This window comes from Vigna angularis, chromosome 2 (genome assembly GCF_016808095.1).
Source record: "Vigna angularis cultivar LongXiaoDou No.4 chromosome 2, ASM1680809v1, whole genome shotgun sequence".
NCBI classification, from domain to species: domain Eukaryota; kingdom Viridiplantae; phylum Streptophyta; class Magnoliopsida; order Fabales; family Fabaceae; genus Vigna; species Vigna angularis.
This window is the reverse complement of record NC_068971.1, coordinates 49,329,032-49,444,877: the sequence shown is the minus strand read 5'-3', so window position 1 is coordinate 49,444,877 and position 115,846 is coordinate 49,329,032. Positions and strand designations below refer to the sequence as shown.

Here is a 115,846-nt window from a genome sequence, read left to right as displayed (position 1 = left end):
AGTTTTTTTTTTTGCTGTAAAACCCGATGAACTTAAGTAATTATTGATTTATTCCCTTTTAATACAATAGAATATTAAAGGTTTAATAGGTTCGGAGGTCCCTATATTTGCGGGTTCGTTTCAATTGGGTCCTCTAATTTTAGAAGTGATCAATTAGGTCCCTTATTGTGTAAAATTGAATCAATTAAGGCCTCGCCGTTAGTTTCATACTAACACCGTTAAAGGGGTGACACGTGTCAGTTCATGATTTTTTTGAATTTTTGAATTATATTTTTATTATTTTTATTTTTAATTTTTATTTTAATTTTTATTTTTTTAAAAGTAAAATTTTTAAATGCCACGTGTCAAACGGATAGTGTGCCACGTGGCAATGGCAGTGTGACATGGCACTGACAGTGCCACGTGTCATTGTCAGGCCACGTGTCATTGTATTAGTCTCAATTTGGTCCCTGTATTTTTATTATATTGCAATTTGATCCCTATATTTGTATTTTGTCTCAATTTAGTCTTAATTTTAAAAATTAAACAATTTTTTCCCTCCTCAAATTCAAACAAAATTTAAATTGTATATAAATCTTAACAAATATTTTTATGAAAATTGATATTTTTAATAAATATTTTTAACAAGATTAAGATTAAGTTTAATTATATTTATATTTACTTAATCATATAAATGTTAATTATGTTATTTAAATATACCTATAAGGGTTTAATAAAACAGTGACATAACATACTGGTGTGAATTTTCATTAAAAATATACCTATAAGTAAATATAAATATAATTAAACTTAATCTTAATCTTGTTAAAAATATTTATTAAAAATATCAATTTTCATAAAAATATTTGTTAAGATTTATATACAATTTAAATTTTGTTTGAATTTGAGGAGGGAAAAAATTGTTTAATTTTGAAAATTAAGACTAAATTGAGACAAAATAAAAATATAGGGATCAAATTGCAACATAATAAAAATACAGGGACCAAATTGAGACTAATGCAATGACACGTGGCCTGACAATGACACGTGGCACTGTCAGTGCCATGTCACACTGCCATTGCCACGTGGCACACTATCCGTTTGACACGTGGCATTTAAAAATTTTACTTTTAAAAAAATAAAAAATAAAAAAAAATAAAAAAAAAATAATAAAAATATAATTCAAAAATTCAAAAAAATCATGAACTGACACGTGTCACCCCTTTTAACGGTGTTAGTATGAAACTAACGGCGAGGCCTTAATTGATTCAATTTTTCACAATAAGGGACCTAATTGATCACTTCTAAAATTAGAGGACCCAATTGAAACGAACCCGCAAATATAGGGATCTCCGAACCTATTAAACCAATATTAAATGTAAAAAAGAGACAGAGAAAAATATCTTTACGAAACCGTATTGTGTGGCCTGTGCTAAACTCAATATCCCCTGGAAGCTGTGTTTGTTATCGCTCACACTTTTTTCGTCTCTTCCGTTCTTTCATTTCTTATTTTCACAACACAATCACTCTCAGTCTCCAATTCCAATTCCCTCTCAATCCAAACCTCAATGACCCTTTCTTTCGCTACTCGCTTCCGATTCCGCACACTTTTGGGATTCAAGATTCAATGAGATTGCTCTCTTTTAATAAAACATGGCCTCTGCATCCTCCATGTCAGGTAAGTCTACTGAACCTGGGTTTAAACCTTCTTCTCCCAAATTCTTTCCACTCTGTTGATGCCTTTATTCTCTGTACCAATTCGCGGGTTTTAGATTCTTTAATTCTACTGAATGTGCCTATTAGCGCTTGGTTCATAAGCTCTTGTTTCTTTTGAGTGGAAGAGTTTTGCGAGTGTCGTTTTCTGAGTGAAGGTGTGGTGCTGCAGTTTCTTTAGAATGCGTGAATGCCTGCAAGCTGTGGAGAGGGGACGGAAGCGGAAAATTCGACTGTAGTCTTCTTTCCTGCGCATGGAAAGCTCCGAGGGTTCTCACTGGCTTTCTTGCGAGCACTGCTCATCCTCTTCACCAGTGTTCGGACTTGTACAAGGGACGTAATGGACGAAGGAACCGGTATAATTTTGTAAGTTTTTATGTTTCCCTTGGCCTTTCCAAGTTTGAGTGCTTTCAATTTTTTAATTGAATTAGAGATGCTGGTTTTTGGTATGATAATGATTGATGGGTAATTTTCCTTCTTTTTTGACCTCTGTTGCATTCTGTGAGTCAGTATGGTTAGAAGAGATGTTTAAATCACTAACTAGGTTATCTGTTAATCTTGCAAAATTGGCAGGGATGTGAAGCTTTTAGTGTAGGTGGTTCGTGTTCCGATGAACCACTTGATATTGTTCTTTTTGAAGGATTGTCTAGGTCAAACATGTCTCAAGTTGCTCCCAGAAGAGGGCAATTATGTTGTTCTTCAGCCTTCCCTTCCAACACCGCCACTGACTTTTCCCCAAAAAGTTTGTGGGAGGTACAGTCCTGAATTTTGCATAATCATTTCTGTTGTTGATTATAGTTCTGTGAATGAGGATAACCTCTTTGATAGTGGCTGAGTCATATTACCTATCACATGATTGCCTCAGGATCTTAAACCTGCTATTTCATACCTGTCTTCAAAAGAACTGGAGTTAGTCCACAATGCTTTTATGGTAAGTTGATTAGCTGGAGAAGCTAGCCTGGCATGCCCTTTGTGGCAAAATAATTTCTTCGACACAGTAGGATTTACTTAATGTATTTATTTTGTTTTGTTTCTTTTTGTTCCTGGTTGTTACAGTTGGCGTTTAAAGCTCATGATGGTCAGAAAAGACGCAGTGGTGAACCCTTCATCATTCACCCAGTTGAGGTTGCACGTATTCTTGGAGAACTTGTGAGTAATGAAGAAATGTTTACTCTTGCAAAATTTACATACTAAATGTGTTTAACAAAACAATTTTATTTATGGATCCAACCATTTGTCCAGGAACTTGATTGGGAATCAATTGCTGCCGGATTACTTCATGATACAGTTGAGGATACAAATGTCGTTACTTTTGAGAGGATAGAGGAGGAGTTTGGTGCTACCGTGCGCCACATTGTGGAAGGAGAGACCAAGGTACTTGTTATTCTTGAATCTTGATTGAAAAACGTTGATGGAAATCTAAAGTCTCCAATAGCTATAATGCCACATTCATAAATTTACCAAGTAAATTAAATGCACATAACATTCTAAATTCTAACTAGGTATCAAAACTTGGAAAGTTGAAGTATAAGAATGAAAATGATTCCGTTCAAGATGTGAAAGCAGAAGATCTTCGGCAAATGTTTCTAGCTATGACAGAGGAGGTGACCTAATATATTCTTGTCTGTTCCAAATGTGTTGTATATTGAAAGTGGTTTGGCAACTAATATATGTGTGCCATTTCAGGTTCGTGTTATAATTGTCAAATTAGCAGACAGGTTGCATAACATGCGTACACTATCGCATATGCCTCCACATAAACAGGTTAGGGCCACTGATTTGAAAGACTTTTTGTGCTCTGTTGGGAGGAAACTGTTATGACCATGCAGTGTTTTTTACTCCAAAACAATAATATAACATGAAAAGGGAATGGATGTTCTCACATAATTTTGTCGATCTCCCCTCTACATAACATTGAATAGGTGGGTCCCTATCAAAATTTGAGACTGTCTATAAAGAGATGCACACAATTTTCGATTGCCTTGTCATTTAAAAATCTAACTTGTAAAGATACATTCCCACCAATAGGACTTTGCAACAGTAAATTTAGGGACTTGGATAGAAATATTGTGTATTAGCAACGTGAACCGGACTATGAAACTGAGATTCATATATCCATCTTGTCAAATATTTGTTAATTATCAATGTCTTGAAACCAAAGATGAATTTCATTGTTATGAAGAATTATTTTTGTCGAGTGGCCTTTACTGCATTCCATTATTGTCTTGAAACTAAAGATGAATTTCATTGTTATGAATAATTATCTTTTTTGGGTGGCCTTTGCTTCATTCCATTATTGTCATTGATTTTCCTAAAAACATGTCATAATGTGAATGGTACTAAAAATGCCCAAAGCTTACATGTTATAGCAATATCACCACTGTTTGGTTTTGACTGGTTCTCATCATAGGATATTATAATAACACTAATAGGATATTATAATAATACTAACACGCGGGCTTGGGGACGGTGGTTATGTCAAGTCCTCCCCACAAGTCTGTAGTTGCAGGTAGACCTTTACCTGGATCCACTTCTACCTAAGAAAGTACAATGTATTCAACTTACACTGTTTTACCTTTTATTGATGTATACATGTATGGTTACAAAAAGACGCAAGGCACTTACCTTGAACCCTAACCTTAAAGCGGGGTACATACAAAAGAAATAATAATAAAATAACATTACATTTCAACAGGTTTATAGTAATTCTGTTGTTTATTTAATCTTGTTATATGCGTAGAGATCCTAGATTCTAAATTGTTTCTAACTTGAATACATTGTGCACAGGCTAGCATTGCAATGGAGACATTGCAGGTATTTGCTCCTTTAGCGAAGTTGCTTGGGATGTATCAAATTAAGGTATCCTATGATTACCTAATCTCTAAGAACTAGCATTCATGTTTTTTTTCCTGTAATGCTACGAGTCTGCATGTTTAGAGTAGAACTGAGAATCAAAATTCTTAAGTTAATTATAATAAACCAATATTTCGTCCCATGAGGGAAATTCTGATATATTATGATTCATAGCTATTCTTGTTTGATGATACAGTCAGAACTAGAAAACCTGTCATTTATGTACACAAATGCGGAAGACTATGCAAAGGTGAAGAGAAGAGTAGCAGAGCTATACAAAGAACATGAGAAAGAACTTCTGGAGGTAATGCTACTCTATCTTAAATTGGTGGTTGAAGAGACAAGTTGAAAAATTATAACTGCTTTCCATATTTCTATATTTCCATTTATTGAACCTTTTCTTCCAGGTGATTGTATCACTATAGTCCATTGATTAAGCTTATTTGTTCTTTCTGTGATAGGCAAACAAAATATTTATGAAGAAAATCCAAGATGATCAATTATTAGACCTTCTAACTGTTAAAACAGAAGTCCGTGCTGTCTGTAAAGAGCCTTACAGGTTAAGCCACAAATCTCAATGTCAATGCTTCCGTTTTGTTTATTCAACTGTTTATGATGGTTGACGTATCTGACATCATGTACATTTTAAATGTCTAGTTTTTCTATTCTGTTCTTCTATAATCATTATGCATCTTTTGCTTATAATTTGAGGTATCTGGCTATTCATTTAGAAATATTGTTTTTTGTTTGCAGTATCTATAAGGCAGTTCTCAAATCAAAAAGTTCAATCAGTGAGATTAACCAAATTGCACAGGTTTGCTTTCTTTTATGCCCTGGATTACTTAATGTTATAAAGATTTGGATAAACTTTCAAGTTTGTTTGTTGAAAACCAACTTTTTTGTTGTAACCAGCTTCGTATTGTTATTAAACCAAAGCCATGCATTGGGGTTGGGCCTTTGTGCAATCCACAACAGGTAACTACTTATCATGGTCTCAATTACGACTGCTACACTTCCCTTTTTTGGTATATGAAAAGCCTTTTCTCTCATTTTTCTGCAGATTTGCTATCATGTTCTGGGGTTAATCCATGGAATCTGGACCCCTATTCCTAGATCTGTACGTATGATACTTTTTATTTGATTTGAGAATAGAAAGTGTTAGATTTTAGAGAAATATATTTTCATTGCTTTGTGACTGGTGAAAAACATTTGATTTGTTCTAGGTGAAGGATTATATCGCAACCCCCAAACCAAATGGCTACCAAAGTCTCCATACCACCGTGATTCCATTTTTGTACGAAAGCATGTTTAGGCTAGAAGTCCAGGTTTTGTTTCCTGCATTTTCTAAATTTTACTTTCTCACGATCCATTTTCACTAACTAATTTTTATAATAGGTGTTCAGATTAGAACTTCGTCTGGATAGGCTAGAAGAAGTTTACAATAAAAGTTTCTTATTAGTGTCTTACTTCTTACAGATTAGAACAGAAGAAATGGATTTGATAGCTGAGAGAGGCATTGCTGCGCATTATAGTGGGAGAGAATTTGTCACTGGCTTGGTTGGAAGTGCTACACCAAGTGGTAAAAGCTCAAGAGGGAAGACAGTTTGTCTTAACAACGCCAACATTGCTCTTAGAGTATGTTATCTGGCCCTGAGAGTATGATAAAAATAATCTTTTAAATTTAAAGAGAGATTTTGGTGTAGCCTTTACCCAATTTTGATTCCATTTGGTTGTTAGCCTAATGGTAAACTTTGGCTTTGAAATTGCTACAAAAATAAATTCTTGATGCTGATCTCATGAATGAAGTATTTCCGTTCCTACAGATTGGCTGGCTGAATGCAATTAGAGAGTGGCAAGAAGAGTTTGTTGGCAACATGAGTTCTAGGGAATTTGTGGACACTATTACAAGAGATCTTCTGGGTAGTCGTGTCTTTGTGTTCACGCCAAGGGGAGAGGTAAGGATGGACTATGTAATGTATTATATGACTAATTTCCCCCACACCCACCCCAAAAATCAATTAGACAATTAGAAACTTGTATCTGAAAACTAGCTTCGGTTTCTTGATAATATTTTGTCACACTATATGCAGATTAAGAATCTTCCTCAGGGTGCTAGTGTCATTGATTATGCTTATATGATACACACTGAAATAGGAAACAAGATGGTAGCTGCGAAGGTATAACTCTCCACATTTGCATTCTTAAATCACGTTAGTCATAGTAGAGATGTGTGTTGTTGAAATATTAGAGGTGCATTTGGTGTCAATGCAGGTCAATGGAAATCTTGTTTCTCCCACACATGTACTTGCAAATGCAGAAGTTGTGGAGATAATCACATATAATGTCAGTATTGCTCAACTCATCCTAAGAGTTTTTTTTTTTTGATACATTTGATGTAATTGGAAACTGGTTTTGTTTTATGTATATGTGCAAATATAAATTTACTTTGCAATGTTAGACTTAGGAAGATATGCTGTTATTTTAATTGAATTATATGATTCACTCTCTATGCTCTAAGTGTGTGCTATCTGTTAGTTTTTGCATCGAATAGTACATGTTTTCACTAATTTTATTTGTTAGAATACCTTGCTAGTATATAGAATATCTTGGCATATCATAATATATTTGTAATATCTTAGACTATCTATAGAATCTATTATGAAACAATTATTCTCTGAAGTTGTTAAAAATATTATGTTTCCTTATGATTCTCAAATCATTGAGGAAGCAATTACGACTAGTAGTCTTGTTGCATTATGTTTCTCCTTCAATTTAATTTGTATATTTCTTCCATGACAAAGACAAATTGTTTCCACACTTTTTACACTGTTATTTAAGGAAAATGTTTTGTTAATACAACATAAATGGTTAGTCACAATTATCGTATATATTTGTTTTTCCGTTCATTAGAGCTCAAAATATTAACTGTGCTCGCAGGCACTTTCCAGCAAATCTGCCTTTCAGAGGCATAAACAGTGGTTGCAACATGCTAAAACTCGGAGTGCGAGACACAAAATAATGAAGGTAAGATTTCGTATGAAGGCTTAACCTTGACAATTTGTGTTTTAAATAAACATTTTATATTTTTGTGTAGTTTCTAAGGGAACAAGCTGCACGCTCTGCTTCTGATATCACTACTGAAGCAGTCAATGACTTCGTTACTGACTCCGAGGGGGATAGCGAATCTGAAGAACTATCAAAAGGTTCCAAATATCCGTGGGGTAAAACGTTTGTGAATGGAGAGGAAATATCAACGTCAACAAGAAATGAGACTGTCCTCCAAAGTAAGAATGGAAGTGTTTGGATCCCCAAGGTCAACGGAAAACATAATAAGCATGTGCAGCGTGAAAGTTTCAACGGAAAAGGGGAGACGTTACTGCAGGGAAACCTTGTTGCAAAGATGATTCAAGTTAACATTCCAAGATATAAGGAGGTCCTGCCAGGTTTAGAAAGTTGGCAAGCACAGAAAATTGCTTCCTGGCACAATATGGAAGGGCACTCCATCCAGTGGTTATCTGTAGTATGTATAGACCGAAGAGGTAAGCTTGCTCTTCTGAATAATAATTAAATCTTCTCTTGCTTGGATGTGCAAAATGCAAATTAATACTGTTGATAAGGATGTGTTATGCAAAAATCGGGGTAATCATAATAGTACACTGTCAACATAAAATGTTAATCGAAACTTTTTACTGATTATCCGTGCCGGTAAAATGGATGCTTTAGACCTTGTGGCCTATGAACATTGTGGTGACAGCATTTTTCGGATCTAGGTGAAACGCATTGGGTCAGAATTTGGCATAGAGATGGGGGATTGTACAATGGAGAAATGAATATTTAGTACTGTTCCATTAAATGCTATGGTTGATGACTCATATCTCTGACACATTAAACAAGCGTTATTTTTCCATCTCGATTGTAACCTGTTGAACATTTATTTCAGGCATGATGGCTGAGGTCACTACAGTATTGTCCACTGCAGGCATAGCCATATGTTCTTGTGTGGTGAGTGGTTAAACCAAAATCCAAGCAATTATGCAATACTCAAATAAGACGTCTCGACATGATATTAGTATGGTTCAACTTTTGGCATGTCTTTAACACTTTACTTATCAAATGAGCAGGCTGAGATTGATGGAGGAAGGGGAATGGCTGTTATGGTATTTCACGTTGAAGGAAATTTAGAAAATTTGGTACAGTATAATGCCTGAAAACAGTCATTGTGATTGATACTTAATCTAGATGATCTTTGTTCATCAAATGTGTACTGTCATCTTACACAAATAAATTGTTTTTCAGGTCAGTGCTTGCTCTAAAGTAGATCTGATATTGGGTGTTTTGGGATGGTCTACTGGTTGCAGCTGGCCGAGCTTAGTGGAAGACCGTGGCGTTCTCGAATGCTAGTTGATTCGATTGCATTGCCTCTTGACGTCTACTACAGTTTGTCCAACGATTAGAGACCCAGACCAGGGAATTAAGTTTTGTCCACAGCAACGTAGGAATTTATGTAGCTAAATTTTGTCTATAGTTCCCATATATTTATTCGAACTTACTAACCCAATAATCCGGCAGCAGCCTATTGAGTCAAAAACTCGAAACTCTAGGCACTGTATATAGAAAAGAGTGATAGGATAAAGGAGTATACCATGTAAATTACTTGTGCAGAAACTAAGCATTTACCCAAGGAGATTGCTAGGGTGTCTGTCGGTACAAAATGTCACTTCTCCTGGCCGGAAGACTTCCCATTCTACTTAATTTGGGGAAAAACTGGCTAATAATCGGTATTCGTGATATGCAAGATCAGTAAACGCATTATGTTTTCTTTTAAAAAAACCACCTTTGTAATTTATGTAAACAATTTGACTTTTTAGTGTTTTAATTTATTGGTATATGGGTTCTCCAAATAGATTTATTCCACTAAAATTGTTAATAACCTTTTTTAGTGCACTTTGTTGACAGTTGGAATAAGTAAGAATTCATAACATTACTATTTAAGCTAAGTTAACTTAAAATAGAGTTACAAAGTTTCATAAATTTTAGGTAGATATTATTATTAATGTAAATTTTGGCTTAGATATATTTCCACTAAAATGTTAGTAACCTTTTTTGGTACACTGTCGTTAGTAGAAATTCATCAGGATATATGAAATTATGATTAAAGCTAAATAAATTATGATTAAAGTGAGCCCTATTAATTTTCATAAATTTTGAAGAGATTAATTTCGGCATATTAATGGTGTATATTTTTGCACAGATAATTAATTATATGGCAATTTTTTAAACATTTATCGCAAGACCGATTTATGATTAATGAATGTAAGAAAAACTCTAATTAAGTAAACAATAAAAGTTGTATTAAAAATCATGTTATACAATCTTTTCTCCATATATCTTAACTCATAACAATGTAGTTTTCCAAACTCATTAAGAAGATAGTATATATGATTACCTTTTGTTTTTATAAAAAAAATGGTTAAATTTTAGGAAACCTATATTGGTGGGACTCATTAAAATTATACTTTAAGATGATTTAATGGGAAAATGTCTAACATTTTGATCCTCTAAATTCGCCTCACTACGGAATGACCCTCATCATCTAGTACATAAAATGACTCCTGTGGACGATAGGTGAGTAGAACCAAGAGCATCAGCAGCGCTAGCAACAGCAAGGGAAAAACCCAGGTTAATGCTTGATTATTCGGAACCATTAAGTTCAGATTTTGGTCTAAATCTGCTTGGTGTGCCATTGTCACCTCCTCCTCGTAGTCGGAGCTATCCACATCAGAGAGAGAGCAGAGATGTCTGTCTCCCTTGAATTTTTGCTTTGCATGTTGTACCAGCTCTGAGGGCCAAACTTGCTCCTCCTTGTAGTCCAGGGAGGTGGTCCCTGTTTCTTTTGAGGTATCCTCTGACCCAGACTCTGAAACTTCATCCGACATCATCTCATCCTCCTCCTCCTCATCATCCTCGGTTTCAGTTTCTGTTTCTGAGGATGTTAGATCGTCTTGAGGTATTTCATCCTTTTGATCCGGCTCTTGTTCTTGCCCACTGGGTCTGTTAAACAATGACACGATGCATTCTTCCGCAACCCCACTTCCGTTGGACGAAGCCGCACTTTGTGGGGGCGAAGAGTCAGAAAACACAATTTCCTGAGGTTGAAAGCAGGTTGGGCTCTCCTGATCACCACTTCTGGGTCTAAGCTCACTTTTCTCCTCCTGAAAATATATCCAAGTTTTTCTGACAATTGAAACTCAAGCATTCACAAACATAAAGAAATAAAGGACTAATTACTTGGTCGATGCTCGTATTGGATGTCCAATAGCTGCAAGCAGTAACATACAAACACTAGTTAACGAAGCATTGGAATCAGAAAATAAAAAAAAGACAGAAACATTATAAGCAAGGAAGTGCGTGCTCCTAATAAATAAATGGTATATGTTCACGTAGCATACCATGTGGCATCTCCATTTCCGATTGATGAGTTCTTAACGAGAGAGGTGAGACTTCGGGTGGTGTCATGATCGTCTTCAGTCTTACATTCATGTTCATCCAACAGCAATTGTTGGGGCTTCGATTTTGTCTGTTGATCATGGGTGGCCTTTGCCTTTTGCTTGTTGCTGGCGAAAGATGCAACTGCCATGAAACCTGCAATGGCCAAAGCTCCACCGAATACAAAAAGACCCGCAATCCCTCCTTCGCCGCCAATACATAAGGCATTCGTTGGAAGGACTTTGTTCCTTCCTTGCTTGTTTGTGATGACGCTCCTTTTGCCCTCCATGGATATCTGTGTATCTTTGTTTCTTAATATTTCCTTTTTGCTTGTTGAAAGTGCGACACTAGGCCAAGGGATGGAGTTGTATGTTGTAAATAAAGGAGATTGAGAGCGAGAGAAACATGTTACTTGGCATGTTCTCAGGTGAAGATATCCGTGAATTCAAGCCAGCGTTGCACGTGTTTGCTTATCGACCATGATTATTAACACTCCGCAGTTATAGCTTCATCCACTAGAACTTGTCCACTATTCAAATAAAACTACTTAATCATGCCTAATCTGCACTACACAGATCCCTGAATAACTCATGCCTCTTTTACCCTACTTTTTCTACCTCGCACCCGTTATTTTAATTGAAAAAAATGTGTTTTTTTACATTACTTTCACTTTTTGAGATATTTTTATTATTAAAAATAATTAACTTGTAAAGAAAAAGAGAGATTGAATGGTAAAATAACATTGAAACCATATATGAGCACCGGTGATTATTAACATGTATGGTAAATAAAAATTAGAACAGTAAATATTTTGAAAATTTGTACTTTAAATAATGTTAAATGACACTTATATTTTTTTTCTAATTTTAAAATAAACATTATTTTCTTTTATAATTTTAATAATTTCTTTAAGTATTTAAAATATTCATTTTATTTTATATTAGTAAATGATAACCAAGTGAATACAAGTCAGACTCAATTTTATTTAAAAATATTATACTATAACCAAAATTATTATTATATTTTGTTATTATTAAAACATTGGTTTCTTAGGTATGATGTAGCATAATAATTAAGACTCTGCCTTACTATAAAATATGTTTATATACTAACATGTCGGAGGGAGATGAGAAATTCATCAGATTTTGTAGGTCATTTTCTAGTTAGTTACCTCAAATAACAAATTTGTTATTTTGCTTCATTATTTATAATCATAGTTATAATTGTTTCTCTGGTATAATAAAATGAGTACTCATCGTGACAAACCCTTAAACATTTATGTTAATACTAAAACACAAAGAAACCTTTAATTTGAATATGACTAATTACATTGAATTATACATACTTCATAAGTTATTTGATCAGACGAAGTAATACTAGCATAATTTGGAGGTAGTGATTTTAACGTTTACATGTGAATATCATTACGTGAATCCAAGTATAGTATCACAAATTATAATTTATATTATCAAAGAATGTTGGGTTAAATATGTTTTTAGTCCCTTAACTATCAAGCGATTTTATTTTTCGTCTCTCTTTCAGACTTTGGTACACTTTGATCCTCCTCCTTAAGAAAATTATAATGTTTCGTCCTTCAAAACTAACAGTGTTAAAAATCAATTGAGGTGGCTAACGGTGATGTGCCACGTAGATAATGAAAATATGCAAAGTTTCCAACTTTTGAATTAAAACTCATAATAGGGGAAAGATTGGAATGGGATTTGGAATGGTCGAACGAAGTATGCAGCAGTTTATCAGCAGCACTGACTGAGCTCCGATCGGCAACAGCGACGGCGGAGGATTTGAGCGCGTGGACCTGTGTGCCCTTACAAGCGTCCATGATTTTCATGCTACGAATGGAGTTGAAGATGTTCTGCTGCATCTTCCGTTTTTCAACGGTGGAGCTTTCGGAGTCGAGAACAATTGAAGCTATAAAGAGAACAAAATCGGGTTCGCGAATATTTATTTATTTAAATTTAAAACAAAAATAAAAATAATAAATGGAGGGTCTCTCTATTTTTTTTAGGCATAGAGATTCCAGGGTTTGTTTTATTTTTCTCTTTATTTTTGAAAAAATAAGAGGTGATAAGGGTGGTGGTGGGTACGTGTGATTCATCTTTGGCTTCTTTGATATGGAGCAGGTATATGATTGATGAAATGGGGAAAGATTGGAATAAAAAATTGCTACAGAGGGGCACGCGTGATTCATCTTCGTCTTCCCTTAACATCGCAACACCAATTCCTCTTCGACCTGCACCCAGAAAAATTAAACAAATTCTCCCAATCTGATTCAAAATCCCTTTCCGGTAAAAACAAAGTTAAGAGAAGAAGGGAAATTGTAGCGATTGGACGACAAACTGCTCTAGATGAAGAAGGAGAATATGAACAAAAGGATGATTCAGTCTTGGAGGGTACAAGTGAATCACAACAACCAATGCATACAAAAAGTGGTGGCACTGTTTCATAATCCTCTATGCCACAACAGCGAATATGTTGCCACACTTCATAGTAATAACTCAAAATTAAAAGTAAAAATAAAAGAAAACTACTGTAATCATCTTTGTTCCCACAAAACTGGTTCTTGATTTTGGAGGTTCTTTCCTTTGGCTCCATTGTGCATTCCGAAACACCCCTTCGCCTTCTTCCCTCACCACCCGTCACTCATTGTCCCCTTTAATGCTTCACAGCCAAAACCCACAAATCGCCCAACTCCTTTCTCTCCGGCCCTGTCGGCCAGCACCACTACCAACCTTGCCAAGTCTTTATGTGGCACCCTTTGAGCTCTATTTCGGTTCCTCGCAAGTGAGGTCTTTTGTGCCAGTCATTGAACTCGTTTTGCAGAGTGAGATGGTGAAGTGGAGCGTACATGGGAGGAACTCCATGGTGAGAGTGAGCGATGAGGTGTTTAGGGTTCTTGGATGGAGGTGTGAACCCAAGAAATTCCATTATGATCGAAGGGTATCAATTGGAAGATGTGATAGTTCAGTTTGACTTGTCCACTTCCATAGTGGGATTTAGTTCTTCACTTCTCGCCAAACAAAATAGTAATAAATTGTAACCATTCTCTCTAATTGGCGTCGCGGAGAAGGTTGGTGTTGGTGAAGATGGTGAGGTAGAAGAGTAGGGCGACGGGGAAAAATTTCTTTGCGGTGGAGATGTTAAAGGGGTCATGATCAAAAATCCCTAACTTTCCCAGGACATAGACGTCGGGTGCTGCATAACCCGCCACCACCCCACTCACTAGAAACTTCCCCGTGAAAAAAGTAGAGAGAGTTGACTCCGTGTCAGAAAAAAGAAAAGATGATTTGGCACACCGTTAGCCACCTCAGCTGATTTTTAACGCCGTTGGTTTTGGAGGACGAAAAATTATAGTTTCCTTAAGGAAAAGGATCAAAAGTGTACCAAAGTTTGAAAGAGGGACGAAAAATAAAATCGTTTGATAGTTAAGGGATTAAAAACATATTTAACCCAAGAATGTTTCTATGGGAAAAATAAGATGTAAATTTTTAGTAAGTCTCATAATATTTTTTGTATATTAAGAACAATAAAAAGAAGAGAGAAAGAGGGGGAAAAGAAAGAGGAAGATGAGGTGGTGGTGACATAGCGACAACCATGGTGTAGTAGCGACTCCTTGATGATGGTGGCCGAAGGTGAAGGAAGAGAAGGTGGTGACAGTGAAGGGAGAGAATGGGGAAAGGATAGAGAAGGAATAATAAGAAAAAGAAAAATAACAAAAACATGAATGCGAGGGGAAGAAGAAGATCAAATTGTGACATTTACCAATAATCAAAATCTGTCGATAATTACAAACAAATATTTACCAACGAATTTAAAATTGTAAAATCCAACGAATTACGAAATCTGTCAGTAAAATTTATCACGATCATTTTATTAGTAGATGGTATCCATCTATAATATACATTTTTTCTTGTAGTTGGTGGAGTATTTGGGATAAGGGTTAAAGTGACCACATAGTCTGAACAATGAAATATTGAAATGATTCATTGTAATGACATTTAAGGACTATGCAATGTAAGTATGAAATTTTGTATTATTATGAAAGAAAATGAGTGATTTCATGTAATTATAAGAGGGAGTGAAAATTTTTAACAAGTGACAAAAGGAAAGGTTTAAACGGGTGTAAGAATCGCGATTTTTAATAAATAAGAAAATTTTTAAGTATAACTATTGACATATATTATGTTATTAAAAAGCCACTTAATTCAATTATTAATTTGGTTGTAAAAATCAACGCTTTCATCTAGTCTGAAATCAAATTCATTGCTAAGATAATATTTTTCTTTAATTGCCAATTCGATAGTTGAAAACAACACTTTTATTTTAATAACCATCGATTTAGTGACAAAAAAATTTAACTACTAAAACTTTTGGTTGTTATTTCATTCCCTAATGAAATTAATGTTGTTAAGAATTTATTTTGTTATTATTTTAGTAGCTAAATTATGATATATTTGGTAGCTTTCAATTACAAATTATAACTTACTTATTTTAATTGCTAAATGACTTATTTTGTGTAATGATGCCTTTAAAGTTGGTTAAGTCGTATACCATGTTCACCGTGAGTGCAAGAGAATCTATCTTATTATGAAATGTTTGAGTTATATAAGTAATTGATAATGAAGTCGTTATAACTTGGTTTACTTACAAATGAAATAAATTTTATTGAATTCTAACACAATTGTTTAGTTACAATCGAATTCAAAACAATTAATTGCTATACTCGTGCATTAAAAAGATTCCTGATATAATTTCCACTTAATTTAATTTAAATAATAATTTTATATATTATTATGTTTTTGATACTCTAGAACATCATTTCTTTTCATCTTTAAATTATTATTTTTTTATTTTTAATCTTTTAATTTTGTGAAATGATATTTTTCAATTTGGACCACAATTAAAACATTAGATGCGAAGAGTGATTTATTCCACATTTGTTACATAAATGTAATTAAGTGACATGTTTTTTTAAATTTTTTATGAAAGCTTAAACATACTTTTAGTCCTCAATAGTTAGAATATTTTTTTCTTTTGGTCTTCTAATTTTATATTTTCATTTGTTCAGTAATTTGATTTTGCCAAATGTTGCTTTGAGTATATGAAGTTAAATAACATTTGTAATATTCCCTTTATTATAGATTTAAATTCTCATTCACATTATTTAAATATCTCATAACATCAACCTTTTTTAATCCACTCTTATATTTTAAAATTTCAGTCAAAGGTACAGGAACTTTATCTAACACCGTTATTTACCACATTATCAATGTTACTAATGTAGTCTAATCCAATAATTAAAAACAATATTATGAGAAATAATAGAACTAAAAATAACTTTGTTTTTTAATTGAAAGACAAAAAAGTAATGGTATAGGATTAATATTCAAGCCTTTCCATAAAGTTTAAAAAATCACATTACTCAATTAAATCTGAATGTAAAAAATTGTTGAGTAAATAATCATTTATCACATCATGTTATTAATGTTTTCTAAGGTTAAAAATAGTATTTCGCAAGATTTGAAGACTAAAAATATTTTTTAAATGATGATTCCAAACAACTAAAAACATATTTAAATAATTTTATTATTATAATTAAACTTAAAACTATACTTTTTTTATTTTAATTTAATTTTAAACGAACCAAAAACCAACCAAACATAAATTTTTGGTATTGGGCCATTGAGACTCAGAAAGTGAAACGGGCCTTGAAAAGTAGTCCATGTCACACAAACCCAACCTAACAAGTATATTATTATTGCATGGGCACTTCACCCAAACCCTAGGGTTGTAAGGTGCTTTCTCTTCACAAGATGGTTTCGCTGAAACTGCAGAAGCGCCTCGCCGCAAGCGTTCTCAAGTGCGGCAGAGGAAAGGTTTGGCTTGACCCCAATGAAGTCAACGAAATCTCCATGGCCAATTCTCGTACGCACTCCCTCTCTCCCGCTTTTTTTCTCACTGTTAATACTTTTGTTTTAGTTTTTATAGGATCTGAACCTGTTCGGGGTTTTGATCGTTTCCGTGAATATATGTGGATGCTAACTCGACCTATTTTACGAGTAGATTGCAAATCCTATTTCACTAGTGTTACAGTCGAATGTTGTTGTTTTTTCTAATCATTGCATAGCTTTTGGGGGATCCAAATGCCTTATTCGAGGTTCTGTGTATTTTTTAAACACTTTGGACTCTTGATTTTCAGGCCAAAACATAAGGAAGCTGGTTAAGGATGGGTTTATTATCAGGAAACCCACCAAGATTCACTCTCGCTCACGCGCCCGTCGGATGAAGGAGGCCAAGAGAAAAGGACGTCACTCTGGATATGGTATTTTTAGTCGCATCCCTAATTGCCCTTATGTGAAGTCCATTCACTTTCATGGATTGGGGATCTAATCGTTGTTAGATAATTTGTTTTTTCTTATTCTCAATTGGTTAATTCTTTACAGTGTATGTAAATTAATCTCATGAAGTAACCCCTTGAAGAAATAGTTTAGAGTTTTATAAGTAGCTTATGATATGTCAATAAGCTTTTTCCTGAAATAAGCTCTGCACTAAAACTAGTAAAAGAAATATTGCAACTTGTACAATAATAGCTCAACCTTCTTTTCTTTCGATTAAAAAACCAGTATGCATAATTATGTTCCGGTTTCCTGCATAATATTTACTTATTGGTTAAGGCTTTAATTTAGTTATTTATGCAATCGGTCTTTGTGTATTGCAATCTTATTTTTAATTTTTAGTGTCCCAGACGTTATTGGTATTTATCATGAAATTGCGGTGATATTGTGAATATTTTACCGAGTTCTTTTCCATTTTGGAAAAATATGTTGTTAAATGGTTGTATGGCAGAATAGTGTGGTGGGTTTCTTTTTTCTTACTGCCATGCGTCGTATGTGAAGGCGGTTCAGCAATGATGGCACCATAAGCCACAATTGCACGTTTTTATGGCATAATTTTGGCTGTCTGTCATTTTCTATTGAAAACACTTATGATAATTGGGTTTATCAGTGTGAATTATTTTGCTAAATATCAAGTTTATATGAAACTTTTATGGGTGAGACAGCGAGGAAATATTGGGATTACTTATATTGTATCCTGAATAATACCAGGTAAGCGTAAGGGTACAAGGGAGGCAAGGCTTCCCACTAAAATCCTTTGGATGAGGAGAATGCGTGTGCTCAGACGCTTGCTTCGCAAGTACAGGGAATCTAAGAAGATTGACAAGCACATGTACCATGACATGTACATGAAGGTTAAGGGTAATGTTTTCAAGAACAAGAGGGTTTTGATGGAGAGCATACACAAGTCCAAAGCTGAGAAGGCGAGAGAGAAAACCTTGTCTGATCAGTTTGAGGCCAAACGTGCCAAGAACAAGGCCAGCAGGGAAAGGAAAATTGCCCGGAGGGAGGAGCGATTGGCCCAAGTGAGTTTCATTCTGTATTGAGTAGATATTACCCGTGACAAGTGATTGATGCACTTCTGGATTTAATGCATTCAAAAATTATTTTTGCTGAAATTGGAATTATAGAATTTGATCATTGGCCCTTACTCTTGTAAAATGTAGGGTCCAGGAGAAAGGTCATCAGCCGCGCCCAGTGCTCCTGCTGCTACAGCATCACAGCCTGCCCAGTGAGTCTTCTAATTTATGCTTGTCCTATGTTTACACCCTTTGGGTTTTATGTGTTGTCTAATTGAACATCTTTCCTTGCAGAGCACAAAAGAAATCCAAGAAGTGAGCCACATATTCTGATATTGGCTCGCAGAATTTTTGGGGCTGCCGTTCTCAGTTATTGTTCTAAAGTAGTTTTGACAAGTATTGTTGAATTTCTGTGGTGGTTTAGACCTTCTTTAGTTTTTATTTAAGTATATGAAATTATAACATTGTGCTCTTTCTCGATTGTGTTTTGGCTATTTTTGTATGGATATTGTTAATGTTTCGGATGATACTTGTGTTAATTCTTTTATAGCCATGATGTTCTTTGAATCGCTCAGTCCCGATCAAATTTGTTTTATTTTGCCGCTTAAACAATTCAACTACAAAACCAAGCTCGGCTACATGTAAATTATCTCCGTCTTGTCGAATTAGTTGTTTTAAACTAGTGAAACATTCGTATTGCGTCTGCTCCGATTAGCCCTATACGTATCATCTTAATGTTTCTTGATGATATGTATATACCCTAGGAGATTATTTTAGATTTTACAGAATTACGTTGATGTATATTGTTTGTAATGTTTATGGTAATCGCAAATGAGGAAATGATTGGTGAGATTAGTGGTATGTAAAATGTAAGGGGAGAAAAAAGTAAGATATTTTATAATTTTGGAAAAATCCTTTTAATATTTTGTTTATTAACTTCAGAGAAACCTGTATTTCAAGGAGTTTGTGTGTGTGTGTGATATCAGCAATTTAATATAAAACAGCAAAATTTGTCTGACCTTTCATGTATATGTGACCTATATACGAGATGTTAAATTAATATTGAAAGTATCAATTATTTGAAATAAAAGTTTAAAACATAAAACATTAAAAGATTATAATATATAAAAAAGATAGTAAAGTTTTACTTATATGAAATACTGCTTATATATGTATATTAACCTTAAAAATCAAAATATATAGAAAGGGTATAATATCAGGATGGTGCTGAAAGCACATCAAGTATCAATGGTAAAATCGCATTATTGAAACACTTTAATTCAAGAAGACATACCCTTAATTTTCGTTTGGTAAAATGAAAAGAAAAGAAATATGTGGATACAAATAAAAAAACGAGAATAGCAGATAAATAGAGGAAACAAATGTGTTGAATGACAGATAGAAAGAAAAACAGGTGAAAAAAATATGAATAATGTGAAAATAAAAATTGGATTTCATAACTTTAAATTTATTCTTTTTTTTAATCAATCAACCTTATCAGTTAATTAAATACATAAAAGAAGCTAAAGAGTCTTTGTTTCCACCTCTAAATTTGTGTTATGGTGAAAGATATTCATTAATTCACATGACATTGAAATAAATGAATAAAGAAATCTGAAATACTTGGTCTTAATTAAGGTTTGATTATTGTGATTTCGGTAAAAATGAATATTAATTATTAAATGTAATAGTGCATAAAATTGATTCTCTATGCGTAAAGATATTATTCATCGTTTTAGCTTTCATCCATCTATAAAGCCAACTTAACGCGTTTCTGCAGTGAGAATCTTTTTTACCTGAACGGTTTTATGCTTTGATATACAAATAAGAAAAGCTTGCCATAGTAAAAGTGGAACCGACCATTTTCCTTTCAAATATTAAGCTCCAATCTAAAAATTCTATACCAAAGCTTCTTGGTATGTCCACTTATATAATGCTTTTTTCATAATCTAGTTAAAGTTCAACACAAACGACGGACGGAAAATCTAACGAACCAAGTAACATGGTGAGAGATGGAGAACTGATACCGATACTGCCACTTTTATTAAGACAAATGCCACTAACGCAATATCTGAACTCTGTTCCACTGTATTGTATTCTAATTAATACGGCAGGAGTTCGGATGAAAACTGTTTGTTAGACATAGTAATCCTAATCTACATGCAAAATGAAACTAGGTTTACTACATCTTGTAGACCGCATTGCAGTCTTGGATATTAGAAACTTCTTTGATTGCGCCGAGTAGAAAAACCACTGTCGTCTTCATCTTTGATGAATGGTTTAAATCTGGCGAGGCCACCACTTCCACTATATGCTTGGCTTCTGTTTGTAGCTTGATGATCTGACGGATCTGGATTGCCAGAAATCCCAAGTTTGACAATAAATGTAGCTGTGCTTCCTTTTCCAGGGCCCTCGCTCTCAATCCATATGTGACCTCCCATGAGGTTTACAAATCTGAATCAATTTTGTGGAGGAGTCAGACTTAATAGAGGAAAGACAACTATTATTTACGCTTACTGTAATAAAATCCATTTAGCATATTGAGAATTGACAGACTGCAGCAAATTCAAAATACTATGTTTCCCCCTACCTTTTACAAATTGCAAGCCCAAGACCTGCACCACTGCTAGGTCGGGCAGGTCCACTCCGAGACTGAGCAAACTTGGTAAAGAGATGAGGAATATCTTGTGGGGGAATCCCACATCCAGAGTCCTTAACCTAAACAAATGATGATGCTTGTGTTAATAATAATAACACCATAGAAAAAGCAAATTTAAATTAACTACTAACAGTTGCTAAATTGACAACAATGACAACAAAAATGTCTTTGGATTAATTCCAAGGCTTTGTATCTCGGAATATCCGTATGGATGATCTGGATGTCTCAATCATTTAGATAACCTAAGAATACAATCACATCGCTATATGAATGTAAAGCACGTGGGATTTTACTAAAAGTTATATCTAAAAATTTAAGAAAATTAAGGCTGAGATCTTGAATGGCACAATCATAACCTGGACTCGAATGTAGAAATGACCATCACTTGATGTTGGATAAAACTCTGGAGGTCGCCAATCTTGTAAAGATTCTGGTTTTGCTACAGATGCTCTTATAGAAACATAACCCTCCTTAGTGAATTTGACAGCATTACCCACCACATTCAGAAGTGTTTGTGTTAGCCGCTTTTCATCTCCAATGGCATGCGTAGGCAGATCAGGAGCCAAAATTAAAGTAATAGGTAATTTTTTCACAGATGCTATTGGCTTTATCAGTTCAACAATCTGCATTTAAGATTAAAAACAAGACAATACAAAAATTCAGTACACGGTAAAAGACAGGAGCATTATCTTATTGCTATTTCAGAACAATGAAGCATAAAAACTTATAGCAACTACCTCTCCCAAAACACCATGAAGGTTGAATTTTCCCATTTCCAATTCGAGGCTACCATCCTCAAGTCGAGAAAGATCTAGAACATCATTAATGAGTGTTGCTAAAACATTACTACTCTTCAACACTGTCTCTATCATAACCCTCTGCTCCGGAGTCAGTTCAGTTTCCAAGAGAAGTGACGACAGTGCTATGATTGCATGCATTGGTGTCCTCATTTCATGATTCATGACAGCAAGAAAATCATTGCGAGCATGGATTGCCATTTCTGCCTCTCGACGAGCCAAATCTAAAGCAACATTCTGCTCCATGAGTAGATCACGGGCTCGCATAGACTCCTCCAAAATAGCAGCATGAGAAAGGGCAACTGCTACCTGTTTGGAAACTAAAAATGAATTCAACAAGTAGAGGAATAGACACTGACCGCAAATATTTTGAAAAGTCCTAACACAGCCATGTTGCTCCATTTGACAGGAGGCATATAAAGAAAAAAAATTCCACCATGACACCAGAAAGTGCAAGCAATATTTTGAAATGGAAATTTCCACAAAAACAAATTCCAAACATCATACAAACATAGTGATCTAATTTAGTAAGAAAATATTCCAAGAAAGCATAAAACTAAATGAATCGTTTCGCTTGTAATTAATAGAGTTATTCATACTGTGAGGCATACATAGAAGTAGGGAATGAGGAATATCCTACACAATGAACAACTGATTATATTTAAGCTAGAAAGAAATACATCAGATTAGCTCAATCTCTCCTGCCAATATATAGATCAAATGTCTGCTATAGATCAAATGTCTGCTTTCACCTTTACTGGATATCCAAGAGAGGTTTTGCTACTATCCCGCAACAACTAGGTATATACCCAAAGAAACCTTTAAGATGACTTGGATCATGCTCCCTCCGAGTTAGCTTTTGCTTGAGTTAGTCCCTGTCCATTCTCAATTTGAATATAGTATCAAGTCTATCCTATTCCTAATACCAGAGACATGATGAGATTTGTGTATTGACTACACGGTGGAGGTTGAATTAAATAGAGAAGCAATGAATACAAATATCACAGACGTTCTAACTGTTTTAATCACCAAGTGAAAAGCAAAAACAAAATACCGCAATTAAAAATATTTTTATTACTATAATTACATCATTTCGACCATGCTTCCACCTTTGCTAAATTTTATGGTTGAGTTTACCAAACATTTACTATTTTTTTTCATTCCAAAGTGGTTGAGGAAAACCAGAAAACCTCAAATCACCATTGTTTAAGTCAATGCCAAATGACCAATGGTTAATGACCATTTTCCCATTCTCTTGAATATTCCACACTCCAGAACAAGTTCCATATAACAGTAAGAACAGAACTTCCAAGTGCCAATGACAATTGATATGACTGTCTAAGCAAACAAACAAGGAGTAAAGGAAAACACAGTAATGGGAGTAAGGTATGGGGATAAAGGAAATGACAACCAGTGTGATAAAGGAAATTTCAAATGAATCCAATACCTGATCTGCAACCACATCAACAAGTTCCAACTCATGGTCTCGCCATTTTCTAACACTGTCAGTAGGAAGGATGAGAACCATGATTGCATAGTTTTTCGCTGATATATCGGGCCAATCATTAATTTGAAAATTGGATAAATTTAGAAGAGGCACCCGAACAGCAACAACTTCAGGCGGCACATATCTTCCCACAAGAGGTCTGATCCGGGCCAGTGGACAGGTGGGCGGTATCCGCATAGCTCGAGGGCTGTTGAAAACTTCATTGACAATAGGATTGTTCGTTTGCACTGTAGAGCCAACTTGAACATGGTAGGTTAAAGTATGGGACAGTTGCAGATTCAGACCATTTCTAGAAGGCATCCATAATGCACATTCCTCCAAGCCCAAAGTCCTCCCCAGCTCCACAAGAGTAGTCTTTAAAATTGTATGCCTGTCGAGTGTGCTCCTAATTTCATGAGTCAACATTCTAACATGCCTTCCAGTCTCTTCCTGAGTAAGAATAAGTCCCATCTCCCTGTCAAGCTCTTCAGCCTTGTTCTTGAGGAACAATTCACGCGTCTTGACACTCAACAGATCAGGAATGATGTGCACAAGCATCAGAGCCGTCGCGCAAGACACGATAGCACAAGACACTTTGGCAATCGTCATAACCACAGCAACAGCTTTGGAGTGCGGAGAGAATGTCCACAGGTTTATGAAATGAGTTGCTCCACAGAGGACAATAAAAGCACCAAACTGCATAAGCACCCATCTATACGGAAAGAAAGCAGACTTCTGCACAAAGTAGATAAGCTCCACCGGAATCGAAAAATACGCAAGAGCAATCAGAACATCCGAGATATACTGATACTTGACAAGAAGTTCATCCGGCGGATACTGCGTATCTATACAATCACAGGACTCCATCATCTATTCCCGAATGAACGGATCTGTAATAAAAGGATTAAAAAATATCATTCTATTGTATTCTAAAGTATCACAAACTAGTATTCATACTTCAAAATCAACGTCAACAAGTGAAGAGCATGAATTACACGGATGAATAAACCCTAAAACACGAGCTGAGAACCGAACCAAAAACTAAAAAAAAACTTCGACATGTTTCAAAATATATTAGTGAAATCAAAGAATCACTGAAATCGTGATAAAATCTAGCGGAAAAAAAAAATAACGGAGTATTAAATCCATACAGGATAACGGTCAAAATAAATCTGAACAGTGAATTAAACAAGGCTTAGAGTGCTGTGGAAACAGTGTAGAGAAATAAGGAGGAATGGATCGAATGATCGAGAGAGAGTGAAGTGATTCTTATACCAAAGGAAGATGAAACGGACAAGTGGATCAGGCGGTGGAAGCGGTGGAAGCGGTGGAAGGAGTCATTTGGTTTGGCCAAGAGCGAAGAAGACAAAGGAAAGACAGAAGGAGTGAGTAGGGTGGTGTTTGTGAGTAAGTTAAAAAGCCTGACATGAAATCAGGCACTCATTGAATTCATTAACCTTAACCCCTCTCACGGACAAGCATGGCAAACTCTCCCTACTCCGACTCGGGCGTGCCGTGCCCTTTTTTCCATGCTTCTCTCATTTTTACTTTTCGCTTTACACACGTGCCACATCATTTTCGGATTGGCTGTCACATTATTGTATCTTTTTTCTTTCTTTCTTTCTTTCTCATTTCTGGTAATATTTTCAAAAAGTTAATACGACTTGCTTTCTGTTTAGAGGTTAGGATTTTTTGTGCAAGGAAGTGAGAATTCATTGGACGGTGCTGGGCCCACTGGCCTTCACTTTTCTTTGTACGTGTAAAATTGAAGTTGGATTCACCGTTCGTAAAATATTGAACCGCAAATACAGGATTTCTGAATTCCATCATTCAACTTTCTTTGAACTTGGTCCACTATGTGGATGTGTGTTAACTTTTGCTTCCAGTGTTGACAAATTGCTGTGAAATCCAGCGCATCCGGTCCAAATTCCCAATTGCATTCTTTGTTTATCAAAACCGACGGCTGCTGCCCCCGCATCATCCAAATCAGTTTTTAATTAATCATAAATGCTTCACTAAAGCACTAATTCCTCCCATAATTAACTTTTCACTCACATTTCTGAGATATCTATGTAACCGTAAAAGAATCAATAATATGTATTTGTTCTTAATCAAATTATATTTATTTCAGATCAAGTCCATTACAGTTGTCATATAGGTTAAGATATATCTTAAAATAAAGTTTAGAAAAGGATGAAAAGTTTACCACAGACTAAGAATTATAATTTCGTATTTGATGGGAATGAAAAAAAAATATATATATTGAAACTAAAATCGGTATTTGTTCGTTTTAGATACATTAAAAATATGTTTCACCTTTTTTTCCTTCTAAACGTATATATTCACTTTTAACGTTCTTAAACGAACTAATATTTAATTTGTACTCAACACGAAAACACAAAAGGTTATATCGGTCTTGTTTTTATATGGGTTGAATGATAGTTTTTTTTCTTATTATTTGAAAGTGATTTTTTTTAAGTTAATCTTTGAATGATAATTGTTACTATGGGCTCATAGCCAACGGAACGATAAAGGTGCAGAAGATTCGGCCGACCGATGATACCTCTCAGATTAATGAACTGATCGGTAAAATCAGTCCGACCGATGATACATCTTAGGTCAATGAACCGATCGATAAAATCAGCCGTTAAGATAATTAATAGTAATAATTGTCAGGAAGTTAATGAAAATAATTGTCATTTATTGACAATTAATATTGTTTGGTGGTTAATGAGTCAGGCCTAACACTAAGCTCTTTAGAATTTATAAATATTTGTTTGACAAAGAAGATAGGTAACTTGAACTGAACTTAGAGCTCTGATTACAAGATTACTACGCGAGGTCATTGACTTGAACGTCGACAACACACCGCGGCTTGAACAAGGAGGACATAGAAGACAGCACAATTGGACATCGGAGCAGACAACTTTAAATGTTTTGGATTAGGATTCTAAATCCTGCCGAAACAATAATAATAAATAAATCCTTGAGAGTACATTCCATTTCTTATTTCTATCTTTAGTTTTCAATACATTTTTCATATTAGTATTAAAATTCAGATTTATCATGTAAAGGTAAAATTGGAGAGCACTTTCTCATATATATTTTTGTAGCATTTTACTCTTACAGATAAGGAATTAAATAAAAATAATTATCAATTACGACTAAATTAAGAAAATTATAATTATACAATATTTTGTATGATTATATAAACACATAATTTAGTTAATTAAATATTTTCATCTCAACACACGTGTTGTATAACACACAAGTTTCAAAGTTTTAAACTCACTACTTCCTCAAAGATGGAATATTGACACATAAATACATGGTCTTGCACATTCAAAATTACATACTCCTGCTGATCTTAAACATTTAAATGATAACACTTAAATTACAGTGAGTAGTGTATATAATCATGATTCTTTGAATGATATGATATTATATAGCTAAATTTTTGCATAAATAATTATACAATTTCAATTTCATAACTTATTTTAACTAATCTATTCTAAAATGAGTTATGGTCCAATTAACATTAAACTGAATGATCCAAATGATTAAGCATGCCACAAAAACAATTATAATAACAATCTTAAGACTCAACAATTATGACCTACAAATTGAGCGTTATAGAACGGTTATATCTAATACTGATTAACTTTCGATAAAGTATGATTATTATTAATTGAGCCACAATTAGGTCATCACTGATAATAATAGCTTTGTCCTTTTAAGTTATTCTACCTTGACTATTCATTTTTTTTTTATATAAAAATGGTATCTCAATAGCTCGATTAATGAAGTAAAAATACCACATTTGGTTTACTAACGGGTTAATCGTCTAGCCAACTCATTGATTATACGAGACATATCGTAAAACAAGTATTGATATTTGTTTTTAGTTTTTAGTAAGAAAAAAAAGTAAAATATTTTTAGTCTAAAAACTTCAATTTCATTAGTTTGTTTGAACTTTGTTAATGATTTAGGTAATTGACAAAGCACTACTCTAAAAAAACACTTTTTATAATGATATATTGTACTAATTCTAATTCACCAGATATAAAAACTGACAGGTTGACAATTTTGTATATAATACTATATAAAGTGATACTAATAACTCGCATATAAAGTGTTTTTTATATCAATTAGACCTATAATTGATATAGAAAATAGTAAGGTGGAAATTTGTAATAAATTAAAATGACTTTCTATACTGGTTAAAATTATAATTGCTATAGAAATTGAAGTTGACCAACGGATTAAACCCTAACTCCTTTCGCACAAGTTGTGATTTCCACTATGCAACATCTAAGACATGTTCGCTTCGAGACATCTCTCCCTCGTCTATCAGACAAAGGTTTCTCCCTTATTAGGCTCAAGCCAAACACATCATGTAACATCCAAATATTTACAATGTAAATAATATATTATGTATTGTATAATATTTCCATTCAAAAAAAGTTATATTAAGTATAATATTTTAAAAAATGTTATCTTATATATATTTGTAACACACTCTTCATGTTAACTATATTTAAGTTTCTTATTTAAATATTTTATAAGTAAATTGATAAATTACGGAAAAGACTTTTGAAAAAAAAATATGATTTTGAGTTGTCAACTAGTTTTTATCCTTAAGCTGTCTCAGTAAAATTGTGATCACAATCTCATGAACCATTGGATTAGGTTGTAATTTTTGCAGAGTATTACTGAAATATAGTTCTCCACTTTGACTGATCAGATTTACAATTGGAAATTTATAATAAGAGAAATAATTTATGCATTTTAGTATAAAAGTTAGGTCTTCACATACTGTCTAGTTTTGAGTTGTCTTGTAAAAATTTTATTTCCACTTCATTACTTGTTTGATCGAGATGAAAATTTTATCAAAAGTTCTTTAAGACATAGTACTTCATTTTGATTGTCAAGATTTCCATTAAGAGGTTTGTAGTGTTAGAGAAATAATTTTACATTCATACAAGCATTTGAGTAGGGAAAAAAATAACTACAAATTAAATTGTACAAATATATTACCAAAGTTGATGGAGTTAACCAAGTGGTTTTTTCAATTGTAAATTTAATTATTTTAAAAACTAACTCAACTTTTTTATTTTTAAAAATATTTCTTGTTTTCCCTCTAACTTTTAGCTAAAAAAACTCACATTGAAGTTTTGATCCTTTCAAAATTAGTTTAAGAATATATTTATTCTGTAACAACTTGAAAAAGTAATTGTTGCCACGACATTAGTGAATAATAGTAACCATATTGAGAGTAATGATGATAATAATAATAATATAATAACGACAATAAAAATAACAATTAAACTTTTTAATTGTGACATTGATGATAAAAGTTTTAAAAATATTAATTCTAACAACAACAAACAATATCGATGATAATAAACTTTTAATTGTGCTGATGATAAAAGTTCACAATTTTTTTATTTTAAGAACAACAAACAACTGTAATTTATTGATATGAACAATTAATTTTTTTAAATAATAACAAATTTACTGACAATAAATAATAATGAACAACCAACCATGATGATTAATAATAGTAATTATATAATATACATGACCAGTCGATCCTTAGTCAGACAAATAATTCTTCATTAAGTGAATCAGATTGGACGATTGAAATACTGTAGAAATCAAACTATCAAGTTGAAACATTTTAACTCCAAAATTATCTTATTTGAAATATAAATGACGATTATTTATGTTTGGATCGTAATTAAATCCACAATAATCAAAAGTCCCTTGTAAAGTTTATAAATAATGGTTTGTGGTAAGGAGGTAAGTTATGCATTTATTGTCATTATAATCTGAATTTGACATTGGAGGACTTTTGACATATGTAATAACTTTGTCATTTATAGACTTGTGTAATAATTTTTGTTATACTCGTCTAGTTAACGTATGAAATAACTTGTCTAATATTTTTTTATTATACTCATTTAATCAACATTTGAAATTATTTTTATAATACTTTTTGTTATACTCATTTATTTAGTCTATAAAGAGTCTTGTCTAATATATATTATTAGATTCCTGTATTTTTTTTGTTATATTCATGGTTTGAAAATATTCGTTTGATGTGTATTACATTACTCGTCTAATTAATATATTTAATATAACTCGTCTAATCAATACATTTAATATGACTCATCTAATCAATTTTTTTTTGTATTTTTTACCGATTCAATTTAAATATCCTTAACATTAAATCAAGTCATATCACAATCAATAATATTTATTAAACTAAAATCTATTTTAAATAATTTTTTACATAAAAAAATATAAATAAAAAACTTAAAAAATCGCTTGTCTTTCAGGTATTAAACTTAGTCTACTTTATTTAGATTTTTTCATTATAATATTGTGATAAGGGTTCCACGCAAATTTGCAGTGAATGTTTAATTTACGTCTCTCTGCATAAAGGTAATTTTGTTTAACTTTGGTAAGTAAAAAAAGTTACACCTAATCACAGTACATTCTTAATATACGTGTGTTCATACTAAACAACCCCTTACATGCACATTTATTAAATTTTTAATGAAAGCGACATTTGTTTGGTAAGAATTAATTTGTTACTAATGTGGGTAGAAACAAATATTTAGTCTGTTTTAATATTAAATTAAAACAAATAATAATTTTATAGGTAGCTGTTCGCACTAGGGATGACAATTTTATCTGCGGACACGGGTATTCGTGGGTAAAATCCGTAGCGGGTAGTAATTATCCGCGGATATTTATTACCCGCGGATAACGGGTAACGGGTATTTTAATACCCGCTTCTAAACGAATCGGGTACGGGTAGTATGCTACCCGTTACCCGCGAAAAATTAAAAAAAATATATATATTTTTTAATTAAATTAATTAAAAATAAAATAAAATTATATTTTATTAGGTTAAATTTTAATTTATATTATATATATATATTTTTTGTAATTTTATTTAAATTTTATTTTAAATATGTATTAAATATTTCTTTTTTATTTTTTGTGGGTATTCGCGGGTTTTAAAATACCTGCAGGTATTTTTTAAATGAGTACCCGACGGGTAGCAGGTCGAGTAGTGAATACAATTTTATCCGACAGGTGGAGTTGCGGCTAGACACTATCCGTGTCCGACCCGACCCGTTGTCATTCCTAGTTCGCACAGATGAGACAGGTGAGTTGATGAAGACGTGACTTAAGCGCAAATTAATGTAATAAATTAATTTAATTAATAAAAATAATCTAGAATCTCATTTCTCTCAAAACTTAAAATTCCCAGGACATATTCGTATTGACCTTATGCAATCTCGGCATGTGTCTGCACAAACCATGGGAAGGACCATAATTTACCAAATTGATATATTTCTATTGTATATTAAAATTAAAATATAAATATTGTTGAGATTTATTTAAGAATCTGTAAAATATTATTATTAAATTCATATTAGTTTGTTTCTTGTTGGATGCGTATAAATTTGTTAATGTACAAGGTAATGGAAATGTACAAGCTGTCATTCTGGTATCCATTTTTAGCTGTCTCTTTCTCTTACCACCCTTTTCTTTATTTTTTATTTTTTTTTGTATGAGTACAAAGTACTTCTCCAGCATTATATACGAAATACTGCTCCTCTCTTTCTATTGTTCTGTATTCTATGTTCTTCATCTAAGTCACTCCCTCTCCTTTGCTCCATGCAACTGTTCTTGCACTGGATTCAGAACTTTGTCGCCTCATTGAAGTTTCAGCTTACTGCTGCTCAAGCAGACATGAAGGAGCTAGTAAGTACGTTGTCTTGTAAGACCATATGATATTTTAAACTAAGGTTTTTTTCTTTAATGTTGTTATGAACCGTTTTTTTTTTCTCAATCTCAGATAGCCTGTAAAATAGTTTGTTTCACTCGCTTCAACAATTACAGCTTGTCTTGATTTTTGTTCCTGTGTTTGGCTTTTACAGTACACTTCAAAGTTCAAATAGCAGTCATAAATTTACGTCAATATCTTGTCAGGACTTAGGATCCAATTTAGAATTATGACAGTTTGAGAGAATAGAGATTGGTGACTCTGCTAAGGTAGGTTAGTTGAGATATTGCTTTCTTGTCTGTGAAAATGAATGTAGAGATCTTTGAAGTTCAGTGGTATGATAAGCTATTATTATTTTCGTATAAAATTCTCCGATTCGGAAATAGAATTTTAAATGCTTAAACGGGTTGCTTGATTGATTTACATGTTTCAGTTTACTTTCTGATGAAGCATTTGCATAGCTCTAGAGTGTCTGGTTATGTTTCTAAACATTATTGTATCAAACCGAATGGATTGTTAGCGTCTGAGAAGCACTTCGTTATACTGTTGTGAAGTTGGAATTGCACTTTAGTTCTTCCCCTTTTCTATCTTCTTTTTAGGTGGCAATGCTTTTCCTTGTTGCAATATGCGCTGCTGCGGAAAGCAACGGAGAAGACAATGGTGGACCATGTAAACAAAATGCGTTGAATGCTAGGCCTCACAGTGTATCGATCTTGGAGTTTGGGGCTGTCGGAGATGGAATAACACTGAACACAGTTGCGTTCCAAAACGCAATATTTTATCTCAAGTCGTTTGCTGACAAAGGGGGTGCCCAACTATATGTTCCATCTGGGACATGGCTTACTGGGAGTTTTAACCTCACCAGTCACCTCACTCTGTTCCTTGAGAGAGGTGCTACCATCATTGCATCTCAGGTTCGTTTTATCTGTCTCTTCCTTAATAGCAAACAACAACAAACATAAGTAACCATGGAAGAAGAAATGCAACCAAAATCTTTGGTTTCATTTTTCTAAACCTTGCATACCAAGTTTGGTTGTTACCTGTTATTATTCACGCTTCTCTTGGAGCTTAATGAAAAAAATTACTATTACTATTTCCAAAAAAGTCTAGATGATGTGATTATTCATGTTATTATTATATTGGACAATATTTCAATAAAGGAACCCAGTTTGCTCTCTCTTGAAACTTTTTATTTATACTTTTTTTTTTTTTTTTTTTATCTTGTATCACTTCAGGATTGTTCCCATTGGGATGTAGTGGATTCGCTCCCTTCTTATGGTAAAGGAACTGGGAGATATCGCAGTTTAATCTACGGACAGAATTTAAGTGATGTGGTAGTTACTGGTAAGAAATTTCATTCATTACTATTTTATCCTTCTAGTATTTCTCTGATGGTATATGCAAAGTATTTCTTCCTCACTTGAATTGGTATATTTAACAAATGCAACAGGTGATAATGGAACAATAGACGGGCAAGGTTCTATCTGGTGGAAGCTGTTCAGTTCTCATTCCTTAAACTACAGTCGACCAAATCTTATAGAATTTGTTGATTCGGTTGATGTCATAATTTCCAATTTGACTTTTGTGGACTCTCCAGCTTGGGGCATCCATCCAGTATATTGCAGGTACCACAAGCTCATTTTTGGGTTTACTGACTAATTTCTAGCAGGAAACTATTTTCCCCCATTTTTAATCTTTCTTCTTTCGACAAAGCAGCAACGTTCAAATTCAGAACATTACTTCTCGTGCACCTGCCGAATCCCCTTACACGAGTGGCATAGTTCCAGGTATACTAATTACTTTTAGTTGTCTCTTAGCATTGTTTACTGTTAATTGGTTTATTGGTCTCGTTAATAATACCCTTGGTTTTGTTTGTTCAATTCTCAAAGGTGTCTGTCATCATTTCGATATTTTCAACATGCACTTTAGTCACGTAGTGGTAGTATCTTGCATTGCTTTTCTTGGAGTTTATTTTGTGAACCAGTTATTATGGGGGCGTCATGGCTCATTAGTTCTTGCAACTTTCAGATTCTTCTAAGTATGTTTGCATCGAGAACAGTAACATTAGCACTGGTCATGATGCAATCGTGTTGAAGAGTGGTTGGGATCAGTACGGAATTGCCTATGGAAAACCAACCTCGAGTGTCCATATCCGCAATGTTTACCTACAATCATCATCAGGTGCTGGCTTGGCTTTTGGGAGTGAGATGTCTGGGGGAATATCAGATGTTATTGCAGAAAAGCTTCACATACTTAACTCGTCCATAGGCTTTGAACTGAAAACAACTAGGGGCAGAGGTGGCTATATGAAAGGCATCTTCATTTCTGATGCAGAATTGGAAAATATTCACTTGGGAATAAGCATGACAGGATACTCCGGTTTCCATCCAGACGACAAGTATGACACGAGTGCACTTCCAGTTGTTGGTAGCATTACTTTCAAGAATGTGATGGGTGCAAATATTGATGTTGCTGGGAATTTTTCAGGAATATTTGAATCACCATTCTCAACAATCTGTCTTTCAAAAGTGACTTTTTCTCTCAGTTATGAGATATCCCCTTCGTGGTTCTGTTCTAATGTAATTGGTTTCTCCGAGGAGGTGATTCCTGAGCCATGCCCCGATCTCCAGAGCTCGTATTCCAAGTTCTCCTTTTCTTGCTTTGCTTCCCTATATCCACACTCTAGTAATATCTCCGGCTCTTTAGACCAAGTACTATAATCACCCGTTTCATTCACTCTATATACGAGAAACCAATTTCACATTGCATCTAAAGCCTCTTCTTCAACTTCATCCAATTTCCATTAAACCAAAATTCTTGATGCAAATATGTTCCTTCTATTCAACATTTCAATCAACCTTCCATTTGTTGGTGTCAAGTCCAAATAGTACATTCATGTACAGCCTCAATTTCTTCATTCATATAAGAAATTTTTTGATGGTGGTGTACAGCCAAAGACGCTTTTTGCTTTGAACGTATAATTTAAAACAAAGGAGTGCTACCTTGATTTTTTGTCTATCATGAATTGGCTCTGTGGTACACAGTGTATTGGTTTTGATAAAGCAAAGCTGACAATATTCTCTTTAATTCACATTATATGATTGCGTCTGTTGACTTGCTTGGTATGGCAGAAGCATGCATGGTGATGGAAATTTATTAACCTTGAATTCCATGACACTGTTTTCTTGTCACGGCAAGCATATAGCCAATCTTAAAATAACACGAGGACAGGAATATTAGGAGCTAGATTTTTATTAACAAGGTTGAAAGGTTTGTGTCCTATATCCAATGTTAGGTCAGTGGTTCTTCTGCTTTTCCTTTTCTCCATTGGTAGACAGCTATACTTTACTCAATCTGATGGACTGCGAGTGGCCACCAATTCCATCAATGGCTGTTCATTGTCCCACTCCACCCTGGAGCTGGGAAACCTGAATCAGTTGGTTACATATCACTTCAGCTTTCTTACGTACCATTTAATTAATGGAGCCACCACTAAACCTAAACCAAGAATTCGCGTGCAAAACATGGTCACCATTGTCATCAAATCTATAAGCGATATGTTACTTTCTTCATTTGCATTATATTCACAGATATTTAAGTACTATCATATTTTTCTTTGCAAGAACTTGTAAGGATTTTCTAAAACAAAGAGATTACCGTACGCTTTTAAGTCAAAGAATAATTAAAAAGTTGTTACTTCGAACAATTATTTAATGATGATTGCTTTTCTTTTATTTGAAATGGAGGGCCCTCGTACCATGTCTTTTTGCATTTTTTTCATCACCATCAAGAACTTCATAACATGGGACTACAAAGTTCTCCTGCAGCGAGCATTTAGACAAAAGAGAGCAAAATTGATTGATTTAAGAGTGAGAAGCATTTGACTGTACATTTGTCAGCTTAATTTGATTAAAGTATGATTAAAGTTAATTAAAATGTACATTTTAATTATGTTCAATAGTTTAAAATTAATTTCTTTCAACTTTAAAATGAAAAAAATATACAAAACCAATTGTTTTTTCAGACGAACATGATAAATTTTAGTTTGATAAATTCAGATGCATATACATATACGTGTTTTTTAGTGTGTGTATATATATATATATTCAATAATTCAAAATTTATTTTATCAAAATAAGTTTTATTCGATTTCTATAATGAATCCTTAAGCTTTCACCATTTTTAGTACCTATATTTGCTTACATTGTGTCTTAATTTGGAGAGAGAAAAAAAGTCCGCATTATTGATAGCAGAAAATTTAACCATGTTAATAATTATCAACTATGTAAATGGTAGATTGATAGAATGTGGTGATAAATTATAATTAATTGAAAGAGGAAATCATGAAATACGGGTCCTCTTTGTAGGACATGGAGTTGAATTACAGCTAAATCCAGGATTTCCTATTCCTTCATTTTCTTTCATCATCATATCCCTTAACAGTCCTTGTAGATCCTCCATTGTTCCTTTCTCATCCTGAAGAACAATTAAGATCCTAAATCAATTAGTACAATTAATTTATGTACACTGAAACAAGTTTTTAATCATTTAAAATTAGTTTCAATGAACTTCTGCATCACCGTTTGCATACCTTGGGTCTTACATTCTGCATCATCAAAATCATTTCTTGCATGAAATCAACAAACCCCTGTAATTTTCACATACGAAATTCAGTCATCAAATCTCAAATGGTAATTGATTGATTAATTAATAATTAATAACATAAAACTCACCTCATCATCGTCCTCTCCAATTAGACCAAACAAACCAGCATCATATATCCTTCTCTTCCCTGTGTTGGACAAAACTATATTCACAAAGGAAAACAGGCACATTCAGTTGCGGTTTTATCATAATAGAAGTGACATACGTTGGATTTCTTGTCGTGAAGTAAAGCACCTGAATAAGCCTCTTGAACGTGCTGAAACTGTTTTTTTGCCTCCAGTGCAAACTTTGGGTCCTTGCTACATCTATCAGGATGCCACTTCTTTTAACCAAAAAGTTCAACACAAACGCATTCAATTCAGAAGCATGTTAAATTCAAACAAAATGTGACAATAATGTTACTGATAATAACATAAACATGGTACAATGTTTAACTGGAGAGAGTAATATACAAGGCAATACCAGAGCCATCTTACGATATGCGCATCGAATTTCACCATCACTCGAATGTTTGCCAATCCCAAGCACCGAATAGAAGCAAACGGCATCGTTTGACATTTTTGCTTGAAACAACTAAAACCTAAACGGCATCGAATGTCGTTGTTATTTTAGTAAAACGATGCGGGAGGTGGAGGAGGTTCTCGTAGTTTCTTATGTTGTCAGAAAGGTTTGTAAGTGAAAGATCTATGTCGTGCTCTGCACCTAGAAAGTTCCAGAGATTTCCTTTGGGCCTTCCTCGTCCACCAGTTACTCGACCAATAATCAATTAATGTTCCAAGGTTGCACCAAAGTACAAATTGTTCTTGCCTCGCCACATAAATTCAATTATTTATTTATTTTTTCTCCTAGATTCTTTCCTCCATAAATGCAAAAACAGAAAAAGAAAAAGAAAAAGTGGAAGTAACTTATTTTTGTGGCTACGTTTGAGAGGGTTATGAAAATAGTTCACTCTATATTGATGAAATATTCAAGGTAAAAAGACATGTAAGTTGTGTGATATTGCTTTTTTATCCTTTTCCTTTTTTAGACCCAGCATAATTCCACATTGGGCCTCAGACCAAATTTTATGGGCTGGACAAAGGTTTTGGGTTGCACCAATATGAGATTTGTCTCTCTGCACCCCAGACAAAGATGACAGTATTCTTTGTTTATTTTTTCTTGGTAAGCTGCATTTTTCCTTTTTACTAATTTCGGCCAAATGCTGGCATCCATAATATGCTTTTCGTCTGTAGGAATATTTAAGATTTTAACAAATTTTAATTTTTCTAATTTAATACTTTTTCTTAAAAACACATTTTTTAGATCAGTATTATGAGGTAAATATATCATATAAAATTAATCTAATCAACTCAAAGTCTTATGCATACAAATAAAGTAGTTGTATTTATTTGCTCCAAAAATGATTTAGAAAAAAACTGGGGGAGGGATATATAAAACATGAGAAAACTGATTTGTACAAATAAAAATTCATTGCAGTGTGAGGAGTTTAAACTTTTACATTCCCTTAAATGTTGTAAAAGAAAACAAAAGAATGTCATTATACAAACAAAGCAACTGGCATTATTGCTCCATTATCCGTGTGAGGTTGATGATTACAAAATACAAACCCAAAAAATAATACAAAAATAGCTCTCTCTGTCGATCTAAAAAATTGAAAAAATATTAAAAAATAAAAAATATGAACAATCACTCTTTATACCTTCTGAATAACACATTGTTTATTTTCTACCGCCACTTCTACGTTTCACGTCAACTGGAGCTGGATGCCTTCCTGTTCGATGTGAGACGCCATTTGACTGTTTCAATGAAGGCGAAGGACCCAAAGGAGAAGAATGAACAGCATTCTTGCTGCAAAATTCAAAATATACTATTATCACCAAACAGTACAAATAAAAATAATCTATGAATATAATAGAAAAAAAAAACATTTTACTAAAATATCACTTTTGCATTACCTCAACTCGGGGCTTTTCGCTGACTTAGAGATGGATCTTGTAGTCTTTGATCCAATTCCACTGGTCATGCTGCTGAGTTTGGAATGATTAAATTGCCAAAGCAAATCAGGTTCTGAGGAATCACTGGTGGCAGCATCGGGCTCATCCGTGTCATCTGAACCCACAATGTTAAACTGGTTGCCTCCTATGAACATGTTGTATGATTGTTCTGAGTACATTTTGCAAGAATCTTTGAGATATTTCTGATAAAAGGATTCAGATAAGTTCCCATTGCTTGTTTGCCAACACCCCAAGAGGTTCTCAGTTTTGTTTACGTCTTGCTTGTTGTTGACCATGACCTTGTCAACCCATTCTCCAGAACCAGATTCTTTGTCATCCTCCGCATAGTTTTGTCCAAGACTATTGTTCACCGGGGGCCATGGTGGTGAATTTCCTGATATCTCATCAAAATCAAAGCTCTGAGTTTTGTGCCTCACTGTTGTATTACTTTGAAGCTGCAGGATGAATTGTTCAAATTCCATCTCAGTTTAACAAACAGTAACCAATAAAATTTTGCATGATCTATTCAGTTCTCTTGAGGACAGACTACTCCTTGAGTAAAAATCGTAACAGTCATGTTAGTTAGTTTTCCAATTCCATACCTCTATATTGCCAACCTCCACCATTGGTCGCCGGCATCCAAGCTGATCCCCGGTGTCAGGAATTTGGTAAGGTGAAAGCTCAATACCCTTTGTCCTGTATTTTTCGGAGCTGCTGCATAAAGAATGTTCTGATTCTCCTTCCTTTCTTGCTAGTGCTGCCTTAAGGCTGGCAATCTGAAACGTAATTCAGTAGTTAGTTAGATTTGATAGGACTGAAAATGAAATTACTAAGATTATTACCAAGAGAACTACAAAATTTAGATTTGACCATCAACCTGTTCTTTGAGCTCTTTAACATCTGAACTATCTTTGTTTACTCTAGCAGCACCAAGTTCAACTGTGGCAACTCTTTCAGCAAATTTTAAGGTACTAATTGTTTCTCCAATAGCATCACTCTCTGGACTTATGTGAACAAACATTAGTGTCTTTGCCTGTCCTCCTGAAACAATCGAACCAACAATATCAGAGAATTCAAACGAATTGTGTTTCTAAGGAACAGAAAAAAAAATGGCTGGAAAACAAACTTCTTAAAACCTTACCAAGTGAATCTTGGAGTAGTTGTGTGAGTTTACTGTTTCTGTAAGGTACATGTGAGTTTTTCTGAGCAAGGGAAGCAATGACATCTCCCAGAGCTGAAAGAGATTTGTTAATATGCTGTGCCTCTTTCAGTCTATCTCCTGTGGCCTCAGATTTATCCACCCTCTCACTTCCTGCCAAGTCAACCAAATGCATGCATCCACGAAGGATAGCTCCAGATGTCAAATCTCTTCCTTGAACATGAACAGTCAAGCAACTGCCAAATTGATATTTGAAAGAATACAATTGTTAGCTGTGTCCAAGAAGTACCATGACAAGAGGTGAATAGGATACACCATACCTATGAGATCGGCTACTGCGGTCATTAAGAGCTGTTGCTCCAACTGCACGGTTCCTTTGACCGAGGTTCATTAGTTCAATAACATCAATAGTTGATGATACAGGGACAAGGCTGGCATCTGGAACGCTGAGTCCTTTTTGAGAACTACTTCGAATCTCCAATGTATTAATAGTCAAGGGCAGCAAAGCAATCAATGGCATGTATGTTCTAGAATGTGTATCAATAGTTTATAATGCATCATATTTAAAACTTGTTTTCATTTATTAAGAGCAGCAATCAACGCAATGTACTATAATTTCTGAGACCATACAAAACCAAAATTGATAGCACTTCATACTGTGTACAAAACGAAAGAGAATAAAATACACTGGTAAAGGATATCTTTTGTTTGTTCCATCAGTGACCAAAAGATCCCTGACTTGTTCATTGTAAATCTCAATCATTTGAACAGAAACGTCATATTGGAAAGTGTCCTTTCTTTGATCCGCTATAAGAAACAAGTCGCTTAGAGCCCTGTAATTTACACCTTGGCTTTTCTCTGTGATTTCTTTTGGTCCAGTCTACATGTTAAAAGTATAAATCAGCAAAAGATCATTAATTTTTTTTTCTTTCTAGAGTAAATTCCAAATGGTTGTGGATCCTACCATAGTGTAAGTTTTTCCTGATCCTGTTTGCCCATATGCAAATATGCAAACATTATAGCCATCAAGAACAGATCTAACGAGTGGCTGCATGTCTAAGAAGACTTCCGCTGAAACAAAAGAGAGAAAGTTATGATCATACTAAACAATAGAAGTCCTGTAGATAATTGAAAGCAAAAGAAAAAACCAACCTTGGGTTGCAGATGGTCCAAAGATTTTGTTGAAGTTGAAGGACCTTCGTCCCTTCCCATTTTTTGAAGGAATATTAACTGTGATAGTTCCATCATTAATATTTTCCACTGCGCTCAAATGGTTTGATTGTCCAGGAAAGAATGGTCTTACTCGACAGTACACCCTAATACTCCCTGATGAAACAGATTTACTCATATTAATTCAAATCACAAAGGCATAAAAGAAGCGGACCAAAAGCAACAAGAAAGCAGTGATCTTATTACCCTTAAGATCCTGGACTTGATTGTATAGCTTGCGATTTTCTTCAAGAACTCTGTGATATCCAGAAGCAGCGTGAGCTAAGCCATGAACGTGCATTCCTAGAAAGGAAAACAAATAACTTAAATAAGATGCCGTGTTTTATCCACCAATCACAAGGCAAACAAAGGAAGTAGGAGAAAAATAGTAGAAAGCTTAAAATGAATTAATCACTATCCTTACCAAGATTAGAGAACTCCTCACGAAATTTCATTTGCATGAACTGCATACCAGATTTTGTCGTGTGAAGAGTATGTCTTAGCTCCTACAATAACACAATAAATGAAATATTAATTATTGTATTAAGAAATTGCAAAGATTAAACGTGATAAGTATCACCACTGATTCCCTACTTTAATTTCTCTTTGCTGCTGATCAAAGAGCATTTTCTGCTTCAGAAATTGCCTTTGCGATTCCTCATCAGCAACTAGATTTTTATGAATGCGATCCTCTTTTTTTGATACCATAGCATTAACTGGACTTTTATGAATGCCATCTTCTTTTTTCGTTACCACATGAATCTTCTTCTCCCCCTGATCGAAAAATAGGTGGTTATAAGAATTATAGCATTTTCAAGAATCATGAAGGTCCTGGAATATGTTAAACACTAGCCATGTTACCTTTTTATCTGCCACAACAGACCCATTGCTTTGAGAAACAGGATCAATCGAAGTTACTTTTGCCTGAGAAGTTACAAGATAGTGAAGAAAATCAAGAACAGCTTGTCAACAAAGTCACCTTAAGTAAGAACCAGTACGGACTAAACTCATAACAGGACAGGCCGAGTATCCAAAAACTAAGGAAATTATGAGTAGGTAAAATTGTCATACCTTTTCACCTTGACTTGCTATTCGTTGTTCAAACTCCTCTACAACCTTGCACAAAACAGATTCAACCAACTGTTCCGTGCACAAGAAAAAAATATTAAAAACTAGCTTTAAAGGCACTCTTGCTCTTAGTATTATGAATGACTAAAACAAACTGAAGCAGCAGATGTGTAGTAACAGTACTGTGAACGTGATATTGTTTCACAAGAATGCTATAGTTTTCTAAAGCATTTTATCACAATATAGATTTATTTTCGATAAGACACAACTTAATCAGTAAAGTTGTGATGAAATTTAGCTGTGAAACAGAGCTACTTGTTATCTTACCTTTGGAACTTCTTCTGGCTTCTTATCCAATAGAATCGCACGAACAAGCGAACTCAAAGAATGGGAACCAGACTGCAATTATAGAAACATAAAAAAAATATCCGTTGGTTATTCTTTCGGTTCAACTAGATAAATCCAGAGCAGGTACCAAAAACCAAGTGTACCTACCATTTTATCAGACTCTACGTCAGAACTAAGAACTGTGAGATGTTTATCATTGATCGATGAAGTCCTTGACAAGGAATTAGTAAATGGGTCCGAGTTTTTCCTAACAAAAGATTTGGCAGACACAGTGGGTTTGAGATTTCCACCAAATTTCCACACGCCATTTGCCCCGCTCGTTTTCCATTCACTATAGGACTTCAGGGCCAACACGCAATTGACAATCCTGGACGATTTTCCTCCCTAAGATAAATAATTCAATACAAAAAACAAAAATTGTCATTAACAATTGAATTAACCATGATACGAACTGGTTACTTGTTCAATGCTTTATTCACATACTTGTTCCAGATCAGATGCCTCAAAGGTAGGAAGTCCAATTTCTTGGACAGCCACAAGGAAATTCCTCACGTTTTCAAAATACTGATATGCCGTTAATGGAGCCCCATCAGGGATCGATGCAGAATCAATAGGACTCTCCACAACCTTAAAAGAAGAACACAGTGTAAACAAACACTTGCAGAAACATTAGAAAATCAAACTAAACAATGATCTAACCCACCTTGGGAACAGCTCCGGATTGAACTTTATTAATAACATTACAGAGAATAATCCCACTTCTCAAACCAAGCCTAAACTCTTCCTCTGAGGGCTCTGCTGGTAAATCTTTAGCCGCAACTACTCCAACCATTTTTCTCAACCACCCCGCTGCCTCATATCTTCTTGATGCTGCACGGTAAAGAACTTTCCGTTTCAGGGTATTTGATGATTGATAATTTGAAACAAAATTCAGATACTTTTTCTCTGAAACAAATCGAAACTCGGAAAATTCCAGTCAGAGTAATCATCATACAAAAAAAAAAAACCACTTTCACATTAAAAGATTAATTTTCACTCGTTATTAGTAGTGTCAGAGTTATAAGCAAATCCAAAACTGAATTTTGAAGGAAGCCCAGAAAAAAATAACGGGAAAGTACCAGCTTCTTCTGCTTTCCTGGATTCCAAATCAAGATCTTTGAGGCGAGGACCGTGCTGCTGAAGCACGTCCTCCACCACTGATGCCACAGAAAAGAACAACGCCGCCTCTGCCGCCATAACATGAACACGAGAGAGTGTTGTTAACAATGATGTTGATGTCCCCGGCAACAGACCAAGAAGGTCATCTACATTGCACAATCTGATCCATCGGGTGGAGGAGGAGGAGAAAGCTGGATTGGAATTAAAGATAGAAAGAAAAGAAAAAGAAAGTGATGTGAGGAACAGAGAAGAAGGAAGAAAGAATGAAAGAAAAGAACAAGGATTTAAAAGCGTGTGATCGTTTTGTCTCTGATACGGTGCTTCTTGATTATGCTATTTCATTGAGTGTTCTTGACATATGTTTCCATGTTAGTTCCATTATGTTACCTTTCGCTTTTCTTCTCTTTTCTTTTTCTTCTCCCTCTCGCAGATACAAAGTGAAAGGTATCGGTATAGGCTATTAAATCCTCTTTATACTCTCTACTCTCTCCTCTTCCCTTTCTCATTCCACCGCACCTCAACTCCGAACCTACTCCCATACCTCACTCTTTCAAACCTTATATCACTAAAATTAAGATTGCTGTTTTTCCCAACCCTCGCTTCGCTTCTAAGCGCGTGAACTTCTCCCTCCTCCTTTTTTTTATCACTAAAATGCAATTTTTTTAATGTTTAACTTGAAAAATTAACCGAATATCGACTTAATATAACGGGTTAAAATATCAAAATGAAAATTTTAAACTTAAGAAATTATTAAAGTGGCTAATTTAAAGCTTTTTTTAACTGCTCGTTGACATTTAGTGATTATAGTTCCAATTATAATATTTATCTTGAGTTTTACAAGAATCTTGTTTAACCGTGCATTTATAGTTAGTGATTATGGTTATTCCGATTTTAATTCCTGCTTTTAGTTGTAGTCTTGATTAGAAACAAAATGTCTTTTTAGAGATGACATTTTTTTCTTCAAATAATTAAAGACAGTTATATATCCATGATTCGAATTTAAGACCACTTAATAAGTGAAAATAACCTTACATTAGTTAAGCCTTAATGTGTACACCGAGAATAGACAACTGTGCAGTTAATTGATAGACTTATTAAGTATTTCATAATGGTCAAAAGAATATTGTAACTATTTTACACTGCTCGAAAGTACCCAAAAATTAACTTTAAAAAAAAGCTAGGATCTTACAATTGTAAGTTTTCCGTGTAAAAAACAAAACTTAAAACTGTTTCCATTTAAGGGGTGAACTTAAGTTTACTATTATCATGGTTTCTAAACTCTAAGTTTGAGTCAAGGTTTTTCTTCACTTCACGCTAGTTGTAGTTTGGTTCAATTGGGGTGAAACTTTCATAAGATATTCTAAAGTTCATAATTATTTAACAATGTTAGCAATCAATAATATAATCAATTATTTGAATACTACAAAAACTTATATTTATAGATTTCGAAATAAATTCCAATTTGTATTGAACTAATTAGGATAAAAATGATAATGGTTTAGATTGAGATTGATATAACTATCTTTAACTATAACGCTTTTAATCTGACCGTTTGGTTTTTCAACTAATTTATATGGAACCACTACCATATTCTTAAACTGATTGGACGGTTATATTATACAAAAATGAAAATATTTATAAAGAAAAAAGTGAATGGTTTAGTTTTTGTTTGTATTGAAAAGATGGGTTGAGTGTAGATTGGTGGTGATTTATGTTGGATACTAGGTGCCTAAAAGGGATATTATGGTTGGATTTTAAGATCCAACGGAAAAAGAATGTGGTAGCTAGATCTTCTCTGCACACACTTGCTTCAACTTCCAGATTAATCACTCCCTCATTTATTTGCTGATTCCTTTGTACTGTTGCAGTGAAGAAACAAATACCAATGATAATTTCTCAAAAGTAAACCCAATGCAATCTAGGTGATGTTGTTTAACCAATTAAAGTAATACTTAATTTGGTTACATGAAAAATGTCAATGATTTACATGATGCTTTAATTTTGGTAATATTATCAAGTGGCCAGACCAACCATTTGCTGTTAATAATGATACTTTGATTTAGGGTCATAATTATCATAAGCTATGTTTTCTTTTCCTGTTCCATTGAGACTCATGAACTTGTCCTCATTCTCACCACCAACTTTATCAAAACCGACTTGGTCTCATGAATACTTGCCATACTTAATTATTTTGTTGTCTTTGATTAAAAGTTTTCAGCTTGAGAATTACGTACAAAAGGAAAGACATAAACGTTGTTGCAGGCATAAACAATGACCAGTCTTGTTGTATTGGTTGTCAGATGTAACCTTTTTATTCTTAAACAAATCGAGGTGTATAATTTAAGAGTTAGGGAATTATGACTCAAAATCAATTCAATAATCTTTTCCTTATTCTGTGTTTCTACATAAGGTATGAATGAGTAATAAAGTAAAGCAGAAATAGAATAATGGAGAAAAGAAAAGTGAAATCCCATCTATTGCCTAACTTAACGGAGTGGTTGGCTTTGTTTGTTGGGTCAAGGATGTGTTTTTTTGTAAAACATTGAAAAAGTTATTTTTAGTTAAAAATTAAAACTATTAGCCGAAAGCTCTTCATCTTTTGAATTAAAAATATTTACTAATTATTAGGCTGTATAATAAATCTAAATGATACAAAAGGATTTGTACATGTAATTTTTGTATGTATAAATTGTTCTTGATAGTAATTCCTATTAGAATTGATTAAAATAATTCTCTTTGTTGCTTTTTAAAAAATCAAATTATGATGTCTTATGCTTTAAATATATTTTTTTCAATAAAAAATATCCATAATCATGAATATTTTGTTTAACTTCAATATACAGTAAATAAAATATATTGATATCGGCTTTTTCTCGAAAATCTTACTTTGCTTGCACAAGGAAGTAACTTTACATTTATCTTATAAATTGTTATTCAATATGTGAAAGTTTGGTATATATAAATATACTTTAAAAAACAATTTCATAAAGTTAAAATAAATTTAAAACTCGCTTCTTGATGTAAAGCTTGTAGAATATAAATTAAAGAATTAAGAGAAATAAAGATAATAGAAAATAGTTGAGAAAAAAAATAAATGTTTTCATTAATATCAAGAGTAAGTCAAAACTCTTTTTTTTTTTCAATAGTGTTTCTGCTGAATAGGACCGGAGAAAACTCCTCCTGCCTGCAGCAAACACTCCGACACTCAAGTCAGAATGAGCTTTTGCAAATCTATATAATTATCACAGAATAGAGTTTACCTTCTCCTTTGACTCCTATTTATATGATTTCAGAGAATATTACTCATTAATTTATCTTTTAATGGCTTTCAATGCGCATCTTAAATACTCGACAATGATCGTTACCTCATGAAGTAAACATTCATGAGCGTTCAACTGCTGTCTCCAGTCCATAGTTTTAGATGTCCGCCCGACCGGTCGTATTGCTCTTAAGAGATCCGATCGGACATATCAGGCTGAGACACCCAATCGGATATATTAGCCTTGCTTCTACCCGCTCGACACTGTCTAAACCTTCTCGGTCGGTTGTCCGCCCTCGATAATAACAAATAGTAAGTACTGTGTTAGAAAAATCACAAATCTAAAAATAGGTATGATTTGTTTATAAATTAATAATATTGTTTTCTTTATACTTCTAATAATACATTATTTAAATCAGTGTCGTGTTTCCAACCAAAAAAGTAGTAGGTATCTAACTATTTTCATATGTTTTTTTAAGAATTATGTAACACACATAAAATATTATGTGTTAACTTATTAACGTGGTTATACATTAGGTTGATTCATTTGGTTTATTGACAAAAAGAAACAAGAAATATAAAGTTAATAAGTTTTCCATTAAAAGTAGAAGACAAAAAGAAAAAGAAAATAGTAGATTCGGAACTTTTTCACGAACAAAGAAAAAACTAACATACTGGCAACTAATATTAATCCATAAAAACGTAAACTCAAACAAATATAATTTAAAAGTCATTTCAAAATCTTTGTTGTTAAGAATTTTTCATTTCACAATGTATGTTGTCCATCAGGAAATTCCTGCCATGAAATGTAAAATTATAAACATTGTTTTTATTATGTTTAATTTTTTTTCTTTCCATTATTTAATATGTTTTTTAAAAATAAAACCGTGACTATCAATTTTTAAAAACAATACTTCAAGAACGCGATTATTGATCTAATGAATTTTCATTTATACGATGTTTTTACAGAACAAAACTGTGACGATTTAGAATTTGAATGATAATAAATATTAAAATACCATTAAATAAATTTCTGTATAAATATTTAGAAAAGAGAATGTGTTTTTTTATTTATATTTAAGTTTATTTGATTTATCTTTTTGTTTTGTTTTTGTAAAAATAATTGTACAAATATAGATGAGGATTTTGTTATGAGAGTAAGAAGAGATGGGTGTTTGATTTGGTGGGTGAATTTTAGTGATTAATTAAAGAAGAAGGTAGGCAAAAGTTTCCAATAGTAAAAAAAAATTGAAAGCAAGGATTGATAAGGATGACATAATATATTAGTAACTTGAAAATGAATAGAATTTGGTAGAATTTCTCTTTCTGTTAGTGCAGTGGTTGTTGGGGAACAGTTATCTCCCCAGCCTTCAAATTAAAATGGAAAGAGTTTAAAAAATTGTTTGTGCCCTTTTCACCAAGTATAAGTAAAAACTACATAGGTATCAAGTTTTTAAATTGGGATGAAATAAATTATTTTTTTAATTTTTATTTAATCACTCAATAAATTTATTTGTATTATTGAGTAATTTCAATCATATTTAATAAGAAAAAATAAATACTTACAATACATTTTAATAATTATAAGATAACTATTAAAATATAAAAGTGTTTCTTATACTAAAATTATTAGATAAATTATTTGTTATTGTATATTTGTTATGTAGTCAACTTTTTATTTTGAAATGCATCCATTCTTTATTGTTGTGTAATTGTCATTGTCTTTTATTTCAATTTATTATTTTGATTCAATTCAGTTTTATTTTCTTTTTAAAATGAAGCCGTTTTATTTTGGAGAACAAACTTATTTTTTATATAAATTTATATTGATATTTTTATTAAAATTCATATGTTTATTAAATATTTTTGAAATTAAATTATAAATTATTACATTTAGTTACAAGTATTTTTGGAATTATTTTTAAATAAACCCTATAGTAAAAATTAAACATTTAGATTTAAAACATTTAATAATTATATTTTAATAATATTTTAATAATTATATTCTATTTAATCTAATCTAATAATTATATTCAATTTATAATTAAATTTAATAATTTATAATTGAATTCTATAAATATTCAATAAAAGTGTCTGTTAATAAAAAATGTATTTATATAAAAATTAAATTTAAATAAAGATAAAAATTATTTCATTTAAAAAATAATGATTAAATTAAATCAAAATAACGAATATAAAAACGTAATTAAACAAAAAGTAATGAAACAATCCTAAAATATACGTAACACTGATATTAAGATATTAACCAATGACACGATATGGACTTAATTCGTGTATATCTTTTTTAACATTAAAAAATCTTAAAAATTTTAAAAAATTATAAATTGAGACGTTGCATACTTTGTATATCATTAACTATTTAAACATGATTATAAAAAATTATAAAAAGGTTTAAATTGACCAAAAGTTAAGATATTATTGGACGTGGAAAGAAAAAACACATCACGACGAAATGGAAAGTATATATAAACCTAAATAATATTATCACCGAAAGCAAAATATTTGAGAGGAATGAGAATGAGACGAGTTGTGACTTAAGAAAAAGAAAGTGAAAAGCATACTTAACGTTCGAAAAATTCAAATCGGTGGTTCGGAACCATAGCCATTAGGTTTGGGAAGGTCCACGAGCGCGTCTTAGAAGGGACCCACTTCACCTACAGTCACAGGTCATTCAACAAAAATAATCGGACGGCAAGTTAACTCAAGTAAGCCATAGTATTTCTCCGCGTGGCAAACTCCAATTGGCAACATGCTACTGTATCAACCCGGGCTGAACTGCTTAAATTACTGTATATTTATTGCCATTTTGTTGACATTGTAAGCGCGTGTAGACTAATAATAAATAATTTAGTTAAATTACACAACTTTTTCATTAGACGTAATGATTTTTTAAAATAAATTATAAAGTAAATAAAAATTCAAAAATTATGTTAATTTCCTTTATTCGTTTATAGAAGTATTAAATCATTTTATATTTTCAAGAAAATATATATTTTTAACTTCGTTGATTTTCATTGAGTATATATTTGAACTGATTATTATGGCTGTTTTGCATTCCAGCAGTGCAAAAATCTCCTTAAACACACTTTTAAAATCTCTAACCCAAAGAAAGGATTTATAAACATTAAATGCTAGCTTAATGTTAACACCATCGTCTATCACTCCTTCAACACAAATCCATTTGAAACGTAGCTCGTGCTTATATGTGTGTTAATTTTTAATTTATGTCTATAATCAGAAATATTAATTTTTTTATACAAATGATCTCTGTTCCTTTTGTTTAATATCATTGGAATTTTATTATCCAAAGATTATGTTGTGCTATGTTTTTTTGTCATGCAATTTTATTTTATTTTATTGGAAGTGAGAAATAATATTTTGACACGTATTTTTTATATTCATTTATGTTTCTTTTTATATTTTTTTAATTTTTAAAAATTTATAAAAATTAATTATTTTATAATCATTTTATATTTATAATAAGTATTAAATGAATATAAATATTTCATTCATAATTTTTTTTTGGAAATTGAAAACAGAATTAGAGAATAACATACACACTTATGGGACCTGCAGAAAGGTGGAATAATGATCACTCTTGTTTCTTAATTAAAGGTGTTTAGTTTTGTAATATAATTTCAAAGACTAATAAATCTAAGAAAAGTTGTTAAGTGCAGTTATTATCGAAAGGGTAAAGTTTGCATGTTATTGCCTTTTTTCTTTATGAGTTTCACATGTTAAGTGAGCCCACTGTATCATATTATTATGTGTGAATTCTCTTTGTGAAGATTCATGCTGTCACCTCTCAGAAGATGGCCAGCCACATCATACATACAATGGAGCCACATGCACTTTCATTTCTGGAAACCAATACAAAATTTTTACTAATTAATATTTTCTTCCAACTCAATATTCTTTGCGTGTTTAATCTATGCATATCTTAATTAATCTTTTCCTTTCAGAAATCAGTAAAAATTCAAATTTGTTTACCTTAAAATGAAAACAAACATGTATGTCAAAAATAGTTGCTAATTGATGATGACAATGACTAGGATATTTTTTTTAAATTTAAAATAGTCGAAAGAGGACAAATGTGTCAACATTATTACAATCCGGTTGGCGTTTGTATTTTTGTTTTTTAAATTTTCAAAATGAAAGAAAACTCTCTGTTTGAATGTCATGACAAAATATTAATTCCAAAGAGAATTCGATAAAATTATAATATTTTTTCTATCGATTCAAATTCAAATTCAAATTTTGTTGTTATTATTCTTTATTTTCTTATGAAATGTTAATGTAACTTAATTTTGTTATTTATCCACTTTATGTGACTCCAAAATATAAGAAGATTGTCGCTTATTACTTTGATCATGGCAGGAGCTTTTTGGAGGGTAACTTTGGGTTTGGTGAAAATATCTCACAAGGTAAAAAAAATAAAAATAAAAATAAAAATAAAATAAAAATAAAAAGAGATGAAAAGAGCCATTTTTTCCTTTTGAAGTTAAGACATTCATGAAAGTGATGATAACTGGAAGTAGTATAAAGAAAAAAGAAGTGAATAATGATATTTTATATACGAAAGCTAAGCCTAACCATTACTTTCATTATTCTTTATTCTTTGTTTTGGTAGTGATGCGTTACCAAAATGTGCCGGTAGAGTAGGTGAGTAAAAACTCTATGAAGGGAATGAAAAGGGATCGTTGCACATTTAATTTAATTAATGGATTAATAATGGTCAAAATTCAAATAAATTATGCTTCAGAAAACAAGCTCCACCATTACTTTCCCTGGGTTACCATGCTTCTAAATTTAATTATATTTTTATGCCGTGTAAATATTTTTTGTCAAAAATATATTAAATGTGACTTGTTTTACTTTCACACAAAGTGTCCCTTTTTTTTCTCGTATTTATTAGAAGCCCAGATGCATCACATACTTTCGTAATTGAGAAATTAGAAAAAGATGTGTTTAGGAATTGAAAATATCGATCTCTTATTTCTAGAAACTATATATATAATGCTAAAAAGTTTGAAACTTAAATGTCGAATTACTTTTGGGAAGTCATTATTGAAAGTTTTCGAGAAGTTTTCATGAGTTTTCAAGAAAGATTTTCTGAAAAAGAAAAAAAACCTAGCAAATTATTATAAAGTATTGAAAGTTTTCATGAATATAAAGTGATTGTTTCGGTTATTGGGGCTGAGTTACCAAACTTTTTCACAATTTGTCTTCTTGCTGTCCGGTAACACTTTAAGCTTCGTCTCCTCGCTCCTCCGTCTGGGAGAAAATCTGTCAAAAATCTTTCGATGTCAAAGTCAATACTCAAACCGTTCGACAATTCAATAGAACAGTAATAAATGTGCAGTGAATGCAACCTATCCACCACTTACCTCTGAGCTGTATTTATAGTTTTCGTCATGGACTTGAGATTAATGAAAAGTTAATCACGACTCAATTCTAGCCCAAATGACTCTAATCACTATTTACTTTAATCCTAGTCTTAGTAACCCAGTTCACCTATCGGTCGATCTTGTGCAACAGTCCGGTTAGGTGGATGTCGGCACTACTCTCTGGACCGCTCGATCCGTACGATACGTAGTTGTTATTCACCCGAGTAGAATGATGAATGGTCAAGTAGAATAATGCGCAGTGAATGTTTATGTAAGCTGTCCGGCAATACTTTCAGAAGAATAAAAAGATAAAGAAAACGCTAGCGGTTGGGTCGATATCGGCGCCGCTCTCTGATACCGTGATGATTGTGATTGTGGCCAATACTTTGATACATAGATGTCAAAGATTTAGGATTTAGTTGTCAAGGATAAAAAAAAATAAAAAATATTAGTTATTTTGTTCAGAAGAGTAGAATTTCATTTACTGATATTTTTAAATGGTTGACACATCTTCCGTCACCAATTTAAAGACATTTATTTTTAATAACTCCGATGACTTTTCTGTATTTACGTGAGCATTCGGCAGTTTTGATGTGACTTAAAATAACACATAAAAATTTATACTAAGACTTAAAAGAAAATTATTATTTTCAGAAATTACTATCTTGTACCATTGACCCAACTTCATCAGCTTTCTCCAATGTACTACTCTTTGTACTTCTCATCTTACATTGTTTCATATTGCTAACTCCCTAAGATTTAATTAGTACAAACTTTTCATCATATCATAATTAATGATTACTTAAATAGTAATTTCGTAAATATTTATTAAAAGTATTGTAAATATGTGAAAATTGAATTAGATTTAAAATCTATTTCTTAATAATATTACTGATAGTATATAAATAAATATTTGATAAGAGTGAGTGGTGGTGATAAGAAATGATGTGGTGGAATAAAAGAAGACAAAGGAATGGAATCCGAAGGAGCGAAGGCTAATGCATGCTTAATATTGAATCTTGATGCTAAGTTATACTATCGTGCTTTATATTGGGCACTGAGTTGTCTAATTATGGGTCATCATTACCTGAATTTGCATAAGTTAATTGACATTATTATGATAAACAAAGGGTAAATCCGAAAAAGTATTTGAGACAGTGGAAAAGATAGGATGCTTCGCAAGGAATTAGGAATCTGATGGAGACGTGTTTTCTTGCTAGAGATAAACCTCCCTTTTGTTTGGTCCTTTGATTTTGACAACTTAGCTTTGCCTAAAACCTCTCACAATCAATCTGCATATTCTTTCTTTAATAACTTTATTTCACTCAACTCTATATTTCAGTCCCTACCAGGGCTATTCCTTTTCTTTTTAACAGAATCAAATTATATATATATATATATATATATATATATATATATATATATATATATATATATACATTTTCCTCAAAAAGAAATACACGAATACTCGATCTCATAAATAAAGTTTATATATACTACTTTTAATAAAAAATTGTAAGGCAATAAATTTATAAAATTTTCTACTTATGTAATAATTATTCTATTAACTTTTACTTAATATAAAACTTTTAACTCATCTTAAATTCTTAATGATATCAAATATATATATATATATATATATATATATATATATATATATATATATATATATATATATATATATATATATATATATATATATATATATTTCAACAAGAAGTAATAATATTATTTATCTTGGACAAGATATTCACTTCATGCATACATGGGAAATATGTTAATGGTTGCTAAAAATACTTAAGTTGGGTCCTTTTAGTTATATATATCTCCTCTTGAATTTGGTATAATAACATTGTATATTGTATTTATTGCTTGAAATCATTGGATATGAATATTTTCATTTGAAGAATGCACTTCAATTGCTTATTCCTTATTCATTTTATATTAAATGTTGTTATAACGTATCAAAGGATTTTATGTTCATGAAGTGTAAAATTTATTGAACTTATAATTGTAATATCTAACTAAATGAACATATAATTAAACTTTTAATTTTATACTTAATCAATTGTTGAACTTCAATAGTTCATTATATTTTCCATAATTAGATCACATACAAATAAAGTTATTAATAGTCTTTTCTTTGTTTTGGATTATGCATCGTCAATGGATTTTTTCTTTTCTTTTTCCTATCTTATCTATTATGCCAACAAACCAAACTATCATTTCAATTATTCACTTTCTTTCCTTTTTATTACTTTCCTAACAATAAAGTATTTTACTATAATCACTATATAAAGTTAATAAATTTACGATGCACAAAAAATTATAATCAATAATAAAAATATTTTATATTATCACTATGTAGCCTCTTGAAACGTTTTAATTTCATTTTTAAAATACTATTTGAGCTTATAAACTCTTAAATTTATTACTATTATTTCTTTTTCGTATTTCCTTATATCATTTTACACTTAGAGACAATTGAATGTACTAGTCAGTTTTACCAAACATTATTTTAATCAGCTAGCGTATTAGCCATTCATTAACTTAGGATTTTCACTTCCTACTAATATTTAATTGTGAACTAACTTAACTAATAATTCATTTATATATTCACATGGTGTTATTAATTAATACGGCAATCTGCATTCAACCCAAGCTTAAGCATTCATTGCATGTTTGGGTATGCAAAATGGACTTAGCTGGCTATAATAATGATATCAAAAGTCCATCAAATTAGTCAGATCGTATTAAAACATTTGTAACTTCAATGAAATTAGGCCATATTATAATAAGAGTATCAAAAAATATTTATTAAAACATGTACATAAATTATAATTTATATATTAAGTTACTATGTTTAAAATTAAAATTAGTTTCATTGAAAAATAAGAATACATATTTTACTTTCAATCCTTCATTTAAAATTATTATATACATATATTATCTTTAATGCGAGTAAAAAATAATATACTTGTCCAATATAAGGTCTGTCAGACAATTTTTGTTTAACTTGTTTAAAATAAAAATTAAACTGACCAACACAAATTTTTAAGATAGTCCATCAAAACATATAACACGAGACTGACCTAATTAAGTAGCGCTATTCCTGTATCAATTTAATTATAAATCAGACAATTCATTTCACCTTTCACGTAGAAGTTAATATGGTTATTAACTTCAAGATTTACACTTAATAGATGTGAACTTTTGTCTATAAATGTGAAATAAAGAAAACACTAAACTTTGCAAAAAAAAAGTGATACTTTAATTTCTTAAAAAAAATCGCTTTTTTACTTATTCTAATAATATAATAATATATATTAGAAATTTAAGTTAAAAAATATTAATAAAATATTAATATATTAATTATTATATAGCTTTTTTTATTATCAAAATATCACGATCATAAACTTTAATTAGGTATTAGTACAAATGTACTGCTTCCCTTATCATTTACTGCGTCCAACTTAGTGTAGCTTAAATGTTTTCAATGATTTTTCAAATCGATTGAAATTTACTTTTTTTAATCCAATATTTACAATTATACTCTAATATCTTAAACAAATGTTACTGTTAATCTAAATTATTTTCTTATTAGTAATAAAGCAAACCAGTGGGTGAGAATATTGCTCAATAATTATCACTGCATTATAAGTTAGAAACCAATTAGGTTGAAGAACAACTTAGTATCCATCCATTTCATTTTATCATTCATTTAAGATTTTATTAGACATTAAAAAAACTAAGCAAGTGAATATATTTCTTTTTACTACACTTTTTTGCATAAATAATTAAGTTGTTTCTCCCATCAATTGGCCTATAATTTATGCAATTGTGACTAATATTTCGCAATCTCGTAGTTGGTTTATCACTAATAGTAAAATATTATATTAATCTGAATATTTGTTAAGGCAATATTAAAATAAAATTATGATTTCTATATAAATATCAAAAGAATTAAATGACAGCCAAATTTTGAAAAATGAAAAAAACTTAGAACACGGTGAGATACCAGGAATATCTTAATTCCAAAGTCAATACAGCGTCACAAACATTGTTTTGTTCCCTCATTATGCAAGTTACATGAAGAATTATTTAGGAATGGTTCAAAGTTATGCGCCTTTTTTGGTCGTTGAAGCTGTCTTCACTTGAAAATTTACTTACACACAACGCAAACCATAAATTATAGCCCCAATACATTTTTTTAGCTGTTTGTCAACAACAAAATGATTGAGAGGAACCAGTTCTGCAGCAATCATGAATTCGACCAGTAAAGGAAACGAAATTGCTAAATAAATACCCGATGGCTCTCTTAAATGTATTTCTCATGTCTTCCATCCAGCAATTTTGATTCGCTAATTGCATGATTCTCATAAGTAAAGAAAATCCAGATCCGCCGGATATGTGAGGCAACATATCGTGCTAGATACTATAGGATATTATTCAGCTGTTTCAAAATCAAATAAGTTCCACTTTATCTTCTTTATCGTCGTCATCACTCAAAATTATAATTCTTCCTCAGTCTCCCTACAATGACTTTGCACAAGTTTGACCAGGGAAACCGGGCTCAATTGTGATTGGAAAATGAGGGCTCTATCATATATAAACCTCTAAGTCACAAAGAATGATATCTGCATCGCCAAGAGATATGTTACTCAGCTGGACTAAGCTTATGCTTTGTAATCTAACCGCTACAGAAGACAGATTACCTCCTAGACCAATTGTCACAAAATATGAGGTTGTGGATCAGAGGGAAAAAGAGAAACAAGAAATCGGTGTATCATTTCAAAGCTGGTGAATGTGATTACAGCAGCTGGCGTTGTCCTCAGAAGGTTCGTGGCACAACCTCGGTAAAAACCCGATAGACCTTCTTGTTGAAAAACCTTTCTAATACAGTCAATCACACCAGAGTACCGTTTCTCTGAATGATGCCCTTGTTCTTGAAGTCTGGAACGTACGACCTGCAAACAAAATACAAAATTTTCTAATGTTCATCTCCCCAAAGAACAGAAATGCAAAAAAAATAAAAAAAATATGTATATATATATATATATATATATATATATATATATTCCTAAAATTCCACCCCAATTCTACAAGGGCTTGCAGTTTCAAATTTAGCAACAAAAGAGCGAAGTGTGAGCTCAAACTATTCAAGAAATAGTCCAACATAATATTATTCTTGGAAGATTTATAAAACACGGATAATAGATTCTAAATCATTTTTCCATCAGACGGTTGGGGACAAATAACCTGAACTGAACTACCTTCAAATTCAATCATTCACCAACATACCTCATGAGGATAAGTTAATGTGGAAGCAAAAATTTTGGAAACGGATGATGCAATTGCAACATCACGTGCACCAAGTTTATCCATTGCTGCGTCATCTGATACAAAATAGTTAAAACATTAATTAACTGCCAAAACTTTCAAGAGTTCACAGAAAGCTGTGGACATGAAATTACCTTGATTTGCGAGATAAAATTTTATCGTCTCGTATGTAGGAAATTGAATGGCAACATGACTGATACCAGCCAGAGCAGGTACAAGTCCACTGTTTAAGGAAAAAAAAGTAAAAGTCGTTACATCATTCATTATTTTTCCAAATGCATTGACCATCATGTTGCATTTGTGTTAAACAACACCAACCTGTACAGGCCCCGAATGCCCTCCTCATGTGCAATTCTCCTTAATGCGGATAGTGTGCCCCTGTATGGCACAACACCAGATCTCATTCCTTGGGTCTGCATAAAAAGGATCGAAAACTTATAGTGCAGAATACACAAAATGAAATGATAATAAGTAGTTCTATTGTCTCTATGGTTTGGTACAAGACGAAGTTCATGTTCATCATACTAATATGAGGAATGGCAATGCAATGCTTTTAGTAATATTCATAAACCCTTTGTCCTACAAGGATAGCACTATTTGCCCACAGCAAAAACATTGTAAGTAGCTGTTTTCTGAGTTCAATATGCTCCCAATCCATGAAGTAGGGGTTGTGTCATGAACCATGATCTCACCTTGCACATAGGACATCCAGAAAGGAAAACAAGGCCTAATTTATTTCCCTCTTTGCTAGTTACCACAAAATTCCCAAATAATGGAAACAAAAACTGAAATATAAAATTCCATGATAACAACAACAAATTAGACAATCAAATGAGTTTTATACTCTCCAACAAATTTCTAATTACATGTATCACTCTGCATTACACCAATTTTATGTGAGATGTAGCTAGCACAATCAAATATATCAGCCTAAATTTAGGTTGAAATGAAGAAACACACTTGGAGTCTAGTCTTGACAACCCAGAGGGGATTTGTGAACATGGTAGTTGCAGCTCCAGCACCAGAAGCAGCTATCATATTAGACCCAATTGAAAGATGATGGCTTTCATCTGCATACATTAGCATAGCTATTATAATTCAGAATCTAAATAATGGGGGAAGCGGGGTGACTCAGAAAGTTGACAACATAAAAATAGAGGTTAATAAGTGCATTAATTATCACAAAAAAGAATAATGCTTCCAACAATCCCTTATTTAGATAGACAGAAAATAATAACTAACGGACTAACCATCACCATGGAGAAGGCTCTTAAGATGCTCATATGTACTAAAATAAACCTGCAGGTTCATAAATTGATACAATTAGAACACCATCAGTTTTCTGCAACTAAAAAGTTGTGAACAAACTAAAACTTTCTACCAGAACACTAAAATGAATCATTAAAAAATTAACTAACTTTGCTTTAAGAGTAATTCTCAGGGAATTTTGTGTCAGCTGTCAAGAATCACTAAGTAACTGGTCAAATAGTTTCACTTTTAGTCGAGAATTAAAGTTCACTATTCAGTCCCCATCTCTGTGTTCAATATACAGGGGTCATTCTATAATTTATTTGAGTGGCTTTGTGCACTTTATTTATTTTAAAAACAATGCAATATGAATACTTGAGTCCACATGGTATGATGATAATGAAGCATTCGGAGGAGTTTCTTTGAATGAAAGCGGAAGCTGTTTTATTGTTTTGATATGTTCTGTTCACCTTCACTTTGTTTTTCCTCATTATAAGTTTTTTTTTTGTCTTCTGCGATTGTATATTCAATTCCTTTTTCCAATAAAAATTATAATTTTGACACACTAATTCTCATCTGCATAGAAGTGTGCAGCCCTGTAAGTCACCCTGAACAAGCCATAAAAATGGAGGTTGGTTGATATGAGGTCAAGGGCACAATGATCTTGTACTCCAGTGTAAGAAAAATTAAGTCAATCAAAATTAAATCTGACAACCAACCATGAAATACAGAATTTTAACTCAGTTCAGTGAGTATTAACGTTTCTCACGAATGACTTCATACCCCTGCTTGTCAGAGATAAAACATGATCCTTGTTTATGTCAACCTTCCACAGGAGCAAGGTAGGCATTAATTACTATAGTACATTCGGTTACCAAATCGATGGCTATAATTTAAAAGAGCAGTTACAAATCTTGGACATGAAAGTTAATGAATCTGTCAAGATTCTATTTGTTGTTTACTCCATAAATAAAAAATAATACATTCAAAAAGAATACAGACATGGAGAAACGACTCACCGCCCAATTTGGAAGTAAAGCCAGCACAGTGGGCGCAAGCCCTCGATACATTCCACGTAACCCCTCCTTCCGAAAAATTTGCTCCAAGCTAGCAACTATTATGCTGCCTGCGGACAAGCAACACTCATAAGCTAAAGTCGCAATATTCAGTTTCAGTAGTTAAACCGATGGGAAAATTTTCCACAGTTGATTCATCCTTCATATAATACTATTAACAAACTGAAATCTAAAAATGATAGCAACAACCCCTTTTGAATGACAAGCTACATACAGGACAGACAAACCTTCCTCGATATCTCATTTATATACCCGAGTTAAAAAAATCGAACAGATAAAAAAAGGGCAAGAGAAAGGCTTGCGGTTATACCTCTAACACTTCCATTGGTGATTTGCGGGACACCATGAACCTGAAACCTAGTTTTGATGACATCTAAAGGACACACAAATGTAGCAGCAATAACCCCTGCACCAAATTATGTACATGAAAACAAACAATTACAAATCGAATTCAGAAAAATGGAAAATTGAAAAAAGAAACCACGATTAGAAGAATATAATTGAGGGATACCGGCCGAAGCACCGGCAGCGGCATTGCAGAGGAGGCCCTTGGGATTTATATGATTAGCGGCGTGGGTGTCGGCAGACATTGGCGGCGACATCGAGGGAGAAAGTGGCGAAAATGAAAAAGGAATCCTCTCTGGAGAGGGCGGTGGCGGAAGAACAGGGTAGTCGCATGGCCTGAGAGTTAGGGCACAGGGGAAAGACACAGTCTCTCGCTCGATTAATCGATACTAAAGTTTTGGGATTAGATTAGGGTTTGGATCAGATCCAAGAGCACTAGTCAAAAACGGCTCCTTCTATATGGTGCGTGTAATCCTTCCTCTACCACAACATCAATCCCAAACAACAAATACTTCTCTCTCTCACACACTCATGTTCGCTTTAGTGGGTCCCGTTTCTAAGTATTCCAAACTTTATTTATTATGGTTATAATTAACCGATTTATCATCCTTATTAATTCTAAGGAGAGTTTAACCAGTTTGGAGAAGAATATTTATTCATTTATAAATAAATTTAAAAAAATATACGATTTACAGTAATATTCTCCTCCATTTATTTCATAATATTTAAATAACATCGATTATTATCATTAAATAAGGTTAGCGTTTATCATTGAAATTAAGTATTTGAATTTAAAATATAAAATTAGAAATTTGGTTTTTAGAAAATCGAATTTTAATTTTGTTTCTTAGTGATTTTTAGAAAAGTATATGTTGAAAATCTTCAAAAAATTTAAAAATTGTTGAAGATCTTAGCAGTTTTTAAAAAATGGGTGAAGATTAAAATGATTTTCAAAGTTAAAAATCAAACCTGTTGAAAATTATGCTAAGGGTTTTCGAGAACCTTTAACATATTTTTAAAATTTTATAATAAAATAATTTAAAAAAGTTGTTAAATTTAAATATGTTATATTAAAATAAATGAATTATTTATTAATATTTAAATTTTAAAAAAAATTAAAAAAATATGTTAAATGATTTTTGAAAACTATTTTAACCTTCAACTATTTTTGAAAATAGTTTTGACCTTCAAATATTTCCAAAAACCATTTAAATCTTTAACTGTTTTCGAAAATTATTGAAGATTTTCATCACATATTTTTATGTAAAAATCATTAAAAAAACAAAAACAGAATTTGATTTTCTAAAAATCGAATTCTAATATATTTTGTAACAAAAATTATTGAAATAAGAAGTCAAAATTCAGTTTTCCCTGAATTCTAATCTCTTACAAAATTGTGCTATTAATGTAAATATTGATTACAATATGCTATTTGGTAAATTAAAAAAATTGTTATACAAGAGAAAAAATCATAATAAATCTTATAAGAGCGACATATCATTTTATTTAATTTGTATATGGTTAACACGATTTCAGTGTGATATGATTTAAATTAAAGTCAGTGTAATTCAATAGTTTTATATTTTACTTAGGCATTTTATATGATTTCATTTTAAATTAAAATATAAAATAAAAATTAACAGAATGAAATTATTCATAAGTCAAACAAGATGAACACAATTTCGCTTTAAAACGTTTAAAATTGTATTATATACACAATTTCTTTCACAGTGAAATTATATCATATAATCGCAATTTAACAATATTAAAATTTGTTCATTTTTATTGAAATTACACTAATACAAAAAAACATTTTGTTACCTGTCCTAAAACAATATAGCATCAAATACATGATATCTACGTGTGTATACACAGTGATCTTTTTTTAAAGTATAATAAAAAACTAAATATATGTTCATAATGAGTTTTTTTTCAAATATATTTTAATTAACCTTTTTAATATAATATATATATATATATATTAAAAACATTACCATATTATAATTACAATTTTTTTAAATGCATTTAGAGTATAACTTGTTAATAGTTTTTGTTAAAAAAATTAGTCTTGTCATATTTTTTTTCAAATCCGTTGATCAATAGATTAATCATATTCATTGGTGGTGTCGTTATCATGACTGGTAAAATAATAAATTAAAGTCGAGAATCTCTTAAAATGATTAATGTGAAGATTTTGAAAAGCATCTTCGTGGACTTTTTTTCACAGTATATAGCTTTATTTAATATTTGAGGTCTGCTATTGAAAAAACTTGATTTTTAGGGTAAAACTAACGTGTTATATCAGGCACATATCACTAAGTTCACTTATCTTTCTTTAGTTAGATATAAAAAATAAAGAATGTTTTGATGGGAAAATTGAGAGATTTTGCTTGAAGATAGCGAGCTTGGAGGTAGTTAGTCGCTTTATTCATAATATAAACACGTGATTTGGGTATGTAATCCCTCCTTATATTAAACAATATAATGAATATCCGATGCATGTTTAGTTGATTATATTAGAAAATTAAATGTAATAACATAGGCTAAGAGTATCTCTACTTAAAATAATCAATTAACTTATTATCGTCATATATATAGTATTAAAGATATATGATATTGTTTTTGAAAATATATTTTTTAATATTAAATAGAGGTAATTGTATTAATTTTTGGAACAATTATTGTTTTAATATTTGAATATTTAAATAATTAAAAAAAATTATTTGAATATAATAAGGTTATACTTTATTGTTAATCTGGATGATATTGGTGTGTTTTCTAAAAAAGTGACATAAAGGTTTTACTTTTCTCGTATGGAATGTGTGGATTGGAGAAACTTGATTTTGTTGGATGAAGTGTTACCCATTAACATTTTAGTTTTTTGAAAGTTATTGTATGGTGGTTTATCTATTGATTTGGAGGTTAAAAAAATAAATGTTTTATCCATGTATTACTTGTGTGGTAATAATGTTGAATTTTTCTCTCATTTATTATTTTATTGTTCTATTGTTATACTACTGTAGGTATGGTTAAATGAAAGTTTTCAGGATTTGTAGTTTTTTTCTTTGGATTTGGTTGTTCAATTATAAGGTCTCATTGTAATCATTTGTTTAAAGTGATTAAAGTGACTGAGATTATGTAGTTATTTGGATGATTTGGAAGATGAGGAATCATAATAAACTTTAGTATCAATTGTTATTTCTTATGTTATTTTTCAAATTAATAAATTAGTGCATATGACTGAAAATAAATTTAAGAAACATATGAGTAATATTGTCTCTGGTTTTTTGGTATTGAAATTTTTCAATATTCAAACTAGAGAAGGTGAAGTGGTTTCATTTATGAAAATAATATGGCAAATTCCATTTGCTAATTCGCATAAAGTAAAATATTGATGGTGCAACTTGTTGAAGTTTGTTATATTGTGTTGAGTTTGTTACTTTATATTTTCTTGAGTTTGTTACACAAATATTTAGGTTTTGTTGTTTAGTTTGTTTGTGTAATTATCTTTTGTTTTTGCTGGTATTTAAAAGTTTGGTTCATATTCAATAAAATATTCATTCATCAATATCTTTAAACATACTTCAATATTTCTACAAATTGGTATCAAAGCTCCATTTTCGAGCCTAATATAAAAAAGTTGAGTAAATCATAAAATGAGTGAGGATAAGAGTTTTGTACAACTTGGCATACCACATTTGTCGAAAATGCCAAAGTAAAGCGTTATGTTCTCCAAAAACTAAGAATAGATTTTGAAAATTTGGAAATTAAAGTAGGTGAACCCATAATCGAATATTTTGCTCGAGTTATGAATATAACAACCAAAATATTGTGTAATGGTGAATATATGAAGGAAGTTACTGTTGTCGAAAAAATTCTTAAAACTTTAACTATGAAATTCAATTACGGTGTTGTCTCAATTGAAGAATATAAGGACATTGATAAACTTACAAAGTTATCTAATTTTCCATGAACAAAAGTTTATTAGATAAAGTGGAGAAAAAAAATGAGGTCAAATAATTTTGGCACAAAGGGAAGGAGGAAGAGGAAAAGGAGGTGAGAAAGGAAGAAGAAGACAAGATTTCAATCGATCCATGATTAAATGTTTCAAATGCCACAAGCTAGGTCAATAAAAGTATGAATGTCCTTCGTTGGACAAGAAATTAATTATGCATAATTTGATGAAGAAAAAGAAATATTGATCATGTCTCATGTTGAGCTTCCTTAATGCCATATAAGGAAGGAAGATGTGTGGCTTCTTGATTTGGGATGCTCAAATCACATGTATGGGGACAAATCAAATTTTAGTTAGATGGATGAATCATTTAAATGTGTAGTAAAACTTGGAAACAACACAAAGATGAACATTTTTGGCAAGGAAAATGTGAAGTTGAATATCAATGATGTCATCCACGTGATACAAAAGATATGTGCCTGAGCTTAAGAATAATCTATTAAGCATTGACCAACTATTAAAAAAAACGCCAATTGTCATGTTTAAATCAGGAAGGTGCAATATATATCATCCCCACAAAGGATTAATCAATATATAACATCCCTACAAAGGATTAATCTTAGAAACCAAGATAACTTCAAACAGAATGTTTATATTGCTTGTAATGATTTAAACAATAAAAAATGTTTCAACACCACAAACAAGAGCTTCGTCATTTATGGCATTGTAGATATGTTCATCTTAGTCACAAGGTTTACAATTGCTTCATAAAGGTCTTATGTTGTTATGTGTATTGATTGCGTTCAAGACAAGCAACACCGTGACTCGATGTTATGTTTATCGAGGAGGAGTTTCACTAGAGAGATAAAACACCAATGAAACCTGAGTCCAATCACATAAGGAATTGACATCACTCTCAACCTACAACTTTAAGGCAATGGGTTAATGGGTATTCACCTTTATATGATGCTCATTTCTACTCAATGTGGAACATAGACTCATACTTGGATTCTCAACCGCCAATTCTTAAACAACGTCATTAGAGAGCAAGCCAAAAATTACAATTAATTCAAATAGACATTTGCGGTCCCATTACCAACATTTAATAGCCAAAAAAAAGTATTTCTTATGCTTTATAGATGACTATTTTAGAAAGGTTTTGGTATATTTCTTATTGGAAAAGTCACCAACATTCCATAATTTTAAGTGTTTTAAAATGCTTGTTGAAAAAGAAATTGGATTAGCCATTAATTAAACGATTTTTGTAAATTAAATGGGGTAAATAGGAAATTAACTAAAACTTGTTGGATCTATCGAAGAGGATGTTCACTAGGGAGATACAACATTAATAGACATAAGCCCTAACCACATAAGGGATTTATATAACTTTCTACCCAAAATGGGACTTACACTCACACTTGGAGTCCTAACAATCTCCCCCTTCAGGTTGAGTCTCTTCCACATTGATATACTTCCTGTACTGTACGGTCCTCCCTACCCCATATGTCGAACGGTCCTTAGGCCGACCACCAGGCCTACAACCCTGACCGACCACATGGTCCAGACCGAACGGCTATTCCTAGGCCGAACGGTTCCTCTTAGGCCGCCATCAGGCCTACAACCTTGGCCGACCACATGGTCCAGATCGAACGGCTATTCCTAGGCTGAACGGTTCCTCTTAGGCCGCCACTAGGCCAACAACCCTGGCCGACTAGGCCGACCACCCATATTGATCGACCGTCTTGGCTGACCAACCACTAGGCCGACCGCATGGTTAGATTATAAACAGTAATAGCTCATTAAAGCCCCTAATGAAAATTAAGGCGTGATTTGACCATCATCAGGCCCACAAAAGGTAAAAGCCTATTATAACTGGTATAAATAAAGGTCTCATGTATGATTTCAGGGGAGGTTGCATAATACATGCTCTACTTGCTATAATAACCACTCGGTCACTTTACCGACTTGAGCGTCGGAGTGCCTTTGACAAGCTGCGCACCCGGCTTAGAGAACAAGGAGGGAGAACAAATACTACAACTAGGATACGAAGAAGAGGAGAGAGTTCGCTCGGTCTTCGCCAGCATGTCCAGTCCTCAACAAACAGGTAACCATCCGGTTGGAGCGCCTGAAGTATTTATGTGACCCGTCCAGTTTTCAACGTCCGTCTGATCATCAAGGTGCCCTGTCTTCGGCACAACACATGGAGTGTTTTAAAATATATTTAAAGACTTAATGTTATTTTAAAATTATTTTTTAATATTATTTTCACGTACAACTTTAACCATTTAAAATACATTAAAGACATTATTTTAACATTAATTTTCTAGTTATACAGTTGTCAGTGCAATGCGATTTTTAATAATAGTAAATATGAAATGATTAAACATTACTTTAAAAGTATATAGTATTCATCAGAATCATCTTTATAATAAAAATTTAAAATATATATTTTTATAAAATAGTAGTAAATTCACACGGAGGATGAAAATGGTGTGATTTCGTAAACAATCAAATTAAAGTCTAAAAATTAATATACAAATGAATTTTATAAAAATACTCACTATAATTTAAAAATCCAATATATGGGGTTAATATTTTATAAAATCATAAATTGATAAATTAAAAAAAAATATTTTAAAAATTGTTGTAGAAAACTGATAATGATAGAGTAAAATTTGTAATTAAGAGTATTTATTATCAAACATTTTCTAAAACATGATTGAAGTATCGTTTTTTTTAAAACAGGTATATAAATTTATCTGCCCATTGTAATATTTATAACCTTAACAAATATTATTCTTTTTTGGTGTGTACATAATTTCTCACTGTTTTATCTCTCACTCATATAAAAAATTTAACAATATAAACATTCTTTATAATTTAATAATTTTTTATTATTTCAATCAGCTTTCCTTATCATAAAGATATACGAGCATAAATAAAAAATATTCTATATTTTTAGGAATATTATATGTTAGATTATATGATGATAACCCTAATAAGGTGAGGGTACAATCGTATCCCCCAACAGAGCAGGTTCAACCTTGCCCCGGAAATCACTATCCCTACCAAAGCAAACTTCAAACTCCTCACAAGGTGTTCCATTTATCATCCCATAGTTAATTGTTAATCTCAACACTCTTAATAGATACAAAATTTGGCACGATCTGTGTTCTTGTTGTGTTGGAAGAATTGTGATAGATGCTGTTCTCTTGTTCTTCTTCACATTCATCATAGCATTTTTTTTACCAGATTCTGAGGTCTCTTGTCAATAAGAGATTTTGGTTTCTACTTTTTAACTTTCATCAGTCTTTTGTTTTCAAAACGACAAATAATAAATTATTATTATTACTTGATTATCAACCGTGCTTATATATCCGAAAGATTACAATTATGCACGCCTTGAACAATGTATGTGCACTGGTTATGGCTCTGTCTGAAATACTCATCAACCTTGTTAGTGATACAATTCATCTTGTGTTACATTGTAGAAATGGCTCTGGGAAACGACACTGAACGCCTAAGAACAATTTGGTCACCCGAGATGGATCGTTATTTCATCGATCTTATGTTAGAGCAGGTTAGTCAAGGCCATGAAGTTGAGGATCATTTGTTTAGCAAAAAGGCGTGGAATTATATGTCTTCAAGGTTCAATGCTAAGTTCAATTTTCAGTTCGAAAAAGATGTTCTTAAGAACCGCCACAAAACGTTAAGGAATCTGTACAAGAGTATTAAGAACCTTCTTGGCCAACCAGGGTTTAGCTGGGACGAACAGCGAAATATGGTCATTGTTGATGATCAGGTTTGGGATGAATTTCTCAGAGTATCAAAATTTGAAATTATTTTAAATCTTTTCAACTCTACTAAAGGAGTTCATTGGTTTATTTTCTGCATAATAATAATGCAGGTAGATGTGAATGCGCTAACATGTGGAGTAAAAAAAAGTATACCCAATTTCAAAGACTTGTGCACTATTTATGGACATGTGGTGGAAGCGAAAGGTAGCGCTTGTTAAACACTAATTTGTATATATATGCTTGATGCTTAGGAGGTCCAGTTTATGTTTCGACATCTAATGAATGTGAATTTCCAGGTGATGCAGCACCTGAAGAGTTATCTAATTCAGGCAAAAAGGAAGCATTTGTTCCTTATGTATCAAAGGATATCAAGGCTGATGAAGACTGTGGAATCTCTACCTCGGATAAAGCAACCGATGATTGTGAACAAAGAGTGTCGAAGGAAACAACAACCACTTCTGGTACCCGGACCCGGACTTATTGGCAGCCACCCATGGATCGTTACTTCATTAACTTGATGCTTGCTCAAATGCAAAAAGGGAATCAATTTGATGGGGTTTTCAGCAAACAAGCATGGATGGAGATAATTTCATCATTCAATGAAAAATTTGGTTTTGAGTATAGTTTGGAGATTCTTAAGAACAGGCACAAAACTCTTAGAAGGCAATATAATTTAATTAAAAGCCTCCTTCAGTTGGATGGCTTTGCCTGGGATGAAACACGCCAGATGGTTATTGCCGATGATTGTGTCTGGCAAGATTATATTAAGGTGCGTATTAATTGAATCTGCTGGTAAAATCGAACCTCTTTGGACATACACTTAGAAGTATAATTTGTTATATTGCCAACGAGAGTTGCCTGTCTTCACCCGAGTTCCCTTTTACGATGATTTAAGGAGTTATGGTTTTGAGTGAAGTCTTATTTTTTATTGTTGGAAGTAATTTATTTTCCTGAAAATAATTGTATCTACCCATTTGTTTTCCGTTGTCTATTATAATGAATTTAGTAATAGATTCTCACTCTTCTCTGCAAGTTAAAAGGGCAAAATCTGCATATTTCATAAATTCTGTAAGACTCAAGAGTGTTTCTGGTGGTAAAGGTGTAAAGCAGATATTTGTAGGAAGGTTTTAATTTTCATTTTGTGATAATTTGTTATGATATGGGAGCAATAGGATCAATAAAAATATTTATTTTTCCTCCTGCCAAAATTTGTCCTTCTTCACTGCTTCGTATAAGATAAAATACACTGGAATAAGAAAATGAGAATATGATCATCTCTTGATTACTCCTAACATTTGATTTAGGTACTTAATTCAATCCCATAAAACCAACATGCAAGGAAAGAGTTGTCTAAGTTTTACAAGGACTAAATTTGTCATATCACTAATTAATCTGGGATTTCAATTCATTGAGACCAACGCCTTAGTGACTGCACTTTGTGATGCTTTACTCAGCCATTTTGGTCTGCCCCTTTGTAGGTAGTCCTTTTTGAGCTATGGGTCACAAACTTGACAGGTTAGAGTTAAAGCAGGCTAAGATGATTGCAATTAAGGTGCATTTTCAACCCTTAAATTATGTGAAAGTAGATATTAAAGATCCTACTTCAACTAAAGATATGACTAAATTATATAAATTAGTGCAAACCTGACACTTTACTTGGAGGTTTTGTAAAGTTAAATTAGATTTAAAATCTATTTTATAAGAAGAGGAATAGACAGAATATACCGTGTAGGGGATCAAACTCTGTAGTTAGTCCCACATTTTTTAATAGGTGTTTATTTCTTTCTTGCAAACTTACAAGAGATGTTTTAAATCATAAAAGGTTTTACAATAATATACTGTCCTCATTGGCAAAACTTGTGAGCTAATACAAGCTAAATAAATTTGTTCACTCTAGAATGTGGACTGTCTTGAGATGAGATATCAAGAAGGGTAGAATCTCTTTGCTGAACTGAGGACTCCTAGGTTCATTTTATTTTTCTAGATTCAAAGTAAAAACAAATGCTACTCACTTCATTTTCCTTTATTCCATGTACTTAAAGCCATGCAATGGTTGTATTTCATATATATCAGCCTTCCCATTCTCATTCTTACCTAGCATGCCTTAGGAAATTCCAATACTTATGATATATTAATCATCTAATTTTACAAGGTTTTAAAACTTTTGACGTGTCTGTGCAGGTTCACCCGGATGCACGACAATATATGACTCGACCTTTGCCATACTATAAAGATTTGCGTGTCATATATGATCCAAGTTTTGATGAAAAAGAATATCCTTTGCCTCCAGATAGGCATCAAAATGCAATTGATTTTAAGATCGAGTGCCCTTCAACATCTAACACTGCTCAGCCTCCAATTACAACCAATTCTAATGAAGAACAATTTAGTGGTGTCATTGAGTTACATTATATAGGTCAGAAACAGAAGTGCCAATTGGAGAAATTTTCTAATTCTACAAGTCCTAAAAGATTAAGGAATGATGAACAAGGCATGGCTGCTGCACTCCATGAGATGGCAGCTGTAGTTTCAACGGTGTCTGCAAAAAAGAATGATACCTCAATATCAATAGAGAACGTCATAGAAGCAGTTCAAGCATTGCCTGATATGGATGATGACCTGGTTTTGGATGCTTGTGATTTCTTGGAGGATGAAAGAAAAGCTAAAACATTTCTTGCATTGGATGCCAAGCTTAGAAAGAAATGGTTGATTAGGAAACTTCGCACATAGGTGTATCCTACGCCCCCATTCATATTTCGTTTGTTATTGATTTTGGTCCATATTCTTTAAGTTATAGCTGATTATGTTTTTTTTGGGAGGATTCTAAGCAAATTAGTGCTACTAATAATTTTGATGATAGAATAGTATTTTGGAACGCAAATTAATTTGTATATTCATCATATATAGTTAATGACTGCAAAAAATGCATTTATATCTAGCCATACTCAGGTTATGTGAAAGGAAAGTGTTTCAAAAACTTGCATCCTTCAATTGATTGATAACCTGATAGGAACAATATATTTAGTGTACTGAGATAGCATAAAACCCGACGGCGACAACTCACAAAACAAGGAAAGTAGGATACGAAGGGTAGACAAATGCAGAGCTTTGAGGGTCTGCACCTACTGCTGTTTAACTCATTCAATGGTTATTCCCCTCATCACTACCTTTCTCTTCTGATTTTCTTTGCCTTGCTTACTCTTTTCTTTTCCTTCCTAGTTTCTACCCTCCTTGCTACATAAACAAGGTTTATCAACCCAATTCTCTCCTATGCCCTTTACTGACATTTCCCACATGTTCTGGCATATGATCCTTAACATAATCCCTTCCGTGAAAGTTTATCGTCACAACTGTTATTCCAGTTTATCAGGGGTATCATAATGACAGTTCTAGTTTTGACTAAGGTCTCATATTTTAGTTTGATGCCCTTTTGAACACTGGTCCTTATAACGTTACTCGCTACTTCATTCTACAGACATGCACCCGTCATTTTATATTTTTGGAAATGTTGTTTTTACATATTTGTTGTATATAATTCCGTTTTGTGTGGTGGAATTGGAAAAGAGTACTCTAATAAATTTTCCCGTTTTACAAACTAGAAAAATACGGGAAGACGGTATAATATTACTTTTTATCTTTCTCATTTTCCACTAAAAAAATCCAACTAGCGTTAAGCATTATTGGAGTATAATAGCCGCTATTGCTATATAACTCGCAAGGCCTTGTCAACAGATTAAGCAAATTGCATATTTGAAAAAATCAGTTGGTCAGATAGGTACCAGAACAACTCATCATTATTGGCACACTTTTATCACATTATTTAGTTATAGCAAATAGTAAGAGGAAGGCATTAAGCTACTACATATGTTATTACAACGAAACACAAAATTCTGAGAAACTACGAGTTCGTACGCAATTGTTATAAACCAATAATGGCATTGTCTTGAATATACATGACATTTAATTCCTACATATAGCTTACTTCTCTATACTAGGTCTATCTCAGTGCCATACAGCAGAAAAAAACATTGGTCCTATGACTAAGAATAATTTCCAAGATTGAAAATACTATATATTTCCTTTTTTTACCCATTGAATTGAAACTAGCAACTGATGTCCTTAACTGTCTCAATCAGAAGTCAGAATCAAGGATAGTAGACACCAAAAGTCCCTGTACAAATTTACTGCGCTGTGCTTTCTCTATTTGGTCTTTGTCAGATAAATATGGCTGAACATCCCTGCAATAATTAAAATATTAGGTACATATTTAAGCGAAAGATGAAAGTAGTTACGCAAAATTAAACATCTCATAAATAGGTACAACGTCAAACAAGAGCAAGTCAACAAGAATATAATTAATGTCTTATTAAAAGGTACAAGTAACAAAAGTAACCATTTTCGCTGAGGCCCTAACCTCAACAAAGTGTAGAAAGAAACAAAAAAAGACCAGCGTGTTTTTGGGAACTTGCATATGCAGCCAAGTTTTCGGTTTGAACCATCATTTGCCTCAATGTACCTACCTATACTAGATGTAGAAGGATGTGATCCTGACAAAGAACACTTAAATGGCCCCCTGATTGGTTTATTATCATCACTACCGCGGAGCTACAGCTTTAATTGCATTAATCTAAAAGTTACTTGAAAAGAACAATCATATCCAACTGTTGTAGAGGATGCTTCCAATGATTTCAGGTGGTCTGCCTGTTTTGAATATTTATAGATTATTGCTTCAAAAAGTGAAAGGTGGTCTGCGAAAGATTATTGCTTCAACGGATGAAACATGGTCTTGAAAAATCAAGTTTTTTGGTACTGTTAACCATCTAAAAATAGGATTTTGCCTTTTTTTGGTCTCAAAACTTGACATTTTTCATTCACAAACTCTATAATGATGGATCAAAAATAAATGTGATTTCATGGTTGATGTTTGACAGTGCATGAAAAATGCGAAATGACAAATAGTAAATAGAGTGATACTTCATACCTTTCTAACACTTTATCATTTGAGTGCACTTCTTCAACGCTTATTTCACTTGAAGAATCTGGCAGCACATTTTCACATTCATCAACAGCAGATGCACCATACAAAAATGACAGCCATGGATCACTTGATGTGTTGGAGGTAGACATCCCGGGAGATAACCCAGAAGAAAAATCTGGTTTACCCTTTCTTGAAAAGGAAAGATCTGGGTAGGATTCATCTTTGTACCATTTTGATTTCAGCTGACTGTAATCTCCAGTAAAGGAAGTACATAGTTGAATAAAGGACAAAGACTTTGGTAACAAGGAGACAAAAGGGCAACAAACTAATACGATTTATCAATAAATAAAATCATTCCTATCAATCAGATCAGAAAGGATATCTTAAACAAGTTTCCATGTTGTGCTGCTATATGATCAACGACATTTGACCCAATCCACACGGTACACACAGGACAAATCTGCATGAGCAAACAGAGATAGAGATAGCTGAGTGCAATTCAACAAGCACAAAATAGATAGTAATGAAAATTGCAAGCAAATTGAGAAATAAATCAATTGTCTAAGAAAATAGTATATACACACAACTGAATTTTAATCCTATTGCAAGTAGCCAGTATAAACTTCTAAATCCGCCAACTGAACCTAAAATTGGGATAAATACTACAACAGATAATTTTATATCCCTTTCTTACAAGATTTGTAAATTATGTGACAATCATGCATGGTCCGTCTAACACACTTGTAACATCCCTCATAGCCAATTTGAAATAAAAACATGATAAATAAATTAAACGTTTTTATATTATAGAAACTATCATTCAATGAAAAGCACATTAGTGATCTAAAAGCACTAGGAATTGTTTGACAGATCTGGTTTGTTTATCATAGTTTGAGGGTGAAGAGGAGTTGCACAATTGAAGGATTTAAAAGTTCACAGTGGTTACTTGCAATCTCTCTAAAGTCCAACTGGGGCGTGTGTGTGTTTGCCTAGTCATACTTAAATCAACCGACAATAAAGTAACATCATCAACTTTACATGGGAGCTCATTCTAGATGTGGCAAAGATCTAAATCGAAATCATGTGCAGTAACCACTTCAGGTTCTACAAGCTAAGATCTTGTCAGGAACCACATCTTTAAGGGCTTCTGCATAGATGCAAGATATATAAAAAGCCAATAAGAATGTCATAAAAAGGTTTCACTTTGCAAAATCACATCAATGGATAGCTCCAAAAATTGTTATTAATCGTGAACTAGAAGTAATAATGGATATTTTCAGAGGCAATAGAATGCAGAAATGCAAAGGTCAATTTGAAAAGCTGTCTCAATTTATCAAAGGAAAATTTCAGGTCCGTTGTCCGCAATGATGACAAGGAAGCTATTGACTTAAATTACAAGCATTATAAACATGGCCGATGATAATCACGAGGTAATTTTTGTAATAAAAATACATGCAATTTGTTCGATACAATTAACATATTTCAAATGAAACTACCAGCACTGGCTTCCTAAGTACTTTGTGAATTTTCTGTTCAATAAATCAATTATAAAGTTAATAACTACGAAGGAACTTTCTTGCAAAGCACCAAAGCACCCAATCTGAATGAGATTGTTTCAAAACTATAAGGCTAACAATGAACTGCGATATATCTCTATTAAAACATACTAACTACGATAAATTAACCATGGCCAGGCAGCAATAAAGAAGCATCAACAACAACGTAAAGGGAATGGAAAAAGTTCCTATGCAAAGCTAAAAAAAAAAAAAATACTAAAGGGGAATAAATTAAGGTGAAAGATAAATCAAATACCGCAGACTTGGCTTCTGCCGGATGGTCCAAGTCAAGATGGCAACATAGCTCAAGAAGATCAAAATCATCTGCGCAAAAAGGGCATGGATAAGCCGTCCTAAAATCCTCATCCCCATTGACCTCATCAAAATCGATGAAAAGCTCTGTTTCAACGACCAAAAGAAAAAAGGTTAAACATTTAGCCAGAACAGACGCCCCACAAAACCAAAACCAACAAAAACAGTATCCACAAGACTGGATTGAACAAAACGAGGTTTGAAATAAGAAATCACCGAAGTGTGACTTGAGCCTGGATTGGTAGCTTTTGGAGGCAGTAGAGCGGCCAAAACTGAAATTCTCGTCTTCCATTGACTTGCGCTAAGTAGTAAGTACAGGCACAGAGGAAAAAATAAAAGGGTATTTGGGCTACACGGTAAAGTTGTCTGAGGAATCGTTGTTGTGTTTTCTTGTGGGTGCCGGTGTAGGATGGGAGTGGTGTGTAGTATATTTATATTTATATATAATGTTACTGTCAAGGGAAATAGGACGAGGAAAATACTAGGGACTTTCGGTTTAGGATTGTGCGTGGTTGTTGCGTTGGGATCCTTAGCCCACACGAATTCTTGTTATTTCAAATTTACCCAAACGCCCTCCATGGCCCTCTGCACCACCTCCACATCTTAATGCAGCCTCCCTTATAGGCCTAAACCCATTCAAATCTATTATGATTACCCGATAATAGGCATCAACGGGATGAGGAAGAATGTTTTTATGGAATCATAGATTGCATTTTCACATATCACATCACATTTGTTGGAATATTTGGGATGGAAAAATAAGAATAACAAAAATATATTTATATCTATTACTACAAATCTATCACAAATATAAGTATACACAAATATTCCTTTTAAAATACACAAATATTATATAAAATATACACATAACCCAAACAATATATACAAATACACAAATACAATTTATAATATAGATCACCCTAATCCCTTATATTATTTTTCAATATTTTTATAAATACTTTTAGCTTTAATATTTTTTTTTATTTATTTTCATTCACTTTATTTAATAGACTATTTTCTTCGAATTCACTTTATTTAATATAAGACTGTTTTCTTCGGATGTTCAATGTAATTATTACTTCAGTAAATTATGTTTAATTTGATTATTTTTAATGACGTCATCTAAATTGTTAACTGAAGATGAAGTTAGTGATTTTTTAAAAAATTTCAAAATTTTTTTAATTAATAAATAAAATTGTTCACATATTAAGTCTATGTCACATGACAATAGTAATATCATATGTCAAGTTAGTGTCACTAAGTGTAAAATTAGATCAGTGTCATGTATTATATACATTCTTAATTTTCGTTAATTTTGTTCAATTTAATATCAAATTACGTTAATTTTGTTCAATTCAGTCCATATTTTAAATTCCAAAATATTTTTTTTTAAGAAATTTATATGAAAAATTCTTCATTACTTTTAAAATAAAAAAAATCATTATTTTAAAATTAAAAGGAAAAATCTTCATTATTTTTAAAATTAGAAGAAAAACTCATTATTATTTTTAAAATTAGAAGAAAAATTCAAATTTATTTTTAAAATTAAAAGGAAAAATCTAATTCATTTTTAAAATTAGAAGATAATTTTTTTTTAAAATTAAAGAAAAAATTTCATTACTTTTAAACCATCTCTAAACTTATTTTTATATGAAAAAAAATCTAACATAAATATAATAATTATATTTCAATAATATACTTAGAGTTGGTTTAACCGTAATGAAAAGAAAAATATTTAATAAAAATGTGAATTTTAATAAAAAATAAATTTGATCTTAATTTAGAAAATGACAATATTATGATTAAATTAAATAAAATTAACAAAAATCAAAACTAGATTGAACAAAATTAATGAAAATTGAGACTAAATTGAATATAAGACAATGACATGCAATATTAATACTGACTTGACATATGAAACGATGACATATTTAATACGTGACACTGATATTGCCACATAGCACAATGTTAATTTAACACGTAAAAATCTTTTCTTTTTTAAATTAAAAAACACACACAAAACGTATTATTCATCTTTAGTTAGCAATTTTGACGATATTGGAAAAATATTAAATTGAGCATAACTAACTAAAATATGAAACAAAAGAGTATTTAAACCATATTCTTATAATCATTAAAGTAAGAATGAGAGTTCAAATATGAGTCATAATTAAAGTTGTTCTTACAAGATCAAGATTATATTGTAAAAACTTCACAAAAAGTTTTCTCTTCTCAATTCAAAATGTTATCAAATACAGATATCATCTAAGTTGAGAATGGAAGTTTGTAAAAGATACTTCAACATCAAGACACCAGTGTGACATAAGATAACAATAAATGTTATAATAATAAATACATAATTAATTACTTATTAGATTAGGTTTATGGGTCCGAAGGAAAAAAATTGTTGTCAACATCTAAACCAGTAAAATTGAAGTAAAATAAATCATATTACCAGATGAAATATATAAGTCAAAATATAAATAAATATATATATATATATATATATATATATATATATATTTTAAATTATAATAAATTTTAGTGAAAACACCCGCATATGTATTTTTTTATGATAATAAAACTATTATTATTACTATTGTTAATATTATGATTATAAAATTAAATACAATTTTTTATAATTTTATTGTAAATGATTTTTATGTATTATATATATATATATATATATATATATATATATATATATATATTTTATAATAGAAAGATTATTAAATTTAAAAAAATGGTTAGATTGAAAAAACGATTAAGTTTTAGAAAATGATAAAATTAATGTAATAATTATTTTAATTTTAAAAGAAAAAATTTAAAGAAAAAATTTGAAAAATAAACGTGGATACGAAAAAACAAAATTTATTTAGGTATAGATATTAATGTTATTCTCAAATACACATGAAAAAAAAAAAGGAGTTTTCAACTTTTGAAACTGACAAAAAAAATTAAGTTAAACCCCTTTAGTTGTCTTTATGTAAAGTTTTCCTAGTTTGATCCTCATTCTTTTAAAATTTCCAATTGAGTCCTAAATAGTATTAATTTGAATCAATTGGGTTCTTACTGTTAAATTTGGCTTAACGGGGCTAAGTTTTTGCTGAGGTTGGAAGTTGACGTGACAAGTTTTTTAAACCTGGCATTCACAGAGCTCTACGTGGAATTTAAAAACATTTTAACATTTTGATTAAAAAATTAAAAAAAAAAGTCATCTTCCATTACAGCCAAGCACCATTCAGAACCAGAGAACCCAATCGCGCAAAACCTCCATCATCTTCCTCGTGCACCATCAACCTGTAATCAAGTAACCACAAAATCAAAATCGTGAGTGTGCCATGTTCACTTTAATTCATCTCCTTCCATCCAGCACCACGAAGGCAAATCGCCACCATGGCCAACGTAACCAGTGCTCAAGCTCTTCGCACGCAACCGAACTCATCATCATCTATTTTCTTCTCCATTAAACCATTTCAAACCTGTAAAGAGAAAACAAAATCACAAATATGAAAACTCCCAAATTAGTCACAAACCCTAAATCACGCTAGACACAAAACGCGAGACTTTCAAATCTTCATAAAACCAATTTCAATTCAAAGCCTACAATTGAAACCCCTAGAGAAGGTAGAAACCAAAACCACTGACAGCGTTAGGGTGAACCAGTCAGAGATCGAGATTCGGCGCCGCCTAAAGCTTCATGGCACTGTAACATCAAAATTAGACAATGACACAACCATTGGGATCCTCTTCCACACTTATGGCACTGTAATATGGATTGTAATGTGGTTTCATATGATAATAATAGCCATAAGTTTGATAGAACTTGAGTGGATCTGGAACAATTTCTTTTGTGGAATCTTTCTTTTCATCTTCCTTCTTTTTATCATCCTTTTTAGGTTCTTCTTTCTTTTCCTCTTTCGCTGCTCCAACAGAAACTATTTCAGTGTGACAAAACTTCCTTAGCTTTGCAACTACTTGTACTGAATCAATGTCCCCAATTAAGGTTAATTTCTTGTCATTTCATATCCACAGAAACTGACTCCACACCTGCAACAGTATTTCAAATACGATTTTAGTAATTGAGTCATTGATGCTATATTATCTAGACTTCATGTCTTGAAACAAAGACCAGTTTCATTCAAGCTAATTCAACCGAATTGAGTAAAAGAAAACCAGCTTTGCCTGTACTACAATATTATCTTTTCATTTTTTATATCCTCACTTTTGTCCCCTCAGTTTGTTTGAGCATTGAAAGCAGAGAAGCTAAAGAGATGAGGAACTCGAGAATTTGAAATCTAATTGAATACCTAAAATTCCAGAGACAACCTTCATTACTTTTTGCTTGATTTTGTCTTCATGTACATCCACCTTCAACACAACTTTCTGTTTCAGCAAAATCAAGCATTTGTTGGACCTCTCTTAGAACACTCTCACAGGGGAACTACCACATGCAATAGCCTATTTGCGTCTCTATTCTCTCAACCTAAATGACAACCTTCTCGGGGAAAATTCCTGAAATTTTAGCTTCAAATCCCAACCTGCATCAGCTGAAACTCTTCAACAACAGCTTCATCGGGAAACTTCCACGAGATCTAGGACAAAACTCAGATATACAAGATCATTTCGAGCGTCTAATTACGTCCGCGAATCGCTTCTCAGGAACACTCCCTAAGCAATACGATTTGACAAACCTCCAACCGCTTGCGTTTGCTGGCAGAGAAGGCCCACCGCACCGTTGACGAGGTATAAAGTAGGGCTAGGAATACTGTAGAGAGAGAAAAAAAAATTAAAATGTTTTTTTTTATCAAATTCCACGTGAGAATGCCACGTTTCAAAAACTAGTCATGTCAATATTCCAACTCATCAAAAATTTAATTCCGTTAAGTCAATTTAACGGTAGGGATCTAATTGACTCAAATTAGTACTATTTAGGACTCAAATGAGAATTTTAAAAGAAGAGAAATTGAAAAAACTCTATTTAAATAAAGACAACTAAAGAGGTTTAACCAAAATATTACTGAGATATATTTGTACAATTTTTTTTTACAAGGATTTTTGTGAAAAAAAAATATTTTTTCGTGTGAATTACATAATGTCAACTTATAAATAATTTCTTAAAATATATAAATATTTTAATAAAAATTCTTATAAAGACTCATCCACTGAAAACCAGTTCGGATTTTGAAGGTTTAAAGATATAAAAAATGTGTCATACAGATAATTTTGTAATTTACTAATAAAATATCAAACATTAACCATATTTCAATCTTACTTTCTTAAATTTAAATAATGAATAAATGTATTAAAAAGTAAAAGATTTCTTAAACATTGAATTCAATAAAAAGTATTTTAAATAAATACACACACACACCATTATAATTTTACACACTTAATATAATTAATAATAAATACGACGCTTCATCGCTAAAATAAGTTTTTTAGGCTTAAAAGTATACTAAATTCCAATCCTTACTCGTAGTAATTTATACTTGCAACAATGTAAATTTGTAGCCTCTCTATCTTTTGGATGTTGGTTAAATTATACCCTCTAGCTTCCATTGCTTTTCTCAATTTAATTTGTATTCTCTTAAGAAAAGTTAAGCTTTGATTTCTAATGTCAACATTAGAAGAAAAATAATTGAAGATATAAAATTGTTTAGAATTTTTTTGGGTGGTAATAAATCATCACAAAAATCTAGCTGAAGATTAAAATAGTTTGAATAGGACTATTTTATTCAGTACTGACAAATTTTTCTTATCATTCTGATTTCTATAAGAAAAAATATTTTACAGGTTTTATTCATAGACAATATAACGATTATCAATGCTTTTTAAGATTTTTTGGTAAAGAAGAAGAAAGGTAAAATCACATCTCAAAATTAATTATTTGAAATGTTTGAATATACAAAGGAAAAACAAAACATTTAAAAGGATAGAAAAAGAGTTAATCTTCCAATACTAGGAAAGAAAATGGAAAGGGAAGGTTTAAGAAAGTATAGACAAAAATGTTTCTTTTAATATCAGATTTGCCTTTTGCTTTTGTGAAGTATTTATGTTGTTTTGTACATAAGCATACCTTTTTCTTATATTTTTCACTCAATCAGTCGTCATATAAATGATTTCACTCTATTCTTCGTTTTCTCAAAATCACACATATCTTAAATAATAAGACTGAAATAAATAGCTTGTAATACAAGAGACACCATAATAAAGCATACAATTTACAAAGATTGAGACATAAATGTTTTATAAAGATTTAAAGCGTATATTTTAAGAATTCAAACGTAGTTAGACCAATTAAAATTTAGAGTTTTATTAGAAAAAAACTATAATTTAAAATAAAGAGAAACTATATATAAAAAAATTATTAAAAATCCTAACCAGCATTCTTCCGACATCAAACATGGTTGAACATTAGAGCTTGGAAGCTCATTTCTTCTGGAGTAAGGTATGTCGGACTTGAGTAATTTACAAATATGACCCTTGTTTTTGATTCCTAATCCAAAAAAAAAAACTGGTACGATTTTTGTTGCTGGTTGTTTTCCGGGGAAAGCAGAGAGAGAGAGAGGTTACTTGAATTTTGATTCAATGGCGACGAGAAATCGAACAGTGGAGTTTAGGAAGCACAGAGACGCCGTGAAGAGCGTGCGTGCTCCTCTCTCTTCCTCCGCCGCATCTGCTTCTTCCACCGGTCCCGTCATTGAAATGGTTTCGCTTCTTCCTTCCAATCGATCATCCTATGCTCCTTTAAGCACCGATGACCCATCCACCTCTAGGTTTGACTTTTTCACCAATTCACACTCCATTTTGTTTCTGCAAGAGTCTTTCCGCTCTTTAATTTCATATATTCACATGCATAATAGCGATACCCTATGGGTAAGTGCCTTAAACTAGGTGTTGAATTTTGTTGGACTTTATAGTTAATAACACCTTTAAAATGTTAGGGATGCGGTTACTGTGGGGTTGCCGCCGTCTTGGGTGGATGATTCTGAAGAAATAGCTGCGGCTATACAACGTGCTCGGGTTAAAATTTCTGATTTAACTAAAGCTCATTCGAAGGCTTTGTTGCCTTCCTTTGGGGATGACAAAGAGGACCAGCGTCTTATTGAGACTCTCACCCAGGAAATTACATCTCTTCTTAGAAAATCTGAAGTGAGGCTGAAAAGACTTTCTGCTGCTAGCGGATCTTCTGAGGATTCTAATGTTAGAAAAAACGTACAGGTAGGGTAATTTTGGTGTATTATGCCTTGCAAACTAATTTGTTCAGACTTTGGCTTTTTCTTCACTGGAGGTTGCCCGTTATTGACTTACTGTTCTTAAGGTCGATATAGGTTCTTGCGCAATTATTTGTTGTGGTTGCAATAAATAAAGTTAGTTAGTGGATAAGTAGATAACCTAAGCTCTGCTTGGTCTCAGTCAGTTCAGGACTCTGGTGACTTTCCCAAAGATATATAAGCTATTGCGTAGAGTTTGTCTTCTATTTGACTATGATTATGAGGCCTTATTTTGCCTTAGTCTCCTCCCATCGTTTGAAAGCCTACTGGGATATTTTTCTTGTTTCTCCTTGCTTTTGATGAGTACTGTATGTGAAGTTATGGCCTATCCTCATTTGAATTTTGTTGTTGGGTGTGTAAGAGAGTTAAAAGAAGGGAAAATGTAGGGTGAAACCCTATTCATGTTTTAATGTTATCAATTCACCAGGTAAAGGAAACAGGGGATACTTAAAATACAAGTATTGGGGTGATGATAAACAAACACCCCATCTTTTAGTGAACATCCATCCAACACCAATGATATAATGCTTTTTTTTGGTTTAATAGGTTCGGAGGTCCCTATATTTGCGGGTTCGTTTCAGTTGGGTCCTCCAATTTTTAAAGTGATCAATTGGGTCCCTAATTTGGTAAATGTGATTCAATAATAGGATCTCCGTTAAATGTAGTTAACGTACGTTAACTTTGTTATGAAGTGGAAGTTGAGGCATCCAGGTGGCATCTTTCCTGGATTTTTATCATTTTGAAGCACAGGGTTTTATTTTCCCTTCCATTCACACAGTTAACATCAAAGTAATGACCCTGCTGCTTCAAAATGTAGCTCTCAGAACGCCACTCCCACACCAGCAGCTGCCCCAATTTGACGCAGCCAAATGTCAGCCAGTTCCCAAGCTCGTTAAACACAGCGGTGGTAATTTTCTCCCTTGAAATAGATAGCAAATGAATGCACACAAAATCTGGCATCTGATACAACCCAAACACACCATTAGAAAATCCAACAACCACCATATCTAGCCCCCTATGATAATCACATGCTGTCACTTTTGCCCATCCCTGCATAAACCCATCCTTCCTCAATAACTCCCACTTTCCCTTACTCAGGTAACCCTCATCACCATCCTCAACATCAATTTTCTTCCTCTTCTTCACACCATCATTCTCAACAACCTCCAAATTCCTTTCCGCGTCCCTCTCTGGCGTCCCTGGCGAGGGCGGCTTCGAACCCTCAGCCTCACCACCACTATCAGAAGTAAAACCCCAGCTAAATAAGTAACAATCCCTAGTAATCGTATAAGCCTTACAAACTCTACTAGTTTTCGAATTGACACCGAAGAACGAACCTACAACCGAATCCCTGTGCCCTAGGAGCAAAAAGGGTTTTTTCTTTCCACCACTATTCAATTTCTTCAAGCACAAGATTCTCGCGGTTAAATCCTTGGACCCGACGATGAGGTACCTGGAGTCCGGGCTCCAATCGAGGGTGGTTACTTTCGCGTCGAACTCGGCGAAGGTGCGTACGAGCTCGAAGGGGAAGTACTCGCGGCGGAAGGCCGGAGAGCGCCAGATTTGGACAAGCTTTCCGGTGGCGACGGCGATGTTAACTTCATGGTCTTTACTCTGGTTCAAATACGCCATTGATCCCAAATTCCCAGTTTCAGAACATTAATGAGAAACATTGGTTAATAATTTCTAAAAATGATAAAAATCCACTTGGATGCCACTTGGATGCCTCAGCTTCCACTTCATAACAAAGTTAACGTACGTTAACTACATTTAACGGAGATCCTATTATTGAATCACATTTACCAAATTAGGGACCCAATTGATCACTTTAAAAATTGGAGGACCCAACTGAAACGAATCCGCAAATATAGGGACCTCCGAACCTATTAAACCTATTTTAAAATATAAAAGAATTTGTGAAGCATCAACTACAAAATTAAAAATATTTTTTCTTAATAGGTGTTTCATAGGTGTAGGAAAACTTAAGAGTGTCCATGTAAAATTTTCCTTTGACTTAATATATTTTTTCACCTCAGAAAAGTTAGGAAGGGTTTGTGAAAAATCTTCATTTCCCTCCCTCCTTGTAGGTTATCCACGCAAGAGAATGGCTAATCAAGCGTTTCCCTTCCTTCTCTTTTCCTCTTATAATCCCTCATCCAAATATACTATTACTTTCATCACAATAATTTTACTGTTTATTTTGAAAATGGTTCTTTGGTGAGAAGTGGTTTGTAAATGGGCGAAAATTTACTTCGATCTTGGTTGCTACAAAAATTTTAGGAATTTATAATATGCCAGTTTTGTTTTGATCTTGAGATTTGTATGACTGGCATTTTTGTATCTACTTTTGGCAGCGTTCCCTTGCTATAGACCTTCAGAACCTATCAATGGATCTTCGGCGAAAGCAGTCAGCATACTTGAAACGTCTGCAACAGCAAAAAGAGGTTGCAACTTTTTACGTGTAGCTTATTTTCTCCCAAAATCTTTATATGCCACAAATTTGGTTGGTCTAATTCTCTGTTTGATAACTCATCAATCTACTTTTCTCGACTTATCGGTTTTTTATTTTATTTTCCATCTATTGTTAGTTCTATCGACATTCAAATGCTTGATTCTGCTGTGTCTGCAGCAGTGGGACTGCGGTGTTATTTTTTGTATTAGTGTTTATGTTGCTTCACTGATGTCCATATTTGTGTGTAATCATACAGGGTTTTGACGGGGTTGACTTGGAGATGAACTTTAACGGGAGTAAATTTGGATCACGTGATGATGACTTCAGTGATGTGGTATGTGTGTTCCTTTTGGCAACTAATTTCTCTGACAGGGCCATATTTTTTAAGATACCTTATGCTGTGAGTAAACAATTATAGGAGATGTAGGTACTGATGGAGGTGGAGAAAATAAAAACTATTTGCAGTGTGTATTAATGTAATGGTTATGTTACGAAGGATGAACCACTTGTATTTGTACCAAATCCTGAACCCTAGTTAATAAAAAAAGAAAATATGAGATAGTAAAAGAGATATAAAACCAATCATTAAGATGATAAGCAAATATCAAATTAACTTTCAGATACTTACTCTTAATATTAAAGAAAGGTATTATTGATATATTTCATATATTCTAACACTGTAGGATGCATTTATTTTTACTTACCAAGTGATTGTTGGTGTTTTATTTTCTTTTCTAGAAATTATTGATGCAAAATTATAATGATGAAACTGCAAGATTTCTGCCCATATGCAATGACCTCTTCTCCTCTTTGAATTTAGAAAGCATGAATTATGAATAAGACATGTAACATGAATACTATATGCAATTGACATGGATATACCTCAAATTTTAAAATTAGTAAGACACGACATGGCTATAATATAAGGTATAAAGTTTAATCTAAAATTAACACATATTGAATTTCCTTGATCGCGAGAGAACTCATGTTTTAAAAGTGAGCATCATTCACTGTATGCATAATAATAAGCTAAATTTATCCAATTATTGAATTGTCTAATTTGTATTGGCAAAAAAAAAGGAATTTAAAAATAGAATTAAAACCTGTAAAGATGAAAACAATAATATTCAATGTGTTTATGCAGTGTCTATGGATGTGTACAACACATGATTTACTGGCTAGTATTTTGTTCTATGCCTTTTAGCTTTTAAATGTCAGTTTTGAAAAGGGGTGTAGGTTTGTGGAGAAGAACTTCATCATTTCTTGAATTTATGAACATATGACAATATATTTACCATTTATTTGAATGTGAAATGATGTTTCACTTGAAAGGAATAGCGTGATCCATTAGGCTCATTTTACTCATGATGAAATTTGTCTCTCTGGACAACTTTCTGTCCTTGCAATGAAGTTATGAAATGTTTACTTACATTCTTCTTCATCCTGGATGAAGTTATATCCAAATTAAGATAATGATATTTGTTATTTGATTAACTTCAGGGTTTTAGTGAAGAGCAGATGACAAAGCTAAAGAAAAGTGAGCAGTTCTCAGTGGAAAGGGAGAGAGAGATTGAACAGGTAATTTGAATGCATTCGGTGTGTTGCTTGAAGGATCAGTCCATGAACTTGTCTTACTATGCTTACCTTGTCTTACTAAGTAAAATTTGCTGTAGGTTGTTAAATCAGTCCATGAACTTGCTCAAATCATGAAGGATCTCTCTGTCCTAGTGATAGACCAGGTGAATGCTCCACCATTGTATAAAATGGATTTATAGAATAAAATGTGACTCATGAAGCTGGTATTCGTGCAGGGAACAATTGTGGATAGAATTGACTATAACATTCAGAGTGTTTCTACGTCCGTTGAAGAGGGCCTCAAGCAGTTGCAAAAGGTTCTGTTTTCTCTCATGCTATTGGTTACTTGAGTAGACTTTACTCAGTATTTTTGGTTGCAAATTGGAGTGCCTTTCTTTCGGAATCTTCTGCTGCTGTTTAGCCTGTTATCGTCATTTCAAACATATACTTGTGTATTGCAGGCAGAGAGAACACAGAAAAAAGGAGGGATGATTATGTGTGCAACATCACTTGTTATAATGTGCTTTATCATGCTAGTTCTCTTGATACTCAAAGAGATCCTCTTCTAGTCATATAACAGACCACTTTAGCGGCCAGCAGCATGTTAATTCTTCCGTTCGATGTGAATCAAATTGCATTCTGTTTAAAGATAACTACGGAAATGCGCTTCAGGTATTTGTTCTTAAAGTGCTTGAGCTAACAATTTTGGCTACTTATTTAGAGGCAAGCTGGTATGACATTGTAGAGCATAGCATCGCATCGCACTGCATCGTGTAAACAAGATAGTAGTTCATCTCCCAGTGGCCAATTTTCCTTTAGAAATAAAAAGAAAGTAGTGCTAGATAGACACAATCGTGCTGGAAGGTACGTAAGACGAACAACTTTTACAAATCCAAAAGTCATCATATATGTTAGTCAACTTTTCTTTTTCTTTTTCTGTTCATCTCTTTAAAAGCTTTCTGCCACTGTTTATACTCTGCGAGGGAGATAAATTCAAAATTGTATAGTGACTCAGCATTATGAGTAAATATTATTATTTTTATTCACAGGAGTTAAATATTTTATGGGTTAAAAGTCGAAACTCAGATTTTATGAAATGTTAGCTAAATTCAAATCATTTTTGCACTAAATGTCAGTGAAATTCAAATATTTCAACTAGAAATCAAATGCAACGGGGAGATAGTAACTTGGGTTTATGCTAATATTAATTTTCTTTTATGCTTTACATTTATTACTGTGGAAAATAGTTTTCTTTAGCAAAATTATCCTTATTAAAAATACTTAGAACGTAAATGTAATTCATTCAAGTGTGTTTAACTTTAGCATATTATTATTACTGTATTATTAGAACGTAAATATTTCTACTATATTTTGTTAATTCGTTCTCTAAAAATAACTAAAAAAAAAGTATAGATCCACAACACCTCAATTACTAACATAACATTCAAATGACACTTCGGTTGTATTCCTTTTAATAGTTTTTTTTTTGTTTGTGAAAGAATGAGTGAGAATGACATGTCTCTCTCCTTCGAGGGATCTTTGGATAAATGAGGGAGAACATTTGAGGGAGGTGAAATTCTCTTTCTTTAAGATGAAAAATATAATTTTCAAGATGACTTTTTGATTTTTTCTGAAATTTACAGTCCTTTATCTATAATAAACTAATAATGATAATAATAATAATAATAATAATAATAATTGTAATAATAATAATGAAATATAATATATTTAAAAATAATATTAATAGAAAAAATAATACAACATCTAAATAAAATATTAATAAAAGTTATAATAATAAAATAATTAATTCATCGAGTATTAATTTTTTTTTATAATTCAATATTTAATTAAAATTATTTTTAATCATTCACATTTTATTTAAAATTAATTACACCTATTAACTTTTATAAAACAAATCATCTATGTTTTATTTTAAATTATTTTTAATTGTATTTCATTTTCTATTAATTTTAACCATAAGGATAAATATGTAGTCTTATTATTATTAATCTTTTAAAATGTTTTTTTTTTTATTTTCCACGTTCATATAATCATTTTCGAACTTTTATAAATTTTATTTTTAAATGTTTATTTTTATCTTCAAATTTCTTAAAACAAACAATTCTATTTATTATATTTTAAATAGTTTTTTGTGTGCTGTATTGTTTTAAATATTCATATTACGAATTACAAATTGGTTGTTTAACAGTAATGAAACATAAATGTAAGAAAATGAAAGAAAAGATGCAATAGACATGAGAATACGTGGAAACTAGAAATATATTTTAAGTTAAATAGAATTTGAGATTGTTTAAAAAGCCATCTGTAGAATTAAAAAACAAAGAAAAAATTGAATCGGGAATAATATTTTATTTTAATCGTTGTAATATTTAATCACTAAAGTACAAAAGAAATGAAACATGTAACGCGTTTCTAGTATTTTAATTACAATGATATTCCTTTATTTATTTGATAAAAACGTTGTATTAAAAATTTAAATTTTTTTGGCTCCGTGTAACACCTCAAACGGACCAGATCTCTGTAAGAAACTATAAAACGAAAGCAACTTCAAACTTTAGTGGTCCAGATCTATCAACTCCAGCATGAAGTAATTCAGCGGTCACGATCTATCGACCGTTGCATTTAAGTGTCTCAAATCGACCGTTGCACCTTTGTTCGCTACTTCTACTCCCGCTTTTGCCTCCAACTTCAAAATCCACACTCTTATCACGCTTATGTTGAGGCCATTGAGGATTTCCGTTCTCTCACTATTCTTTCTTTAATCCCTCACGCCTTCTAATTTTAGCAACATGGTCAAAACGGCGTCGTCCCCTTCTTCCTCTCCGGTCACCATAACGGTGTCGTCCGGAGGTAGGCGCAGAAGCATGGGACTAACCAGTCCCGTTCCTCGCGCCTCAGTCTCCACCAACAACCCCACTTCTCCTCTTCGAGCTTCCGGCGGAGGTAGGAGACTCTCCGGCACCGGCACTTCCCAAAGTGGTGGCATCGAAGAAATGAACTCCGAGTACGTGACATACACCGTTCACATTCCCCCGACGCCCGACCGCAAGCCCCTGACAATCTCGGAGGACGGAAAAGGAAGCACGAGTTTCATCTCCGGAACGATCTTCACCGGAGGCTACAACTCCGTGACGCGCGGCCATTCCTCCGTGGAAATCGAAGCGCTGCCGAAATCCGCGTCGGTTTGCGGAATGAAGGGCTGCAACGAGGAACCAATGAAAGGAAGCTTGTGTGATCCATGCGAGTGCGGGTTCAAGCTCTGCAGGGAGTGTTACTTAGAGTGTGGAGGGAACAATGTTGGAGGAAAGTGTCCTGGGTGCAAATTGCCTTATAAGTATGCGAGTGATGATGAAGATGATGAAGAGGGAGAAGGGTCTGAGGGTGAGGATCAGCCTCTGCCTCTGCCTTCCATGGCGGAGGTTAAGTTGGACAAGAGGTTTTCTCTTGTGAAGTCTTTCAAAGCGCAGAATCATCCTCCGGAATTTGACCACACGCGATGGCTGTTTGAGACGAAGGGGACATATGGCTATGGAAACGCTGTGTGGCCTAAAGATGGTTACGGTGCTAACGGGTTTGAACCCCCTCCGGATTTTGGAAAGAAAGCGAAAAGACCCTTGACCCGCAAGGTTGGAGTTTCAGCTGCTATTCTCAGTCCTTATAGGTCAGTCACTTCAATTCTAAACCTTTTTTCACACTTTCTTTTCTGCATTCTTTCTTCTCAACATGCTACTTAGTTGTTGTACCTTTTTTCTTTTAAATCTTGATTTTTTCACGTACACGTGGGCTCAAGAATCAGACTCTGAAAACATGTTCAAGAGACCTAGTTTATTTATATGCTAACCATAGCATACCATGTTTCCATGTTTTGGTTGTTCTTTTCTGTATTAACAATAAAAGGGAAAAGTCATTGTTTTGTATATCTACTATCTTATATTAAAGCATTAACTCGCATAGGACACTTGTGATTGCATCAGTTTTTAAATTATGCCAACTTGTAACGATTTCTGTACTTGCCTATTCTGGTTGATGAGTAAATTAGTTTCTAATGACTTCAGGATGCTTATTCTTCTGCGTCTTTTTGCTTTGGGTTTATTTCTTACATGGAGGATAAAACACCCAAACCATGAAGCGATGTGGCTGTGGGCAATGTCTATAACTTGTGAGCTATGGTTTGCATTTTCTTGGATTCTTGATCAGCTTCCTAAGCTCTGTCCTGTGAATAGAGTCACTGATCTATCTGTTCTGAAAGAACAGTTTGAGTCTCCAAACCTGCGGAATCCAAAAGGAAGATCTGATCTACCAGGAATTGATGTGTTTGTTTCCACGGCAGACCCTGAAAAGGAGCCTCCTCTTGTTACTGCCAACACCATTCTCTCCATCCTTGCAGTTGATTATCCGGTGGAGAAGGTTGCCTGTTACTTGTCTGATGATGGTGGAGCTTTGTTGACATTTGAAGCTCTTGCTGAGACTGCTAGTTTTGCAAGAATTTGGGTTCCTTTCTGTCGGAAGCACAATATAGAACCCCGAAATCCTGAAGCTTATTTTGGGCAGAAACGTGATTTTCTCAAGAATAAGGTCCGGTTGGACTTTGTGAGAGAGAGGAAAAGGGTGAAGAGGGAATATGATGAGTTCAAAGTGAGGATAAACTCCTTGCCAGAGTCCATTAGGAGAAGATCCAATGCTTACAATGCTCATGAAGAGCTACGAGTCAAGAAGAAACAGATGGAAACAGATGCCAGTGTCTCCGAACCCGTCAAGGTTCCCAAAGCTACGTGGATGTCCGATGGTTCTCATTGGCCAGGAACTTGGGCATCAGCGGAACAAGACCATTCAAGGGGGGACCATGCTGGCATAATTCAGGTTTTTAGACATCTAAAATACCACATTTTTTAGCTCATGTGTTTATTAAAATCATTATTCAAGTTTTTAGTTACACACAATCAAACGAATAAAATTCTTAGATATTTATAGTAAAACCTTTTAACATTCTTATGCACCAGAACTTAATTTACCCTGTATCAGGATTTTAGATCCTTTTAAAGATTTTAATCGAGAACTTGTAATTTTGACATTTTTGTGTACAAAAACATAATTAACCTTGTATCCTAACACCGAATCTTTTGTGGTATTTGTGTAGGCAATGTTAGCTCCACCAAATGCAGAACCGGAATTTGGTGCAGGAACTGATGGAGATAACTTGATTGATACAACAGATGTTGATATTAGGTTGCCCATGCTTGTTTACGTGTCTCGTGAAAAGAGGCCAGCATATGACCACAACAAGAAAGCAGGGGCAATGAATGCCCTTGTTCGCACCAGTGCCATCATGTCCAATGGACCATTCATCCTGAATCTTGATTGTGATCATTACATATACAACTCCTTGGCTCTAAGAGAAGGTATGTGCTTTATGCTTGACAGGGGAGGTGATAGGATATGCTACGTTCAGTTTCCTCAAAGGTTTGAGGGCATTGACCCCAGTGACAGATATGCAAATCACAACACTGTGTTCTTTGACGTGAACATGAGAGCTCTTGATGGCTTACAAGGCCCCATGTACGTGGGAACAGGCTGCATATTCAGAAGAACAGCTCTGTATGGATTTAGTCCTCCTAGAGCCACAGAACATCGTGGGTGGTTTGGCAAGAGGAAAATTAAGCTATTTCTGAGAAGGCCAAAGGTCTCAAAAAAGGAAGAGGATGAAGTTTCTGTGCCAATAAATAGTGATCACAATGATGATGATGCAGACATAGAGTCCTTGCTTCTCCCCAAAAGATTTGGTAATTCTACTTCTCTTGCTGCATCCATTCCTGTGGCGGAATACCAGGGAAGGCTGCTTCAAGATTTGCAAGGGAAGGGAACACATGGAAGGCCAGTAGGTTCTCTTGCTGTGCCTCGTGAGCCATTGGATGCGGCCACTGTTGCCGAGGCAATAACTGTGATATCTTGTTTCTATGAAGATAAAACTGAATGGGGCAAACGAGTAGGGTGGATATATGGTTCAGTTACAGAAGATGTGGTAACTGGTTACAGAATGCACAATAGAGGGTGGAGATCTGTGTACTGTGTAACCAAAAGGGATGCTTTTAGAGGATCAGCTCCAATCAATTTAACAGACAGGCTCCATCAAGTGCTTCGATGGGCTACAGGTTCCGTTGAAATCTTCTTTTCAGCTAACAATGCATTATTAGCAAGTCCAAGAATGAAGTTCCTGCAGAGGGTGGCATATTTAAATGTAGGAATGTACCCTTTCACCTCAATGTTTTTGATAGTGTATTGCTTTCTACCCGCAATGTCTCTATTTTCGGGTCAATTTATAGTCCAATCTCTCAGTGTAACTTTTCTAGTATTTTTGCTGGGTATCACAATTACACTGTGTTTGCTTGCACTGCTGGAAATCAAATGGTCAGGAATCACTCTACATGATTGGTGGAGAAATGAGCAATTCTGGCTAATTGGTGGAACAAGTGCACACGCTGCTGCTGTTTTACAAGGCTTATTGAAGGTAATAGCTGGAGTGGAAATATCATTCACTTTAACTTCAAAATCAGCCACTTCAGAAAATGAAGATGATGAGTTTGCTGACCTCTATGAGGTGAAGTGGAGCTTTCTAATGATCCCTCCCATTACTATTATGATGGTGAATGCTATTGCTATTGCAGTAGGGGTGGCTAGGACCATGTACAGTCCCTTTCCACAATGGAGCAGGCTAGTAGGAGGGGTGTTTTTCAGTTTATGGGTCTTGTGCCATCTTTATCCTTTTGCAAAGGGTCTCATGGGAAGAAGAGGAAAGATTCCTACCATCATTTATGTTTGGTCTGGATTACTCTCCATTATTATTTCTTTGCTCTGGGTATACATAAACCCTCCTTCAGGGATAACAGAAGATTATATGAACTTCAAATTTCCTTGAGTTTTTAGCAGACGACAAAGTTTACTTGAGAGGTAGATGATGTATGTAGTAGATTAAATTCATTTGAGTTTTAGTTTCTGATTATGTGTGTCTCAATATTCTGTAGGTCAGATGAGAAATGAAGTTACTAACTTCATATGTTGTAGCCTTACATTTTACTGTTAAACATCTCAAATGATTGAGATGGTCTCTCTTCATCTAAATGTATGTTCTCATTATTTCAATAACTGTACTTATAAATTTGATTTTGTTGTTGCGTGTCAACTAATCGAGATAACTGCAATTTCCTACTGCATATATAATTAATGCAATCACTTCTTTTACATCATGTTTTTAAGAGTTAATCAGTGTCAAAGATAAAATATCTTTTAACTTCCAAAAGATACGGCAGTTTAAAATTTAGTTAATTATCGAAACTTGTTAATCTAAGTTGTAAAATCACATAATTAAACATGTCATGATCTTTTTTAAATTTTTGGGATTTTTTTATGTGTATAATTTTATTTGTAATTAATTATATTTTTTAAAGATAAGTTATTTTAAATAGCTCTAAGAAAGCGACATGCTTTCGTTATATGATCTGTGTTATGATTACATACATTTTAATACCACTGAATATTAGTACTTAGATTGTGACAAAATATAAATAAATATACTAAATTTTAAAAATTTAACCACATTTATCATTTAAGGTGCAATCTGTCTTTAAAGAAGATAAAATTCCCTTAAAGTGAAAATTTTAATCAAGAAATTTGAGGGAGAAGATATGGTTTTAAAACTTTTTATCAAAATTTCTTCTGTAAATTTGCTAAACTAGTGTAATTTATTTGAAATTTATCAAAATAAATAATTATTAAAAAATTATAAATGTGAAAAAATATACTTTTATTACACTATTTGATTGATGAAGACATTTAAGGACGACTCAAGGGTGGTTAGAAGGTTTTAAAATAGAAGAATGAGACTTTTTTTTCTTTATTTAAATTTTTTTTATCTAAACTTATCTATTAAATTATTGTAATTAATTTTATTTAACATTTCTTTAATATATAATAAGACTAAATGATTTAATTTTTATTAAGATATAACTGATTTTAAATAAGTTTTATTAATCTTTAACTTTCAATAACTCTTTTAACTCTTTTATGTTGGAGTAACTGATACTTTAATTTTCATTACTTATTTCGTTAGAAATTTCTTTTTCATTATTCACTATAAAAACTAAATCTTAACCTAGTTTATAATTCTACAATTCAAATAAAGCAAAAAAATTCCATTTTCTCATCAAAATATATGCAATAAAATATTTTAAACTCATAAATCATAAAGTTGCCAAAAAAATATTAGACAAAAAAAAACACATTTCTAATCCTAATAAAATTCAACAAATAAAATAAAAACAACATAAACATAAATAGAAAAAAAATATAATAATCAGAGATAAAAAAAATTGATACATACAATAAGGATGCGATTTTCATTTTTACTCTGTTACAGTTTAAAGCAAAATAAAGAGAAAAGAATTATAAAAAAACAAATATAAAAGAAAGAAATAAAAAAAAAAGTAAAATATAAAAAGAAATTAAATTCCTCAAAATCAATCTAACATATATTTTGTTTATATAATTATTTTTGCAAAATTTTAAATTTTTATATGTATTATATACTGCTTAAATTTTAATTATTGATTTCAGCAACATTTTTTATTAATATTAATTTTGAAATAACACATTTTTAACAAGGCATTTTCAAGAATGTGTTTTAACTATGTTTTTTCCAAAATTACCAAACTTTTAAGTTTAAAAAGGTTACTGCAATAAAAACCATAATTAATAATTAAAGTTTGTTTATACATATAATAATCTTTATACATACATTATAAAATTTGTATTATTTGGTGTTGTTAATGTAGTCGGATTCCAACTCTTCCATGCGTCAATGTTTTATGAAGTGATGATGTGTTTGCATGATTTCACTTGTAAGAAAACCGTGTCGAAGAACTAAAATCGTATCACGATTTCATTGTAAATAAAAAATAAAAATAAAAATAAATTAAATTATGTGTAAGTTACACGACTTTTTCAATCATACTGAAACTTTTTGTTATTTTAACACTTCACTTTGTAGTTGCAAGGTCGTGTCACATTATTATTATTTTTTAAAATTATTCATTTTGATAAATTTTAAAACAAATTGAACGAGTTAGGAAATTTACCCAAGAAAGCTAGCTCGCACAAGAAAGATGTTACACCGACAGCTTACCAAATGAGAATTTGTATAAGTAAAAAATTTCATTTCGTGCTTAGTGTGCAATAATTGATGTAGTCTTTTTGACACCTAATTAGGACGAAAGACCTATTTGTCATTGGCTTAAACCACAATGTTCATCTTCAGTGACAAACTACGTTGTCATTTTGCCACAAGAATATCGCACTAAGATATGACCAGAAAACAAGACTAGAAAACAAAACCATTCAACCCTACAAAATTTATAAGATAAAATTTACACCTACCTCTTCCAGTTTCCCCAGCACCAAGCTACTTTCCTTTACATTCAACCCTTTTCCAATAAATATCAATAAAAATATCTGCATTGATAAAATTAATCTGAATGGAGGTAGCTTTACCCTCTGAAAATTTATTAAGAAAATGTAAAACCATTCCAAAGTGCCAAGAGTCAAGAAGCGTGAATGAAATCAAAAATCAGACCTCAAAAAAGTCATAAGAAATCCATATTCGGTAGATGGTCTGTCGAGAGAATAAACTATTACAACCAGACTGGTCAGTGCTATTAAGTAACCTGTGTTTGGCCTCATCTAATGCCCTTTATCTCCACATCTCATATCCGCCAAAACACGTAGATATGAAACCAAAAAGTAGTGTTTGCAATTTGTGAATATAATAATGTCAACTAAAAAGAAAACTGATCTTTCACCTTTCGCCTGTAGCTTTAGCTCCATCACTAGACATGTCCTAACCCTTTATTAGAATGTACATTATCCCAACCTCAACGCAGAACTAAAGACTTTATTCCCCACTTTAGTTTAATACCCAATTATTATATAGCAACAGCTAGCAGTGCTGAAAGCCAACCACCTAGCTCACATTTTTTTTAAAAAATTTATCATAAAACGGACCAATAAAAATCTTCAAAAGTTTAACTTCTAAAACTTAATTCTTACAGCAATAAAAATTTGCAACAGAGAACTTCTAAATGCTAAATTCTTAAAAACTTTATTCTCGTCCAAGGGTAAAAAAAGGCAATCAATTCTTAGCGACTGCAGTTACTCTGGCAAATGGCCCCTTGCTTTCCAGTTTTCACAACAAAAACTGTCAAAAGAAAGGGGGCACAAGTGGACATTAATATTAACGGGATTGGACCCCAAACATCTCAGTGACAGTGAAGAAACACTTAACAGCAACAATGATACCTGGACCCCTCATCCAATAGTAGCAGATGTAACAATATAACTTAATTTGTTCCATTCCTAGCTATCATAATACAATCTTTTATATAATTTTTTATTAATAAATGAAAGCATCGAACAATGTCTGGAGTAAGGAATAGGAGTAGGACCCAGTTTTTGTTTCATTAGTTGTAGGATAGAAAAATGTGGAAGCATAAATCCAATGATGGAAAAGAACACAGAAGACAGAATTGCCAGCTATGCATACGGTGCAAAGGACAAAGCGAGAGTGACACGCTATGAGAAAAGAACACAAAGGTTGAAAGATAGGTAAAAATGTTCCGCCACTGCCACCGAAGCATGGTTCCCTTAGACTAGCTGCCAACACAATCCAAAGGCAGAACCTCTCCTTGGATTGTTCTACTGCCTAATTTAGCACCGCTGCCGGCCATATTGGATGCCACATTTAGCCATCAACTTCTATTTTAGCCAGTAAGCACCACCAGCAGCAAACTCTCCCTCTCCCCCATCACAGATAAAAAAGCTAACAGAATAAAATGCAAACCACTCTATCCTTAGATTCGCGAATCCAGGAAAGGTCATTCAGACCCACAATAAATTGAATGTCCACAACCAACTACTCATTCAACATCCTGGGCGACCCCCAGCCAGAACAGTAGTACTAATAACATTTACAAATTCGACTTCAGCTTTTATAAACTTACACTTATAAACATAGTGCTCTTTAGAATCCATTTTTTTACATAATAGATATTATTTTACATAACTTCATATTATTTTTTTACATTCAAGTGTTGATATTTTTATTTAAGATATACCTTAATTTTAATTTTATACTTCTTCAATTCAATAATCTACTTATATATTACACCAAGATTAAACGTATCTAACGCAAGAGTCGTAGAATATGATGATATCATATGAAAAGACCTTAAATTTATGAAGGTGCATCTTGAATAAGATGTTAAATGATAGAATACAAAAATATTTTTCTTAAAAGGGTTATATTTATATTAAAGTTGAATAAAAAATTATAAAAATATTAGAAGAAGATCTTAAAAATGATATAATACGATAATACCTATTACGTATGTGTAGCCTACTAAGACTAACTCAAGCTCATATATCATAACTATTAATGGATTCGAAGTTTTTCTTGTTTTTACTCTTGAATGCATTTTCTTTGCGAGACCATCTTGTTCGAATTCTGACAGCCAAATACTGAATACAATACAGAATAAAAATTCTTATGGGTACCATACCAGCTCTATGAACTCAACTCCATTGGTATAGATTCAAGAATAAATAATCCACACAACAATTTTCAGTTCCCACTTGGGACCTAATTGTCACCAATTACTAATAAATTAATAGTACACCACTTTATATACAAGAAGAAATCGAAAGATCTACCTTTTCTTTCTTTCATTTACGTTTATTTCCAAGTGAGGAATGGCAGAAAAATAATAGAATACAAATGACAGAAAAGGCATCTACAGAAGAAATACAGGAATAATAATAACATCTAACTAGGCAAATGATGGCAGAGGAGCAAGAAATTGAGTGTAATATGTATGTACCAGGCAATAAAAATTTAGTTAAAATGGAGATTGTGCGTACAAGTCAAAGGGAGCCCACAGAGAGTCGAGAGGGCAAGGACGTTTGGAATGTAAACGGAGCCAGGGTTTTCCACTACCGGACCAATGCAACAAGCTAACCGGACCAGGGTGCAACCCACGACAACTACCCTTCACGTTATCCCCGCCCAAACCATGCTGGTTCCATCGGTGCTCGATGGGCGCCACATGTCCCGCGAACACCAGCAAAAACGGCGGCAACGAACCCAGCTCGTAGATCCGATCACTCTTCTGAATCTCCATCCACCTCTCGATTTTTCTCGTGTACCCCTCCTTCCTCCACTTCACCAGATCCATAACCATCACCCCCGTGTTGAAGTAACATGCCCTCCGCTGCGCGAACGTCCCCGCCAAACTCGGTTCCGACCAGAACCCCGCCGTGAAGTACTTCGTGAAGTTCGCATGGCAGTACTCCGGCGCGCCGATGGCGCGTGAGCCCAGACTCGCGCTCCAAAGCTTGGCCACGTCGTCCACCATCACCAGATCGGAGTCCAGGTAGATAACTCGCTCCACGCAACTCTCGAGAAGGTCCGCGAGGTAGTTCCTGGCGTAATTGAGCGGCTGCTCCAGCGCTTGGCGCACGGAGGAGGAGATCAGGTGGGAGACAGTGTTGGGATCGAAGTAATAGACGTTGAACTTCAAGTGCGGGAAGGTGGAGTCCACCAGGGCTTGAAGATTGGTGTCGGAGACGAGGAAATGGAAGAAGACGTTCTCCGGACAGAGAGCGTGGCGGAGGATGGAGTGCACGGCGGCGATCGAACCGCGGAGATATTCGACGTCGAGAGTTATGGCGACGTGGACTAAAGAAGGGTCGCAGACTTTTGTTTGGGCGGAAACCCAGGCGCATTCGTGTGCATTACGGAAGGGGAGGGCTTTCCGGAAGGAAAATCGGTGGGAGGATCTAATTGCTTCGGATTGGAAAGACGGGGAGAGAATGATAAGAACAATGACGAACATTGCGGCGGAGAAAAACCCCGAAAATCTCGTAATCCCAAACATGTTTTTTTTTTTTTTTTTTTTTGGTTTTGTGGGTTTTGGCCCCTCCTCCGCTAGGGTTCAGGTTGCGTTTAGAGTGTGGATGAATAATCCATGTGAAGCAGTGGTAACGTGCGCACGGTGGCGCTTTCTATTATCAGTCTGGTTGTGTTGTTGTTGAGGCCATATGTGAGTGGTAATGGTAATGTGGGTTGGTGTGGAAGGGAAAGGAGGCGATAAGGGAGCGACAGGGAAAAAGGTGTCTTTTTTTTTCCAGCTTGGCGATTGCGGTTTCCACTTTCCACTTTCCACCACTCAAATGCACTGCACTTCACTGCTCCACCCTTTCCACAAACAACACTCTTATCATTCTCTTTTTATATTCTCCCCATTCCTCCCCGCCTATACTATTTTCAAATCCCTCTTTTTCTCTCTTTTGCCAAATTTCAAACATACTACTAAATACAAATCATTTTGCTCAAAAATCATCTTCACTTAAGTAAATAAGTAAAATACATATATTTAATCTCAACCCTTTTCTAAATTTTTAAAATAAAACATTTACAGAAATTACACGACACTATCACCGTTTCAACTCTTCAACCTTAGACCACCATTAGAAGAAGCATTTTAAGGTCAAGTTTATTGGGTAAAAGAATAGATCCAAAAACATACTTCTTTTTTTGGAATATACTGTTTTCATTTGTATTCATTTAAATAGCCTATGTCTCCTTTTATTTACTAAAGTATACCATCCAATGGCGGAGGTAATAAATCAAACCCATCTCTTTCTTTGTTCAATTTCTCAACATTGGATCTGGGTTTACTTTGTAATCGTCATGGGCTGTAGAATTTTAATGTGGACCTAAAATTTGGAAATATATTTTGAAACAACTGGTCCAAAATTCTTTGCTTATTCAAATTCTAGAAGGTATTCCTGGTCCGAAAATACATTTCGAAACACTCAAGTAGGAATAATAAAAAATATTTTCAAAACATATTTTTAAATGTATTTTCGAATTCAAAATAATTTTCAAAACATTTATTTTGAAAGTTATTTTACATTTTGAATGTATTTAAGAGTTTGAAATATATTTTTAAATCCAAAAATACCTTTCAGAACTTATGAAATATAAAAAAAAAAATTGAAAAACAGGTATTTCGAAATGTATTTTTGAATTTAAAAATATCTTCCGAATTAAGGGTTCCATAACGTATCTCTTACCAAAAGATTTTATAAATACATGACTTAGATTTTTTATCTTCTTATTTTGTTCTTCTATAACTCTTTTTAGAAGATGGTAGAATACGTGAAGGTGGAGGAGGTGGTGGAGTTTGGTAGTTCCCAAGAGATATAAAAGGTGGAATTTGGGGTGAAGGAGGAAATAGAGAAGATATACGAAAAGGTGAAGATGGTGGTTCATAGAAGGAAGAATGGAGGGAGGGAGATATGCGACGGAGGGGAAGGAAAAAGGAGAGAGGGAAAGATGGAAAAGAGAAAGTAGCCTTAAGGTTTTTACTTTGACTTAGGGGTAAAAGATTTATTACATAAGTACAATATAAACTAATCATGCATGTCAATAATAATGTAATTTTTTTTATTGTTGTAAATAAATTCATATTGGATTTCTATGAATCTCCTATTTTATTTATTTACTTTTGACATCACACTTTTGACACAAAATAGTTTCTTTCTTAACTTATTTGCTTAGTTCTAGATTTTGCCACCCAACACTTTTATTTCCATTGACATTTTTTCTTTCAATCGGCCTTTTTTACGCACATTTTGACATTAAACTTTAATGTTTACACATTTTTACCTTGTTTTTCAAACATTTTTCATTGTGTTTTAGCCATTGTACATAATAATAACAAAATGACATTGTTTTATATAAAAAAATGATATAATAACGTTATACTTTAAGAATACTATACATTTTATTATATGAAAAATGGTCATAATAACACTTGAAAATATGAAAAACATTGATGTAAAATCTACAAGAAAAGAATGAAGTAGTAGTTGTTTTTTAAAATAATGATAACTGAATGATAAAATGTGTAATTAACACAAAACCAAACTGGACTTTTTCTTATGAAATGTAGTTTAGTTTTTGTTTTTTTTGGATGAATCAATATATATATTTATATAAAAAAGATACTGATGTCTTGCAGTATTGAGAACGCTCTAAGTATACGTTTTTGTATAGTATGAACCGAGCGGTTATCAATCACATTGACCAAACGATCGCTTCGCCAAACTAAGTGGTTATCAACCACAGTGACCGAATGATCGCTACGCCAAACCGAGCGGTTATCAACCACAATGACTGAACGCTCGCTACGCCAATTATAGCAACAACTGGCGAACGATCGGCTATACCAAATGCTCGTCAATTATCTTGCAATTGACAGCGCTCGTCAAACCTTCGTAAGCAAAACAAGGCACTCGACAAAGGTTAAGCGATTACAACGTCAAGTCAACCCAATCATGCCATAATCAACGGGCGCCCAATTGCATTTAGCGAAGTTGGGCCAATTAACCCAACACCTGTGGATCAATAGTCTTGGTAGTTCAGTTAAAGAAAAAATAGTCAAAAATATCTAATCGTAATAATGCAAGTTACGGGGCCAACTAACCAAATATCAAGACTAAATGGATCACGGGCAAGTAACTGGATTTACCAACTGACCGGATTTTAAGGTAATTAGTTTATTTTATTTTTAGATTAAATACAGAAGAACCTAAGGAGAAAAGGTACGTTTTTCACTCTAAGAAAAGGAGATTACATTACGAGAGATTCATTAATAGAAGAACAAAAATTTTTGTCACTCATATTTGACTTTAACATCGGAGTATTTTCGCAGGTACCCCCACAATGCGAGAAGTGCGAGTAGGTATACGAGAAGTAGAGGAGAGATTACACATCATCAACAAGATTCGTATGTCGGTCCCAATGATTATACTGAAACAGTTTTCTTATGTGCAGACAGTCAAACTCTTCACTGTATTTTTAAGACATATCAACAAGTTATAATATATTACTTCCTCTCTTTTATAATGGTGAGTTTTTGAATAACTTTTTTCCTCTTTATTTACTTTTTTTTATATTTCAAAATAAAATAACTTATTTTGAAGCATACTTTTAGTGTAAATAATACAGTGAAAGAAACTCTAGTTATGATAAAAAAAATGTAATAAGACACTAAAATAAGAAAATTTACATAAAATAATGAATAACATATTTAAAATTATATTGTCATGTTTCATGGACTGACATGGGTATCAACCTGCATCGGATGATTTCTATGTCGCCATTTTTTTTTCTTTTCAAACCATTACTGTTTATTGGGCCTGGGCCTGGGCCGCACATTCCCCCGTAGATCCTCGTTTGGGTCAAGACACCAAATGTTAATGGCTAAAGCTTCATGCACCCTCATCAAATTTCAACTCCCATCCCAGCAAACCATCCCGGAAAATGTTTTCGGTAAAAGAAGGGAATCATTGATTTCTGAAAAAAAAAATTCTGGAATTTGGATCAAACCTTCAAAAAACTTTTGGTATCACTTCAAAAAAACATCTTATAAATAAAGATATCTTTTATATATATATATATATATATATATATATATATATATATATATATATATATATATATAAACCTATGTTTCGACGTGAGACTTTGTTTTCAACCAAGCCAGATCTAATGGAACAACCTAGGTAATTCATGTAATTCGTGCAACTTTATTAAAATATTACAACCTAAAACCGAAGAAAAACAAAACAAGGATTGGAAGCTGAAAACAAGTTAAGGCCAGTTTAGCGTTTAAGAGACTTTTCTTTTTAAATTTTGATACATTTATCTAAATTATAAAAATATAGGTGTGTTTTTTTTTTCTTTAACATATTGTGTGAAAGAAAAAACTGTAAAAGTAGTTTTTTTTTTTCAATTATACTATTTCCATACAAATCCTTAAGAATCAAATAAAGGTAAAAACATGTTCTTGTAATTAAAAAGAAATCATAAGATCGTGGTAACCATTGTGGTGACAGGGTTGGGTGTTGGATCTCGGGGCAGCAACTGTCCCTGTGCCATAATCAAGGACTTGTACATATGAACGATCATCTTCTGGTCGTACTCCTTCGGCGGTGGGCCCCTCCCGAAGCCACCGTTGGTGGAGGTGGAGTCGGCGCCGTAGCCGACGGCAGAGGCAGCGGTGGAGCTAGCAAGACCCAGCATCATCCTCATGTAGGCGTCTCTGACCCACAGCACCAACTTCTTCGGGGAAGAGATTTTGCGGATTTTCATCTTGGGATTGATCTTTATGCGCCATCTCCTTCTTCTTCGGTTCTCTCCAAGCTGAACCGTTTCTCTCTTACGCCCTTCCAACCCATGCAGTCTTTGGTATCCCCTTATGCTTCTCCTCCAATACTTCTTCAACCCCCCTGAGATACCTTCCATTGTTATACCAAACCAACCCAACCAAAACCAGAAGAGAAAGAGCTACCAGTTAAGTAAGAAGGGGAAGCAATGAAGTTCGCCACACGTTGATGCTCTTTATATATTCGCTACATATATAGAATAAAAGGAGCGAAGAAAAATGATAAATAATACACTGTACTTGAATAAGAAATAAATCGTGTAACATGGATAAGTAAACCAACATTTACCCTTTCATTATTTAGCACTTTTTAAAATCTAAAAATGATTCTGCTTTTTATTTTTTGTGGCTGTTCGCCTTAAAACAGTACTATCAGAAAGAAAAAGGTGCATAAGATGTTCCATTTTATTTACGTATTCGTATTAGATTGGTATGTTTTCTTTTTTCAATACTAGGATCATATGATCTTGCACACAATGCATGCCTTCATTCCACTAATATCAGCACTTTCGTGAGAAAAGCTACTTAGTATAATGTTTACGTCACGTAACATTTAATAATGATGATGATTGCGCTAATATCATTATGATTATAGTTACTATAGCCATATACTTGAAGTTAATGCAAACTTATGATGGTTCCAACTTAGAAGAATTTCTTAGTGTTCTAAAAAGATTGTGTATCAATGTCACAACACATTCCATGAATAAGGAGGGTTATAAATAATAAGTACAGAGAAAGAGTGGTTGTTTGCGTAGTGAATATTAAATCAAGTATACCTACTTGCAGTTGTCTGCCTAGGAGAGATATAATTTCAGTATGCATCCCATGTTCTTTTCTTTCTTTCTTTTGGAAAGTTGAAGAAGGCAATTAATTGAATAAAGTGATTAGCTCATATTAAAGAGAAAAATAATATAATCAAGACATTGTAAATAATTTTTAAATTATAAATTTTGATCATAATTAATTTAAAGCCCCTACAAACTTTTATATCGAATTATGCATAAGTTTTGAAATAAGTATAATTATACCTAGAAGTTTTAGTGTAACTTATCTTTTTCTTTATTTCTTTATGTTATATCAAGAATGTATAATTCTTAATGTGACGATTGACAGTAAATAATCAGCATTTAATTAGCGAATGCACTTATAAATAGTAAATAATATTGCATATTTATGACATGATAGGTATTTTTTATTTAATGTTCTTAAACGCGTTGGTTTGCAGATTCTTGGATGAAGATATCGATGCATCGATTTTTGAGAAAGAGTAAAAATGAGATAGAGTGTGGGGTAGCTTAAAGTTGACTTTTGAAGAGTGATCTTCCTTAATATGCTTCTACGTCTTTCGGCTGGTGGTTGAGAGACGACATTTTCATATTTTCTCCATTTTTTCTGTTATGGGGAAGTCCTTGTCGTTTTTTTATAAGTTTTTTTAGTGTCAATTTGCATTTGGAATAAACAATTTAAAATATATTGCAACATTGTTTTAAAAATCCTTCTCCGTTTATTAAAATACGTTGATTATTGTGGTTAAATAGAGGTTGAGACGAAAAGTGAGAAGGCACCTCTAAATGAATTAATGTTTGGCGTATAATGTAGATAAGTGTATAAATGCGGTCGGCATGCATGTGGAAGTATCAATTAATTTGCAGCGAGTTGCGTTCATATGGGGTAACTAGTTACTTTTCCTTTATTAATTACATCGTATCTGCAAACCAGATTAACCAGTTTCCAATAAATGCCTTTCTCCAAATTTTTCTGTAGTACTGTTTGTGAGTAAACATCATTGCAAAAACACGATTTACCACATATACATTTCTTTTTTCTTCATCTTATACAATTTATTTTTAATCTCATTTTTTAAAGGTATAAATAAAATATAAAATAAATAAATAAAATTTTATTTTATTAGATAAGTTGATTTAAACTTAGAATTTAATATTCTATAATATTTGAAATATTTAGAATTTATAATATTTGTTAAATTTATTATATCATTCGTTGTTATTCAATCGTTATCAAATTGTTATTATATATTTCAGTGTAGAAGAGTGTATTAAAAATACAAATTAACTTTATGAATAGATTTTATAAAATTAAATAAATTTCAAATAAAATTTTACTACCTTGATGCTTTCTATGTTAATATAAAATATCATTAATTAGAATTACAAGTTGAGTTTCTGTTTCGTTCTCTGTGAAAACTTTATTTTCTTAATGGTTCTTTCCTGGAAACTGGTTTTGTCACAGCACGCTTAATGAAAGCTATCCCATTGTGTTATCCCACCACCACCTTATGAAGGCTTTTCCAGCAACGTTATCAATCCTCCTCTCTTATCGCACCACTATTCCTTTGCATAATGCTTTAAGTTTTAGAAAAAAAGATTGTTGTTGTACAGGAGAATACAATATTGACTAAGAATGATAAAATGGATCAGATCTGATTGATTGATATGTGGTTGTTTCATTTTGCATCTCCAATCATTTTATTTTATTTTTACTTTTTTTTAAATTTTAAAACTATTTTTCTCCAATTCAAAAAATCTTACACTTTCACTTTTTGTATTAATTGAATTTCAAAATTTGATGAAGAAAAAATCCTTCATCAAATTTTAAAATTTGATGAAAAAAAAATTGTAATATTTTAGGCTATTTTTTTGAAAATTAGAGATGCATGATGAAATGATTGGAGATGTAGGATGAAACATTTTGATATCCTTGTCAATCCATAAAAAAATTCCAAAAGAGATATTTCAAACTAACCCATGTCTCTTTCTTTCTCCAAACAAAACCACTAGACGCGACGCAAGCCACCACTGCCTAAGAAACATGTTGCAAGCAACAACCAACCCCACATGATGTGGTGCGAGGGAGAGAGAGATCATGAGAGGAGGAGCGTGCGACGCCACCCATCACCGACAATTTCTATAGCAATGCCAATTCGTATAACAACGATAGTACTTCTCACATTTATTCCTTGTTTTGTCCTGATTTCTCTAGTTTTATTTTGTGATTGTCCTTATTGCATTGGGTTATGATCTTAGCAAAAATACAAAGCTTTTAACAAAACATGGGCCTTAGAAGGTACAATAGTTGATTTTAACACACCACCCATTATCATTCCTTCGAGTTATGAATTATCAGGCCAGCTAGTTAGCTTGCCAACTTGTCCTATGGTAGGATGAGTTCTATTTTCCATCCCGTTTTCAAGTTGCAGGCCAGCCTAGTCCGATCCATTTTTGTGGGGCCAATGGTAGGATGGCTTAGGCTAGCCTGTTTTGTCACATATTATTCACCCTACAACTCCTTTAGTCTTTGTATCATCATTAATAATCTCTTATGTATAATATCATTAAGTTGAATGCCTAAAAAAACACTCAAACGTTCAAATAGTTGTTGGTCTCGATTATTGTAATAAATGCAAATGGTTTAAAAGTATTAAATATTTTATCTATATGTTCTATTTGTAGTATCCTTAATGAGTTTTTACCTCTTAAGAGGCCTAATGTCACCTAATGATGTTTTAACCTTACATTGTGTAGTAATTTGTGAGTCATCTTTGTAATCCGGCTTTTGTCTAAACCTTTTTTACCAAAAATATTAGTTTTGACCTTAAGATGATTGTCTGGTTTCTGAATACAATGTAAAAGATATACCTTTCACATTAGTTGTTAATGGACACATAAACTTTGTCGTTTTCAAAAAAATTATTTCTATTTATTATTTATTTAAATAATTATAACTATCATTACAAGAAAAATAAGTATTATTAATGATAAAAAATCGTCAACAATGTAAAAAATCTATTGATAATAATTTTTTTAATAGATTTTAAATTGAACCAAATTTGTCAATAAAAGTGCATTCAATCACATCTACTAAAAACAAAATCTGTTGGTAAATTTTGTCTATAATTATTGCAATTTAGTTATATTCTTCCTCTTCTTTCATTCTTTTTTCTTTTTTTTAGCTTTCCCAATTTAGAAAAATTAAGAATCAGTCCATCTTCAATCTAACTTAATCTTCCATTATCAGAATTATATTTTGGATTGGAGGTTTTTAATTAGAATACATCGAATAAATTTTTACACGATTGAAAGGAAATGCACTAAAAAAAATTAAAAGAAAAACGCTAAATTTCATGATTAGGGTCTCTCATAATTTGTTTTTGGGAAAAAGCACATATTAAGATTCATGTCAATCCAATCATCGGAAGTGACAGTAAAAACTTCTTCTGCCCAAATGACTAGCGCATGACAATGAAATTTTTCTAGTAGTAATGTCCTTATTGTAATCCAACGCTTGCAGTGGTCTGTCGTACAATTTATGTTGATAATTTAAATTTATTAATAAATTTATTTTCGTTGATAAAATTTCATTAATAATTTCAAATTTTTGTTTAGTGTATTAGTTGTCAAAAGGCTTACTAGTTTTAGAAATTAAAACATGTAAAAGTCTTTGTATATATATGAGAAGATTTGTATAATTTAGTTGTCCTTCCTAAAGTACTAAGCTTTAATTTGCAATTATTATTATTATTTTTTATGGACAAAATTTCAATTATAGTTTACTTTATCTTTATTAAAAGAAAGTTTTAGCATAATTATATAGACTAATAAAATAATTAATTCATTTTGATTCCCTAATATTTTAAAATATAATAAATGCATAAATTTGTTAAAATGATTTTCAAAACGATACTGCGCTATTTATTAACAAAATACATACATTACAACATTTACTAGAGATAAAAAAAAAATAACGTTTCATAAAATCATAAACTATCCGTAAAGATTATATTATTTTTAAAAATTATATTTTTCTATTAAAGATTAAAGTAAGTATTGTGTTTTCTGTTGTATTTATTACATTTACTTCCAGCAGTTGCGGTTCCAGCAGCTGCAGTGATTAAATGAGTTGAAGTTGACGTTGACTCGTGTTGAAGTGGTCGTGCTAATTAATACCAAAACACCACTATACTACAAAAATTAACTAAATGTCTTATATATTAGTATTATGGTTAGATATTCTTGTCAATGTGTACTCTTTTCCCATAAAAAATAAATTCTTAGAATTATAGTTTTATTATAACAAATGTAGCTAAATGATACTGACAGTTAGATGAAGTCAAAATCCTCCTTGTATAAATTTATTTTCTAGTCAGAGGAACGAGTATTTTCATAAACATTTTTAAAAATAAAAAATTGAAAAGAAATTAAGGCTAATTCTTTTTTCAGAAATTACTGCTAATTAATTTGTAGAAACTCTTTCTTATAATCCTTCTAGAATTTTATTTTTTTTATTATGCGTGTAAGGTGACTTTATTAGCTTATACAAAAAGTGATTTCTTTTTAAATACACGTGAAACATTGGTTCAAAGATATCCTTAATTTGGATAGGATTTAGGACAACGATATACTTTCAAGATGATTTGGTCAATTAAGTTCAAGATGAAATTTATTTGCTTGATTTGCTTAATGCTCCTAATATTTTGTAAATGTTGTACATATTGATCTTCTTTTTTGACCTTTTATTTATCACAAAAATGATAAATCATTTATAATTGGGTGCAAACCTCACCCTACAAACCGGTTTTGTGGGATTGAGTTAGATTTAAACTCACTTTCTAATATGAGAGCCTTGGTTAGAGCCTATCCTAACGAGTTCTAAGTGGACTATAATATATAAGTAAGGTGCAAACCTCATCGGTATTTTGTCTACCATTACCCCCTAAACATACATTCGGGAGAAAGTAAAAGAAGAAAAGAAGAAGTTAAAATAATAAAAAAATATGTTAATTGAGTTTAAGTCTCATGTTTTAATTTTATATTTAATAGCAATCTAGACATATTTTTAAAATATCAATTTTAAAATATTTAGTAGTCTTCAAATATATATAAACAAATTTTTGGAAGAAGTGAAGGACATATCAAAAATAACTTTGTTAATCATAAAGTAATAAACTAAGGCTATGTTTGTTTGACCATAATTCACTATTCAAAAGGAATGATATACACATATGACTTATTCAAATTCTTTTCACTTGCAACGATTTGAAGTGAATAAAATGCGCTTAATTGTAGGATCCGTTATTTTTTTATTAATTGTTGAAGTGCTCACATTTGAAGGAAATTAATAAGAATTGTCATCTTTGTCTTCGTCTAATTTCATAATTACCAAATTTCACACGAAGTGTAAAGTGTTGTAACCAATTTCGAAATGCATTTAATCGACTCAATGTGTCTGTCTTGTTGTGTTGTAAACATTGAACCGATTCCAACGTGAAGATAAGTGATTCTACTTGTAGCTGGAATCAGTTACTTAAATAAAATATTATTTTATTTTTTATTTTTTTCTACTACTTAAAGTATTTTTTACCAATATTTTTTTAAAAATATTATCTTATATTACTATTATCATTAATGACAATTTGATAATATTTATCTTTTATCTATTAAAACATTTTTTTATTTATCGCATCCATCAAATCCTATATAAATTTTCATAAACTTTATTTTCAAGTCTACCTTCAATCATTTCTAAATTCCTTAAAAAAAAATAACATACAATTTAGTATTACAGTTCTTCAAATTCATTAATTCAATCTCTTTCAAATCATCTTTCTCAAATAAACACACCTTAAAACTTATAACTTAATGGAAGTTCTTTTATTTGAAAAACAAGTTATTTTCAGCAATAAATTGAAACACTAAAATTAAAATGAACATTTTAAATCTCAGTTTATACTTAAGAAACTACATTGATTTAAATGACTTTTGCACAAAACTATAAAGATATATACAATCCCATCCGATTTTTTTTTTCAAGATTTGGAGTTAAATTGCACAAAAACGAGTAGATAATTATTACAAGTTAGACTTCAATTTATAAATATATTAATATCTCGATTACATAGTTTTTAGTTTTATTTTTGTCGGAATTTAGTACCTACAGTTTTAGTTATATATATGACTTGAAAAATTTAAATATGATTTTAAAGTTTCACACATAAAATTAAATAATATATAAGAAAAACAAAATTTACAAACATCAAAACTTAAAATGTTATATTGAATTTTATATAAGCAGCCATGCCTCACAAATGTTAATTTTAATAAAAAAATTCCAACTGTAATTTTTTATCAACAAATTCTAATCATAGTGTCATATTTATTTTGTTTACTGATTCAAAATACGAATTGAAAGTTTCGTAACAAAAATATATATTATTGGGAATCCAAGTGTGAGGTATTGGAGGTTGCATATAAGGGTGACAACCGCGTTAGACAAGTCCGAATACAAATTCTCAGAAGAGAGTTTGAACCGTTAAAGATGGAGCCCAAAGAGCATATAACCGAGTACATAACTCGGGTGGAGAAGGTGGCCAACCAACTCGGTTGGAATGGAGAACAAATGCCATCTAGCCGGGTTGCGGGAAATTTTTTGATATCTCTTACAAAAGATTTCGAAAGTATCGTGTGCGCCATCGAAGAATTGAAGGACTTGTCGGTTCTCACAGTGGATGAACTTGTTGGGTTATTAGAAGCCCACAAACAAAGGAAAAGGAGTTGGAATGATCAAGTTGAACCTGACGACCAAGCACTAGAGGTACAGTTTGATTCGAATAAAACTCGGCTTACTCAGAGCCGAGGTCCTGGAGGTAGAGGGCAAGGAGGCCGAGGACGAGGTGGACGTGGCCAAGGTAATTTTGAGAATGATGAAGAGCAAACCGGTCAACAGAATTGACGTGACCGAGGACAAGGGAAAGGCCGAGGAGATTGATCAAGAGTGGAGTGTTTTAAGTGTGGCAAGTACGGTCACTATGCAAACGAGTGTAGATCAAGCAAGTGCTACAATATTGGCAAGGCTGGCCATATTGCAAAGTATTGCAAGACCGAGAGAAAGAGGGAGACGAATCTCCTTATTGAAGATGCAGAAGAACTATTGCTGCCAAAGAGCTCGGATGCAGTGGACATGGAGAGCCCAATCCCAACAATGGATGAAGTGATCTCGGTAAAGGATGCAACAATTGTGGAGAAGGAAAACCTGGTGAAAGAACTCAAACAAAAAGATGAAGAGATTGGCGGATATGGAGGCTTCTAGATGAACATAGGGTTGAGCTTGAGGAGCTGAAGAAGGTGACTCTTGAAAAGGAAGAGAAAGCATATAGCATTCATGAACCAAATAAAATAGGGAAGAAGAAGATGAAGAAGAGATGAAGGCTGATGAGATTTCTACCAACTCGGTATGGTATCTAGATACTGGGGCAAGCAATCATATGTGTGGAAACAAGAACTTTTTTTATAAACTCGCCAAGGTGAGGCCAAATTTATGTCTTTTGGAGATGACTCCAAGGTGGCCGTGAAAGGGCGTGAAACAATCCGACATATGCAGAAGAATGAACGAGTTGGAGAGATTAAGGATATTTATTATGTTCCGGAGCTGAAGAGCAATATTTTAAGCATGAGTCAGATAATTGAAAAAGGTAATTCAGTTTTTATGAAGGACCAGGTATTGTATTTAAAGGATAAGCATGGTCGTCTAACAACCTAAGTAAAAGTAAGGAAGAACCGGTTGTATGAACTAGAGTTGAAAATCTTGGAGAGAAGATGTTTGAAACAAGATATGACTAGTAAGAGCTTCAATAACTCCAACTCAAATATGATTGAAAGAAGCAAACCTGGAGTGAGATGATGCACATGGAAAGCCGATTGAAAGAAGGAAGAACTTAAGTTTATGAGAGAGTTTGTTGGGATAAACTTAAATTTTAGGGTTTTATTAATAATTTTGTTTAAATCTTATTTTATTAGTTTTGAGTTTAGTAATATTTGATTTGATTTTGATAGAGATAAAATATATATAGATAGTTTTGATTTTCCATTTATTTAGGAGAGTATTATTTTATTTTATTGATATAAGATAGAGATAGATTAAGTAGATTTTATTTTAAGTTAGTTGATATTCTATTGTTAGTTTTTATTATTTGTATTTGGTCCAAGACCTTATTTGCACCTATTTAAAGGTTGCCAAAGTTCAATGAAAAGTAACCCTAGTGAATTGAAGAGTATTATTATTTGTGTGGGTCACATTTTTCTCAATAATGGTATCAGAGCCGATGGTTTGTCTTAGTGACTGGCTCAGACGAGTATAATGATCCATATACCGAAAATCTTCCTGGCAAAGGGTATCCAGATAAACGAGTTCCGTTAAGATACAACGATTGAAAAGGGCTACTCGTGGTTGTGGTTAATTGGGAATGCTTCCGCTGGAAGGGGAGTGTATCTATGTGGAAGGGACTCACCCTTGAGGGGGAGATGTTAGGAATCCAAGTGTGAGTCCAAGTCCCACATTGGATAGAAATGAGAAAGTAGAGCAGTATATAAAGATGAAAGACCCATTAATCTATTGCCTTAAGATTTTGGGTAAAAAGTAGTGTTAATGTCTTATATAGTTGGCTCAAATGTTATTGGTGTTTGTGTAATCCATCGATAGACCCATTATATATAAGACAAAACAATAACTATTGGAATGTGGTGGATGTGATGTAAGTTGTTTGCAATTTTTTTTTTTAAATATAAGTGTGTAGCTTGAGAAAAATCACATCTTTAGTCCTATGATATGTATCGGTTATACAATATTATTTTTTTTATAAGGTTGGAATACCAAAAGTGTTATATATAATCATTTTCTTTTGTTGATAAAGAAATTATCTCACATTTTCAAGTAACTTGCTTTGAAAAGCCTTGAAGTCAGGGTAACGATTATGATAAAATAAACATAACTCCACACTCTAAGTAGTTTGCCACAAAGAATTTAGAAGTTAAAGGAACCGTTATAAAGTTAGCATAATAATGCAAATTTAAAAAGGAAAAACTCTTTTTATTAAAATAATTAACAATTAATATTTACTGATGAAAATAAAAGTTAAAAATCTACGACAAATCGAATTTTAATATGATGGTAGAAATATAAAGCTAGTTTTAAATAAGCTAATCTTAAATTAAAAAACATAGTGGACTAAAATAAACTTGAATTATTCTAACCTCTTATATCGTTATACTCGTTTTTATTTTTGTAATTCATTTGTAACATAACTATATTGTGCATTACCGTCTGTAAATTTCAACAAATGATTTTCTTTTAACTTTATTATAAGTACACTTTTAAGATGAATACTCTTTTAACTCCACAATTTTAACCATACATGATGCTGAAATTCAAATAAATATATTTATATAGTATTTTTAAATAATAGTCATTAAAAAAAATTCTTAAATAACAATCAATTTTGAAAATAAAAACAATCAATCATCATAATAGCTAATTTAAACAAATTTATAATTACAATTGATTTATGAATTAAACTCTATCAAATAATTTGAAAGAAATTAGAGTCTGGCAGCTATGGAGACTGAACATATGAATAGGGGAACCGAGCTAGCACTGAGTTTTATTTTTCATTCTTTTCTTCTGCTACCAACCACGATGATTAAGCTAAACATTAAACAAGTAATAAGGAAGGCAACTAGAAGCCACATAAATGAAGAACTTGGTGAAATAGAGAGAGTAAGAAATCAGATAATTGGAGAAGAGTATCCCCTGATATGGCTTCATCTTTCCACCGCTATTCTTCACATTACCTGGAACATAGTATTGATAAGGTGTTCCTGATGGAAAGTAACCTGCGGGTGGATATTGTGCCTGGGGTGGTCCTTCTGGTATTTCACAATTATCTGGACATGGCATCTCTGGTGGTGGTGGACATTCAACTATCGCCGGTGGAAGCGGAGGTGACGGTGGAGGTGGTGACGGTGACGGTGGTGGAGGGCACTCCACCACTGGTGGCGGTGGCGATGGAGGTGGAGGGGAAGGTGGCAGGGGTTGACATGGGTTCTCGCACTCGGCGCACATTGTGCATGGGACTAAGTCTTTTGCTTGTTGGGTGATAGCTAGAACGTTAACAGTGGATGCAAAGAGAATGTATAAGAGTAAAGGCAATGAAACAGACATGATTTTGAGTTAGGAAAGGTTTGATACTTTGAGAAGATACAAGGTTGAAGAGCTCTAAAGAGTAAAATGTGTGAAAAGAATGGGTTTGATTTGTCGAATATGATAAGACTGTTTATATTGTATCCTGACAGCACTTGTTGTCGGTGCTTATCTTCTACGCCATCGTCTCATCATCAAATCTTGCAACAAAAGCATATAAAACAAAATCTCTGTTTCGTGTATATCTTACGAATGGCAGACTTTACCAAGTTGCGTGGCAAACATTTAAGCTACATGATTCACTAGGCATTCATAAAGTACCGATATGTGTGAAATTCAAAATTTTGGTGTGCTCTTTTTTCGTGAATTTGTTTAGATGTAATTTTGACATTGTTTAAAAGTCAAAGTAATCAGAATTGGATCATAATCAATTCTCACTTCTTGCTTATTTATATTTGGAGATACATGATAAATAATAAACAAAGAAAAAACAAAGCAACAAATTCTACCCGCAAGTTCATGCACACAATTTTTGCGTTGATAACTTGAGAGAATGATATAATTTTTATTTATTTATTTATTATATAATGTTATAAAATATATTTTCTTATAATTTTATTTTTATTCTTATATCATATTTATTAATTTTGTAATATGTCATTCATCAAGCAGCAGATAATAATGTAATGAAATTAGTTTAATACAAATTTTAATGAAGAACAATAATAATAATTAAAAATACTAAAGTATGCAACAATTTTTTTTTCAAAATTTGCAAGAATATATGAATAACAACAACAAATAATAATAATAAAAAAATTAATATTTTAACGTTTGGAAATCTTTTTGATATGAGAAATAGAAATCCAAACACAAATAAATGTGTATAACAACAATGTAATATAATGTTTTCAAATATGAAGAAGAATAAAAGAAGAATTCACAAGTAGAATTTGTCCGAGACTCGTACCTTTTGTCTTTGTTAGATATAGGAATTGGAGAGAGTGAATTGATGAATTTGAGGGAATCTGAGGGTGAATTAATTATTGTTTATTTGAGTGGATTTGGAGGTAAATGAGAAATTATTGTTTATTTGAGTGGATTTGGAGGTAAATGAGAGTAAATTTCGAAGTAAAATTTATAAGAATCAGTGTAGTATTTGATTGATCTGACAGATAAAAAAATTTCTTTAATTGATATAAATTGAAGATTACCAAAATCTCCATAGTTATGAATGTAATATAAAATGATAATTGTTAATGTTATATTTGATTGTAAAAAAGTTTATAAAATGATAATTGTTCCTTGAACATAGCGTTAATCTTAGATATTAAATTAAGGTTGATGCTCCCTCCACCACCCCATCTTCTCCCTACACTTTCCCAATTTTTTACTTTTTGTTTTTTAAAATCCTCATATCAATCTCCTCTCACTTTCACTTTTCCTTTTATTCTCAGCAGCAAGCCCCCACGCCCCTCCCCACTGTTACTTTCTCTCTTTCTCTTAATTTTCACTTTCGCTAACATAAAATTTGACACAAGAAACAAATTCTGCATGGTATAAATTTAAAATATTTATAACTTCTGATGAGTTTTGAAGTATCATGATTCCATAATATAATCTGCTAAAATTGTTTTCCCCACTTCCTTGTCTTTAAATAATCAAACTTGAAAATCTATGCTTAAACTTAAAACTCTGAACCACCAGGAGATAATCCTTACTGTTGTAAACCAAACTGTTTGGGCCGCAGGAGCTGAACTTCTCTTCGATAATCACTGGGTGTTCGATGAATCTCACAAAATTTGAAAGGAAATGGAAAATGTTGTGTTAACGAAAGTGAAAATTAAAAGAAAGAGTCGCAGTGGGAGGGGGTGAGAGCTTGCTGCTGAGAGTGAAAGAAAAAGTGAAAGTGAGAGAGGATTGAGATTAAGATTTTAAAAAATAAAAAGTAAAAATAAAATAAAAAGAGTAAATTTGGAATTTAAAAAGAATTGAAGAGGTGTAAAAAGAAGATGGAGTGGTAGAGGGAGTATCACTCTTAAATTAATGATCCAACGAGAATGAAGAAGCCTGTATAGTAAACTAGTTGTCAAAACTAAATGAAGTGAG

The 115,846-nt window shown here is 32.6% G+C and overlaps 15 protein-coding genes and 1 pseudogene across 24 annotated transcripts; 6 read left to right on the top strand and 10 right to left on the bottom strand.

The window, feature by feature from the left end:
* Positions 1–1,408: 1,408 nt before the first annotated feature.
* Positions 1,409–9,431, top strand: LOC108329419 (putative GTP diphosphokinase RSH1, chloroplastic). 3 transcript variants are annotated; one of them, XR_008247350.1, is made up of 24 exons: positions 1,409–1,657; positions 1,865–2,058; positions 2,266–2,445; positions 2,558–2,623; positions 2,749–2,841; positions 2,935–3,066; positions 3,195–3,296; positions 3,379–3,456; positions 4,480–4,551; positions 4,742–4,849; positions 5,007–5,104; positions 5,299–5,359; positions 5,458–5,520; positions 5,606–5,662; positions 5,769–5,870; positions 6,022–6,180; positions 6,369–6,500; positions 6,636–6,722; positions 6,817–6,888; positions 7,483–7,569; positions 7,640–8,084; positions 8,316–8,405; positions 8,486–8,547; positions 8,667–8,735. XR_008247350.1 is itself a non-coding variant. In XM_017563608.2 (24 exons), the coding sequence occupies exons 1-24, from the start codon at positions 1,633–1,635 to the stop codon at positions 8,944–8,946; spliced, it is 2,649 nt and encodes an 882-aa protein (XP_017419097.1). In that variant the 5' UTR covers positions 1,412–1,632; the 3' UTR covers positions 8,947–9,431. The 3 variants fall into 3 exon arrangements, 2 of the variants coding, with proteins under 2 accessions (XP_017419097.1, XP_052729863.1); XM_017563608.2 differs by lacking the exon at positions 8,316–8,405 and adding an exon at positions 8,842–9,431 and having other exon boundaries at positions 1,412–1,657; XM_052873903.1 differs by lacking the exons at positions 1,409–1,657; positions 8,316–8,405 and adding an exon at positions 8,842–9,431 and having other exon boundaries at positions 1,910–2,048.
* Positions 9,432–10,036: 605 nt separating this feature from the next.
* On the bottom strand, positions 10,037–11,605 carry LOC108328562 (lisH domain-containing protein C1711.05). The gene is made up of 3 exons (XM_017562441.2): positions 10,995–11,605; positions 10,834–10,864; positions 10,037–10,757 (listed from the first exon to the last, which is right to left on the bottom strand). The coding sequence occupies exons 1-3, from the start codon at positions 11,318–11,320 to the stop codon at positions 10,104–10,106; spliced, it is 1,011 nt and encodes a 336-aa protein (XP_017417930.1). The 5' UTR covers positions 11,321–11,605; the 3' UTR covers positions 10,037–10,103.
* A 5,210-nt stretch (positions 11,606–16,815) lies between these two features.
* Positions 16,816–19,030, top strand: LOC108329779 (60S ribosomal protein L19-1). The gene is made up of 5 exons (XM_017564153.2): positions 16,816–16,974; positions 17,249–17,371; positions 18,156–18,469; positions 18,611–18,675; positions 18,758–19,030. The coding sequence occupies exons 1-5, from the start codon at positions 16,863–16,865 to the stop codon at positions 18,780–18,782; spliced, it is 639 nt and encodes a 212-aa protein (XP_017419642.1). The 5' UTR covers positions 16,816–16,862; the 3' UTR covers positions 18,783–19,030.
* Positions 19,031–20,484: 1,454 nt separating this feature from the next.
* Positions 20,485–25,030, bottom strand: LOC108329096 (ethylene response sensor 1). 3 transcript variants are annotated; one of them, XM_017563124.2, is made up of 6 exons: positions 24,681–25,030; positions 23,367–24,295; positions 21,860–22,228; positions 21,479–21,745; positions 21,054–21,181; positions 20,485–20,917 (listed from the first exon to the last, which is right to left on the bottom strand). In XM_017563124.2, the coding sequence occupies exons 2-6, from the start codon at positions 24,273–24,275 to the stop codon at positions 20,680–20,682; spliced, it is 1,911 nt and encodes a 636-aa protein (XP_017418613.1). In that variant the 5' UTR covers positions 24,276–24,295; positions 24,681–25,030; the 3' UTR covers positions 20,485–20,679. The 3 variants fall into 3 exon arrangements, with proteins under 3 accessions (XP_017418613.1, XP_017418612.1, XP_052729861.1); XM_017563123.2 differs by having other exon boundaries at positions 24,557–24,691; XM_052873901.1 differs by lacking the exon at positions 24,681–25,030 and adding an exon at positions 24,401–24,533.
* A 5,904-nt stretch (positions 25,031–30,934) lies between these two features.
* On the top strand, positions 30,935–34,227 carry LOC108328579 (probable polygalacturonase). Its single transcript, XM_017562459.2, has 6 exons — positions 30,935–31,187; positions 31,809–32,123; positions 32,445–32,553; positions 32,660–32,834; positions 32,926–32,996; positions 33,238–34,227. The coding sequence occupies exons 1-6, from the start codon at positions 31,101–31,103 to the stop codon at positions 33,927–33,929; spliced, it is 1,449 nt and encodes a 482-aa protein (XP_017417948.1). The 5' UTR covers positions 30,935–31,100; the 3' UTR covers positions 33,930–34,227.
* Positions 34,228–35,506: 1,279 nt separating this feature from the next.
* On the bottom strand, positions 35,507–36,602 carry LOC108328713 (uncharacterized). 2 transcript variants are annotated; one of them, XM_017562611.2, is made up of 5 exons: positions 36,327–36,602; positions 36,109–36,196; positions 35,943–36,016; positions 35,801–35,857; positions 35,507–35,685 (listed from the first exon to the last, which is right to left on the bottom strand). In XM_017562611.2, exons 1-5 carry the CDS (start codon positions 36,420–36,422, stop codon positions 35,551–35,553), a joined length of 450 nt encoding a protein of 149 aa, XP_017418100.1. In that variant the 5' UTR covers positions 36,423–36,602; the 3' UTR covers positions 35,507–35,550. The 2 variants fall into 2 exon arrangements, with proteins under 2 accessions (XP_017418100.1, XP_017418099.1); XM_017562610.2 differs by having other exon boundaries at positions 36,337–36,589.
* A 738-nt stretch (positions 36,603–37,340) lies between these two features.
* On the bottom strand, positions 37,341–43,348 carry LOC108329480 (kinesin-like protein KIN-14I). 2 transcript variants are annotated; one of them, XM_017563699.2, is made up of 20 exons: positions 43,198–43,348; positions 42,771–43,001; positions 42,356–42,522; positions 42,136–42,279; positions 41,800–42,036; positions 41,632–41,703; positions 41,308–41,376; positions 41,098–41,160; positions 40,831–41,010; positions 40,661–40,742; positions 40,444–40,539; positions 40,180–40,353; positions 39,992–40,098; positions 39,729–39,907; positions 39,348–39,509; positions 39,010–39,263; positions 38,746–38,909; positions 38,471–38,644; positions 37,830–38,323; positions 37,341–37,722 (listed from the first exon to the last, which is right to left on the bottom strand). In XM_017563699.2, the coding sequence occupies exons 2-20, from the start codon at positions 42,886–42,888 to the stop codon at positions 37,593–37,595; spliced, it is 3,066 nt and encodes a 1,021-aa protein (XP_017419188.2). In that variant the 5' UTR covers positions 42,889–43,001; positions 43,198–43,348; the 3' UTR covers positions 37,341–37,592. The 2 variants fall into 2 exon arrangements, with proteins under 2 accessions (XP_017419188.2, XP_052729860.1); XM_052873900.1 differs by lacking the exon at positions 43,198–43,348 and having other exon boundaries at positions 42,771–43,152.
* Positions 43,349–55,657: 12,309 nt separating this feature from the next.
* Positions 55,658–59,990, bottom strand: LOC108329625 (nicotinamide adenine dinucleotide transporter 1, chloroplastic). 2 transcript variants are annotated; one of them, XM_017563933.2, is made up of 10 exons: positions 59,653–59,990; positions 59,452–59,547; positions 59,085–59,191; positions 58,068–58,116; positions 57,778–57,887; positions 57,136–57,230; positions 56,952–57,040; positions 56,779–56,873; positions 56,193–56,444; positions 55,658–56,114 (listed from the first exon to the last, which is right to left on the bottom strand). In XM_017563933.2, the coding sequence occupies exons 1-9, from the start codon at positions 59,741–59,743 to the stop codon at positions 56,208–56,210; spliced, it is 969 nt and encodes a 322-aa protein (XP_017419422.1). In that variant the 5' UTR covers positions 59,744–59,990; the 3' UTR covers positions 55,658–56,114; positions 56,193–56,207. The 2 variants fall into 2 exon arrangements, with proteins under 2 accessions (XP_017419422.1, XP_017419421.1); XM_017563932.2 differs by having other exon boundaries at positions 55,658–56,444; positions 59,653–59,989.
* A 6,434-nt stretch (positions 59,991–66,424) lies between these two features.
* On the top strand, positions 66,425–70,135 carry LOC108328060 (L10-interacting MYB domain-containing protein). Its single transcript, XM_017561843.2, has 5 exons — positions 66,425–66,537; positions 66,933–67,243; positions 67,349–67,442; positions 67,535–68,007; positions 69,420–70,135. The coding sequence occupies exons 2-5, from the start codon at positions 66,935–66,937 to the stop codon at positions 69,966–69,968; spliced, it is 1,425 nt and encodes a 474-aa protein (XP_017417332.2). The 5' UTR covers positions 66,425–66,537; positions 66,933–66,934; the 3' UTR covers positions 69,969–70,135.
* A 987-nt stretch (positions 70,136–71,122) lies between these two features.
* LOC108329728 (protein DEHYDRATION-INDUCED 19 homolog 3) lies at positions 71,123–74,589 on the bottom strand. The gene is made up of 5 exons (XM_017564079.2): positions 74,301–74,589; positions 74,029–74,171; positions 72,599–72,676; positions 72,220–72,464; positions 71,123–71,476 (listed from the first exon to the last, which is right to left on the bottom strand). Exons 1-5 carry the CDS (start codon positions 74,374–74,376, stop codon positions 71,371–71,373), a joined length of 648 nt encoding a protein of 215 aa, XP_017419568.1. The 5' UTR covers positions 74,377–74,589; the 3' UTR covers positions 71,123–71,370.
* Positions 74,590–77,798: 3,209 nt separating this feature from the next.
* LOC108327634 (heavy metal-associated isoprenylated plant protein 39-like) lies at positions 77,799–79,646 on the bottom strand (annotated as a pseudogene).
* Positions 79,647–80,425: 779 nt separating this feature from the next.
* Positions 80,426–86,437, top strand: LOC108326800 (syntaxin-43). Of its 2 annotated transcripts, XM_017560366.2 has the most exons (9): positions 80,426–80,535; positions 80,644–80,863; positions 81,032–81,308; positions 83,716–83,805; positions 84,070–84,147; positions 85,314–85,391; positions 85,487–85,552; positions 85,625–85,705; positions 85,850–86,437. In XM_017560366.2, the coding sequence occupies exons 2-9, from the start codon at positions 80,676–80,678 to the stop codon at positions 85,955–85,957; spliced, it is 966 nt and encodes a 321-aa protein (XP_017415855.1). In that variant the 5' UTR covers positions 80,426–80,535; positions 80,644–80,675; the 3' UTR covers positions 85,958–86,437. The 2 variants fall into 2 exon arrangements, with proteins under 2 accessions (XP_017415855.1, XP_052729859.1); XM_052873899.1 differs by having other exon boundaries at positions 80,473–80,863.
* A 1,486-nt stretch (positions 86,438–87,923) lies between these two features.
* Positions 87,924–92,546, top strand: LOC108329259 (cellulose synthase-like protein D5). 2 transcript variants are annotated; one of them, XM_052873898.1, is made up of 4 exons: positions 87,924–89,070; positions 89,465–90,269; positions 90,547–91,644; positions 91,820–91,999. In XM_052873898.1, the coding sequence occupies exons 1-4, from the start codon at positions 88,199–88,201 to the stop codon at positions 91,862–91,864; spliced, it is 2,820 nt and encodes a 939-aa protein (XP_052729858.1). In that variant the 5' UTR covers positions 87,924–88,198; the 3' UTR covers positions 91,865–91,999. The 2 variants fall into 2 exon arrangements, with proteins under 2 accessions (XP_052729858.1, XP_017418882.2); XM_017563393.2 differs by having other exon boundaries at positions 90,547–92,546.
* Positions 92,547–97,309: 4,763 nt separating this feature from the next.
* LOC108327633 (probable galacturonosyltransferase-like 7) lies at positions 97,310–98,804 on the bottom strand. The gene has a single exon (XM_052873897.1). It carries the CDS (start codon positions 98,384–98,386, stop codon positions 97,349–97,351), a length of 1,038 nt encoding a protein of 345 aa, XP_052729857.1. The 5' UTR covers positions 98,387–98,804; the 3' UTR covers positions 97,310–97,348.
* A 2,791-nt stretch (positions 98,805–101,595) lies between these two features.
* LOC108326813 (uncharacterized) lies at positions 101,596–102,997 on the bottom strand. Its single transcript, XM_017560380.2, has 2 exons — positions 102,403–102,997; positions 101,596–101,874 (listed from the first exon to the last, which is right to left on the bottom strand). The coding sequence occupies exons 1-2, from the start codon at positions 102,823–102,825 to the stop codon at positions 101,803–101,805; spliced, it is 495 nt and encodes a 164-aa protein (XP_017415869.1). The 5' UTR covers positions 102,826–102,997; the 3' UTR covers positions 101,596–101,802.
* Positions 102,998–113,172: 10,175 nt separating this feature from the next.
* On the bottom strand, positions 113,173–113,865 carry LOC108328527 (sulfated surface glycoprotein 185). Its single transcript, XM_017562405.2, has one exon. It carries the CDS (start codon positions 113,756–113,758, stop codon positions 113,243–113,245), a length of 516 nt encoding a protein of 171 aa, XP_017417894.1. The 5' UTR covers positions 113,759–113,865; the 3' UTR covers positions 113,173–113,242.
* Between the last annotated feature and the right edge of the window lie 1,981 nt (positions 113,866–115,846).

Coding starts and splice junctions, on each gene's coding strand:
- LOC108329419 (XM_017563608.2), top strand. CDS start 1,633: ATGGCCTCTGCATCCTCCATGTCAG. Junction 2,624..2,748: donor TAGTCCACAATGCTTTTATG/GTAAGTTGATTA, acceptor TGGTTGTTACAG/TTGGCGTTTAAAGCTCATGA. Junction 3,067..3,194: donor TTGTGGAAGGAGAGACCAAG/GTACTTGTTATT, acceptor AATTCTAACTAG/GTATCAAAACTTGGAAAGTT.
- LOC108328562 (XM_017562441.2), bottom strand. CDS start 11,320: ATGGAGGGCAAAAGGAGCGTCATCACAAACAAGCAAGGAAGGAACAAA. Junction 10,865..10,994: donor GGAAATGGAGATGCCACATG/GTATGCTACGTG, acceptor TACTGCTTGCAG/CTATTGGACATCCAATACGA. Junction 10,758..10,833: donor CCAATACGAGCATCGACCAA/GTAATTAGTCCT, acceptor ATATATTTTCAG/GAGGAGAAAAGTGAGCTTAG.
- LOC108329779 (XM_017564153.2), top strand. CDS start 16,863: ATGGTTTCGCTGAAACTGCAGAAGCGCCTCGCCGCAAGCGTTCTCAAG. Junction 16,975..17,248: donor AATCTCCATGGCCAATTCTC/GTACGCACTCCC, acceptor CTTGATTTTCAG/GCCAAAACATAAGGAAGCTG. Junction 17,372..18,155: donor AGGACGTCACTCTGGATATG/GTATTTTTAGTC, acceptor GAATAATACCAG/GTAAGCGTAAGGGTACAAGG.
- LOC108329096 (XM_017563124.2), bottom strand. CDS start 24,275: ATGATGGAGTCCTGTGATTGTATAGATACGCAGTATCCGCCGGATGAA. Junction 22,229..23,366: donor TTGATGTGGTTGCAGATCAG/GTATTGGATTCA, acceptor GTTTCCAAACAG/GTAGCAGTTGCCCTTTCTCA. Junction 21,182..21,478: donor ATTTCTACATTCGAGTCCAG/GTTATGATTGTG, acceptor TCATTTGTTTAG/GTTAAGGACTCTGGATGTGG.
- LOC108328579 (XM_017562459.2), top strand. CDS start 31,101: ATGCAACTGTTCTTGCACTGGATTCAGAACTTTGTCGCCTCATTGAAG. Junction 31,188..31,808: donor AAGCAGACATGAAGGAGCTA/GTAAGTACGTTG, acceptor TCTTCTTTTTAG/GTGGCAATGCTTTTCCTTGT. Junction 32,835..32,925: donor ATCCATCCAGTATATTGCAG/GTACCACAAGCT, acceptor TCGACAAAGCAG/CAACGTTCAAATTCAGAACA.
- LOC108328713 (XM_017562611.2), bottom strand. CDS start 36,422: ATGCCGTTTGCTTCTATTCGGTGCTTGGGATTGGCAAACATTCGAGTG. Junction 36,017..36,108: donor CGTTCAAGAGGCTTATTCAG/GTGCTTTACTTC, acceptor TTGTGAATATAG/TTTTGTCCAACACAGGGAAG. Junction 35,858..35,942: donor TTGGAGAGGACGATGATGAG/GTGAGTTTTATG, acceptor TGAAAATTACAG/GGGTTTGTTGATTTCATGCA.
- LOC108329480 (XM_017563699.2), bottom strand. CDS start 42,888: ATGGCGGCAGAGGCGGCGTTGTTCTTTTCTGTGGCATCAGTGGTGGAG. Junction 41,377..41,631: donor AGCCAGAAGAAGTTCCAAAG/GTAAGATAACAA, acceptor TGCACGGAACAG/TTGGTTGAATCTGTTTTGTG. Junction 40,540..40,660: donor TGAGGAGTTCTCTAATCTTG/GTAAGGATAGTG, acceptor TTTCCTTTCTAG/GAATGCACGTTCATGGCTTA.
- LOC108329625 (XM_017563933.2), bottom strand. CDS start 59,743: ATGTCGCCGCCAATGTCTGCCGACACCCACGCCGCTAATCATATAAAT. Junction 58,117..59,084: donor CTTTACTTCCAAATTGGGCG/GTGAGTCGTTTC, acceptor ATGAACCTGCAG/GTTTATTTTAGTACATATGA. Junction 56,445..56,778: donor CATTAACTTATCCTCATGAG/GTATGTTGGTGA, acceptor TTTTGTTTGCAG/GTCGTACGTTCCAGACTTCA.
- LOC108328060 (XM_017561843.2), top strand. CDS start 66,935: ATGGCTCTGGGAAACGACACTGAACGCCTAAGAACAATTTGGTCACCC. Junction 67,244..67,348: donor TGGTCATTGTTGATGATCAG/GTTTGGGATGAA, acceptor ATAATAATGCAG/GTAGATGTGAATGCGCTAAC. Junction 67,443..67,534: donor ACATGTGGTGGAAGCGAAAG/GTAGCGCTTGTT, acceptor GTGAATTTCCAG/GTGATGCAGCACCTGAAGAG.
- LOC108329728 (XM_017564079.2), bottom strand. CDS start 74,376: ATGGAAGACGAGAATTTCAGTTTTGGCCGCTCTACTGCCTCCAAAAGC. Junction 72,677..74,028: donor CGGCAGAAGCCAAGTCTGCG/GTATTTGATTTA, acceptor TTGCTCATGCAG/ATTTGTCCTGTGTGTACCGT. Junction 72,465..72,598: donor AACATGGAAACTTGTTTAAG/ATATCCTTTCTG, acceptor ACTGGAGATTAC/AGTCAGCTGAAATCAAAATG.
- LOC108326800 (XM_017560366.2), top strand. CDS start 80,676: ATGGCGACGAGAAATCGAACAGTGGAGTTTAGGAAGCACAGAGACGCC. Junction 80,864..81,031: donor GATGACCCATCCACCTCTAG/GTTTGACTTTTT, acceptor TTAAAATGTTAG/GGATGCGGTTACTGTGGGGT. Junction 81,309..83,715: donor ATGTTAGAAAAAACGTACAG/GTAGGGTAATTT, acceptor TACTTTTGGCAG/CGTTCCCTTGCTATAGACCT.
- LOC108329259 (XM_017563393.2), top strand. CDS start 88,199: ATGGTCAAAACGGCGTCGTCCCCTTCTTCCTCTCCGGTCACCATAACG. Junction 89,071..89,464: donor GCTATTCTCAGTCCTTATAG/GTCAGTCACTTC, acceptor TAATGACTTCAG/GATGCTTATTCTTCTGCGTC. Junction 90,270..90,546: donor ACCATGCTGGCATAATTCAG/GTTTTTAGACAT, acceptor GTATTTGTGTAG/GCAATGTTAGCTCCACCAAA.
- LOC108327633 (XM_052873897.1), bottom strand. CDS start 98,386: ATGTTTGGGATTACGAGATTTTCGGGGTTTTTCTCCGCCGCAATGTTC.
- LOC108326813 (XM_017560380.2), bottom strand. CDS start 102,825: ATGGAAGGTATCTCAGGGGGGTTGAAGAAGTATTGGAGGAGAAGCATA. Junction 101,875..102,402: donor CCAACCCTGTCACCACAATG/GTTACCACGATC, acceptor TTTTTTTTTCAG/AAATCAATGATTCCCTTCTT.
- LOC108328527 (XM_017562405.2), bottom strand. CDS start 113,758: ATGTCTGTTTCATTGCCTTTACTCTTATACATTCTCTTTGCATCCACT.